At 39.0% G+C, this 121,896-nt stretch overlaps 6 protein-coding genes and 2 long non-coding RNA genes across 11 annotated transcripts; 2 read left to right on the top strand and 6 right to left on the bottom strand.

Moving 5' to 3' along the window:
- Positions 1 to 4,280: 4,280 nt before the first annotated feature.
- eef1g (eukaryotic translation elongation factor 1 gamma) lies at positions 4,281 to 13,179 on the bottom strand. Its single transcript, XM_042493271.2, has 10 exons — positions 13,029 to 13,179; positions 11,972 to 12,130; positions 11,435 to 11,498; positions 10,747 to 10,889; positions 10,423 to 10,566; positions 10,160 to 10,289; positions 8,360 to 8,564; positions 7,177 to 7,349; positions 6,043 to 6,167; positions 4,281 to 4,654 (listed from the first exon to the last, which is right to left on the bottom strand). The coding sequence occupies exons 1-10, from the start codon at positions 13,038 to 13,040 to the stop codon at positions 4,496 to 4,498; spliced, it is 1,314 nt and encodes a 437-aa protein (XP_042349205.1). The 5' UTR covers positions 13,041 to 13,179; the 3' UTR covers positions 4,281 to 4,495.
- Positions 13,180 to 13,265: 86 nt separating this feature from the next.
- polr2g (RNA polymerase II subunit G) lies at positions 13,266 to 17,233 on the bottom strand. The gene is made up of 8 exons (XM_042493463.2): positions 17,071 to 17,233; positions 16,656 to 16,765; positions 15,123 to 15,282; positions 14,577 to 14,627; positions 14,404 to 14,469; positions 14,004 to 14,075; positions 13,853 to 13,886; positions 13,266 to 13,621 (listed from the first exon to the last, which is right to left on the bottom strand). Exons 1-8 carry the CDS (start codon positions 17,080 to 17,082, stop codon positions 13,608 to 13,610), a joined length of 519 nt encoding a protein of 172 aa, XP_042349397.1. The 5' UTR covers positions 17,083 to 17,233; the 3' UTR covers positions 13,266 to 13,607.
- Positions 17,234 to 18,040: 807 nt separating this feature from the next.
- On the top strand, positions 18,041 to 22,472 carry LOC121947983 (uncharacterized). The gene is made up of 6 exons (XM_088081019.1): positions 18,041 to 18,080; positions 18,259 to 18,377; positions 18,455 to 18,622; positions 18,720 to 18,819; positions 19,944 to 20,074; positions 20,762 to 22,472. Exons 2-6 carry the CDS (start codon positions 18,324 to 18,326, stop codon positions 21,050 to 21,052), a joined length of 744 nt encoding a protein of 247 aa, XP_087937145.1. The 5' UTR covers positions 18,041 to 18,080; positions 18,259 to 18,323; the 3' UTR covers positions 21,053 to 22,472.
- Positions 22,473 to 22,943: 471 nt separating this feature from the next.
- Positions 22,944 to 34,613, bottom strand: LOC121948569 (uncharacterized). The gene is made up of 4 exons (XR_006106160.2): positions 34,475 to 34,613; positions 33,874 to 34,115; positions 27,839 to 27,912; positions 22,944 to 23,302 (listed from the first exon to the last, which is right to left on the bottom strand). It is a non-coding gene; the product is annotated as an uncharacterized LOC121948569 (long non-coding RNA).
- A 3,302-nt stretch (positions 34,614 to 37,915) lies between these two features.
- LOC121947805 (neuronal acetylcholine receptor subunit alpha-7-like) lies at positions 37,916 to 93,719 on the bottom strand. 4 transcript variants are annotated; one of them, XM_088081022.1, is made up of 10 exons: positions 93,698 to 93,719; positions 90,108 to 90,269; positions 71,650 to 71,789; positions 64,243 to 64,287; positions 61,801 to 61,910; positions 48,895 to 49,142; positions 47,338 to 47,532; positions 45,752 to 45,838; positions 41,039 to 41,148; positions 37,916 to 40,920 (listed from the first exon to the last, which is right to left on the bottom strand). In XM_088081022.1, exons 2-10 carry the CDS (start codon positions 90,166 to 90,168, stop codon positions 40,297 to 40,299), a joined length of 1,620 nt encoding a protein of 539 aa, XP_087937148.1. In that variant the 5' UTR covers positions 90,169 to 90,269; positions 93,698 to 93,719; the 3' UTR covers positions 37,916 to 40,296. The 4 variants fall into 4 exon arrangements, with proteins under 4 accessions (XP_087937148.1, XP_087937147.1, XP_042348860.1 ...); XM_088081021.1 differs by lacking the exon at positions 93,698 to 93,719 and adding an exon at positions 90,787 to 90,865; XM_042492926.2 differs by lacking the exon at positions 93,698 to 93,719 and adding an exon at positions 90,579 to 90,770.
- A 2,714-nt stretch (positions 93,720 to 96,433) lies between these two features.
- On the top strand, positions 96,434 to 100,156 carry LOC121948488 (uncharacterized protein C3orf85-like). Its single transcript, XM_042493886.2, has 5 exons — positions 96,434 to 97,134; positions 97,316 to 97,351; positions 97,745 to 97,869; positions 98,223 to 98,308; positions 99,052 to 100,156. Exons 2-5 carry the CDS (start codon positions 97,318 to 97,320, stop codon positions 99,128 to 99,130), a joined length of 324 nt encoding a protein of 107 aa, XP_042349820.2. The 5' UTR covers positions 96,434 to 97,134; positions 97,316 to 97,317; the 3' UTR covers positions 99,131 to 100,156.
- A 143-nt stretch (positions 100,157 to 100,299) lies between these two features.
- Positions 100,300 to 110,754, bottom strand: LOC121947806 (neuronal acetylcholine receptor subunit non-alpha-2-like). Its single transcript, XM_042492927.2, has 6 exons — positions 109,939 to 110,754; positions 108,095 to 108,246; positions 105,092 to 105,136; positions 104,160 to 104,269; positions 102,858 to 103,773; positions 100,300 to 101,863 (listed from the first exon to the last, which is right to left on the bottom strand). Exons 1-6 carry the CDS (start codon positions 109,994 to 109,996, stop codon positions 101,699 to 101,701), a joined length of 1,446 nt encoding a protein of 481 aa, XP_042348861.1. The 5' UTR covers positions 109,997 to 110,754; the 3' UTR covers positions 100,300 to 101,698.
- A 532-nt stretch (positions 110,755 to 111,286) lies between these two features.
- On the bottom strand, positions 111,287 to 114,021 carry LOC148188889 (uncharacterized). Its single transcript, XR_015777262.1, has 3 exons — positions 113,879 to 114,021; positions 113,675 to 113,748; positions 111,287 to 112,550 (listed from the first exon to the last, which is right to left on the bottom strand). It is a non-coding gene; the product is annotated as an uncharacterized LOC148188889 (long non-coding RNA).
- Between the last annotated feature and the right edge of the window lie 7,875 nt (positions 114,022 to 121,896).

The following is a 121,896-nucleotide window of genomic DNA, read 5'->3' on the forward strand; positions in this document are numbered from 1 at the left end:
ACGGGGAAATGTGCAGCTCACACCCCTTTAAGTGCACCAATGGGGAGATACGCCCCTCGCTCCGGAACCGAGGGCAAGATCCGAAGGTCACTTTCCTCGCCCAATAGGAACATATACGCATGCATTTCTACCACCATTGAGAGTCTGCATGCTTTTCATAATCCCCCCTTTTACATGTTTTTGTCAGTGTCCTAACACGCCGTCACTAGAAATCCATTCCAGCATTGACAGGTCACTGGCTGTGCCTCAAATGCGAAGAGGGGACACTTAAGGTGAAGAAGCCCTCAAGTGCTGACTAAGGACCCATTTTCCTGCCCCCATTTTTTGCTCTAGTTTAGTGTGTGTGTGTGTGTGTGTTAGTGGCATTGCAAGCCCAACCCCAGACCAGAGTCTTAGGAAAACTCTATAAAACTCAGAGGGAGGGACTGTGTATGTGTGGCGGCTGAGTGTTGTTTCTGTCCGCCTAGAGACGCCCCTACAACCGTCAGACAATAGTTACGCACTCTGGTATCGGCTGTTACAGAGCTGTTAACATGTCTGCAGAGAGAGACCTATCTACGTAAGGACTTTGCGACCAAAACTTAAACCTTTTGAGACCTAAGTTGATATCACTTTTCTTGTGTTGCATTCAGATGTGCCTTTCACATCTTTTTAAATATTTGAACCCAGAGCAAATCTGTTTGATTTCTTTCAAAAACATGAGAAAAAAGCTAATGAGCAACTTGGCGAGAAATGTCCTGAAAAGTGCAAAAAATGAGCAGATATATATATATATATATATATATATTAAGTGACCATGAAAAATGTATTAATCTATAATTAATTATCCGAATTCAATATTTTAAATTATTTTTACAGATTTAATATAATTTTTTTTTCAGTTCATATCCTTGTCATGTCTTTTTTTAATTGAATTTATTTTTTGCACACTTTCATATACTTTTTTTTTTATTAATTACTTGCTAATTTCTGGGTCATTAAGTTGCTAATTTCTTTCTTCAAGCATTTACCCATGTTTGCTACCCAGGGTTAAAAAAACAAACAAACAAACTGCTCACTCTACTGTATAATTATAACTCTCATTATAGAATCACCAAAACGCTAAACCCATAGAAGAACTTCTTTAGCGGTAACATCTGCATTGTATTAACCTTTGTTAGAGAAAACTTTGTTGGATTCCATCCCCGGACTCCCCAGTGTTAGCTCTTCACCTCGCTGTTGCAAGCCCCCCCACCGGCCGCCTCACTCTTTTCCAGATGTGCGTCTTGCAACAACAGATGCTCAGCACATGCATACCATGCCAAAAGCTCCTACAGGGGGCTGACAGCCACACAGGGACCTTGTGCAGTGAAACAATACAGCCTCTCTCTCTGTTCTTCCCTCACCGGCACACCTCACTGCTGCTTTTTAGAAACACCCCCTTCACCACCACCAACCCTGTGCACGGACACAGAAAAATGTCCAAGGAAAGAGGAAGCGAGGAAGGAAAAAGAGGTAGTGAGTGTGTGGCTTAGAGAGAAATAAGGACACGGGGGGAGGAAGGTTGGCAGGACTGGAAGAGAAAATGTTGCTGTTGGCATCAAACTGTGTATTGTTCTTGTGGCTGGCTTTAGTTTGGCTTTTTAACTCTGAAGTTACTAAACACGAATAAAACCCACATTTGTATGGATTTGATATTGCAGCCACCATGTAGGAAACATCCAAGAGCTTTAAAACAACACGTGCTCACGCCTTACATTAATATGGTTTTTGACTGCATGATGAAAAGGCTTTTGTAGCACCACTCCCTCAGCAATCGAAGGGTTAGCCATCAGCAACGTTGTAATGCGGCAATGCTGTGGGTTAAGTCGAAGTTATTTGCTCAAGTTACAACCCTCTTCCACACCACGATCCACAGGATGGGTGAGTCATGTGTTCAAGGACTTGCAGGCGCTTCGCTGTTGTGGGAACATTTCCATTTTCTGATTTCCATGTAAGCGCAGAACAAACTAAAATGGCCTCCCTGATTCAACACTACGGTGGAAGATGGTTGCACCAAAATGATCTTGAATCATGCTCAGTAAGTTGGAGAAAATGACACATCTGACTCACTCCAGGGTGAGATTCCTTTCCTGTGCATCTCTCTCTCGTGAGTGTGAGTGTGTCAGAGCGAAAAACAGATCCACCCATGAGCTTTTTAACTTTAGATTCTAATATGATTAAATTAAGACTGATTGTGCTCAAAAAATTATTTAACATCCTCAAGAGTGACATTCAAAGATGACAAATTCTAACGAATATGAATAAGCTGGAATCATTAAATGGGCTGGTCCAGGTGTCCTGTTTTCCCTGCAGCTATAGCCAGCACACAATGACGCACCAAACAAAGAAATCAGTTATAGCAGAAATGAAATAATGAGCAGGTGTGGGAACGGTCAACAACACATGATCATAATAAAGATACAAGCTTCGATATGGTTGGGTGTGTCACATTAAAGCATTTGTCTTCACAGTCTAACTTTCCCTCTACCAAACAGAAAAATAAAGCTTCAGAAACACCTCCCTTAATCAATAGATAAGAAATTAAAGAAAATATAGTTTGCTGTTAGTTGATAGCTATGATTGCACAGAAAATGGCAGACAATGAACATGGTCTATTCTTTTTTTTTTTTTCTTCTGAAACGATACCAACTTGCAGAAGTAGGCACCGAAAAATGACATTTCTGCATTTTAGTTTGGTGCTGTAAAACCATACAAGATATTTTTATGCCGGCCTATAATGTAAATGAGTTGTCCTCAGATGCACCCAATAAACAATAAGCAGCGTTTAGGAAATGACCCAAAAATTAGCAACAAACTTGTAAAAAGTACAAGAGATTTACCTGAAAATTAGTTCAAAAAAAGTAAAAAAATAAATAAAGAAATAAAAATTGAAATGACCTAAAAAAAAGTGTCTAGAATAATATTTCTATAACAATTTTAAAATGTAATTATTGTGATTGTAACATCAGTTTTCTGGACATTTTTCCCTTGCTTTTTAAAAAAATTTTCAAAATTACTAATTTCTTGCAATTTTAACTATTTCTTACTACGTTGCTGTCATGTTCCCCTTTTTCCCAAATCAAACCATTTTGCTCAGGGTTAAAAAAAAAAAAAAAAAAACACTTGTGAAAGGTGTCTGAACACACCACAACAAAGGTGTTGATCTGGGTTTCGAAGAGTTACAATATGCTGTATGTTCATGTAATGTTTTAAATGAAATGAAATTGTGAGTGACTCGATTGTGAAATTAGAATTATTGCAACAGTCTACGAAATTTTTTTATAGTCTGTGTGCAGACTTCTCGTTTCATCAGTGCTGATTTCTAACGCACATGTGCATAAACCGTTAAGAGGATTGAACTTAAAGGTTTTTGGTAAAATATGAAACAAATCTAAAAGTTGTGTCTGACTCAGTGAAACTTACAGGAAAACTACGACCTTATACTAATGCCCCTTGGCTTTGTGGAACACATTTTAAAGGTTGTCCTCTTTATAAAGTTCAGCTTCAGGCTTTCTCTCATCTGAGAAGCACCAGAAACATCAAAAACAAAAACCCATAGTTTAAAGCAGACAGCATTCTTGTCTTAGTCTGAGTGAACCACAGAGCTCAGCCCAGTCATTTTCTCCGCTGGATTCTGCCCATTCAAAAAGCCAAACAGCTTTCCCACAAGTCTTTGCCTGCCCCCTGCAGGATTAGGAGCACAACAGCCGGACCGTCAGCCTGCAGTGTGAAAGTAACTGATAAGTAACTGTTCTGTGGGAACTATTCAAGTGTTATACAGAAAAAAAAGTTTCCCAATTAGGATACTTGCTAAATGTATTCATTCATTCACAACATGAGCAATAAAACCGTAAAATGGGTCCGATATCTTCGGAAGAAAGTCGCAACGTGACACTGAGCTGAAAAGCTTTGTTTCACTGACCTCTTCTGGTGGTAAATATCAACTTTGACACATATCACCACACCCAGCACTGCCTTTGGGTGTGGTGCTGTTGTGAATTCAACACAGATGTTCAGAGAATTGAATTAACTTCTATAGAAGTGTAGCAACATGTTCACTACTCTTGACAGCAAGTTGAAAAGGCAAGATTTTCAACTGCTGCATTACTCTTTTTTTTATGTTGTGAGCTCAAATTTAAGTGTTCACCACAAACACTTGAGTCTCGGTGTTTAGAGGTAGGATGTAGAATAAATGTATTTATAGATGGGGTACCACTCACACGCAAAACTCAAACAGACGTCAGACCACACACATCAAATCCCATCGATGGCATTGTGGAAAATGCTTTATTTCGCAGGTCGAACAACAAAAAAACCAGTTTGGGGCCACTGAGACAATGACTCTTGTCTTGACTGTCATTCCAAGTCATTCTTGCAGTAAAGTAAGCACGTGGTGGCTGAAAGTCCATACGTTTTAAGTGCTGGAAAGCAGAAGCGCAGAGTGCTTTCGCTCAAGACTGCCTCCAGTGTCCTCTCACTTGAAGATCTTGCCCTGGTTGAAGGCTTTACCCACGTGCTTGAAGTCTCCCTCCCAGGCAAAGTACTCCTTTACCATGGTCTTGCACTCCTCGCTGTTTGGATCCAGCTTGCGCCAGTCATATGATTCGTAGTCGATCTGCCAGTCTGGGCACAGCTAAGAGGGGAATAAAAACATTACTTGAATGAGAGTGAATGTTCTTCAGGGTCTAATGAATAGATAATGTCGCACCTCAACTGATTATCAGATGATAGATTACGCAGCAGAGAATTCTTAGACCGTAACATGGTGTGCATTGAAATGCAGATCATGAAAGCAGCGCGGTTAGCTTCAACAATCTAAAGAATTTCAAGTATAAAACGTTTAAAGATAACTTATTTTACTTTGCACACTGCCTCAAGCAATATGTTCATTCTGAGCTGCAGTCTAATTTAGCCAGTGAAAAAATCCAAAACAGTATTGAAAACACCTACTGACCTACAACGTCTTAATATTACAGTCACTTTCAGATCCCGAGCTTAGGTATCGTTTGTGCCCACAGCATGAACCAGCCTGTTACCCACTGAACCAGAGACGACTGGGATGAATATGGTCTCAATTTTCTCTTCCCCTGTCAGATTAAGACTTGGTGCCATGAGTGGACACCGCCTTGCCCAAAGACAGGGGACCACCGGCTTAAGGACAAAATATTTGATTGGCTGTTACTCTTAAGAAACTTACCTAGAGAAAATTAGGGCTGCAACTGTCGGTGTATTTGAGAAAAAAATGTCACGGTACGGGGGTCACGGTCCAGTGCATGCAGCCACACGCGGAGTACACGGTATGCAGATTGATGCACGTAAAGTGGAAACAAAGTTCAAGTGCCAAGTTCCACCTGTTGCCATTCGCAACATATGTTGAGATTAGCACAGCCAGTTGACTGGCGTGCGAGACAGTCACACCGTGGCGAGCTGATATGAAGCAGGAGCTGCAGACCTGTACGCAGTTTTCCTGTCTGCTACAACGGTGGCCGACAGAGTTGTGTGTTTTGTTTGGCTGTTTTGAACAATCAAATATAGCCAAGGTGGAGCACTGCGACTGCAGGTTTGATTTTTCTACGTATTTCTGTAATGTCACCACATTAACAGATGCTTTGCAGTTTTCTAGGCTGTTGTGACCTGTTGTCTCTGTGTGTTTGTTCAGTGTTGTACAAAGTGTTTAAAATGTCCCTTTTTTTCAAATATTGAAAATAGTTTATAGTTGCCAGTGGGCAAAAAGCTTTCAGTCCCAAGCAAGAGGGTTTTGTCTGTCTTTGACACTTGCACTATTGTATGTCCAAAAATAAATGAACAAATGGATCCTTGTGCGTTTTCTCCCCCCCCCCACACTGTTTTGAAACTCATAAACCAGGGTATGAACCCAACCCCGACTTTTGTGAACTATTAAACCCTTACTTAATGCATGAAAGATCAGAATCAGTTTGTATGAGCATTAAATGCTTGAGGGTGGTGACGTTATCAGGCCGGGACGTTATGGAAAGTGTGTTCACCCGGTTCAGTACTTACAGTGAAGGCCAGGTTTTGGCCTCTGAAGATCCAGATACCAGAGATGCTGCTGTCGTTGTTGGTGCCAAACAGGATGACGCTGGCGAAGGCATTCTTTCTGAGTTTGTCCAGACGCTGGAACATACCTGTTAAAAGGTTTGAGAAGTTATATCAATCAACAGAAACCAAAAGTCATAACATGTGTAATATGAACTGGATTTAACACACTGACAAATGGCATTTGTTAAACTTGACTCCGTTTCTTGATTATCCTTTTCAGAAAGGACCAAACAAAACAGACAGAGCTTTTTTTTTTTTTTTTAAACACCTGCAGTGTATTTTTTTCACTGCCCCACAGTTAGTCTTGTTACTGTGCCCACAGCATGAACCAGCCTGTTACCCACTGAATCAGAGACGACTGGGATGAATATGGTCTCAAGTTTTTCTTCCCCTGTCAGATTAAGACTTAGTGCCATGGTAGGACACCGCCTTGCCCAAAGACAGGGGACCATATGTTATCCTCAAAGAGGTGAGTTTCCTAACTGGTGTACAGACCTGTTCCTACACATCAACTTTTAGGGAGCAGCAGCAGCAGCAGCCAAGATTGTTAAATTTAATTACTTCCAAGATAAGCATTGGCTCGTGCAGCGACTTTGCCTTGTTTAACTTATCCTTAGTAACGTACACTCTGAGTATGACCTTATTCCAACTTCACTGAACAGCTGTGCTACATTTAAATATGGGATAAAAACACTTGGGGAACAGATTTATGTTACTCAAGAATCTACAGACCTCCAGATGTTAAACAATTCTACATGCTCAACTGCAACCAATGTGTTCATAAAAACATTTACACCACTGTTAAAAAACAGACTGTTCTTTGGACGATGACAGCAGACCTGAACAAATCTGTGAAAGTTACAATACATGAATTAGCAAACCCCTATATGTGATGGCCCAAGACCTAATTTGAAAAGTTGCTTTCTGGAGTTTCTTTCCAACCACAGAGGCAACATATTGCTCCAGATAAATAAGTAAAGCTGAAAAACACAAAAATGTGCCTTCATGAACATCACGTCAACAAGCTACGGGACCCCTGAGGTCATTCGCTTTAGATTCAAGAGGATGGGTATAGTGGCGGCTGCTGAGTCTCACCTGTGATGAGGTTGCAGCTCTTGAAGGTAAGTGTGAGCTCCTCGGGGTATTTGTACTGGCTGTACCAGACAGAGTAGCCCTCCTGGTCAAAGTGCTCCCAAAAGTGGGGAATGGCTACTGTCAGGGTGTCCTCATTGGAATACTTTCTCTTGAACTCATCCATGACAAATGTGCTGGAAAAGTAAAGGGGGAAATGTGGGGTCATACATACGTCTGCACAGGTAGGTTAGAGTGTCATAAAGTTTAGATACATTGTCTTTAGAAGCACATTAACCTCCACTTCCTCTGCTGGCACTGATTAAAACACTAGACGCTAATTTCTGTTCATCAACAACTTCACTTTGCTGTAGTGTTATACTGATAATATGGAAAGCACAACCTGCAAGCTGATGGGTTTGTACTTTACTGTACTTATGTCTTTTAGCTTTGGTTCACAACCTATATTGCGCCAAGAACCCCAAAATTGAGGTCACAGGTCCCCGTTTCTTAAGATTTCACCTTAGAGACCTCTGAAAAGGTTTTGGTTTTTGATATGATTAAGACCAAAATTCTCTTCTTCAACTACAATTGAAGACACAACTGTTAAGAAGTGAATCATATAATCACAATAGTCACTTATATTCACATTGGGTTCACTTCTATAGTAAATTAGCTGCTAGCCAAGGCTGGTACAATGACTTATAATTGTGTGCTGTACCTGTAAAAATAACATAAAATTCAACCATATGGACACATTGCCATGGTTAAAAACTTCATTACAGAAGGTGCAAGGTCCTACACTACAGACTACCCGAAAAACGAAACCCATCTCACAGAATAAAGTTTCAACTCTAGATCTTGAGGTTCAGTCTGGTTTGTGCTCATATCATGAAACAGCCTTTGACTCACAGAAACAGAGATGGCTGGGATGAATATATGGTCTCAAGTTTCTCTTCCCCTGTCAGATTAAGACTTGGTGCCATGACCGGACACTGCCTTGCCCAATGACAGGGGACCACCTGTTTGCTTCCTGATTGGTGCACAGGCCTGTTACTGCCACATGCACAGTCTGAAGAAAAGTTCTGCACTAAATGTTGTTCTTTGCCACTGCTCATATATACATTGTTCACAAAAAATGTGAAGAAATCAATGAGAGTGCTTGCCAGAAAACACTTTAGACAGAAAAGCAAAAAGATCTTTCTACCTCTTTGGCAGGGCTGCGAAGGGGTCCTTGGCTTTGGGCTCAGCAGCCAAAACAGCATCGCAGTCATCCATCTCCTCCTCGGGGGCAGGCTTCTTCTCTTCCTTTTTCTTTTCCTTCTTCTCCTGGGGCTTGGCTGCCTCTTTTCCTCCCTTCTCTTTCTTAGCAGGGGTGTCTTTCTTGGGCTGCATCTCTGCAAACTTCTTGGCTGGAGAAACAAAACAAAATATTAAAAACATGTTTTCTGTTAAACCTTACAGTTTTCTGACTTTGGTATTGCAGTGAAAACCTGAAGGTGAGTTTTGTCTTATAAGGAAACATTACAATGCTCTAAGGTCATTTTCTATACTGTGCCCATATCATGAAACAGCCTTTTACCCACTGAAACGGAGATGGCTGGGATGAATATATGGACTCAAGTTTCTCTTCCCCTGTCAGATTAAGACTTGGTGCCATGACTGGACACTGCCTTGCCCAATGACAGGGGACCACCTGTTCTCCCCTGAGGGGAGGGGAGCTGCCTTTCTGGCTAGGACTTTGAAGATGAATTGTAAAAACTGCAAGAAATTTGATGTTTGTTTTGTAAAAGCGATTTTTTTTTGTCCCTTAAGAGTAATTCAGTATTTCCTTTTTATTATTATTATCACATAAAAGTAAATAGTTTTGTAAATCCTGTTTGTGTCAACTTGCATCTAGTTCTTTCAGTGAATGCTTTAGCCACAAACAGAAGAACAAAACTTTGAAAATTTAACTTCATTGTCAGTAGAAGACTTTTATCCAGGTGTCTTCAATGTTTTACAGATCAAAGACCCCTTACCTGAAGGAGAGGGAGCAGGGACGCCCTACTTCATACATTTTATACAGTGGAGCTGCATATTGAACTAGGCTTACAATAACATGAAGGGCGGCCTTAAGCGACACGTATAAACATACCTTTTAATGGTGCATACAATGCTACGCTATTAAAATAATTATTGGTAGATTCATACATTTATAGCTTAAGACTATAAAATTACGGACGTAGCTACTGTGACGTCACCCATTAGTCCCTGGACTCCAAATCTGAAGCCTCGAGTTTGGCTTTTTGACAGTTCCCATCTTGTTTTTTTTGGAGATAAAAGTCACCGTATTTGGGCGACAGGCTGGAGAGGGGTGGGGGAGTGGGGGGTCTGACTGAGAAGGCGAGGACACTATCGACAGACAGTCTGTCACTCAAAGAACTTAAGCAACCAATTTGTCTTCACTAAAAACATGTTGGATTCAAGTCAATTTGTATTTATGGACATAATTTTGGGGGGAAAAATAGCTAAAATTAATTACCAAAAACTTTGGCAGACCTAGCTTCAGATATGGTGGATTTACAGCTCACATAAATCAAATATAATACAGTCTGACTGTTATCTAGTGTCCACAAAAAATGCTGCACATTTCTGGGGCCATCATGAATGCCGCTATCATACTGAACATCCTCCTGAAACCCTGTTCAAGCTTCATATGGAAAAAAAAAAGGAATCGTTGCATATACATATTCAATAGCCAAATGGTACTTGACTGGCATAACTGAGTTGGGTACAGCCCTAGAAACAGCAGCATAAGCTACCATTTAAACAAAGTTAGGGTAAGCAGAGGACCTGGTTAACTGTAAAATCAGTTGCACACCTACTTTATCACCTATCTTGAATGAATTTGGCTCAAAAATGTGACAAGAAAACCATTGCAACTCCCTTTAATTACACGGGATGCTCCAGCAGCCAAACACATGCTCAGTGTGTGGGCCTTTTTATCTCATTACTGGTGACTCACCATCAAACTGGGCCATCTTTTCACACAGCTTGACCTCTCCAAGGACAGCCTTGAACTGGGGCTGGTTGACACAGGTGGTGAACCAGCGAGTCACGTTGCCGAAGGGCTGACGGAAAGAAGGCTCAAGGACCTGCGGGGGACAGAGAGGCGTTGTGACTCAAATCAAATCAAATATTGCTCAATCAAATGTAAAACAAAAAAAAAAAAAAAATCAATGAAAAGAGTGACTGGCTTTGTGTAACTCATCTGTGTGCATATCAAACCTGTTTGTAGAGCCACAGCATGGAGCAGGCTACAGTGATGTCAGCAAGGCTGACCCTCTCACCCACAAGGAAGGTACGAGTGTTCAGGTGTTGGTTCAGCACTGTGAGAGCCCTCTTCACGTCCTCCTTGGCCTGCTCTGTGGCCTGGACAGATCCAAAACAGAAGAATGACTGTGCAGGATTACATAAACTCTACTACAAGTGCCAAGTCTCAATTACAAGGTGTCACATTCTGGCCAACTGAAACTGGCCCCCACCTTCCACCGCAGCTACCAAATAATCCTCTAAGTGTTTAGCTTGACCAGAAAATGCTGAGCTGCAAACCTGTTTGTTGAACTGCATGATTCCCAGAGTGGGGAAAACCCATGCGCTGGCTGGAGGGATGATCTCTGAGTCAGCGAAGCTCACCCACTGCAGCACCTGGGCTGCGGCCTGGGGAGTGGCACCACGCAGGGCATCATTGCTCACTGTGGTTGAAATTTGGAAAGCGTTTATTTTTGTCAGTAACAATCTCTGGAGTCATACTGCTTTCACAATATTATACATTTGTACAGTAAGCACACAGAAAAGGTTTGTTTCAGGGCTTTTAACTCTGTAATTCAATACAGATGTAAAATCAAGAATTTAAATCTGTTGTACAGACTTGTTACAAGTTTGACAGAAAGCTGCAAACAAACCCTGATGCATTTTAAACACGTAACTAGTCCATCAGGTACAGTAATTGATGGTTGCATTGTATTTAGGGCGTGCAGTACCAATGTGCTGCAAATGCTGGCACACAGTGACCCGTGGATCTTTAATAGGTTTGACGATTACAGTCCTGAATTACAATTAAAATTTGAAACCTATCGGAAACAAGGTATTCATGGGGAAACTGTCCCTTAAACCCCGCAGCATCTACTCTGCTTCCTTTAAGACTTCAGGTTAACTATATGGAGCTTTTGAAAACCCAAATTGAGAAGAGCATGCGACACATAAGTGAACCATTTGATCATAAATAAATGAGACTTACAGTAGTGAGCAATGGCATTACTCTCAAACAGACAGAAGCCGTCATCTCCCTGGTAGGCAGGGACCTACAAACAATGGCAGAATTCAACAATTTAACACATTTAGCATGTTTTTACCAAAACAATTATGCAATCAAGTGCATCATGAGACATGCTGAATTTGACAGCAGTAGAGTAGTCAAACAGGTCAAAGCCCTTCTGCCTAGCTATATTTGATTATTGGTTAATATGCTTAAATGCAGTAACTGGTTCTTCACATTCATTGTTGACATTGAAACAATGAGTTCACAAAAGCACGCACATCCGTACGACAAAAAGACTAAGTGCTAGACAAGAGATAATACAAGAGTAGACAAAAAAGTCTGCACACTAGATTATCAGACAAGTCTGATGAGCATGTAGATCGAAACGTCACCTCGGTGATAATTATGTTAAATATACATGGGAGCATAATCAAGTGTGCAGACTTTTTGACATTGAAATAAGAGCCACTGTGTAAAAAAAAAATAGCCCTTCAAGATGATCTTTACTGCACCTACCTTGCCCAGAGGGAAGTTGTTGAGGAAGGCAGGAGTACGGTTCGTCTGCCCAAAGGTGAAGGCAGGGGAGCTGCTGGCGACTTTGAGGCAAGCCCCACTGTACTGGGCTGCAATCTGGGCCTTGAAGGCCCGCCAGTTCTCTGGGTACGTGTACAGAGTCTGGAAAAGGGGGAGGCAACATTGCAATTATTAAACTTTACAAACACATAGCAAGTCTAATGTGAGCATGCATGTCACTTATTTGTTGCAGGTTAGTAGAAAGATATGGCAAGATGAGGATGTTCTAATGGCAATATCTCACCATGGTACACAAAAATACAATCTTGGCTCTTTAATACTGACTTAAGAATACACTGACATATCCAAGACATACACTTCTTGTAACTGAAGCTACAAATCCAGGTAAAGGGAGATAGCTTGGTCTGGTAACGTTAGTGATTTTCATACAAACTCAAGAAGCTACACAGATCTGGATGCTCGACCATTTGAAAAGGACTGGACTGCTATGTGTTGTTGACGATGGAAAAACTGCCGGCAACTAATGTAAAATGCACCCTTTCGACCAAGTACAAGTAAAAAAAATCAGCCATATTCACGTGGCTTTCAGCTTGCTTTAAATGCTAACTGATGCTAGCTATCATTGCCGGCAATAGCAAGCCAACAGACAACGTCCGCATATAATTAGCTTTAAACAGTCGGCGTTTAGACTACAGAAACAGGACACATGCGCTAACTTTAGGCGAAAACGCCTATAAAGACAATTGTATGTTTTCACAGCTTGAAAATAGCCATGTTAACGTGGCACAAGCCTGGGCCAGGAGAGGGGCGTCATTCACTGTGAATGCAACGTCAGGATAGCGAAAGCTAACCTCAGTTTGTATGAACACTGAATGAAATCCTTCGTAAATGGCCTCAGTAACAGCTTCCTAACGGACCGATAGGATTGTTATTATATAAAGCTCTTTGATTAGAGTGCAGATGGACCCGATTTTCGGCGGATTGCGCCAGGAAAGTTGAAAGAAAACCCTCAAACTAGCCATCTTTCCATCTTACTCACCCCTGCCGCCATCTTCAGGACGAGAGAAAGAAAGAGCGAGCGCACCACTGACGTATTTACGGCCACAAGTCGTGCGCGCACTTAAAATTTTCCGCGTTCACGTGTCGCCTCACGTTAGGTAAGCACAGGGTGATGCTTTGCCACATTTTACACACAGAGCATGTCTCTTTGCACATAAAGATCAATGCTCTGACAAAATTTTAGCAGACTGTGACGTTTAAAAAGGAAACAAACATATAACAACAAATAAAATATTTTATTACAGTCTGGGTACAAAAAACATTAACAAGAGTTGAGACAGAAATTGTGAATTATAAATGAAAAAAACAGTAAATTAAGATATGCTACTTCTACACTCTATGCCATATTGTTATAAATGTAGCAAGCATTCATCTGTATTTTATTTCAGTCTTGCACCAGTTCCAATGAAAAATGCAGGCTGTTTAGCACAATAATACAATGGTGCTACTATGTCACCACACCATATCAATCAGTGTAGAAAAATATTTATTTTAACAATGACGAAACTAGGCTACCACATAAAATGTCCCATGTAAAATGTGCTCCCTCTAGGGCGAATCAGCTCACAAGACCTGAAAAGAAAACACAGAGGGCAAATTCAATCATAAAAACAAAAAATAAAACAGCACAGCCAAAATTGTTCCATTGCAACCACGGTAACCAAATTGAAAAATTGTTTCAGCAAATAATGAACCATGTTTTCCTTATTGTGCACAATCATTTGACACTAAATAAATACATGCACAGCATTTTATCAGTTCTCATCTAACAACTGGTATGACAGTGTTCTGTGAAATACTCACCCAGATAATCATCCATGAGAGATCCAATGGCAAACTGAAAAATAAGGGAGAAACTTTTTACTGACTGTAAATCAGAAATTCAAAAATCAGTTCTGTAAACTACGGTGCAACATCTGAGATATAGTGATACACCTTTGTAAGTAACACTTACAATGTCATTCTTGTCCACTCTTGTTCCCACAATCTTTAGTCGAATCTCATCATCTTGCTGGATTACTATGTCCTTTAAAAAAAGAGGAAAACATCCTTGAATGTAAATTAAAGCGACAAAAAAATGACATTAGGAGCAAAGGAGTGAGTGGGACAACTAGTGCATTCTGAATTTATGACAGTACACTTTTTGTTCCACTTTTGCTGTGTCATGTTTCCAGAAAAATAGCTTCATTAACATCAGTGTCAGTTTAATTTCCTGGATCTTTTTATGGGCTCATTTCATTTAAAAAGTTGTCAAAGACAAAGCAAGGAAGATTTGTTTAACTAAAAAAGTCAAGGAATATTTAGATCTTTTTTTTAACCTCCAGCTGGTAATAAGATATGATTAATATTCTTACCTCATCAACTGTTTTATAACAAGGAGGATTGGAATTTGGGTCAAACTCCATTTCTGAGGGGATGGACTACAAAAAATAAAAGAAAATCTTGTGAGATAAAGATAATATAAAACGGAAAAGTGCGTTAATGCCAACTTATTTGTTTAACAACTAAAGGTGTTAAGCTGACTCACATGACGAGAGATGAAGCAAGACATGGGACCAATTTCTGTGAACAATCCAACCTGCATATGAAAACAGAAATATATAGAATTCAGATAAAACACAAAAAAAGATTTCTGTTATCACTTATTCATTACTTCACATTCAACGCATCAACAACTACAGAAGCATAAACCCTTTAGCACATTTACTGTGATAAAGTTAACGGACAAACTCTACAACAGGGAATTTCATTAACCAAAATAAAATGTAGGTATTTTTTTTTTGTATAATTAGGATATCTCTACCAAACATTATCTTCATAATTAATATGTTTCATATTATTTTACTTTTTGACAGCATGTACTCATGAGATTTGGTCATGAAAATAACCAGTTGCAATACTGCAGTTTTTTTTTTTTAGACATAAATGTACACATCTTGGACAGTAAACAGTGCAGAGTCAAGATGATTTATTATAGCATCAATATGTAAAATTTCATTTTTCATGTAAGAATAATGTCCAATCATAAAAATTTCCCTTGTGACCAATGAACCTGCACTGTATTGTCCCTCACCTTGTTAACCTGAGTGACCACAGCATCCACCACCTCTCCTTTGAATGGGCGGAACACGATGGCCTTGTACTTGACTGGGTAGAGGACAAACCCTCTCCCCGGCTGGATTACACCCGCCCCGATGTTGTCAATGGTGGTGACCGCGATTACAAAGCCGTACCTGAGTGAGATATTTACATAAATCAATGACATGTTTATGTGCATGCAAGAATATTAATGCAAAAACAAATATTGGGCCTGATCTGTTTCCTTGGCTGCTGTTGTATATTGCCAAGTCAAAACTCACAGTTTTACGAACAAGGCCATAGGTCAAAATGACTTAAATTAACCTAAAGTGCTGGAGCATCGGCCCTCCTGTTGGTGCCTACCAATTATGGATCTCCATCCTCCAAGAGTTTCAGCCTCTCCCCTTGATTCATTCACCTATGTTTCGATTATGTGTACTGTGTCTCACATCATTATTAATAAAAATCACATACAAATGAAACACATTCAACTGTTAAGTGACAGAGGATTCAACTTTCCGTTGTTTCTGAAAGTTGTGGCCCTCGCAGTCGACTTTATGCTTCTTTTCTGTGGCCATGTCTGCTACCTAGCAGAAAATGTCTGCTGCTTTAGTCTGTTTGCTTGATTACCATCAAATTAGCTGCATGGTTTCTACTTGGTGCATGTCTACTAACTCACCACGTGAGGTGAAACATAAAAAATGCAAATTGACTTTGCTTAATAAACCAATATTGTGTGGCAGGCCACATACAGTATATTTTGAAAGACTTGCCAGGGGCCCCTTAAAATCTATCCGAGGGCCATTATTGGCCCCCGTGCCGTACTTTGGACGTGCCTGGTTCAGCCAGTCCTCTTTGGTATTTGGCAACACCTGGAAGCTGCATGAAATCCTCCTGGATCTGTCTTTTTTAATACTTATTCACATTCTATGTGTCATATGGAAAGCCTATATTGTAATTTTATTATGTCCGTTTATTCTGTACACACACCATCTATTGCACATCTCTCTGTCCAGGGAAAGGGATTCATCCTCAGTTGCTCTTCCTGAGGTTTCATCCATTTTTTTCCCTATAAAGTTTTCTTTTTGTCCTTATTCTTTGCAAGAGTCAAAGGACAGAGGGTGTGGTATGGTGTATAGCTTGTAAGGCCCCCTGAGGCAAACTGTTATTTGTGATATCATACTATATAAACAAAACTGAATTGCCTAGACAAAATGATTACTTATATTGTGGTACAAACTGTCAGATTGCACAGACAACCCTAATTATATTCATCACTTGATAGTTTTTCCCCTATTAAGCCTCCTCCCCTGAAAGCGTGCACACACACCTCTGCATTGTATTCAAGTTCACAGCACTTTAGTTACATCTGTTTCAGCCTAACACATGGAAGGTGTCACTGAAATGACAGTATAACATAACTTTCCAGTCAAATTACAGCCTCCTCGCTGCTTAACTAAGAAGCTCTCAGAACAAAAAACAGCTATTTGTATGTAAAGGCACATCATGAAGTATTGCAGCCACTCACTTGCCAGTGCATGTGCCCTCCACTTCTGTGAAAAGCTTCTGTTTCACAGTGTTGAGGAGGTTAGGGCCAAAATACCTCGGGTGTAGTAAGATTTCATGCTCCAAAGAAATCTAAGAACACAGAAAACATATGTAACAGGAGACAATGCTTACATTGGTGGTGTGCGAGTTGCATGCTTTAGATAATTCACTGTTTCTAAGTGGTTATGGATGTGATCCTGCCGGTGCTGCCTCCAGTGAATCAAAATTAGATGGAAAGATTTCTGTGTGTCTATAAAACAACAACAACGCTAATCAAAGTTTTGTTCAGCCGCATTAGCTATGCTAACCGATCAAGCTAAGCACACATTGATAAACAAAACACCCATTCACAGCTATTAGCCGGCTCATACACGGATGTTAATACACATACTTACATGGTAAAACATTGTTGTCGTTATGTTCGATTCTCACTCGATTAATTTTGTTGTTTTGGTAAATTATCTAACGCTTTTTTCACTGAATAGATGAGATTCAGCCGCCGCTCATAGCCATAGGTTCGCGACTAATTCATTTCCGGTGCACGCTGGGCACGCACGGAGTTGTCATGGGCTTTTGTGCCCTGGGTTCTTTCTCGCAGGGAGCTGGAGTAAACCAAGTACATTTATTTAAGTACTGAAGTTAAATACAAATTCGAGTTTCTTTTCATGTCACTTTATACATTTACTCCATTACATTTCAGAAGGAAATGTTGTACCTTAACTTTACTGCATTTATCCAAATACTTTAGTTACTTCACAGATTTTCGATTAAAAAAAACGCAAGAAGAGTTGATAAAATGATATTTTGTTGTAAATTAAATTTTTTATTAACGTCCAGCTGAAATGATTAGTTGATTAATAAATCAGTCGACTGACAGAAAATTAAATGCCAACTATTTTGATAAAAATGTAAGTCTTTTTTTTAAATATCTTTGAGGTTTGTTTATGTGATTCTAGGATGCCTTTCCCACCTTTTAATAAAAAATAAAATAAGCTTGAGGGGTTTTTTGTGTTTTTTTTGTATTGTTCCGAGTTTTTAAGGTGTTTTTAAAAATAAGTTTGTGTTTTGCCTTAGTAAAAGATCATAATACTTCTTCCACAACTGGGTATAAAGCCACATGACTAACTTTCCACTGGAGGGCAGAAAAAAACCTGCCTCAACCCTTTTCATCTCAAACTTTAAGTGAATTGTTTATTTGGGGGGGACTTGTTGGACGTAAACTGCATAAATACCATAGATGTATACAGACGTAAACGCCCTATGGCACAACACTACACACGCGCAGCCAGGCGGCGGGGAGTAGCAGTGCACGAGGGCAGGGACAGACAGCAGGCGTGACTTAATGCTGCTCTGTGATTGGATAGTTTCACTGGAAGATTTTTAACAACACAACAAGAGATACATGGTAAACCTTATCATGATCAGTGTAACACAGACTTTTTATATCCCCTAATTTTTACAACAATAACAGGCGCCTGGCACTAGGAGAGACTGATAAATATATTTAAATTTTTTTTTTATTACATTAGCAGCTGTAAGTCGATACCTCTCAACTATTTGACTTCCTTGATCATTCTGGACAGGCTGCAAACTACTCGGGCTGACAGCTGATTTCGACGCGCCTCTCGACTGTTCTGCACTTTCTGACATGGCGTGCAACCTCGCGTCGAAGTTATTTCGCCCCCCTGTGTTCACACAGCTGGTAAGTTGCCGAATACTTTTTTTTTACTTTGCTCCTCTGGGTGCTGTTTCTGTTTCACTCTCCCGTCCTCCGTCCAGGCGTCCCTCAGATCGGGTTGCGTGTCTCGTGGGAAGGCGGCGGCGGCTGCGGGGATCAGACACTTGTCCAGCGATCCGCCACCGGAGAACATCAGCCGCTACCCAGTCCCATACAAGAAAGACCTCCCCTTTGATATAGTGGAGCTTATGGAGGAAGTTGAAGCAAAGGTGAAAAAAAAACCCTAAATAATCTATAAGAGGCATTTTACTCCACAGACAGCATTGTCACTAAGTCTTATTTCACTACCTGCTGTTGTCTTTACAGGGAGGGTTTTTGCCCAATGTCTTCAAAGCGCTTTCTCACAGACCAGCAGAGTTCAGAGCCTTCTTTGCTTACTACAATGAACTCATGAACAAAGAGACAGGTTTGTATTTACGTTTTTCATTTCACATTCAGATTTCCATTATTTGTCTTTTTCATTATGGACTTCCATAAAAGCCAATAGCAGTGCAGGTCAATAATAAATAGCAGAATAAAAATGAAGTAGGTAAAAGTCAATGTTCAAAATCAGTCATAATTGAAAAAAAAGTTATAAGCATCTGTAATTAGGTGAAAGCTATAAAGTGTATTGTTGCAGAGACATGAATGGCCCCTATAAGTGTCTATAAAGTGCAGTTTTATTTTGTTTTTTGACCACACCCATCTGATACAGACTGGTGCTTTAAACAGGCCCGGGGATTTTGGTGTGCACCCAGTCAGAGATGCTAATTCAAGGACTCAGACTGCATCTTGTCTCTAACTGAATCTGCAACTCTGGCTCTGCATAATTTACATTTTTATCTCTAGTTAGGGAGTTATTTAAAAAAAAAAAAGAAAAGAAAAGCTGAATGGGTGTATCATGAGCCTACATGTGAACTTTGGCTTATTGACTAAGGAGAAGTTTGGACCCTGAGGGTAGACCAGTTAAGAACAAGTGGATTGTAATACGGATAGAGCATCTAATTATCGTGTTTCTGCTTTTCAGAGGTGGATTATTGAAAAATGCCCTTAATGAAAAAAAGATTAAGACACTATGTGCCACAGAAGTTAACCTGAAAGTGGCCCAGTTCTCTTCAGCTAATATTTGACTTCACAAAACCAAACTATGTCAGTTGTGCGGTTTATGTGTGGTTATTGGATAACAGCTATCAGGCTTTTTATTACGTGTTTAGCCATATCGACATTCGAGCAAAACACAGAAAGCTTCCAATAAAAATCTACGAGGAACCACTGAATCAAACACTACAACCTCAGGACCTCAGACCACTAAACTGAACATTATAAACTTGCTTTGCGTGAGATTGTACAGGTGATTTTGGCGCTGTTGTCACCTCCTGAATATCATGGACCTGTTCCAGGAGGCAGTTCACTCATTTATCTGTGTAACTTTGTTGATTCAAACCAGCCACCTCGCTCTGATACTGTGTACTTTATACTTTAGTGTTATTCGAATGTGTGTGTGTTTTTTTTCCACAATTCCATATTAATTTGACATCTAATGTCTTCCAGGCGGATTGACCAAGGCAGATCGTGAGCTGATTGTAGTGGCTACCAGTATCCACAACAAGTGCCTTTACTGTGTGGTATCCCACAGTGCATTGCATCGCATCTACTCCAAGAAACCCACTCTTTGCGACCAGGTATAATCTTTAAAGGAATACCTCACCCCCCAAAATGATCATTTTATATCAGTTACTCACTACATGTTATGCTGAATTTGTGAAGAGAACTTTTTCTCGCATGTCTCCACAGTGAACAAAAATCCATTAACAGAAAAAAATCTTTATGAATTGAAGTTAAAGGAGATTGTGCATAAAAACAGCAAAAATATATCAAAACATCTATGTGCAAACTCTCACACAACTCTTGCAGTATAATCCAAGTTTCATTTATCGAGTAGTATGCTCAAAGTACTTGACAAACACATGCATTTTTGCTAAAATAAAACAATTTAAAGCACTTCAACAAAGTCTCATGCAAGGACGAGTAGCATGCTGGAACTCTTAATGTTTTATCAAAAATGTGACTAGATAAATGAGAGAAGGAATATACTGCATGAGCTGTGTGAGAGTTTGTAAATGGATGTTTAGATATAGTTTTGTTGTTGCTGATCTCTGTCCCCCTTTACTTTAATTCAATAAGAATTTTCTTTGTTTTTGGATTATTTGCTCACCGTGGAGGCATATGAGAAAAGTTTTTCCTGAATTCACTGTAACACGGGGTGAGTCATTAATAAAATAACCAATCACATTTCTTGTGTCTCAGAAAAGTTTTATATTAAATCCCATACATTCTGTCTAATGAGCTCCTTTCCTACTCTCACGCAGGTCATTGTTAACTATGAGAACGCAGAGCTGTCACCTCGTGAGCGCGCCATGCTGGACTTTGCGATGGCAGTGTGTCGTGCTGACACCATCACAGAGCAGCATTTCAAGTCTTTGGAGGAGGTGGGCTTTGACCGTGAGGATGCGTGGGACATTGCTGCCATCGCTGCTTTCTTTGCCATGTCCAACCGTCTCGCCCACCTCACCGACATGAGGCCAAACTTAGAATTTTATAATATGGGCCGTATACCACGGGACAAGAGCAAGGAGAAGGGGAAAGAGAAAGGAGAGTAGCGTTACAGACAGATGTCAGGGTGTTTTTTGGGTTTTTTTTCTCCCTTTTGTGTGAAGAATTAAAAGATTCCTGCTTAAATGAGATGTAATATTAGATCTATAGTTATCCAACTAGATAAGTAATTCTATTTGAATGTTAACACTAGAAATGGGAATTGATAGCATTTTAATTGATACCAATGCCAGTATCGATTCTGCTTATTGGTCCAGTTCTTTATCGATTCCCCGAAAGATTCCTGATAAATTTTCCGAGTGGAAAAAGGGTAGGCCTACATTGGTTTCCAGCATTAACACAACTGTTTTGTCATCTCTGAATCTGAACACACTGTCGCAACAGAGCAGAAAAAAAGGCATACATGTGACTCAGTCTGTCTGTCATCATATATAAAAAAAAGACAATATTTGCTCAGCATTTATTTTCATTTAGATTTTCGTAGTCAAAGAGAAAACCTGCTAAGCCAGGCTGAGTGGTGCCATTGTTATTATAACACCCTTTCAGCAGCACAGATGCATTGTTCTCTCCTCTCTGCCGTGGCTTGTTTATGTTGGAAGTTTTCAGCAGCATAGACGCATGAGTTTGACATTACTGTTTGCCAATGTGCAACTGTCAGAAAAACATACTGAAGTCTGTTTCCCCTGGAGATATCGTATCTTAACCTTTTCCAAACCCTTAGCATGAATCCTAACCACTGAGGGCAGCACTACGCATTAACAACAGGGAAACACTATTCGATGGGGGATCACTATCCGCAACACCGTCATTGATAAAAGGAAGTGATGAGCTCGGAAGAAAATGGGTTTGATGGATCAGACTATTTTGAGAACTGGTGCTCAAGTGGAACTGGTTCTCGGTAACCATCCCTAGTTAACACTGGAATTAGTTTATTCTGAGATCATAATTTACGTTCTACAGTTGCTTGAGTGAGCCATGGTCGACATGGAGAAACACTAGGCACTGAAAACGGAAGAAAGTGAAATAACTGACCTCACTGATATTTCAGTAAAAGCTTCAAATCAGTCAAAAGTCTCCTACTATTACCAAAGTGTTTCTGCACGGTCACCACTTTAAACATAGCACTTAAAGCTCCCTCACTTTTCTTTATAATCCTCTCGTGTAAATGTGCATTATATCTGAATGACTCCAGTCTTTAAAATTCCTGCTCATTTAGATGACAAAGAGGCATGAGAGAAAATCTGTTTGATATGTACCTTCCTGTGTGTGTGTTAATGAGGCAGACACAGTTTTGTCGGTGTATTATTTGTCATTGTCTGTAACTGCTGTCATTATTTCTACGTATTTACCTTGATATTTTGACATTTTTTAGGTGGCTTTAGTTGTCACTTGAAACTTGCCATATGGTGGGGAAAAGTTACTTTTTTGCACCTATTTGTCCATTATATTAAACTTAAACTGACATCAGTTCATTATTGTCTTTTTACTTCCATGTCATCGTCTTAAAACTTCTAAAAAACAATCACATGAAACTCAGAAACTCACTGAGAGTACTCTGTATAATTGGGCGTTGTCACTGGACTACCAGGAAGAGTGTAAATAAGTTACAAGCATTGTTCACAGCAATGTGAGTTTGTGTACTAAAGTTACAAGATGAAAACTCTCAAAACTCTCTACAACTTCCATTTAACTTTTAAATAAACTATTTTTTCCTTATACTTTGTAAAAGTTGACACTTCATTTTTTGACTTTACTGCATAGCTTTTCTTGCAAATACTACTACTATTACTACTACTACTACTACTACTACTACTACTACTACTACTACTACTAATAATAATAATAATAATAATAATAATAATAATAATAATAATAGATGGTGGGACAGAAAAATGAAGAATTCACATAGTATTAGTAAAGATAATACTTTATCCAGGGGGAAATTTCTGTGCAGCAGTTGCGATACAAAGTTAGGTGAGTATGGATAAGAAGCCTGCAATATACTAAAATAACAGCAGAAAAAACAAATGTGTAGTGAATAGAAAATAATATATATATATATAGCAAATATAAAACTAGACAACAGTAAGGTACAAAACTAAAGAACTTGCCAACAGTAAGGTGCAAAATATTGGTACAAAAAATAACTGACAGAAAAGTGAGGTATTGCGTATCACCATCAGATGGCACCACATCCACACACATATTGGAGTGGCTTACATTTACACTGCTGAATGGTGAGCGTGATCTCATACCCCATAAGAGCTGCACATGTGAGAGACATTAGCTGACACAACCTAAAAGAGAGAAAAAATCTTTTTCATTTTGTGCTATTATTAGTGTTAACATCATGCATGATGGATGCAAATCATAGCTATAATTTTTTGTTTCTTTCACGGGAGGTGTGATGAATCACTGCTGCTGATCTAATTTCTGTGCACTACACAACATTCTCTCCCAAAGTTTATTTTCTGGCAACCTACTTTTAATGTTGACGTCCCTGTGCTATCTATTACCTGCAGTGATACAAGTCAAACATGACTCCAGGCGTCAGCAGAAGATTTACTTTGGTGTGCATGTCTGAGTGACGCTGGAGTTACAAACACCGGATTGCAATGAGAGCACATTTGCAAATATTTTCTTTTCCATGTGCATTTGAAAACTACATTGCTCACTTTGATATGCTGGAGATATTTGCACTCTGGAGAACGTGTTTGACTATGAGCAGAGCTCTGGCGAATGACAGCCCAGTCCAAAGAATCACAAATGATGTATGGTGTACACGTTGAGTGACGATCTGAAAGTCACCCAGACACTGAAAGTCATCCAGACTGCATATTTACTTCAAGGGAGTGGGAATAACATACACACACTCACTTGAATTCCTCTGACAGAGGTTGAGACGCATTGTTGAATCGTCTGAAAGCTAATCTATTGACATTAGTAAAGGTCATTTCACTGATAGTTTCCTCCCTGTGCTTCTCCTGTTCTGTCCCTATCACCCTGATTCACTGCCATATGTCTCAGGAAGTGCTTTTGCACTATTACAGCTCATCATTAAGCACCAATCCTCCTGATCACCATGTCTCCTATTAGTAAAAAGGGAGACAACAGGCTGCAGACAAGGCTCATTTATGGTCTGCTGCTGTCCTGTTGTCACTCATCTTGTAACTCTCCAGGCCAACAACAGAGTAGAAAATTAACAGATCACATGAAAACAAAGTTAACGGCTTTCAGGTGGAGGCTTTCACCGGTTTGTCATTGTAGTTTGTTGGTACATTGATGGATAAATCAATAAGATTTATTCCTGTTGCAAACTGGAAGGGGAGTCAGGGGAGGCTCTGTGCCTTGTCTTTATTCTCCTGAGGCAGATAAAGCAAGTCATGTCAAAAGGGGGCATGATAGAGAGCAGGAGAAAAGAGCTGTAGAGTAAAGTAAGAGGATTGCAGAGGTTGTCGTCAAGTGGAAAAAAAAGATCACCGGTGAAGTAGACATCATTTATGAAGCTTAACTTTGACGTGGGTGGATATTACTGCACAGTAAAGAGCCGTAATGCAACAGGTTTAAGACACGCTTCATCTGCACAGCCCTCACAGTGGCTCTCACAGTATAGTATATTTTCCCACAACTTACAGAAATTTCTCAGTGGATTTTGCATACAGTTTGTGGTGTTTAAGGGAAACCCAATTCAGTAAAAATCACAATTGAAACAGAATATAAAAGAATCACTTTACCACTCAGAGGTTTCACTCACACAGCTTTACAGCCTACTTCTAGAGACAATGGACAGTGCTAAATGTTATGTTAAAAAATGTCCCCCAGGTTTACAACACGAAAGAATCATGGACCAGAGAGATAATGGACAAAAAGAATTTCAAATGTTAAACCAACAAAGACAGAGGCCCTTAAAGTGACCAGATGCACCCATATCAAATATTATCACTTGATTGAATATGTATTATGAGTGGTTATCAGCCTCACAGACATGAGTTATAGGGGGCCATATGCTACATATATTAGAAGCTTCAGAGGGCCATTAGCAAAACTGCAAATCCGAGGACAGCAAAGGAATGACCTGTCCTACTCTACCAATGATCGCTAGTGCTTGTTGACTTTGTTGGTTGTATTTGTTGGGTTCAGGCAAGAGGAGTGGGATTGGTTTAGGGTAAAAATGTCAGCCAAGCAGAGTCAGAGTAGGGCAGAGTACAGCAGGCCAATCCTAGGATACAGAGATTCACTACAAGTTGTAACGTAAAGTTGTTTTGTTAGGTTTCATCTTCACTTTGGATAAGCACCCCTACTACGTGATTAGATTGAGAAAAAAGATCACGGTTAAAAATAAGTACGATTTTTTACGAAAGATGACATGACATGGAGCGATGTGACGTGGAAAACTACACGTGTCAGTTAAAATGAGTCAAGTTTAACTTTTGATTTCTCAAGGAACAGAAACACCTCTCTCCTAGGTTAAAGTCTTGTGTTTGACCAATCGACCACCTCATTCTCCTCTACGTATACTTGGACTTTCTCATTTTTACACTAATGATTTCTTACCTGACTTTGTCCTTTGCTCTCATCATAATTACTGCTGCAACTAGTAGATGCAGGAGGCCCCCTTCTAACCTATATCTATGAGGCTAATAACCACTGATAATGACCATTCTATATTATTTCTGCTGTTATGAACTCTAGTAATAACTGTCAAGTAAAGTTTATGCTTTGATACATGAAGCTGTTAAACTGTGAGTCTGCCATCTCTTTGTGTCCACGCAGTCTCCAGACTTCCTGCAGTTAGCGTCAACCCACATAGCTGGAGGAGAGATAAGAAGGGGTGCTTTTTGGAAGAAGTACTTCTAATCTTTTATGCCTCTGCTGGGTGTTCACATTAAACTTAACACAACTCTGAGAGTTGTCAAACAACTCTTGCAGTCTTCACACTCACAAAAGAGAGGAGCCAGAGTGGGCAGTTAAAGTAGAAAAAATGAATTTAAGGAAAACACTGAGGGATGCTATGCCCCAACTGTGCGTTCAGATTTTTCTCTCTCTGATTTGTAGTGGCCAAACACTTCAAACTGTGCTGATGATCAGTGCATAGCTTGCTGAACTGGAACATCAGCTTCAAAACCAATATAAAACCTTTCACCACATCTTTGACTTGATGTGAGGGCACAAGACTGGAAACTGCTCATTCGGTATGAGCAGGGATGAAGTATCAGGATGAGAAGAAACAACTTTTACAGATTGAATTCTTGGTCTATCATTGCAGTTAGCATTTTAATGACAAACAGACAGAAGAGGTCATAGAAATCTTTCACTCTGCATCAGTGCAGGTTCAATTTCAGCCCACAGCTATATAACCAACCCCCCCACCACCACCTTCCTGTCTATCTATAGCCGTCCTATCACTAAAGGCAAAAACTTTCAAAATATAATCAAAATTTAAAGAAACAACTGCTGTATGGCAAGAATATCATGTTGTTGTAATTTTTAAATACAACATGCTATATTTCTTTCATATTTGAGAAAAGTTTGGTATTTTAGAGGGCAAGATGGACATCAGACCTTGAATCATGAGATATAATTCTTGAATTTATTATTTCTTTCCGTCAAAATTAGGTTTACACTCAGTTTGTTGTTTGATTGTGTTTATTGCTCTTTGAAGTAGTGCCTATTCAAACACAGATGTGACATCTTGTTATACCTGTATTTCTAGCACAGCTACAACTGATTAAAAAATGAGAAGTGGCCATTAATACCCTCGAAAGGAAGGAATAAGGGCTTTTTTCGTAGGTTGCCATCATGTTTTTGGTGTTAAGTAATAACATACCAGTATATAAACTGGCAGACATTTGAATCTCCCCCACAATAGCCTCAGTATACCAAAAAGCAGCAGTACTCAGGAAATGTGCTTCGAATAAAGGGTACTACTATAATTTTGTCCACTTACACACAGTTATTTTGTGCACAGATAGCACTTCAATATTAAAATCATCATTTGAGCTGAACTCTCAAAATAAAAATAACTGGAAATAATAAAATGTAGTCCCTGTTGCTCATTAATTATATCAAGAATTCTATTTTAGGATGGCTTTTTTCTTTAACTAAGATGCTCCATTTACACACCAGGGATACACTCACACTTTGTGACTCATTGAAGAAAATGCAGGCGGGCATAAGGGCTGAATTCTAACCAAGCAAGTACATATGGGACATTAGCAAATGGACAGACACAAGGACGAAGCCATTATGTTCGGTATTAAGAAAATGTCAGCTCCTGTTAACTGAGCATGCACGCTTACGAGTCTGCATATGCACACAGTGTTGTGTTAATGTGTGTACCCAGTCGTTTACATTCCCCAGTAAAGTGTGTGTGTTCAATAAGCATGTTCTGTGAGCATATGCAGCTGGGGTCATTTGCATTGATTTAATTTGATGGAATTTCACATGTAAAAGAGCAGCTACTTTCCCCAACAGACCTACACCAAAGGCTGAACATGCAGTCAGTCACACAGCTGTGACACAGGGAGGACGAGTGAAAGGTAAAGCATCTTTGAAGATGGGCTAATTGAAATATGTCAATTTTGGTGCACATTGTTACAGTACTGTACACTGGTAGTATCAATTAATGTAGCTTAATTTAGAACATGGTCAGTGGGCCGCCCTGGACCTTGTCATGGGTCAAATCTTGCCCACAGTCTGTAAGTTGACTGACTGCTAAAGGAGCTCTAAAGCTGCTTAGGTACACGTTGATAAATGTTTTGTCTAACACATGATTGTTAGTTACCTCAAGTTACATAGCCCAGGGTTTGGAAAAGAAACATGGTTGGACATACCTTAAAACAGTGATTCCCAAACGGTGGTCGCCACCAGCTGCTCCTGTCACAAGAGGCCAACACCAGCCACAGAACTAGAAAGATGAAACTAGAAATTAATATGATCAATCTGCTAAAACACAAGTAAAACAAATGTCAAGTAAATATCAACCAAAACTGTTCCTGTGAATTGAACACAGCACATATTACTCTTGGTCAAACCACAGCAGGCAAACACGGTTTGATATTAAAGAGACATCCTCATATTTTGTCACCACTCTTTGACTATTATGTCCCTCTACAAAAAAAAAAAAGAAAAAAGGTGTTGGCATACCCACATTTTGTAATTCAATCATTTTTTATTAAATATCAAACAAATTAAACATTTAAGCAAAAATCTATGACCTTGGGATGCATTTGCACTCCTACATAACAATAAAATAATCCCATTTTAAATACAACGAGTTTGTTTGTCTCACCAGGGAAAGCTGTGCACAGCTATGGAGCAGCTATGAAGACACACCTGTGCTCCATCAGCCTCTTAACAACAAGGTGCTCTCACACTGATTAGCCAAATTGTGCCTAGGTCCTTGTGTCCCCCTCCAAAGTAATCTGTCCAACATAAAACCATAAAGCTCCTAATACTGCAGGATTGCTTTGCAAATTTCAGAATTACCTAGATCACCAGGATTTTTTCACTAACATCAGTGAAGACATTTATTAGTGTGGATGAGGAGTCAGAATGAGGAGACATGGATATCACAGAAAAGTAAATTTCTAAAAATCCTAAATCTGATCAGGGTGCAGGTAAAACTGCCAGCAGCTGTCACACAGTGCATCATGAAGATAAAAGTAACAGTGACTCACAAGGAAAGGTGTGGCAGCAGCCAAGGGAACTCTAAATATCAGCCAGCAAGAAAAGGAATATGTTACATGTTTGTTGTTTGCCACCAGAAGAGGTAAACAACACAAGACTAGGACCCAAGTTACCCACCAAGTTCTTTTAAACTACTGCAGCATATAATGTCTATCTGAAACTCTAGCGCAGAGCTAAGCGATCCTGCTCCTCATCATCCTAACAACACTGAAATACGGACACGCTGCATCTCCACATGGCTGAAGCTCTTTCATGACCTCTCAGTCAACCAGTTTGAGAAGTGTTTTAGATTAGACTGTTCCAGACTGATAATCCAAATGCACATTTGCTCAGATTACTTCATGCCTGCGGATTAGAGCTCATGCACTATGTCATATTTGCGGCTGAAAGAGAGAGATTCATGCTTGTATTGTTTCTGTTTGTGTATCCTTGCTTGTTTCCTAGAGGGTATTTGTGCAGTCTAGTGTTTGTTTACTTTCTGCATTCATGGCCGGCTGTGCACTCACAGGTGCTGTATGTTGCCCTTTACGTTATTTAGTGATATATTTCAATAATGTTGGGTTTTCTCAGTGAAAGAGCAGTTTGGTTCCCGCCAATTCAGCCATCAAAAAGTGTGACCTGCAGCCTGTTCTCTGAGCTCCATGAGCACACTGGAGCTAATGGCTTCAATATTAGATGGAAGATTGTTTAATCGCTGTGATGTGTTTGGTTTTTGGCATCAATCCCAGTTTATAGTTCAAAGGCTGTTTTGTTTTTTCTGTGTTTTCACCGTGTTTAGGCTTCAGATCAGGCTTGAATCTAGGTTGTAATACTCTTAACTATTTCGTAAGACTGCTTTCTCTGCGGTTGTCCTTGAAACTTGGCAAAATTATCACTTGGCACTCTATTGGGCATATTTGCAAATGCTGTGCTCATTTGTTTGTGTGTGCCATGAATATGAATATCATTTGACTCATTTAATTGCTGCCATATCTCTTCTGGGGGGGGGGGGGTTTACATGTCTCACATATAAAACTGATGTTTTGGTTCCAGCCTGCAGACAGAGCCAAGTAAACAGTTGTCCAGACCCCTGGCCCCACCGAGAGGAGTGAGGGCTCCGCTCTGTGAGGACAGCCATGAGGAGAGCGAGAGGAGATGAGACTGATGGATGACAGACCTTCCTGTCCAGCCAGCCCCACTGCTGCTCTCTCATTTGGCAATGTGTCACATTAGCATTCAGGCTGTCCCTTTTTCCCACCCACCGAAATGAATCACAGCTTATTACAGTAATGAAAGTGTCACGACAGAATGTAATAATTAATGCCTTAATGAATTACTGAAAAGTAAAAACACAGGAAAGACAGAAATATATAAACAAAATAAAGAAAGTAGCACTGATTAGTTTCTGCAAAAATATAGACTTATCGATACACATCGATTCTGAATATTTGAAACAGTTTCTAGCAACAAGAAAATTCACAGACCAACTACATGCATTAAATCCTCTCACGAGATGTTACTCAGCCAATCAAATCTATGCATTACGATCAGCATTGCTACTGGAATGAGAGATACACACACCAGGGAGAGACGAGTCAGTTTAGATTCTCTTTCTTGCTGACTTTGTTGCTGTATAATAACAATACTAGACTACCTCACGTGCTCCAGGCTGTTCTCATGCACTGTTCGTTTGTATACCTACGAAAAGAAACGCACCACAATTCATTTATGCTGAAACCCATGCAATCATGAGCCAGTAATTCATTTATAATTGGGAAGGCTACAACCATGTGACTGAGGCATAATGAATTAAAGAGGGAGGAGACCAAAAGTAAGTTTTAGGAAGGAGTTTGGTGGGTCAAACAAGACAGAACTGTGAGAAACCAAGAGACCTTTGAGTTATTTTAAGGTACGTGGTCACAATGTTTCTTCTCCTAAACATAACTTTACTTGCCTAAACCTAACCTGTGTAATTTTACATTATGTGCATAATATCCTTTTAGGGGCGCTAATTTGTTAGATATCATAAAAATGGTTTAATCCGCATTTTCATAAGAGATCATACGAATTGTTGCATAAGTATATGTTGTATGCTCCGGTCAAACGAATCATAATTCCCATGACTTTCTGGGCACTCTGTTGTTTTTCAGTGTCTGTCCCAAAATTCATGGCAATCCCCCAAAACCACAAATGTCAACCTCATGATCGCACTACACTAAAAGTCAGGGGCTCACCAAAGTCAGTAAGCCTCATCCTCTGGGGTCCATGAATGTCTGTACAAAATGTCACGCCAGTCAATCCGATAGTGCTTGACTCTGAACCAAAGAGGTGGATTGACTGATCAACCAACCGGCAGACTGACACTGCCATCCATAGAGCCACAAGCATGACTGAAGAGTAAAGCGAATAAGTAGCAACAAAGGAGAATAAGAGCAGAAAGTGATCTAACCAAGGATCTGTTAGGAGTGTGCGAAGGTTAGAGATCGTTTGGACTTAAGAACTGGACAGGTGGCTGTGCAACGCACAGGCCAAGGAGGGGAAAGACGATCATCTGGTGTGGCAGCAGAGTCCAGCAGGGTTGTTTTTCCACACTCCCTAGGGGATTGTGGGATTGATTGGGATTGGAATGAGAAAACGTGAAGAGGGAGCAAGAGAGGAGGTAAAGGTTCCCGGGGGATGAAGTCCACTAACTCTGCTGCCGAGCTGAAGCGTCTCTGTGTGTGTTGAGAAAGAAATAGCATTTGGCTGCTGAGGCCTGCCTACCCACAATCCACCTGCCACACACATGAACACACAGCGAGAGCTTCATTTTTCTTTTATCTAATAATGCTGGGCCAGCAGTTCAGCAGGCAGAGGTTGTTGCCATATTGGATGGTAATAAGACTGAGCTTCAATCCATAATTTTTTCATGGATTTCATTTCTCTACTGCCCTTTTTCACTTTGCCCCATGGCTTTGTTGACCTGTTTATGGTTTGGATTTTAAAATAATGAACCTACAGTATATCAACTACCGTAGTTTCATTATTAACCATCACATATTAGATTTTAATCTCTATTCCTGAGGGAAAAAAGTATCTCTGTTTTGGTTCCTAACTTTTTGATTCCCTGTGAAGTTTACATCAGCTGCACGCTGAGCTCAGCAGTCTGACCGTTTGACACTCTCTGAACATGCAATCTGGTCTCGCTCAGGCCCCCGTCGTGCGCAGTGTGTGTGTGTGTGAATGTGTTTATGTTGACGGTGTATAAGCATGTTTATGTGTTGGTGTGTGCCTGCCGTTATGTACATGTGTGTTTGTGAAGCATCCTGACACTCTGTCTTGCACTTTGCCACATTACAAATCAGGCTGCATATCATCAACGTCAGAGCTTCGTGTCACAGGCCGGGCATAAAACAACAATAGCAAACACAACAACAACAACAACAACAATACTTGTTTACATGTTGTCATCTCAGAAGCCTGAGTGTGACAGCTGAGCTGCTCTCCTTCACAGGGGGTTTGCTGTGCATACCAGGCAGTGTTGATGAGATTGGGGCACACACATCTGCTCCAATGGTTTGTTTTTCCCCCAGACTGTTATCTAATTTTCATGATGTAAGACACAATATTAGACACCCAGAACATAAGGAAGAGTGGGGAAGGGCAGAAAGATCCCAAATTCTGGAGACCAAGGAAATCCTTGAATGTTGTCTCTGGCAGGTAATATTACGTCTGGTCCCTCTGACATGTCATTTGAGGAATATCAGCTTTTGTGCGTCAGTCTGTCAAAGTGTTAAATAAAAGTATGGCTTCAGTGTACCTGAGTGGAACACCGACTGTAAAAGATAATGAGTAATATGTTGCACTGCATCCACATTTTGTTTGTTGTATAATTTTGTCGTTTGGTTAAATGTTGCTTTGTATTTTTGTATTCATATCTAGTTTACATTAAACAGTTGATGTTCTGGTTTAAAAGACAAATTTCAGATTTTTTTTCTGACCATAAAGTCAAATAAAACTCAAACTTTCAAGAGAAAAATAACTTTGTAGTATCTGTTTACAGCAGTATAAATAAAATGACAAAAAGCTTTTTCCTTCACAATTTCTCTATATTTTGTTGCATAATTTTAGCCTCACAAATCTTTCAGAGCCTTAATCTGGCAGAGGATCTTTATTATCTTTATCTTAGGACTCTTTATTTAAATAGAATGAATTGTAGATTGATAATAGAATGAATTGTAGATTGATATATCTGTGTATGAATGGTAACCATAACAGAATAAAGAACACTTGGTGTGCATTTGAAAATGAACATTGTGTTTTAGTCCTGCATTCACTGAGCCTCCACCTTCTCACCACTGTTGTGCTCTGATCCCTGATGAAATTCTCATGTGCGTCTCACAGGAACAGAACAGATTTCTAATTAAACTGTGTACAGTGTGGTGACTGACTGCTACAGTTTGTATTCCCCAAATTCCTGAATAATTACAAGGTTAAAACTGATTTAGATTATCTGCCTTTTCCCTTGCGACAAACACCATTGTGCTCAGGTTTGCTACGGTTGTACACAATCAGCGTTGTACATGTTTTTACACCCTAAACGCAATCCAGGATTGTGCTTTTTGCAAAGGCTGATTGTTGATTAATCAGCGCAGTGCTCACAAATGATAATCAGGATTTCATTTGGGTTCAAATGAGGATGCAAAATGTGATTTAATTTTGAATACATTAAAAACAGACAAAAAACAACAACAACTGCAGTCTATTGTAGTGAGGGTGTGCCACCAATCTTCTATTCTAACAGCCCAACCTATTCAAACTACATCACTTATTTAATCCAAATTGGGTTTTTTTAATGTGTGTATGTTGCATTGAGCAGGTGATAATCTGAATTATAAAGTGAATATGGGTAAAGGCTCACAGTTCACTCTTAGTGCAGAAGCACCTCTCTCATACAGTAGGAACAGAAATACACACACAAACATATTTTTCACCCAAACGATCTCTATGATCACAGATAACATCACCAATATATTTTTCACTTAGGATGCCGTCTCCCTCTTCCATCACTCACTTGCTGTTTCTGTGGCTGCAGCTCTTTCTCTTATGGTTCAAAAAATCAACACCGATGTCATTTTAAAGTGTGTCAGTGCTTGTGTTGATATAGACCTTATAACTGTCCTCATAATTTGGTCAGATGAGGCTTTGCACAGTTACTCACAGTGATTCAGTGCAGTCAGATTTAGGTTGGAGCAGCACTGCTTCAGGGTCTTGCCGACGGGAGTTGAGCTTGTTTGTGTTTGGGTGCGTTTCCTTGCCCTTTCTCTGTGGCTGCAGTTAGGGCGTCCTTGACTCTTCCTGCCTCCAGCAATGGTTGTTGTTGTTTTGTGTACCAAGACGACAGTGACCTCCCTCCTCTTTGTTTTGTTCCATTAATGAAGGTCACCTTGCTAGAGCAATAACCTACAACAGATTTGGACAATTTGAGCTAAATTTTTTAACAACATTTATTCCACCAAGGAGGTAATGTTTTCTGTCTTTGTTGTCTGTTTGTTAATAAAAGCAGATTTCAATTTTTAAAAAATAATGTAAAGAATGGATTTAACAGTTTTTGGTGCAAGTAATGCCCCTTTGCTGTCATTCTGAAAACCTTAAACTATATTTCATGCAGTACCCTTTTCCTATGATTGTATTTCGACATCATTAGTTTGATTTTCTCATTTTCTTCTTGTTTTGCTGTGCTTATTTTGCTCTTATCATTGCTTCCTAAACTTGACAAGGGCACAAAGAGCAATAAATTAAATGTTCACAGGTTAACTCACCAACACCCAAACACAGCAGGCAACAAATGACAGCAAACAGGTGCAGCTCCTCAGCCTTTAAGTAACCAAAACAGACTGATTGGCTGCAGGTTCCCAGATTCCACCAGCCAGTGGCACAAGAGAGGAGGAGATAGAGTTGAGGCCTGTAGAGCCCTGGGAGCAGCACAGCAGAAGTCAGTCAGATATTCACCTATAGGGAAAAGTAACAGGGGCAGTTCTGGTCACAGCATGCAGGTGAGGACGGGACTTTATAAAAAGTTAGCGAGTGGGTGCTAGATCATATGCAGCAGGCATCCAAGAGGTAGCTGAAAAAATCAATGAAATGACACAACCCCCCCAAACCCCCAAACAAAACAAAAAACAAACAAGGAAATGGCACCAAAAAAACAAACAAAAACAAAACAAAAAAAAAAACAATCTGGGGTTGGCTTTCACTTTCACTGGAGATATTGTTAAAAAACTAACCAGCAGTTCCAGCATAGTACACCTTTATAGAATTATGCAGCCTTAGTAAGGGGCATGCACTCAGTGCATAAGGTCTTACTCAGTTTTTTGTTCTGTGCACAACCACGCGTTCATTTCTAATCTTGAATCTCAATCTAGCTAAGGTGAACAGTAGAAAATACAGAAAGAGGGATTAACCTTTAACACAGTGTACAAAGAGGCTGCTTGTCTTTCAGCCAAAATGCCTTGAGAACCTTCAGACACTGGGCACACACACGCACACACACACACACGCACGAACATATGGACTGCCAGAGGTCACTTTTTATCATGAATTTGCCATTTCTATCCTTAACCTATAATCTAGCCTTGCAGCTGGGATCCTCTGTTTATCCTCGGTTATGTAACATCCTTTAGCCTACATGTGGTCTACTGACTAGTTGCTACCCTTAAATCCAGTCTCCTTCTTTCTTTTTTCATGTAAACAGAGTATTTAAACCACAAAACTTATGTTCCAACATGATCAGAAAAAAAATACAAAGAATAATCACATCCTATTTGTTTTGTTTTTCTGATTTTTACTTTTATCACTCACCTGAAAAGTTTTATTGGTTTACTCCTTTCCTCTTTGATTTTTCATACTCTCCCATATTGAAGATAGATTACAGGCAAATTGACGTGTGCTCTGTACCAAAAATAAAACATTATATCCCCTGCAAAAAAACTGCAGAGCTGAGCCAGATATTAAATTAAATTCAAAGTGGATTCCCACTTTAATCGTGCAATTGTATTACGATAGTGTTGCAATACTAAAGCGGCTCTTATCTGATCAATCCAAATCACAACTAGTATAACCATTAACCGATAATCATACAGTTTGATGCTTGAAACATCTAAGGATAGTTTCTAAATTTTCGAATGAATCCCTGTTTAAAAAGTTTGTTGGAAGTGCTGTGCATCCCTCTGGCTGTGAGCTGCAGTACTTTCATCTGCCTCCGTCATGGACTGTTTCACTCATTTTTATTCCCATGCCCCTTTAATAAATGATTAGAATACTGACACAGTGCAGGAGGCATAACTCAGCACTTTAGTGTCCCTGTGTATTACACACACAAACACACACATGCAACACAGAGGAGCACTGACGTCACTCTGGTGGTCTGGCAGGTAGCTTTCAGTCAAGAAAATGTATCCCCCCACCCAAGATAAATAAATTCCACATCTGTAAAGTAAAAGTGCTTTCTATACTAAGTCTAACTGTATCTCAGACATTTGCCTGTGTTTTTTGTCACACAAACTCTTAGCAAGCAGACACTGTTCGAAAGTAGTCTTAAGTTTGAGATGATCGAGTCCGGAGGATGGATACACAGCTGATACCATTTGAAAGATTGATTACTGACGCCCTTTAATAACATTGATACTCTGCAGACTTTTTTAAAATAAAAATGTATATCTCTTAAAGGAATAAATGCACCAACCATTGTGCCTCAAATGTGGGTTCTGTCTGACTGATTGGAGTTAATCCACAAAACATCAAACAACTGGAAGTCGAGAGGCAGCCTTTGTTGGCCACGCAAAAAAAGAAATCAGAGCACATTTCCAAGACCACAGAAGGAAAACATGCCCCACATTCTTTGTCTTGTGTGCTTTTTTGGCACATTTCAGCTCAGATTTCTATTTGATTTTCTCTCCCATTCAATGTTTTATTTCCCTCCTTATCTCAAACCAAAGACAATTTTCTACCACTATCTAAGAAAAACAGAGCTTTACTGAAATACAGGAATTTATATAGTATATTTGTGTTTTCCTGATTAGGTTCTTTGACTTTGACCTGTCAAAAAAGTTGAGGCTCAATCACAACTTTGAATTTTTTGCCCTTGTATCGAAGTAAGTGCATCCCATCCCATTAACATGGCACAATGAATGAATATATCACAGTAATGAAAGCTCAAGATTTAGAGTCCTCTGTGACACAAACACTAGACACTTTCATGTCTCATTAGTCTTCCTAATAATCAGTGATGACACTGATGGTGACATTGTGTTTGTGGATGTGCTAATCTTTAAATATGACATTCTTATGCCATTATTGCAAATGTACCACAACCATATAAATGACCGATTCTGATTTCCTCTTGCATGATCCTGAGTAATTTTGCACTTCACAGAACTGGTTGATCTGTTTTCTTGAAATTTGGCAGCGTACAGTAAAGCAGCATGCACTCTGATTGAACAACCGATAGTATTGGCTGATATTTTGCCTTCTAAATTAAAGGCTCAGTTCACTCTAAAATCCAAAACATATTTTTCCTCTTACCTGCATTGCTATTTATCAGTATAGATTGTTTTGGTGTGAGTTGCTGAGTGATATCGGTTGTAGAGGTGTCTGACTAGTCTCAAATGTAATAGAACTAGATGGCACTCGACTTGTGGTGCTCAAAGCACCAAATTATATTTGAAAAACTCAGAGGCAATGTCTCTTTCCAGAAATCATGACGGTGTTATTCAAGATACACAGTGATCTACAGACCTTGTTGTGAGCAGTTTAATAGGAATTATTTTCTCTCTACAGAACACCTTCTGACTGTATCACTGCTCAGAGGGACGTCATCTGCCGCTATTTTACCCAGCACCACCAATGTTACAGCACCACCGATGGCGATGTTAGCTTCTGGGTTGGCCTGCGGAGAAACATCAGCCCTGGAGCACTTAATAGTACAACAGGTAAGATGAAAAATAGACTATTTTTTGATTTGGGGTTGAACTGTTCCTTTAGCAAAAGCCTGCAGTTGACAGAAAGTAGAGGTTTTGGTTTTTGTGTTTGGGATAATGCTATGAATGCTGTAACATTACACGCTGTAATTTCAATTTGTTCACCGCACTCTGTGTATAAGGCTTACTGTAGTTTATGTGGTGAGTCTTCAGATGACTCGTTTCTTCTTAGGGTGAACCTTCCCTCCCTCCACACTCTGCCCCCACAGATGTTTCCAGAGCCTGTTATACAGAGAATAAATACACTTTTATTAACAGAGAGCCAAAAACTCACACTTGGAATGACAGAGAAAGAGATAAAGAGACCGATGACTTTAGCTACGACAAAGAAGTGGCTGGGAGGTGGAGGTGGAACTAAACACGTTAACAACTTTGTTATGTGAATCAGTCACTCGGCTCCCTCTACAAAACACAGACAAAACTCACTGACACATAGGGCCTTTTAGAAGTCTACAGTATATTCTCCAGTGATGCGGTGGCAGATGTGTTGTGAAGTTTTTGACTACTTATGTACAGTTAAGTCCAACAAGGTCCATGAAAACTGGTATTTTTTTACAGCAGTTTTACTTGTCCTGCATCCTGTGGTTGAATGACTTGTGTGGTGTCAGAACTTTTGTTATAAGATGTACTGTACAATTCAACATACAGTATTTGACTGCACTTTAAAGAGACACCTGTGCATTTTGTGTTACTGGTCAACACCAGTACATACCAGTTGACGCAGTGCTTTTTGATACAATATAGTGGATGTTTCATTATTACTGTCCAAAACTGTTCTTACAGATTCTATTAGCTCAAATAAAACAGATGACACAAAATGAAAAGTGATCCCTAACAAGCATTCCTATTCTGAAGAATAGAGAAAATGCCTCTACATTTGTGTCAGAGCAATTAAATTATTTCAAATGTCGATCAAAGAGAAAGCAAAAACAATAAAACTCACAGTGAAACATCTCATTTTAATAACTAACCTAACAATCGTTAGGGGAATGGTAAGAAGTCTGCTTTCCTTAAAAAGAATGAAGTTAGTGTATGAGCTCAGACTGAGGTGGTATTTGTACATATGTGTGTGTGTATTTGTATATACAGGAGAACAAAAGTTGAGATGATTGAAATGAACTAAAAACAAGGCGGTGAGGTGGATGGTGGTGCTCTGTGAAACACTGTACAGTAAATTAAAGGTGCTGTATGTAACTCTGAAAAAAAGATATCATTGAATTTTGTTCCCTATACTTAGGGAAGTAAGTAGGGGTTCTGGGGGTCCTTCCCAAGAAAATTTGTTTTCTGCATTCTGGTGACTGAAGGAACCAAAACAACAAATTAGCAAGTACACTGCATCAGCATTTTTATGTCAAATATATTTCATATTTCATTTGATTTAGTTTTTGGTTCACGACCATGGCACTCAAGCCAGGAGGAAGGAGGGAGGCCAGGCTGTAGGCTTGGCAGACCCACAGCAGGCTGTTGTCCCTGGCGCACACATTCCTGGGTCCTGGATGCCTACACAAGGTGGAACGGGAGACTCACCGTCTTTGGGAGACAGCTGGGTGACCCTCAGTCCCAGGGCCAACCCCAAACCCTTGCCAGAGTGTCCTATTAGACTTGTACACATGTAAAGCGGTCAGCACAGAGATGAGGTCTCGTGTCAACTAATGTGGGCCTGACGGGCGCCCCTGTCTGTCCTTGGAGGGTGAGAGAAGAAGAGAGAGGGGGAAGCACCAAAGGGTAGTACACATTTAGAGATGTAGGACTTAAACACGCTGGTCAGTGCCAGAAACAGGTTATAATAAAGAAAAGCAGAAAAAGGTGTGAAATAAGCAATAAACCTGGAGAAGACAATAAAACAAATGAGTCTTCAGGGAAAAACACAAGGGTTTGCATGTATGTCAATCCCAGGTCGTAAAATATTAACTTATTACTAACCCAAAGCGTCGGTTTTCAACAATCAACTACCCCTCTCCAGAGTTACATACAACACCTTTACACCATTTTTTAAAAGAATAGTGCAGATAAAACCATGATATTTACACTGTTTTAAGGGTGAAGACAACAAACTGACACATTATCTTCCCCTTACTGATCTCTTACTCAATGTAAAAAAGAAAATCTATACAGTGCCCTCCTCTGCTGCCCCAGTGATTCCCAACCTTTTGCCTCTAGTCTCCCCAGTGTCTTTTTGTTTAGTCTGCATGCCCAAACAATTGACCTCCTCTAGATAAGAACAATTTGTCTCTGACATTGAGACAGAGTTGGATAATACAAGCATGTTTTTATTCTTAATCTTAAATGCCAATGCAACCTAATGATCTTTCTCTGTAATTATTTATTCATCAGTCATGAATATTTTTTCCTGATTGGTTCAATTAACTACATGATTCAGCAGCTTGGCAGAGCTGCGAGGCTCCATTTACTTTCATGAGTTAATTTTTCTCATAAAACACTGCATGGCCCAGTTCCTTTCCAATGGGGTGCCCAGACTGCAGGTTGGGGACCACATACTGAACTCTTCATTGTTTTCTCCATCCACTCTCTCTCTCTCAATCTCTTCTTTAAAACATTATCTTTTTGTGCCATCTTCATTCCCTCTCTCCTGCTGCTGCAACCAGCTATGTGAAGTCCTTGGAAACAGCCTCTATGAAGTTGGGTGCCGACATGAGGATGGTGAAGGTGCAAATGATGGAGAAGAGAGAAAAGGCCACCAGGCACAGCCGGTCCACCACCGCTGCTGCAAACTTCCACTCGCTGCAGATGGCCTCAGCCTCGTCTTGGTCCCGGAACCGCTGCGCTATGTACGACACCTCCTCCAAAATACGCTGGATCTCTGGTGGAGGGATGCTGACTCCCATCCCAGGTCCAGCTCCCATTCCCAGGCCTGTGACACCACTGCCAACCCCTCCAGGTGGCTCAGCCTCATCGCTGGGGGAGCCGTGGGCTCGTCCCCCTAGTGCTACCCCGGAGTCGCTGGAGGGCGGGCAGTGTGGGCTCTCTATGGGGTGGTAGTTGCCGAAGTAGAGGCTCATGGAACCGTTGGAGGTGCCTGTGGGGCAAGGTGGGCAGGATGTCTGTGAGAGGGGCATGGTGAGGCTTGGTACGGTGCCCAGCTCTATGGAGCTGGTGCTGGAGTGGTGCTGGGATCTGTGACGGTACTTGTAACCAGGCCGCTTGCGCTCATCACCAGGTTGTTTCATACGGAGAAACCAGGCACACCAGTTCAGAAGAACCACCCGTACCTAAAAGAAGAAAGGGAGCATTACACGCACTCACATATTAACTAAGACATTTCTGTTAAATGCTACTAGCAATTACAAAAGAGACAATCATCTGATTAAATCAGTTTCAGTCACTCACCCACTTGGGCATCTTGCCTCCCTGAGGGTCATGATGGTGAAACTGCAGGACTATAACAGTCACCACCACAGACATCCCCACTATCATCATGGTGCTGGCAAAATACTGGGCTGCCAAGTGCAAAAAAAAACATCAGAAGACTTTTAATTTTGTTCAGAGATAAATACAAGATTATGCATTTTATTACTTTAAAAATGAACAAGCCAGTGGTCCCATTTAACAAACATGTTTTAACAGGTAAAACATTAAGCTTGAATTAATTCAAAAATAGGTTGATTTCACGCTGTAACATGAAAGAAAAGCACATCCAATCAATTTGTGCAAGAAGTCATATCGCTGAGGGGAATAATGCACACTTGCACTGGAGCAGGAGAAATAAAATCTGTGCAAAAATTGTGAAACAAATAGAGAATACGAGAAAACAAACCCAAAGACAATAGAAGAAAGAGAGAGAGAGAGAGAGAGAGAGAGAGAGAGAGAGAGAGAGAGAGAGAGAGAGAAAGAAAGACATTTGCGCTGGTTCTGGAGGGATGTTTTTACCCAGAGAAGGGAACAGTAAGAAAGGAGGGTAGCATTAACTGAAACTCACGCTCTTTCCGAGCATGTACAAACACACAAACACACAAACACACACGCACACACACACACACACACACACACACACACACACACACACACACACACACACACACACACACACACACACACACACACACACATACACACACACACACACATGCACAGCATATCTGAGGGCATACCCTCCTTTTGGTTGTTTGCCAGTAGCTGTGAACAAAGAAGAATAAAAAGCTAAACACGACTACAGCTGCTGCAGTGGCAGCAAAGTCAAACTTTGTGCGACCTCGTGAGATCTGGGGTTATGACCACATTTGTTAGGACTGAGGAAAACACATGGAAAGGAAAAGCGAGGTGTGCTTGAAGGCATACTTCAACGCCCAAATGGTCACTTGTATGTTAATAATTCAGTCTGTGGTGCATTAAACGTGTGAGAAAAGCATTTTTTTTCCGCACGCCTCCATGGTGAACAAAAAATCCAAAAAGGTGAACACTCTTGATAAATAAACAAAATTAGGGATTGCGTTTTGCAACAGCGAAACTATATCGAAACATCAGTTTTACAAACTCAACATAACTTGTGCAGTTTAACCTAAGTCTTATTTATCAAGTGGTATGCTCAGTACTTCCAAACACATGCATTTTTGCTAAACCCTTATTTTTGAAACTTTTAACTTTTCTGCACTAACAGCGCAGGTGCAATAGTCGTCTGTGCGTGAGATTGTGATATAGTTTTATTGTTGTTAAAGCCGGCCCACTTTTACATCAACTCATCAAGAATTTTCTCTCTCTGGATTCTTCTTTCATCGTGGTTGCATGCAAGAAAAACAAATGAATTCAACATAACACTAGGTGAGTAATTGATATAAAATTTAACATTTGGGGGTGAGGTATTTCTTTAAGTGAGAGGAGAGGATCAAAAGGCAATAAAACAAAGAGGTCGGGAGAGATAAGGGGAAAAAAAGCAGCCAGGACAGAAAACAGCATTAAAAGATGTGTTTATGAGATGTGGAAGGACATTTTACTGTGTCCTGGCTGCTTTATGGACAGTCATTTATCAAACTGCCTACAGATAAGATGTACAATAATTCAAAACATAATTGTGAGACCTTCGGTTACAAACCACATTGTTGATTATGGCTGAACTAACTCAATTAAAAATGAATTAAAACTGAACAGAATAAAAATGAACTCAGCCAAACGGTCTTGAGAAAGATAAGACAGGTCTAAGTGAATTAACGAAAATGAAATGAACACATGCTTATCAGGTCATTAAAGGCTGATGATAAAAGACATATGGCCTGATTCTGGCAGCAGTGTTGAACGCTTACATTATATATTTACGGTCAAGCTCAAGCAGCTACAATAACTCACATCCACATTCAGCCGCTGTGTTTTAAAGGGTCATGAGTCATTTTAACAAGGCTGCTTAAAATGTCCCTGTTGGCCTTGTGTTGAGGTTGAGGGAAATAAAAAACCCAGATTAATCACTGTATTGATGAAGCATTTATCAAGCTTTTCTCAGCGAGGGCAGTTATCGCTGCACTGATGTAGCGTTGACCATGTTCAGCACGACCAAACACTACTCACATCAATACACTCACATAATGTACATTTGATATGTTCAATATATTTCACTTTGACCAAGAGAAACTGCTATGACACATTACATACAGGACTGCAAGTATAATCCAAAGCATGTACACTCTCTCTCTCTCACACACACATACAAGACAAAAAGACACATTTCTTCTAGGCCTGGTAAACTCTCACAGGTGACAGCTGAATTAGGAGTGTTAACCTGACTAACATGTCGCCTTTTTACTCACTCCACAAAGCCTTTGAGACCTCTCTCTTTCTGAGATATTCTGCCGCAAATATCACTTATCTCCTCCCATTTCTATGTCTGTTATTTCTTATTCTATCCTCCTTTACTTCTTGCCTCTCGAGTGGAGAATCGGACATTTCATAGCCTATTAATGCTGCTGACAGCTTTAGCTCTGGCCATCAAATTTAGTCCAGGGGCGCTGTGAAAAATGTATAGACGCCCTCAGGCTACTCAAACCAAAACCCAGATACCAAGATGGATTTTTATTTATGATTTCTTCGGAAGACCATTTACAGTATAGAGAGAGGTCAGGCAAAACTACACTTTACAACTCTCAATAACTAATGTTTTTTTTAATACTGGTTAGGCTTGGGGGGTATGTGTGTTTTCATACCTTCTTGCCATTTCACCGGGTTATATGACGGTATTTGTATTAAAACTTTAAAAAACAACAACATATAAGCTGAGATGCTGGTGACCGAAGCCATTTACAGGGTTTCCCACACAATTTTATGAGCAAAATTTCAAAAACTTCCCCATGACTTTTCAAGGACGAATAACTTGAACTACTTGCCTGCTGTTTTTCAAACTTTTGCCTGCTGTTTTTCAAACTTATCAGATTCAAACTCCACTCAAACATAATTTCATCTTGCTGGCACACATGAGAGATAGAACGTGAGGAGAAAATGAAAAAAGAAAAAAACCCTGTATGTGATGGTAAATAAAATGTCAATCACTGATGCATATTAGAGCTATGTTACATTGACAGCCACAGCAAAAAAGTTGCCAATATAATAAATAATGTGGAAATTTATGTAAGGGGTGGGGGAAGAAGCTGAAATAGCATCGTATCCCAGTAGTTTTGTGTGGCAATATCGTATTGATACACAAACTCCAAGTATTCATTTACAAAAACTTTACAAAACTTTTAGTAGCCTCCTACAATAATTATATCAATTGTTTTTCAGTCAACTGGATACAATTAGCTGCAATAAAAATGATAAAAGTGAAAAACTTTTTTTAAGCTATTTTATTATATAAGCAGATGTTCAGACAAATTTGCCTTGTGGACTTAGCTCAGTATTGAGCTTAGTAAGTTAGATTTTGGAGTTTTTTTTGCAACAAATAAATAGAACAAGTTACAAGAGGAATTGAAATTGGACAGTTATGTGTCAGTAGATAATTTCAAAAGCATGCTCGATGATATGGTTGTTGTACAGTGCTCCTGCTTGGTTTAATTCAATGACATGATAGTTTAAAAAAACAGCTACATTTTATTGTTGCTGGGTTTTTTTTGCTGTTGTTGTTATGTGTTCTCTAATGGCAGATTTTGTTATTTAACTTTTTGATCTCTTAACAGTTTTCATTGCTATTTATAATATTCAGGGAATTGCTGCAAAAGAGCTTAATACTATGCTTATGATTAGTGTCACCAATTCAGTATTTGACCAAATGTTTCCCCTTCTGTCCACTTGTTATGCCATTGAATAATGGGCAGAGATGTGTTTTTGCAGAAAATTATTATGTCACAGTGACGTTGAACTTTTACTCTTTGGATATAAAATGTAATCACTTTATTATTTCATCCTATTAGACATTTGTGAGAAATGCTGTCATAATTAGCATATTCATTCTTGAGTAATGGCCAAAAACATGTTTTGTGAGGTCACAGTGACTGCTGAAAACACACTCAAACTCACAAAAAACGCCCTGGTTAGTCTTTTCATTGATCCAACAATCACCAACTCTGGTTTGGTCAAAATTAACCCTTAAATAAACAAGTTGTGAAAATATGCTGGCTTTGTTGCTGTTTTCCCTACAGTCTCTCTTTGCTGTTGTCCGGTTTTAGTCCTGTAATGTTATCCACACGTCTCTGTTGCTAAATCTATGTGAAAAGGGTGACGAAAGCAGTGCACTGTAAAACATTGCATCAATACATCATCTCCATGTGAGTTTGATACAATAGAGGATCATCTGTTCTTTTGGTGGTATTGAAAAAGACCGTCAGGACTTACATAAACCCCAGCTGTTACTGTGGACTGATCAATGTCTGAGTGTTGCACCGACATAACAGTCACTTTAGTTGGACTTTTTCTAAGTAATCTTTTCCCTCTCTGTTTAGTAAGGCTTTTCTCAAGAGGTACGTACATCAGGTATAGCCCGGCTGAGATATATCGCATCTGTTCAAAAATAAATGTCCTATCTGCAACGATGCCTTCCCTTCCTAGTGTCACTTCCTCCAGGTGATCCTACATTCATGCATGCTTAAGCACGTAACACGTGGACACACACACATAAATATAACCCACCGATGAGAGGAACAGAGTCGGACGTGGCAGGCATGATCTCTGCTACCAGAAGCATGAAGACAGTAAGCGAAAGCAGCACAGTGATGCCTTGAGACAGAGATTGAGAGACACACAGGGAGGGAGAGAGAAAGAGAACGTGAGTATATACACAGTGATGTGATCAGGGTCACTGGTGTATGAAATCATCCCTGTAATTACTTGTATGTGATCAGTAATGTTCTCATGACTGCAACCATTTATCAGCCCCTGGCTCCCCTGACGTGTCCAAGGTAGGCTACAGAAATCCTTCAAACACTTTGACTTAACCAGAGACTGCTCATTTACAGAGAGCTATTCATCAAAACTGACTGGCACTGATAGAATTCCACAACCGATCTAGTGGAAAACCTCTTATTTTGAAATTCAATTTTTCCAAGGTGATGTGACATGAATGTATTCATGACTTGCTATATGATTCATAATGAAAAATATGCACGCAAAAATTCATGAGTGTGCTTTCAAATGCTAAAGTATTGGTGTGCAGTTGTGACCGCATTTGGATAAGCTTTAACACCTTGCTCTTCATGTCTGAAAACCACACAACTTTTAACGACTTTTTTTTCACTGACCAAAAGCCTGTTGAGCTGTACTTCAAGGAGCTGTGTACAACATTCAGAGCATATATGTGATTGTGAATGTCTGCACATGGATCTGAACATGGAGGTAGCTGAGCTGACTTCTAGTGAGTATGGTGTGTCCAGCATGAACTGTGCTAACAGCGGCAACAGTGGTGAGAAAACAGTGTTAACTGGGGGTTTTACCAGAGGGTGGGTAATGGGTCTGTCCTACTTTCAGTAATAACTGCCATATGAGTATAAGAGTTGCATAGCAAACTGGGTATTTTTAAGGGTACTGACTGATTATGTCGATACTACCGAGTATCAAAATATGTAAATCATTTGAATCTAAGAGTCCACGTAGGTGAGAATGTCAACATTGTCAACAGAAGAGCCACCGAGTATGCAGAAGCCAGAAGGCCCTCTGTGGAACTTTATGGCCGGCTTCCAGGCTTTGGGGACTTTGCGGTGGAGACAACGAAGCTCTGTGGAACCGCCGGGTTCATAGAGGAGGTAAAAGTGCAGCACAGTGCTCTGACGCCACACGCCAGCCATGAAGCTCCGTTGGCTTTCCACCAAGTCCAAAACTATCTCTGTAACACCAATAGTTTTGGTCTATCTGGTCTATTTTATTTTCTACTTTGTTTTTAGAAATAGCCTTGTACTGCTGTTTGTGACTGTTTTTTAAATAATACACCTATTCCACATATTTGCCTGTTTTAACAGAGAGCTAGAGACTAGAAGACAAAAAAGCACACATACACAGACACACATACACACACAAGCAAGCAGAAAAGCAAAGGCGCTTGTTGACTGCAGCTTGTTAAAAAATTATTATTAGCCCACAAAATGACTGAAGGCTCTGAATGTTGTATAGAGCTCCTTTAAAAACTGCACAAACATCTTGACCATCTTTCTATCTTTTTTTTCTATAGATCAACAACACATTTATCAAATGTTTGTGTTTATGTGTGTTTGAGTCCTTCTCACCCAGAGAAATCTTCTCCCCAGAGTCTGCAGGTAGCAGGAAGACCAGCAGGGCCAAGCCAGAGATCAGCACACATGGGATGAGCAAGTTGAGGCCATAGTATAGCGTCCTGCGGCGCATGGTGACAGTGAATGTCACATCAGGGTAAGGTTCCTTACAGCAGTCATAGTACAGCTCATTGCGCTTGGCTGGCACACCTAAGAGAGGAGCACCACACACACTGGTCAGGCACATTTTTGTGGACGAATATATTAATTCCAAGATGTAAATAGCTGCTATAATGAGAAACAGAAAAAAACAGAAAAAAATGTAGAATAAGAGATGCATTATTTAATTGAATGAACCACTGACAGCAGACATAGCACTTTTCTCTTCCTTCATTTTATTTGCATTGTTATTAAAATGTTCTGCAAGCCAAAAAAAGAAGGGTTGAACTATGTCACCTTGAACTCCAACTCTGGGGATGTGGTGTTTTGCTCTCACATATGGTCTGGCCACACACCTGCCAACGCGTCAAACATTCGTATTGCATGCCATCTGGTGCTGTCTGACACCCATTTCCAGCTAACCACCACCGCAGGGGCACAGGCACTGGGAACTGCGTTTTTTCTGTCCCAGCTGGAAACACCCCGCATGGGAGGTCTTCCAAAAATTCTTCCCTTTCCAGTTCATCCAGCTACAGCCATCCAAATGATATCCCATTGTGAAATCATTTATGTAGGACTCTGGACACAAGGAGTTGGCAAGGCCTGATCCCAGTGTAATGAGGGGGGGGCACAAATGTGGAAAGGCTATTTATGTATTCCGTGGGTGTAGTTTTGGGGTGGATGCAGAGGACACATCCCCTTATAATTCAGAACAGGTACATTTGCCCCTCCTATACTAATAAAAACATGATAATATTATATAATATGATATGATTGGTACAGAAAAGGTAAAAATTGAACACAAATGTTCACCAGAATGCACAAAATTTTGTGTTTGACACAGATGTCCAAACCTCCCTGTTTCATATGCGTTCACCCCAGTGTTAAAACGGAACCTACGTCCTTGTATGTATCTGTGAATATTTTACGCTATAGCCTGTGAAACACTGTTTTGATCAGTCATGTCTGAATATTTGAGCTTCGTCAAACATTAAAATATATACTTTGTTAAAATATTGACTTAAGGCAGGGGGTGTCCAAATCTTTTCGAATGGGGCCAGATAAGATAATGTGAAAATTCCTGAGGGGCAGGTGCTTTTCGCATCATATGGGTAATAAGAAAATAAAATTCACATAAAAATGACACAAACGCAACTGTTTCATCTTTAAATGAAGTATTCAACATAGATCTTAGTTGGTGCATGTCTACAGACTGTATGGTTGTCCTGAAAAGATCATTTTCAAAGTTTGTTTTCATTTCATTTAAGGACTCAGATAAGGAAATCTTTGGGGACAACTAAAGAAATAAGTTTTATTTTACAATATACTTATTGAATTATGGAATTACACTGGATGCTCAAGTACATCCAACGATCCTGATGATTGCAAAGGAAAACAGTGCGTCTCTCTTACCCACAAGATCCCACTCCCCATTGGATATGTAGGTGGATGTGTCCACATCCAACATCTGGAGGTCCAGCAGCCAGCCGTTGTGCGTCCAGGAGCCAAACTTCAGGTCGCACTTTTGCACATCGAAAGGGAACCAGCGCACGTCAATGTAGCAGGTGCTCTTCAAGATGCCGGGGGGAATATACTGACAGTAACCTGAAGCATTCACCAGCACGTTGGTGTGAAAGGTGGCATCAAATCGCTCGTCCGCACTGGGGACGAAATAAGAGAGAGATGTGTTTGTGTGTGGACCTTCAAAACATTTTATTCATTTATACATTTTATTTTATTTTATATTTATACATTCTATTATAGGTTTTCTCAGTATGTACAATCACAAAGAGACAAAGATTCATAATAACAGAGTTTGCACATTTGGTTAAGACAAATTCAGGAATAAGAAAGGCATTTAGTTAGCAGGATAGGGCATTGATCTGAAGAACAGTAACAGATATATGTTTAAACCTGCAATTACTGATCTTTTGGGGCACCTGGAGGCAGCAGAAACAAGTTGTGTATACAACATTAACATTGCATCAAATCTTAAGTGATGCTAATTTGCACATCGAACAGTTTTGAAGCAACATTTGGAGTTTGAAGTCCTATCTTTCTTCACTCTCTTTTAACTCTGTTTTTGTCTCTCAAAACTCCTGAGGGAATTATCTGTCTCTTTAACCACTCCTTGGTCATTTGCTTATGTACGTGTATTTGTACACCTGTTTACGTGTACCAGTTTCTTTGCTGTTTATCTACAAGCCATCTGTGGATCAACCAGCCTGCTGTTCCACTCCTTCACTCCACATACGCACAGTTAAAACCCAGGTGAAATCCAGGACGCAGTGAAATTAAATATTCACTCCCATTGCTCATGCTATGCCAAATATGCAGTAACAGGAACCAAATCAGTGACATGAGAAACACCACAGATGCCTCCTTCACAGCTCTGCAGTTGACAACATGCTGTGATGATATATGGGCAGACATGCACAGGGTCTGCACAGTACACGTAAACGTTCAGATATTAAAAGTTTGAGAAGGGATATGTTTTCACTCAGCAGATTGTGAAACAGCATCAAAAGATCATTGAACAAAGAGAAATCTGTATTCACTGAAATTCTTGAATAGCAAACACTACCTTTGGGGACAGATACTTACAGTAAAGACACCTAACCTTAGACCCACTTCAGCTCTGGCACTCCAGATGAACTCTAATTAAGAATTAAAGAGTAGCCCCCCAGTGTCGACGAGCGTGTGAACTCTTAAATAAAGTGCCAGAGGCAAAGGCTGAACTTAGAATTTAAGCAGTGTCTTCTGTTTTGTTTCCTTGTGCAGTATATGGCCAAAATCCTGTTCAAACAAATTGATTCTCCACTGTAGCAACTAGCTGGAAGGTAATGTCTCCTTTCCTCCTCTTTATTGGTACTTTATATTAAAACATGCAAGCAGCTAAAGAGAACAAAAGATTTATTGTCAGCTTAGAGCAGAAAAACAAAATAAAGAAAACACAATTTGTGCTATATTTGTTTTGGATTGTGCTTCTAACTTTAGAGGGACAGAAAAACTAATGTTAGTTAATTGAACGTCAAAATTCATCTGCATTTACACGCCTCCATAAACAGTTACATAACCAGTTCCTCCTAATCTATTTTCATCAAACAGACGTGGATTTATTTCTCTCCTTTGTTTTAATAATAAGACAGTTTACAGGGTTTTTTCCCTCACTTGTTGACAGTGTGCATGGAGGTAACTGAATAAAAACCCCAAAGGATTGTCATTTACAAAATCATACAGCTTTAAGGGAACAAGAGCACCTATATAAAATCTCCAGCAATTGCCGTTTGAAACTAAAAGTCAAGTTTGAATGTATCTATAGCAGTAGAGAAATCCAACCCCACAAACACCAAAAGCTGCATAAAGGGAAAAAAAAGAAACAGCTTATATTGTAGCAAACAAATGGGGACATAAAAATAAAAAATCCCCTTCTGTGAGGCCTGCTGTTACTTTCCAGCAGAAGAATAACAAATATTAGTTTAAAGAATTGTCATTTTTATTCATTAAATGAAATTACCCTAACTAACACACACACACACACACACACACACAAACATTCCTGTCAGTAAAGTCCTTCATCTGTCAGGCCACACAAAGCCCATTGTAGAGCTGACGGTCCTTTTCACCATACAATCCACACCGAATTAGAACTCAAACCCACACACTGAACTCTACATACGGCTACAGTATAAAGGCACACACAATACACCTATACATGCACACACACGGTGCAGTCCCCAGCGACAGAGATAACGCTGCTGTGTCTGAAACATCCTGGTGCTTCATTCAGCCCTGACAAAAGAACGTGGCATGCATCTTAACAGAATTTGTGGATAGACCCATTTTATCTGTCACTGCCTTTGCTTAAGATTGAGTGATTTACCTTTTTTCTGGGGGAATAAGTAAATTTATTTCTTTTCTCTCTGTGAGTGTGTGCGTGGCCACCAGTCGTGGCTCCGGGTGCTGGGGGGTAGGGAGTTGTGGGTTGACCGAGGCGGAGCTATGCAATGAATTATTCAAGCGTTGGCCTTACTTTATCTGAAGGTGTGCGCATTCCTGCAATCAGCGCTTAAATACATTAGAGTACGTCCTGGACTGTGTGTGGGTGTGTGTTAGAGAGAACATACTGTACAAGTTATATGTCTGCAGGGAATGAGAGGTGTACACAACAATACAAGATATTTAAAGTTATTTAAAAGAGATAAACTAGAGCTTGTTTCAGGTACTGTTTTAAAATATTTCTATTTATTGTAGCTCCCTTCAGGAAAACCACTGTTTCATCTAATCATAAGATGTTTTTTGTCCATTACCGTCAAGATAAAATATTTTTGTATTTTCAAACAAAATACTTTTTGCAATGTACATATTTTAATAACTAAATGTGTATATCACTGAACACGTGATAGCCCTGGGAGAATGGGAAACAGTTGTGTTTATACAATGTATCCTTGCACACACATGCGCACATATACACCCCAAAGAAAGAGCGCTGTGGACATGTGAGAGTGCGGCAAGGTGGAAACGGAGACTGACCGACAATGACAATGGTGGCAGTGACAGGTCTCTGCACCATGGGACATGAGTCACCAAAGCTTCCCCCTCACTCACTCAACACCTGCCGCTGTCCTCACACAGGAACACACACAGACACCAATGACAAAAAGAAGTAAGCCACAAAGTCAAGAGTGTTCCTGAGGCAGAGAGAGAGAACAATGCAGGACTGAATAAATTATCACATTCAGTTATAAATATGTTGCCTGCACTGATCTTTAAAAGAAGACCAAGAAATAATAAGCAATATAACAATATTACAGGGACCCTGCATATTTTTACCAATGAAAGTTTCAAAACTTACCTGTCACTTTATTATAGTATTTTATCCCATTTCATGACTTGATTTAAGCAGTTAAAAATTGCTAAGGTAATGAGACTTTTACTCCAGTGTGCTATGCCCTGTGAAAGGCATAGAAATATGGTATGGAAAGCCTTTGTGTCTACACATACAGTGGACACAAAGCAGTAACATTATCTGGCCTCTCTATGATAGGCATGAAATATTTGCGGACACTGGCACTCTGTTGAGCTGCTGTTGTCTTGATGCCATTTCCTCTTTAGCATGTCTGACCAGAGCTGCATCCATGTTGCCAACGTCAAGCATTTTGTTGCAGATCCAGTGCAGCTACAGTCTGCCTCTCTCGAGTCATGTATTCTATTTGTCATTTGAACGTCATACATAATGACATGCACTTCCCAGGCAACTAGCTGCATACGCCAATCATTTGGTACTAATAACGTTTCAATGGTCATATAGTGAAGCACTAGATTTTAAATTACAAGGAAAGTGCTGTGCGTGATGTTAGAAATATTTTTAGGATTTTTATGAACATATTTTAAACAATAGCCAAAACAACGCATATTAAAAACTTTTCCAAAACATTTCCAAACCAAACATTTCTGTTCCAAACCTTTATGAGGTCTGTTTTTCTAATTTCCTAACTTTTTCAGGAATGTTATGAGTGCGGGAAAGCTGATATTATGTATCTTTATTGTCATGATTTTTGTTGATTCCTGCCATCAGGTTGCGCAGGATTAAAGAACAAGGAGTACTACAAATCTTTCCAGAATTTGCTTTTGCACTTTGCAAACACTTTTTTCTAAGTCTGACAAATCAGCAAACAAGAATAAAAGAGAGCTAAAGAAAAAACCTAACCCCTTCCTTGAAGCTTTTAGCCATACACAGATGAGAGGCACACACAATATATATGTATACTCGCTTTGCATTAAGCCAAGACCTATCCATCCATGTACATTATGTCATGTCAGATGAACATTCAAGGCATTCAGCTGAACAGCCTCGGGGGGTCCTGACATTAGGCATTACGTTTGACAGCCTGAAGGCTCTGTGGTTAACTAACTGGTCAAGGAAGCTGCTGGCAAGAAGTACAGTACTTTTCCAGTTTACAGTGGGATCTTCATTCCTATACAGGCAGAGTGCTTAAGGCCCTGACACACCAAGCCAGTGGTTGGCCCCCACTCCATGTGGACTGTTTTTTCCCCACAGATTTAGCATGTTAAATCGGAGACGGCACAGCTTGTCAATGAATGAAATCACCGCAATGTTTAGCTCAGCTCGCAAGCAGAGAAATGCAAATGAGAAAAGTAAACAAAGTGCAAAAGTCAAGAGGAAGTGAGATCAAAACATCTCTCGCTTCCTGATGGTTTGTGGTTTTGTTAAATGGTGCACAACAAATATGCTTTGTTTTTTAAACATTGTGTTGCTAGTGTTGGCTAACTAGTGTCAATATGGCCTTCGGGTTTTCTATTTCAATGGCGATTACAGACTATTGTCGTCCGCTGGTATGGAGAGTTATTTCCTCTCAGGTGGACACAGAATATGTGTGCTGGTTGGCTGTTGTGTGTCTGGGCCTTTCTACAAACTTTACATCACCCATGACGAATAGATTACTTCCAAACATCTCTATCATCATCTTCAAGAGAAAACAGAAGGCTTAGAATAATAATACTGGGATAATAATATGTGACATAATTGTTCTAAGAATAAATACTTTTTTTGCTCAAACTCCAGCAGCCCAAATAATTATGTTACTACGTAAAACTGAGCACAAACCTGCTACTGATTAAACCCATGGGAGCTCAGCTATTGTTGATTAGCAGAATTCCAGCAGGGCTGTCAGATGTCATCAGGCACTCTATGTGTCTTTGACCTTGTAGAGTAAGAATAATATCCATAGGACAGTACGCACACTTGATACTCTCAGTCTGCAGTTTCGTACATCTCTCATGAGCACAAAGAGTGCAGGCTCTTGCTTATTATGATGTCATCAGCTCACTAATATGTCCCATAGCAAAAGAGGAGCCTCAGAGTTTTAGAAAAATTAAGGTTTGTCTTCATTCACAAATTCACATAAAAATGTTTTTACCGTCACTTCTTCATGGAATCTTTACAAATCTTGTTCCACATCAAAAACATGCATCTAAAGACAATGCATTGTACTTGATTTGCAGAATATTTATTCATTTAAGTGATATCAGAAAAGCCATCAAATCCGTCCATCTGTCCGTTTATTCAGTCATCCACCCATCTTAAAAAAAAAAAAAGCAGCAAAAAAAAAATCCCTTCTACAATCCAACTATCCATTTATTCGATTAATTCTCCTTTTATCTTTATGGCCTGTCATAGTGCTCTGTCTGTGTTGTACATCTACCATCCCTGCTGGCAGAATTAGGATTCTGTCTGTGGTTTACCTGAATTGGACGTCCTTCATGTGCCTCATCGATCCCCAGTCAGGTGAGACCATTGACTTTTTCTCTAATGAGAGAGGAGGTCAACAGCTTGCATAGATGGCTTTTAGATCTGGATATTCTTTATACAAACACACACATAAATTTGTGCTCTCCAGACACATACACAAACGACGAGTGAGCTGGAGTCAAGCGTTTTATTGTAAACATGTATTTGTCCTATTGATATTACCTTCTTATGAATTAGGCTTGAGCAAGATCTATATTTTCATACATTCCTGACATTTCACTGGGAAGTCATTGTGGTATGTGTGACATTGTCCAAGGGTGTGTAATATGTAAATTTCCCAACCAGCCACCGTCAACCATGCCCATAGATTTAGCTAAGAGATCATTTTGAGTGGGTTCACACTGGACGCAAAGGCACTGTGAGGTAGACAGATTTTCTGTGAAATGATGCCCAATTCCTGTCAGCAGCCATTTCAACTAGTTGGGCTGTTTACAGAGGACATAAAAGCCCTGAGCTCCGCAGTTGGTTGGTGATCTGCAGTGATAATTTCAGCGTCTGGTCTATTTTTTCCACGAGCAACGAGAAAAACCAAGAAGAAACACATTGATAATCTATTATGAATGATATAAAGGCTGTATAAGATATTATATAAAATATGCAGCCCATGCTTCCACATTTGTCAGTTGTGTCTAAAAAGACAGCAAGAGATATGAGCAGACACAAATGCACAAGCAGACAGAGACAGAGCTCTATGTGTGATTAGAAAAAAGCAGAGGAGCAGAATTGCTTGCTGACCGGCGCAGAAAATTATGCTTCTGGTGTCAACAGCCAGGCGAGGATTGCAACTGACATATCGGGTCACTTCCTAGTCCAGTGTCAACATGGTGCTACATTTATTTTTGTCTTTTTAAGCAATTACCTTATCATTCAAACTTGAAAAAATAAAACTCACTAAAACTGTCTTAAAAAACTAAAACTGGCTTAGTCTTTTCACTGTGCCAACAATCACCAACTTCACTTTGGTCAAAATAAACCCCTAATTCACCCAGTTGGATTTAAAACTATGCTTGCATTACCTCTGTTTTTTTCCCCACCATCGCTTTCTGTCATGTCAGCAGTTTACAGCCACTCACAATGTTTGTCAGCTCAGCTGCCTATTCTATTAATAGAGACTGACCTCTGGTGGTGTAAGCTGTGCACTACAATATGTCACCACAATACAGCATCTCTGTGTGAGTTTAATAGAAAGAGGAACGTCTGTATTTTTATCAGCATTGAAAATCATAGCACTGGAATTTCTACCCTTGTATACCGTAATACAGTGATACTGCCCAAGGCTATTATGAATATAAGAGGTATTCACATTCTCTATGTAAAATGCACAAATATCTTCCATTGATTAGCGGAAGATTCAGCTTTCATGAGCATAGTCAAACAAAAACAACTTAAAAAGATGTTTAAGCATCACTAATGAGTCTGAGCCATGCTGAAAGCCATTGGCCGTACGGTAATTTCTACTCTTTGATCTGAATTGCAAGACATCAGCTGTTTATCAAAGTACGAAACCATTGCAAATATGGTGCACAACAATGTTTTCCTCAGGCTGTATGCATGGATATGGTCGGGTTGATAAATCCATGACTCAGAGTATAGATCATCCATGCGTGAAACATCAATGTGAGATAGTATGAGTCAGTTTGAGCACAATGATCTGAAAATCAGAAAAACAATGTGATAGAGATATGAGTGATTTCATACTGGGATAATATGAGCCAAGTTACTCATCACAGACAATATCTGATGTTTTTTTTTTAGATTTATGCCACCCTACCCTTTCTTCAACACACTGCAAATCTGCATTTCACTGATGGCATCTGACCTCGGCACTCCTAAACATCATTAACTTCATATTAAAACAATAGAAAAGAATGAGTGGATTTATAGCGAGCTGTCGTCTGAGCTGCATGCTAATAAGCCTGAATGCATTCAACACAGTAAGACTAGCGTGTTATTGGGTGCACACTGATGGCCCACTGTGTAATGACGCGTGTTGTGCCATTACTGTCTGTAATTGTGTGACAGAGTGTGTGTGTGATTGGCTTGTGAAGACTGTGTTGCTTGTATACGGTTATTTTTGTGCATCACTCTGCAACTTGTGTGCATGTGTGTGCATATGTATTTACTGTGTATTAGTGACATGAGAACACAGAGGTGAGTGGTGTAATTAGTTAAGTGTGCATGCGCTTATGTGCATCTCCAGCAGTGATCCATGTTATTGCTGAAAACTGTAAATTTTCATCTTTCCTCAGGGGGCGTGTAAACCTTCCGGCTCGGCTGTAAACTGAATCTTCTCCTTCAGCTTCACTTTACAGTTCATCTTTTCTGACTTCAGAAAGGTAAGCGGTAAACGGAAAACCAGCAACGTCAGCACTGTTTTGTTTTTTTTTTTATGTAGTTATCTAAAATGAGGTGGACATGTTAAACAAGATACTTTTTTTTTAAAACTGTCTTAAAAATAACATTTATATACAAATAATGTGAACCAGATATTTGGAAACAGAAAACTGACCAGATACTGAGAAAACATGTTTATTTAAACTGTAAACTGTTTGCTGATATGTGTTGATGGTCTAAGATCCTCTTAACTCACGATACTTTGGTTTATGACCAGATACCTGCAATACAGCTGACATTTTCATGAGTGTCATCTGTACACTGTATTTAGAGATAAATAGCACATTTGTATGCTAATATGCTAAACTAAGATGGTTATCATAGTAAGCATACACCCACTAAACATCAGTATGTTAACAGTGCCATTAATTGGGTTACCACTAAAACATTATGCAAATTTTATTTTTTTTACATTTTTTTAAATCCGCAGAAGAAAAAGTGAAGTTATGCGCTTTTCCACCCAATAATGTTTCACAAACATTGGGAGTCTAGATAAGCAGTAGATAAATTCTCCAGTCAAGTACTAGAACAGAGGAGGGTGCAATATTAAAAGATGTTATTATGTTATAATTAAAAGACCAGGAGTCAAACCTAAAACAAGCAAACAAAGGGGAGCACACTAGACAATGGTGATAAAGAGTTTTGAACAACTATTAATACAACCCTGTGCACTTGGAAGATTTCTGCTAATAGCGCTGTGTGCACATGCATGTTAAAAGCCACAAGGAAAAAAAGAGCTTGCAGGGACCTGTGCAATGGCAGTACTTCATAAACAGTACAACATCATTTATTCACTGAATCTGTTTCAACTGCAACTGAAGTCACATTTACCTTTTATTAATACACCAAATTTTCCATCGACCAAAGCATAAAAAATTTTTGGCCAATATTTTAAAATCTTTCCAAATTTTTATTGTTTCCACTCAGGTTGTTTCAGGCATGAATTGAACAGTTGCATAAAAAGAGTTGGATAGAAACGTACTTACAATGAAGTGTGAGCATGCTCATGTACAGAGGTGCTAGCATGGCTGTAGAGTAGACTAGAGTAGGCTCATTTATTTTCCCTCTACGTACAAAAATAGATACGTCGATTTGAAGCATGACCGTTACTGCCCTCATACTTCCTTCCTGCATCCTTTATGATGGCACGGATAAAGCCAATTGATGGCATTAGACGACAGTCAAAAGTTTCTGAGAAGTATGAATGAGGCGATGGTGAAGGTCACAATAATGTACCTTTTAATGGAGGCAGTATTGTATAGTGTGGTGGCTTTTGAGGCTGTTAAATACATCAGGAGAAGCGGATGGAGAATTCTTTTCACAACATTATCAGTTTGTTCTGTCTTGGTCAACTCCTACTGTCTTATCTCGCTTGAACTGACCTACACTGCCCCCAGATCTTCGTTGTTACTGCTCAGTTTAATCTGTATCTGTAAGTTTTTATCAAAGGTGCACAAATATGGACAAAATAAAAAACACAGAGTACAGGCAGAAGGCTCCATCCAAAAAAAATGATGAACTTTCACTACCTTAGCCAAGTGCTTTCAAACCTAAACCTACAAACACGTGGGCCTCGGGACACAGACCCCAGTCTCTGAGGTCAATGTGCTCTGTACACCAAGCTTCCAATGTCACCTCTTTCCTATGACTTCTGTGCAGACTGGATAAAATATTACAAGTGAACCTAATACAGAAAACACTTATTTTTCTTACAGTATTTACTTGGCAGAGCAAATAAATGTATGCTTGAGAAATCAGAGTTGCCGTTTTCATGTGTGAACAGATTGGAGCTGGTAGCAAAGTAACAGAGCACGAGAGAAGGCTGCTGAGAAACTAGAAAGACACAAACAGGTAGACTGAGAGAAGAGGGGCAGAGTAACATGCTGACACCTTGACAGACAGAGAGGTACCCAGGATGATTTATAAAGAGGAGTCAGTGAAGGCTGGGAACGATAAAAAAATATGGAGAGAAAGAGTTGATTGAATAGAGTGAATTATAGTGAGACAGTGAGTTATGAAAGAGAGACGGAGGGAGACACAAATAGAATGAGATGAGAAGAGAGATGGTAAGATGGGATGGGTGATGGAGGTAGAGAGGGAGGAGTGGAGGCAGAGGGTAAAAGGCAGGGAGATTAGGATGGGTAATCCTTACAGGTCTGAAAGCTGAGCTTTTAAAATTTGGGTTAATACCCCCCAAACCTTTGTTTTGTCCTTGTATTCCCTGAAATGTGGGTGTGTTTAAGTGTGTGTATTGGGGGGAAATATGGACATCTTCTACCCTCCATCTACTCAAAAACATCAGTGAAGGCCAACTGCAAAGCTGTCTATCTCACTTTATGTGTTCACATCTATCAAATCATCCATTTTACAACCATTTTATCTGTGTCATTGTCTCCCTCTTTGTGGCTGAATCCGTCTTTTTTCCCCCCCAGTCTCAGACGATGATCCGTCTCTCACTCATGCATGCAAACGCGGTGCAATTAGTTGTCTGGAGAAAAACAACTGGCCTACATTTCTAACTGACTTGAGAAGTCTTGCACAGAAGCGTGAAGAGCAGTGGATACAGCCTGACCTGAATCAAAAAAATGCAATGAGCTTGCTAAAACCTCATTTATTAAAAAAGGACATTAGCCCGCATGTTTCCATTCTTAAAAAAAAAATCACAAAAAAAGATTTTTTTTGTGTTGAAAAACAACAGCATTTTGACCTCAATAGCTCATTAGCATTCATTGCATGACAGTAGTATCTTTGTTGTTAACAAGTCCAAATCAAATTATAAAGGAAATGGACAGCATATGTCAGCCACCACTCTGCATCTTAATGAGACTAACTGACAGTTTGAATGACACAGCTGAGATGATGGAAGGAGAGTAAAATCACTTCCAACATATGTCTGTTTCAATAAATTTTAACAAAGCAAATTCATTCTCAAAATATTTTTTTCTTTTAATCTTTATCAACCTCTTTGCCTTCCTAAAAGCAACCCGTTTCCTCATGTTGCCTGCAGTGTCACTCGGTTTAGTGCTTGATTGGGTGTGATTGTTTACCACCCTGGTTTAGAGAAACCCTGATACCGCTTTGGTTTGTGGAGATTAAAAATTGAATTCAATAAAAGGAGGATTAGACTGATATTTCAATCACTCCAACACCGTTACCCAAAAATATAAATAGCAAGAAAACATGCCGTCTCTGACAGGTGCGTTTATCTGCTGGACTGACAATTGTGGATTAAAACACCTATTTTATCACATTTGAGGATAAGAAAATAATGAAAGTATATTAAACTTAAAAAATCATTTAAAAAGAATAGAAAAAGGTCAAAACCTTCTGAGATTAAACTGGGAATAATGGATTTTTTTGGTCACCTCAGGGTAGCAAAAAACAAGTCGTGAACACAGCACTGACATCACCTTTTAAGATAATATGGCTAACTTGTGTTAGTAAACACTTGCATATTTCTACATTCACGGGTGAATTAATCAAGAAAAGATTCGGGGAACTGATAGCACCCAGAATTGTGAGTCACTTCGAGCTTGCGATTGGCCATGTCTCAAGGTCCGATTTACAAAAGACACTGCACTCATGACATTACAGCGCAAACCCACCCATAAAGTTTTGCAACTGAGTGTAGCTTGCCCTTTTTTTCAAATTGTTGCAATTATCCATGTGACAAGGTATGAATGTTGCATTTGCACCAAAAACACAGACGGCAGAACAATGGAAGAGAAAAATAAGACGGAAATGAACAGACCGTGAGCTACAGGCCCTGACTGACGAGGTGCAAAGGGATTTCATTATCACTGTAAAGTCTTCAATTCAGCACTTCAGTTAGTACAAACTCTCTAAAGATGCTAATAATTTTACTGTAACAACATATAGCTATTATTTCTGATCTTTGTGAATTGGATTGTATTTGCAATGAGGCTATTTTGCATAGAAATGAGAAAAATTTGCATTGAAACACTATTTGCTCAGCAGCACAGTTAGAGGTTAATTTCAACTGTTGTGGTTATGAATTACAGGGTTTCTTTTTGTCTTATTTGTGCAGGTTTAGCAGCCAAAAAAAGTCATGCAATCCTTTTGTTAGCATTCATGTGGAGTCATGTTTGGTCCCTCCACAACAGTAAGTCCAATATTCACTCTCATTTAACTCTGTTTTTGGTTTTTACCAACTCATGAGGGAAATATTTAGCTCTTTAGCTGCTAAATGCTCCATTACGTTCACCAGCAAGTTGCTGTGTCAGTCTATTGTTTGGTGCAAAGAGGATTGCATACAGCAAGACTTTAGAGCTTTGGCCCTGAAAAAAGCTGCTGTGTCTGAAAAAGTCACCACGAGAGCAGCAAGAAGGAACCAAGGTACAACAGCGAGGTTGCAGCTGGGCAGCTAAACAAGGAGCTGAAACTCATCATAAAGCTCCTTAAAGTTGAGGGGAACTGCAGATTCAGGTGATAGTTCTCTGTAGGTTTGTCAATACGAGCTACCCCTTTGATTGTAACAATGTTTTCACACACTCATTGACACATTTTTAGTGTAACATCCGTTATAGTCACTTTAAGGAAGGTGAGGATCAGCAAGAGTAAGCAGTACTGACCTGTTGTAAAGGAGGATGTCAGGCGTCCAGATCTGGTCTGAAGGGAATCGCAGGTTCTGGACACCTGGGTAGTGTTCTGGATTCCAGCTCAGGTAGATGTCTGTCCAGTACTGATACAGAGAGAGAAATTTTTGATGACACATAACTTTGACATGATCTTACATTTTTAAATGCCTACAATAACTCCCAAGCTTTGCCAAACTCATAATGTCCAATGGCTGGCTGAAGTAATCTAATTAAAACTTTTACAAGAAAACAGCACATTTAATAGAAATAAGAAAGGTTGTGTTTCGCCAGGAAGGAGATGAAAATGGAGGGGTAAAAATTCTGAGGTTATCCAAGAATGGAAAGAAAGGCTATTTATTTATTTTATTTATCTAACATATATTTAACCAGGTTGGTCGCACTGAGATTAAGAATCTCTTTTTCAAAGGAGACGTGGCCAAGACAGTCGGCAGTGGAAAACACAAAATTGCAGACAGAGATGCAAAAGGAGACAAAATGCAATTTACAGGCACTAAAATAAGCATTAAAAGAGAACTATCTATCAGTCAAAAGGGAATTCTCCGGGAGTCATTTGTACAACTATTACTTTTACTGTTTCTAACCATGCATGCTGTGCATGGTGGCTGCACTGGAGTGTGAATCGCCCTATTTAGAGCCAGTGACTGGTTTCTTCATTCTGGCCTACTGTAGAATAATAAGGCAAAGTCCATCGTAAGGACCCCTCAGATACTTATGCTGCTACAGTGCCACAAGTGCAATTATCTTCCATGTGTAAATGATGTAAATATGTTTTGAGTTTGTACCCTTTTTTGTCACTATTGTACCTTATTTTTTTACGATTTATATTGTTCTTTTTCCTTGCTTATCTTGTACACACCTTGCTGCCCTAACAATGCAAATTCCCCCATTGTGGGACTAAGAAAGGATTATCTTATCTTAAGATCAGATTCAGATAAGACTCATAATTGTGCCAGTCCTATCAGATTTTGTTGTTTAATTTCATTATCTGACTTTTTGTTCCTTTTTGTCCATACTGAGTTTGAGGGTCTAAACAGGGTCCAGCGAGACTTTACGTATGACAGTGACTTTGATGTAACATAGTAAAGAAGCTAACTGCACCAATGACAGATCTGAGCATTTTTTTGCTGACACTAGATATTGAACAAAAGCCAGAGACTGTATCATATTAAGCTGCTGTGAGCTGTAAATTCACCATTATAGGCAGAAGGCAGTAGCTAATGTAATCTTGGAGCCTGACTGGGCAAAGTCTCTCCTCCTCCAGGAAGCTGCATAAGAGGGGGGCACTGCTCACCCTGCAACTAATCTGGGAGTCGAAATGTCCTGAGAAGTACACTGCACACTGACTGACAAACAATAGAAAACCTGCCTGCTCGACTTGAGGAATCTCAGCCGACTGAGGAGACTTCAAAATTCAAATATCTGTTTTCCAGAGATCAGCCCTCATAAATGGCTCATTTTAAGGTAACGAAAACACACTGATTCTTGATTTAAGGTGATTCCACACTAATTAACACATAGTTATTAATGTCAGATTTTATCTCTGCTCATGTATCCCCCTATCCTACACTCTGGACTTAAAAAAAAATAAACAGTAAGCAAACACTATTAGATATGAGCTAGAGATGTGAGGTTTCTTCTTTCTGCTTCTTGAAAACTTTGTCCATTTATTTCGGGCCACCTCGTCTTTCCAAAGCATCAAGATGAGATTTCTGCTGCACTAAACAGTGAGCACCAATCAAACTGTGTCCTACTTGAAACTGTTACACAGACTAATTTGGCTCGAGGCTATAAAACTGTCGGTGGAATTTTTCGCCTGTTGGCATTAAGTCCATTAACTATCAAGTTGACTGCCACTTAAATATGCTGCACTCTTCTCCTCCTCATGCTTCTCCCACTTTCTGCTTGACAGTCTGCCTGAGGTGATGTTTTCTCAAGTATGCTGATGCCAGCATTGAACATAGACACACACAAAGCACAGTCTCTCTCTCACCCACCCACATACCCACACACACACACACACACACACACACACACACACACACACGGACAGCAACAACCGGTGGCTGAGTTCCAGTAATGATGATAAGTGTTTTGTGAAACTCTTGAGCTCTGAAAAATAATTGCTTATTGCTTAAAAACACTTGGATGGATGATCTAACACTAGGTGGATATACAGTAAACATTAGATTATTAAATATTGCTTCTAGTCTCAGCAAGTACAAAAGAGTAATCCAGGAAATAAATTGTATCTGTGGACATGCATGGTTAACATGCAATGTCATCAACAAGCACTTAATATAGTGGCCCTAGTGATTTCTCACACACAGCCAGTGTCTTCAAAATATTACTGTGTAATAAAATCTGAAATATAATTAAAGCACATTATATTAATGGTCTTCTCAAACTTTGACTCACCAGCTGCAGCCATGCGTTGGTCATGAGCACTTGGTTCTTCTCATCCTGAGGACAGAAAAAAGATGAAGAGAAAAACAGAGAATAAGAGTTTCTTTTGTATAAGAGAAGACAAGCAGGCCAATCCATATTTAATATAGTGGAAAAGGGCTTTGTCATCAGCAAGTCAGTGCAGATACTTTGCATATCTGAAGAAGAACAAACCAGGCTCTGTAAAACTATGTAAAATCTGCTTTTATGTAACCAAGTGTAGCTCTTTTAAATGGTTTCACAGTGCAGACCTCTTTCAAATTGCAAAACCCTTTTAAAAACAACTACAACATTGTAGGTTCTTGTAGATTCAAACCAGGAACTGTAGAATGTCCAGTAAATGAGACTAATTAAATCATATTAACAGACAAAATAAGATCATAAAGGAATGCTGAGTGTTTCTTTTCTTAACGGATCTGTAGCAGCTTCATCTGTTTACTTATTTAAGGTGTATGCCAAAATTTAAGCAAGGCAGTCACTGTACAATTTGAAAGCTATACAATTTGCCATTATGGTTCACAGTAATGCATTATTGCTAATGAGGAGGAATCCTCAAAGAGGCACAAATGCAGTTGTAGTAAATCTCCAGAAATCTACTCGTGGTTCTGCTTAAACTGTGCAACTGCTGGACGACCACCGACTAGAATTTCTAACCCATCTAAAAAAGCCAGTCAGGAGCACTTGATTGATTGTTCTCCCCTGAACACTGCACAGCAAACAATGCCCAACAAAGGTGAAATTCAACTAAAATTAATTGTGAGGCTGAAAAAAATTAGATCGGCAATGGACTCATATCATACAGCGTATGCACAGCTAAGTTAAACATGCTCCATAAATAAAGTGAGTGCTAACTTGTCATTTAGCATCATTAAAACAATACTGAAAACACACAGATGATCAAAAAAGCTTTAGCTTAACTGCAAGGTCTATCAAGGGGGAATGGCAAATAAGCCCAACCAGAATGTAAAAGCAACTATTTTTTAATTTTTGTTTGAGGTCTAAATTAGAGGATTTTTAACTTGTTTTAACCCCTAAAAACTTCTTGTTGGCTTGGCATCCCTATAAATTGTTTGGAAACTATGGAGATTGAAACCTGTGTCTTCAATCTATATAATGAACTTCAGAAATGTTTTCAAAGTGAAAATATAGCATTTGCAAAATTATTCTAGCTGCAAGGTAAAATTTGCATTTCTGCAAGCACCAGACTTTCTGCTCTGAGTGCAGAGTGGAAAAGTCAGGACAGGCGTGGCTGCCCTGATTCTGTGGTAGAAAGGAGAGGAAGGCTAAAAGCGATCTAAGAAGTTTTCCTTTTCAACGCACTGCATCCGTTTACCCATTTACCTGTATATCTCTTGTGTTCCTTTCCTGAACTTGGAGTTGAAAATGTGGGAACATATGGCAAACCCTTTTATAATGTATTTTCTGGAAGCAGATGACCCAAATTATTGTGCAAAATGGTCAAAGCTGAAAGTAGAAATTGAAAATGTGTGTCTTCGAATTATCCAGCTGTGTGTGTGTGCGTGTGTGTTTGTGTGTGTGCGCGCACTTGCAATTTGTTGAAATGATCAAAAAAAGAATTGGGGGTCGTATAAGAATCATAACCTGAAAATATTAACCTCATTGACCTATTCAAGGTCAGAGCAGCAGAATGCCTGCAGCATGGTGTGGATAGTGAGCATGCACAGTAATAGACAATATATATTATACAATATACATGCCAATAAACACACTGAAACAGACTACCTGAATGAAAATATTTGTCAGTTTTTTTCCCATCAAGAGGGTTATGTTGCAGATATTTGCCTTGGACATATTCATGTGTCATGTCTTTGTGGGTATTGCTTTAAGTTCAATATTTTTCCATTTCTAAAAACAGAGAAACACTCATTACACCTTAACAACAAATACGAGAATTGTATTATTCAGTTCAGTGCACCTGCAGAGCAGCCACTCCACACTACACTGCCATATCAGATTACATTAGTCTCATATTATACCTGTAAAACCCACATTTTAATGCATTTGTTCATCTTCTGTGATGTATAAATATCAGATTTCCACACAGTCAAAGAAAGTTTAAGTTCAGATATAAAGTCCTAACTAATAATGCCTATGTGCTATTGGGCAGACAAAATGAGAGTTCATTCAGGGTCTCCTCCACTGGTAAGTCAATTCATTGACTTTTAGGACACAGCTCTAGTAATATGCAGACTAATTGTCTTCAGACCAGCCCACACTAAAAATGTAATAGACCAAACACATAAAACAACAGGTAATGACACATTTAACAACTTTTGCTCTAATTGTGTATGAGAGCAGAGAATTGGCCAAAACTGCACAATATACATGAACACACAGGGTCCCGCCTCTCAGAATTGGAAATCTTGCAAATCTCCTACAATCAAACATGACTTTACAGAGTCAACAAGCATGACTCATAGTTTTTGCACTACTTCTCACAGAAAATTTACAAAGAAAAAGGAATAGGATAACGATAAAGTCACGGAGACAATGTGAACATGAATTGTACATGTTACAGCACGGGCCGGAGGTGAGTAAATTCTGAGTTGGATTCCCATCTAATACTGCATTAAAGCCCTCTGCGTGACCACCAGTGATCCTCGGGTGATTCTCAGGGTTTCCCCCTCATAACAGGATACTGGATCAAAAATATTAAATATTATAAATATTAGTGATATATATGCAGGTCAGATGTACAAAAAAAAAAATCTCAATACAAGCTACCTGATCTTCAGAACAAATCTTTTAAAAATCAAATACAATCTTTGGTTACAATTGTCACATGGGAGGAACCAGGCCAAAAATTGGTTTGATTCTCGTGTGTTCCCAGCATCAGCTGTTCCTCATCACTTCTTCATAATCAAAGACCAGTAAACACCTCTTTCTTCACTTTTATTTTTTGTTTCAAAATGAATCTGTTTCTACGTGTGCTTTTTTTTAATACGAGCCTGTTTTTCTTTGAGTCTTCATATGGACAAGTGCACCTTAAAACACATAGCTGACCTAGAAAATTGTGAGCACTGGTCAGTTAACATTGTGTTTACTGTAAAGCTAATAAATAAATAAGCTGAATGAACATCTGCGTTCCCATGACAACTGAATAGTAAAGTTACAGTGCATACGCACAATGGTCTCAGTACATCAATTACTGCATAATTTAATCAATCCTATGTACCAACACAATAAAGGTTTTAAATAAAATTAATAAGCATTTTATGATATTTCTTACGTTGATGTTTAAAAATATCATCACAGCAAAATGAGCAGTAAATTCATAGCTTATCTGGAGGATTCAGAAGAGAAGAGGCCTACACAGTATTTGCTGAGATGACACAAAGATGTTAAGTGGATTCAAAGGTATCTTTTTTTTTTTTTTTAACTCAAATTCAATCCTTTGGCAAAGGTGAATGAACATCCTTGCTGTGTTCTTAGTCCCTCCAGGATGTTCTGTGCAAACGTGCAACTTTACCACAAATTTGACGATTTAAAAAGGGAAAAATCTCATTTCATTGAAGAGCTGCATGCAGCATATTGATTTGCTCAACCCTGCTCTCTTTGTGTTCATCATAAGACTACCAGAGCTCTGTGCCTTGGACAGTGTCACACACTCACACACACAATGACACGGCTCACTGCTAGCATCACACAGCTAACATTACCCAACGGGTTTAACAACAGAGTTGAGCCGGCTTGGTGTCAGATGTCGACCCTCCTTTGGTCATCTGCCCAAGCAGCAAAAGATGACGAAAAAAAATGAGATGATGTTGTGCTGTGTTAGCTTGTGGTGATCCTCAGCGATCAGCTGTTTCTGACCCCAAACTCCCCTACCATCACAAAAAGATTCTAATTCTGTAGGAAACACTGAATGCTAACAATAAGTGATTTTTGCAATTTTTACTTGCCCCAACAATTTAATTGAAAAGAATATGCCTTCAAACATTTCAACATGCACCACAACTTGGCAGAAATACTGCCCTGGAAACAGGAATTTCAGGCCAAAATAATTACAAAATCAGCCAGCAAAACCGTGGAGGGACTGAAAGCTATTTTACCCCCACCCATACAGGCACCTTAACTGCTGGCTGAGCTTTATTACCTTGCTCAAAGTGTTAGTAACAACATTCAAATTCTGTCATTGTACTACTTACTATATTTTCCACACTGCTCAGTGGATAAAAAAGCAGGCTTCGCTCTTCTACTATCCCCCTCTGGAGCAGATGAAACAACAACAACTACCAGGAACAAGGACAAACAACCCTAAAATTGCCCCTCAGTAAAAAGTATGAGGCCCTGCAGGGAAAAAAACACTGTCTCTATCTGTCTCTTCTGACAAATGAGAGCAGAAATCTTGCTGTATGAAACTCTAAAATTCAACATGCTAACACTTCCCCAAAGTGTCCGCTCTCTGTGTCTCACAGGGTTTTGGTCTTCTCTGGTGGTTAATGAGTCAAAGAGTCATTTGAGGCCTCCTGCTACTCTGCGCAGAATTTTAACAATTTGAAAAGTCATTAAAGATATTCGACCTGGATTGATTTCTGGGTCACAGGCTGGAGGAAGGAAGGAATGGTAATTTTCAGAAATTGGGAATGTGTCAGGGGTGTCAAACTCAGGAAGATACAAAACACCGTCAGGACATCGACCCTTGGGAAGAGTTTGACACCACTTATCTGCAGTCTAGACAACATGAGAAAATGTGGAGGGGAAAATAAATAAGCAACATTAACGCCTCTTTCAGCAACTAATCTTGAGGAGCAAAACTTTTCAGACAGACAAAAGCAATGTATTAAAACCAGGCAATGGGTTTATGTTGCTGGGAGAGTGTTGAGTGAGTCATCCAGGAAATTCTGTTTGGGTAACATAACCTCCTCCACTCCACTCATCTCTACCATAGATCTATTTGTCTTTTTGTCGGGGAAAAGGGGACATTAAAGGGGAGATGGAAGGTCAACAGTATATGTGCACATCATCTAAAAACTGGAAACTTTAAAATAAATTTGAGATGCAGCCTAAAACTGGGCTCACTGATTTATCAAGTGTCTCAGCTTTCTAGTCATATACAATTTACAAAATTTCAAGACTGAGTATGATCCCATTATGCAGAAATATTCAAACAAGTGAAAATTACATGTTTGTATGACATGGTTTTCGCCCAAATGGCATCAGACTTGCATAAAGTGGGCTGGTCTGTAAAGGGGAGATTTGTAGGTACCCATAGTAAACGTTTTCATTCAGATATCTTGAGGCAGGAGGTCCAGGGTCCTCTTTGAAATGGCCATGCCAGTTTTTCCCTTGCCAAAATTTAGTGCAACTTTTGGGGCGATATTTAACCTCCCTCCCGACAAGCTAAAATTACACAGTTAGTACCACTGGATTCCTTAGGTCTTCTTGTTTTATATCATACCATACTAGTCTTCACTCTTCAAGGACACCTGTGTTCTAGCATTGTGAAACTATTTAATGCTTTAAAGACATATCAGATGCCAAAACACAGCATACTCACAGCTACAAAGTTATCCACAAGGAATGTGTGCTTGCATGTATGTGACTGCAAACTCAGTGCCTTGCAACATAGGCTGTGCCAAGTTCAGGGTTTATTTTTCTCCAGACAACTCTTTTATTTTCACAGGAGCCCCATGTGTTGGCACCCCGACTGCATCAATGGATGCAAGCATTAACCATGCGTTATTTCAGGCATGTCTACTGCAGGTCTGAACGCAGCCCTAACCCCACTCTGCTTCAGTGGAGCAGCAAAAGAACAACTAGGCTCAGCCAGCTTTCCATGATAGATAAAGATTAAAAACAATAAAACATTGGTGTTATAAGAGAAATTAAGACAAACTACGTGTCAGTTACAGTAAAGTTGCAGCCAGTAGATCTTCAGGTAGACAGCCAACCCGAGAACACTAAAGAACAATGTGTGAAAGTATTGAGAGAGTGTGTTTGTGTGTGTGTGTGTGTGTGTGTGTGTGTGTGTGTGTGCGACCCAAATCCTTATGAGTCCCACTCCAGAGGGCCTTTATGTAACAGAATTCAAACAGGAGAAGTGCATTACTTCCGCTAACATTTAACACTGTTCCATAAGCACAATCCTGCAGCTGGATGTGTCATTTATTACACAGATGCCCACAGCTTCTAACATACACACATCAGACCAAAGCACACTCACAGAAAACACATTATTATATTTCACACTACACATATTACTTCTCTGTTTGCAGGTGTAATATTCAATTGTTGTTTCTTTCTTTTTCACACATTTTCTCTCACATTTTCTTGGATTCTTCACTTTGTATTTCTTCATCATACTGTTCAGTGTAACTGTGATCCTGACCCTGACAATGCAGTGATTGTGTTGTGGGGCTTTAAGCTTCTTTTACAGTCGCTTCCATGTGAAATTTCACTGAATGTGATACTAAAAACCTAAGAAGTAATTGATGCAGGTCAATAGCATAGTTGTGGATTCCACTTTCGCTTTTCACACTGTCCAACAGAGTGGTGTATCAGCAAAAATCTGGCATAAAGATACGTATTGCAATACAGGGGTCACAATTCCACATACTGTGCTATATGCAAGGCAATATGTTGTGGTTTTTTTAAGTAATAGTTTTTTTGGGGGGGGGTCTGTTTCATTTGTCATTTAAACTCACGCTGTCTCCTCTCTGAATTTGGACATTTTTTCAGGTCTGTGAATGCAGAACAGGCATAATTCTTCATTGGTCCTATTTTTTCCCCTGCAGCAGTTTGTGGGGGTTGAGTTGCTCAGTGGATAACTAACCATCAGTCTGATCAGAGCTGATCATATTAGATCACTGGATGAGAGGAGCATCTGCTACAGATGCTGAGGCAAGCAAACTTTTAGATCCAGCACAATGAACGGTTAAGTTTCACTTTCAGTGAGCCTGACGTTCTGCTGCTCCATCTGTACCCAGAAAATGATCTGTGCTGGATCATTTTCTGGGTACAGTGCAGCGCAATCAATAACTTCACAGTATATATATAGTCCAATAGTGCTCCTAATTAATGGTCTAGCTCCAAAACTAAAAAATCAATATGTGACGGCAGATATTTTAATCGTGCTGGGCCACCGCAAACACTGAAGGATCAAGCAGGTAGGTGTATAACACAACACAAAATGAAGACGCTACACATCTTTGCATATAAACTTTAAATTCAAAACTAATAGTAGTTTTACAACTAATGCAGTATCACAACACACTTAATGACGATACTGTGTATTGATATTTTCTTACACCTCCAATGCCCAACCAAACAAACTTTGTATCTGGCCACACGTCTTACATTCTACACTGCCCAAACTACACATTATGACACATAAATAAAGAATACTGTTTCCCTCACCACATCTATGATCTGCAGCAGTGTGAGGCCGAGCTCCACCAGGATGGCAGCTGAGTCATTGACCACTGGTCTCTCCAGCCGGTTGTAGTTGGCCAGCAGCTCCTTGTAAAGCCTCCTCTGGTGTTCTCCCTGCAGGGATCCTGGAAGAAACAAAATAAACAAGAAGAGACATGATTTGTCTGATGATTATTTTGAATACAAAGCCTCATCTGCAATAAAAACTGTTAAAGCTAAACACCAACATTTGAGGATGAAAGTGCATTCTTGATCTCAGGGGTTTATGTGCAAAATAATCTCGGAGGTTCTTAGGCTTACTTCAATAAAGCATAAGTGGATCTTTGACATTTTTTGTCACATATAATCAGCAGTTCCCTCATATTTCAGAGCTGACGGTACATCCTTCCAGCTGCTACGTTTCCTGTAGGTCACTCTTTGATTTACAGACACAGTGTGTGACGTCTTTATATTTGCATTTTAAACCGTAAATCTAAGGCTATAATAAAGATATTCCAGGGCAGGGTTTGAAAAAAAAATGTTATCAGTGTTTTGGCTTTGGCTTTCCCTTCAAATTGTACCTTGGAACATTTTCTTGTGTACCGAGGCTGAATTCTAATCCAGAAAGTAGCTTTAATGGCTTTTGTAACCTTTTACCCTTCCTTTGCTGGCACCAGCTTGCAGCCAGATTATAATTTACCTGATGGAGTTTGAAACTAGCTGCCATATACAGTGCCTATTCAGATTGCGGCAAGATGTGCTACAGTGCTTCCTGTAAACTTGCCTTTGGTATGACCAGTGTATAGGAGGAAGGTATGTTGAGCTAAAAGTGTTGATAAATAATGAATACTTTAAATATACACGTGCTGACATAGGCATATATATCTGTAATGCACAAAGTGTGGCAGGACTGTGAGTTGGTGTAGTCTTAAGGTCCAGGGTGATTAAAATGATGTGTTTGTTGGCCCGACTCTCACCGCCATTATTGATCTTCTCTATCTCACCTTCAACACTCAGTTTGCACTGCCCATTTGATCCAAAAAAAAAGGGAGACAGACACACAGACACCTTCATGCACATACAAACAAGATCTAAAAACAATGTTAATGACCTTGTCACTGGTTTCAATATAACACTTTTCACAAACCAAGGACAGAAGTGAAACAGGGCAAACACTTTTGCAAAAATCATTCATATTACTAAGTTGTTTGCAGTAGTGTCATATTCAGCCCTCACATGCTCATTAGTTCATTGGTTTGTTCTCCCTGCAATGTCCTCACATTGCAGGTAAATTCAATTTCTGTCCTTCACATGTGACACAGATCTTTTAATGATTTTAGAGTGCAGTGAGCAAGTGGTTTTCAAAATTTCCAGCTATGAGTGAGTGGATATGTGTGATGAAACCAAACACACTGATTTGATTCAGTATGGCCTCCATTCATTTTTGTAGACCTCTCCTTTAGCAGATGTTATATCCATAGACTGTATGACAGAAGTGGACAGAGCTCCAGGTCTGAAAAGTGGAGCCAATGCAGAAGGTGACTCCACTGGTTGCAAAAAGAGGTCAGAGTACACATGTTCCTAATGCTCTCAATCGCTAGTTTGAACTCATCTGCAATACAGCATGATGTATATTCTGTAAAATACAATCCCATTTAGAGTAAAATCGATGGTAAAGCAGGGTTTGCTTTAGGGCGTGGCTTGACCTTGAGATTGTCATCACACTTTTATAGACAAAATAATAAAAATAATAATAATAATTATAATGGATTTGGCTGCCGTTCAATAAATTTAAACTGTCGACTCCAGTTTTGAGGTCTCAAGGTCAGTATTTCGTCAATCACTTTTTTTTTTTGTTGCCAGAGGTGATAGGCTGGCACTATGGAGGAGCGAGGGGCGGGTCTGACGCAGAAGCCAAGGATACTATGGGCAGACAGCCTGTCAGTCAAACCGGTCCACCCTTAATTATGTGCAACTTTAAATCTTAATAAAATGTAAATGGATGAGTTATGAAAAGTCACCCCCGTACAGTTGTCATGAGGGAAGAAATTAGCTATAGCGACCAAATCTGTCAGTCAAGATGACGGTGGCCAAAATGCTGAAGTAAGGGCTTTAAAACAGAAGTCCACAAACCAATTCTGTCCACTTCTGTTATGCAGTCTATGGTTGTACCTCAACAAGTGCATGATTGCACATGGAGATCTGTTCATAAGAATTATTTTTCAAACAGGCATTGGATATTTACCAACAAGTCAAACATGAAAATAAATTACTCACCCACTGCAGGGCTCCAATGTCTACCTTCTTATTACACCAAAGTGGTGACATTTCCAGCACAACCACTCTTCATCAGACTAAAGTCATCTAGACTATAGCCAACAGTAGTCTAGATTTTAGTCTGATGAAAAGCAGTTGTGCTCGAAACGTCATCACCTTGTTGTTATAAATAGGTGGAGAATTGAGCCCAGCAGTGTGCAAGCGAAAATGTTAATATCTGCTCACTTTCAGCTCAGCACCAATCTTTGTTAGTGTGGATGTGTGTGCATATTCCAAATTATTCACAAAGTCAAACATAACTGGTCTGTATTTTGTTATACCAAAGATTTCAAAAGGGTTTGTAGGAGCAACAAGATGGATAATTTTGTTAAATAAAAGAACTGAAATTCAAATTCAGAGAAATTCAGAGAAACACATAAATTGGTCAGCGGCATGCATATGTACCAGACACTTCACTTCACAGACAGTTGTATAACAATCACATATTGTTACACTTTTCATGCAAACAAACTGGGAGACATAGATTTATACAAATATAGTCAACAGCAGGCACAAAAATACCCTCTCTGTCATACATGCACAGCCTGTTATTGTTAGAAAATGTCCTAAAGAGGTCATCCCTATGCACACAGTATAATGACTCCCTCATGTGCACATACACTGGGGAATGGTATAAGGAAGTAAAACAGAAAAAGCAGAGATAAAAAGGACAAAATATCAGGAAGAGAAATGTAGTGTGGATGAAAAACGGATTAGAGAGAAGGAGGGGAGCTTGCTCTGCAGCCCTGTAAAGCCGTGAAGAGGAGAGGAGTGTGCCTTTGGCCCGGCACGCTGTTGATTGGCCCATTAAGGCCGTAATGAGGAGAGTTATGGCAGGACTGAGCCTGAGGTCAGAGACTGAGGAGCTCCGAGAAGCTGCTCAACACAGCAGAATCCCTTCTGCCGCTTCTATGGAGCCACACTGACTGATTAATACATCAGACTGCATCCTCTCTTTTCATGCATCCGTCTATCCATCTTCCAGTGCCTTATGTGGAAGTTGGATTGACAGATCCATGACATTCCTGCACACATTCACACTCACAGACACGGATGCAGACACTTTTTGTTTTTCAGACTCTCTGTCTATAAAAACGTTTGTTTGGGCACACAGGCAAGTGCTCTAATGGCTGGTGGCTTCAGCAAAGACAAAAACGCAATCTCAATAAATCAATATGCAGCACCACAAAGTCATAAATCTGTCCATCTATGCGCAATGTAATCTGCATACACACATGCACTCAAATTTAACTACAGTCTCATCTACAGCTGCTATCCTGCCAACCTCCCTCCTGTGTCTCCCCTGTGTTTTATTACAGTGGATTGTGAACTGAGGTCCAAACAAACATCACAAAACTAATAAAGTCAGTGAAGAAGAATTGAGAGCTCAGTCTCCATTGCTCCTTGTCTCATAAAACTCTGTTTGGAAGGATTTAAATAATCAAATACAATAAAGCCGTGCCAACTTTAATTCACAAACAAACGTGTGCAGCATACGCCAGGGATGAAGGGATACATCCATTAGTTTGTTGGGTGTTCTTTTTTTTTTTAAATCATCTCACTAATGAAGCTGATATGAGGGGCTGGCAAGAAAACACAATTTCCTAAACCCAGTGAGAGGCCTCATCAAACAAACTCCAGCTGAGGGAGGGAATGAAAGTGGGTGTTAGAGGGTGTAGGGTGGCTAGAAGATTTGTTGTTTGTTTGGCATCCTTTATCTTCCTGTTCACCATCCTTGACCTTTCATTCAAAAAGCATAATGGAGAAGTGTTCCGCTGAAATAAAGTCCATTGTCAAGAGGACTATTAAAAGTCTTGTCTAATGTTATCTTTTCATCAAATATTGTTTGTTTCAAATGGATTTAAGCAAATAGCTTGTCTTCAATTACAAAACTACACATGAAATTTAGATGGAGGGCAGAAAGTGATGATCTGTGAGCTGCATGAATAATAACAGAGATAAGTGACTACATAAAAGGGTTGGATGAACCTGCAGGCAGCAGTATCAACAGAAAAAGGGAAACTCATCGAGACCTCCTACATTATGGCAAGCCAGATGATGGTGTATGAAAGCCTCGAGGACTATAACGTGGTTGGGTCCACGACCCAAAATTAAAGTAGTATTCAATTATTGTAATAGTGTTTTTTTAAATGTATAAGTAAATATGCTCTAATTTTGCTGTCTTTTTATATTTCAGCTCTGAACATGGATGCACCGCTGGCATCGGGCAACCAGAAAGCTAACTTTAACTATTTTCTGCGTACGAGGTCACCGTTACCATAAGTGTGGTGAAACACCTTGGGGCTAAAAAACATGAACAAGCTGTCACCACACTTTATATTTGCATGGCAATACCAACTCCAGGCAACATTTACATTTGAGGTTAGAACATATAATGTTAAAAATGTACTCAACTGTAACCTTAAAAAAAAATGTGTAAACATTTAAATAAGTAAAAAGTAGGTCAGTTAAAATGCAGGCCTACTTTGAGTACACGCTACTGCATTACAAGGGTGGGGAGCATAATTAGGCCATAAATAAACTGCATTAAATGTCAACAAAAAAACTACAGCAACATGAACCATTATATCCAAACCAAAAATTAAATTCAATAGGCGGCACTTTGCAGCTTGTACATAAAATTGCTTATCAATTAGTTTAGTCTCTCTAGAATTAACCACAAAAGAGAGAACTCTTAACAAAAATGGCCAGCTATACAAATTAAATAACCTGACACTTCTTATAGAATCAACAGCAGAATGAAGTCATCCCCAAGGCACAAAACATGGAGCTGTCTAAATGCATTAATGGTCGAGCAGCTAAAACGCATGAATATGATTAAATGTTACTGGTCAGCTGATAGTCACAAAACTGTGAAGGAGCCAGTTATGTGACAAATGAATGCTTGTTTTTTTTAGTCACTAAAATGTTCACCTTTCCTCTTTTTACAATATTTTTCCCTGAAAGTTGCCATAAATGGATTTGAATATTTCCCAACAGAATAATGTCAGACGTCAAACTGTATCAATCGAATTTAAACACGTTTTTGCATTCTTGCAGACAGTACATTATTGTTGAATTGGCTGAATTCAAATCTTCCATTTCTGAATCAGACACAATTATTCATTTGTCAATTTCTAGGAATGCACAGATTTATCAGCTGAACTTTTCTATTGGCTGATATTTGCCTTGTTAACTGCCATCAGCCTATCAGCAAATAAAACGACAATCACTGATGGATAATGGTTTTTCCATTGTGTCACATCAATTTTGTGCATGTTAAACAGCTGTGCATGAGATTAACAGCATCCTGTCATCCTGGGGACAATAGAAAATGTGTTTCAGACAGAGATCTTCCCAAAGACACCTTTGGGACATAAAGACGAAGTAAACTCACTATCAATGCTCAAAGAGCCTCACCCTAATGTTTTCCTGATATGCTAAATCTTGTACACCAAATCCATGTTAACATCGGTTGAGGGAGAGCTCATTAACTGTGAGCATTGGGCTAAGGTAAAATATTATGTTCTTTAGATGTTTTTAAATGTAGCTAATCTTGTAAAAAGTACCTTTTAAACCAGAAACTTGAACAAATATGTCTTAAGGAGAAATTTGTTCTTGTTTTCACAACAAAATAAAACATTTATTAGAAAGGGATTCATGCTGTACATTTTAAAAAAGCTTTCGAAGCATTTCTTTTTATTTTATGTCAACTTACAATGAAGGTTGTTTGATAAATGTCTGTTCAATTTGTACTTATTCAATGATAGTGTAACGAAGAGCTCAATGACTTTAAAACAGTTGTTATCTTTTTATGGTGAAGATTTCTTTGGTTCCCCGGCATAAAAGGGTGAATAAATACCAACAACAACAACAACAAAAAAACCATCAACATCCTCTATTGGCCAAATTATTGTTTTAAACATCAGTACTGGTGTCAGCTCAGAATTTCACAATTGATGCATCCTAATGAATTGCCTATTCTAAAAAAGTAAAAAGTAAAAGTAAGTTCATTCTGCATAGTAATTGCCATTTTTTTATGTTGTACAAAAAGGGACTTGCACATATTAAAACAGAAAATTAGCTTTCAGAATTTAGTGTTGCTATCTAGGGTGTCATTCAAAATCTCAAAGCCAATTAGATTTCAGGACCAGTCTTTTAATTTCAAGGTCACAATGTTTTGTTCAACCCCTCTGTGCCCAATTGAATTTAACACAAATGTCCCTTAGAAACAGGTAACATGTCTTTTTGATATTATTCTGCATGCATCCCACCTTGTCTACACTGATGTATGCATGTTAACCTAACCTCACTGATCTACAGCAGCACACTGATGTCGTCCCTGAGCTTCAGGATGTCTGAATATGGAATTAGTTCTAGTTTTAATAAGCAGAGCCAGACTGTTTCTGGGCACATCAGGGACCCCGAGGGCATCAGCACCCAAGGGGACATTCTATGTCAGCTCTCGGAAGCCCACAAAATATTAATGCATTTTGCAGATTCACAAGGTCTCCTTTGAGACCAAGCCAATTTTCTTTTTGAGAGTGTTTCCTCCACATCAACATTTATTAGAAGAATATTGGACGTGAGAGCAATCTCGCAAATTATTGTAAAAGAGAACGAAGAGGAAATGAAAAATGTGAGACATGTAGAGATGTAAATTTACTCTGTATATCTCAATGCATTTTGCTTTGTGCGCTGTGGTGGAAAGACACATCCAAGAATGTGTCACCCTGCCTTTGATTTGGTCCAAACTGGGGGAGGCTCCAGCCCCTGACGTAAAGTTTTACAGCCTTTCAAATACTAAGGACAGAAATAACATTGTGGGTGTTTTTGGAATGGCACCCACCATTTTGTATAGGATTAGAGGAAACACATTACGGATTGACAACCATCGGGACATGGGATGGTTTGAAAAATTGATTTTGACAATAACGTATACCACTGAGTCAGGATGGGACAGCTGCAGCCATAAACAGAGATAAAGGATAATTTTGCTTAGCATCAGCTAGAAGCAAACATTTCCACAGTGTGTGCAAAAGACGAAGTAAATCAAATTTCAGAAACATGGCAACTCTTCACCAGTCTACTTCTCTTCTTCCCATTTTTCATACTTGTGAAGATTGCTATTGCTTTCAATGGTGTTTTATATCACCATTGCCCCTGCTAATTGAAAAGGAACAATTTCAGAGATTATCCAGATGCTTTCAAGCTTTGTATTGCATGCCTATACATTAAAGTTTGCTGAAAATGAAAGTTAATGCCATTTATGCTCAACCAACTTTTTAACCTTTTCCAGAGCTTTCAACTAACTGCATCTCAGTTTTCATCAAAGAATGAAAACTGTGGAAAAAGCTGTCTGTTGTGGGTCAGAAATTACAAAACATTCTTTTATTTGTGTCAAACTGCCACAATATCAGCTTTTGCTGCCACATATTGATTTTCTACTTTTGGTGCTGGACAGTTTAGTTATTCAGATTACCACACTTTCGGTGCACAGAGTGTACTCTAGGTACAGACGGAGCTGCAGAATTTCAACCACATTAAAAATTGAAACGTGTTGACGTGTGTTTTTCCAACCTACTTTAGATGAAACCAGCTTTGTATCCATGAACTGCAAACCCCTTAAAAGTTTGCTTTCAATTGCCTCTGCAGCAGCTGGTCCTCTAATCCGTTTATGTGATCTGATCAAACACAAACTGACTGACTCATCAGTTAGTCATCCCGGGACTCTAACAACAAACTCCATCTGAGGAAGAAAAAAAACTCATGAAGAGCTCCACCTGCACTGTTTTTACAGAGATGATCACAAAGTGACACACACAGGGAAAAAAAAACTCTTTATAGAGCATGTAAAATCCTCCTTTACAAGTTACAATTCTCCACAAAACTCAAACACTTTCTGTCTTTAATTGTCATGTTGTTGAGGGGTCTAATCGACAAAGAAAAAAGTAAAGATAGAAATGTCTCTAAACCACTTCATAATTAGATGTAACAACACAAAATAATACAATCCATTAACTGGGGGATGATCGACGGATGGACGGTCAGTTTTTTATATTCACACATGTGGTGAGATGGTGGGATTTAAACAGTTTTTTAATGTGATATGCATATGTAAATGAAGTAAATTAATAAATTAATAAAGGGGAAATCACAGGCACACTCTTCCCATCTTGCCTCCCTCTCCCACTCTCAAGATTTCCACCGCTAATTCCAAATCTTTCCACCTTCTTCCCAAACATGTAAAAACCACTCCAGTCTTTGCAATATCCCACTCTTTTGCTATTCTGCTGTACAATATTCATTTTTCTCTATTTTGACTGCACCTCTCTTTCTCTATCCGTGACTTCATCCCTTTACAAGCCTCTCCAAATCTTGCGATATCTCCTCCTGTGATCCCTCTCTCTATGTATGCCTCTCTCTTGTTACCTCTATCCCTCCTTTTCAGTCTCTCTACCTTGTCCTAAATTGATTTGTTTTTCTGTTTTCAGCCTTTCTGTTCTTGTTTGCGATGAATAAGTGCATTCTAGAGCCGATTAGATTGTGCAGAAATTAACAAAAAAAGCTGGAAATTAATTCATGATCATGATCAGTGTTGTCACAGTTTAGCATCATCTGCAAACAAACGGAGGGATTTTAAAGGAAAGTCACATGAGGTAGAGGGCAAGTCAGTCCAAATAAACAGGTAGAAGGTGAACTTTGTTCCACAACTGATGTGTGTGAGCTGTGAAGCAAAAAATATATAGATTTTGTCCAAAGCAACTCTCTGTCACACACACACATCAAAATACATTGAGAATTTCAGCTGGGTGATTCTGTCCCATATGAATATTTTTTACTGGGTCAATGCGTTCAGATGAGGCTTCCAAACACTCTCATCAGACACAGGCTATCCAAACACAGGCGGCCTGAGGGACCCATTCTGCCTCTTCCTTTCTCACACACAGACACAGACAGACGGACAGAGAGACACACACACAAACAGGAATGCTATTTTAGGCAAAGCACTAAATGACCACCTCTTACATCAGGGTTTTTTAGTGCTCCTGATGAGCTCAGCTAAACCATCAAGACTGAATCACTGTCCAACACACGCACGTACGTACACACGCGCACACACGCGCACACACACACACACACACACACACACAAACAAACAATTAAAGTAGTAAAAAAATAAGTTGAGGAAAAATTAATAAATGGTAATTTTGGAGTTCAACATATGCTTACAGTGCATTTATAAATATATATATATATATATTAAATACAAACACAATGGCTTAATTAATGAAGCAAATTTGGAGGTGCTTTACAGGACATACACATTTTCTATTGTCTTAAGTCTGCTGGGCAACATATCAGTATTATATTAATAGTGTAATATTAGACTATTATTTTAGATTTTGGATATTGTAATATTATAGGTTAGTCTTTTCCTGGTTTTAAAGGTTGTATCACAGTAAAGTGATGTATTTTTCTGAACTTATCAGACTGTTCTAGCTGTTTTACTATTTGCCTTTACCCAAATTAAATCCACATTACTGATAAATATTTATTCAAAACCTTATTGTGTTAGTATTTTGTCGAAGCACCTATTGGTGACTCAACCTCAGATAAGCAGACAATGCTGGGATGGACAACCCTACAATACTGCCGCAATATCAATAAAGGTATCTGATCTTAAATATTGTAATTTATTTTCTAAATATCACCCAGCTCAAGACTGCCTTAATACAACACTCACGTACCTTTGAGTAGGTTGAAAGAGTTTTTTTGTCACTTTTAACATTACGGTTTACACTAGCCATTGAAAGATCTCCACAGTCCTTATTACAACACAGTGCATTATTAGTTTAACCAAAGCTAATATGGGGCTACAGCAGCAAAGGCTTGACAAATCCATAAAGTACCAAAGTGTGTTTGGTAAGGTTTGCTGCGGTAGTCCATGTTACCATTGTTAGGTCATACACCAAATAAGTAAAATCACGTAGGTTAGGTTAAGGAAAATATTTTTTTTAAGTACTTAACATCAAGTTAAGTTGATTAGATTTCTGAAAAGAAACATGGTGGCGACATATCTAAAACCAATTTAAAGTTCACTTTGTTTCACACAGGATGGAACAACAGTCTCCTGGGGGAAAGTCCTGTGCTGTTTGACCCATCCACAAACCTACTTTTTAAGTGAACTTTCACTCTATATAGTAATTCCATCTTAACTTCCATCAGCACTTTTATCACAGCCTTACTGATTATATGGGTTATATATGGATCCTGGGGCATTTCTGATGGGTATAAGCATGAACAGTGCATGAGAACGATGACAACTATAAACTGACCGACAAGACATGCCAGCAGACAATTTGGTGTCAAAGTGAAAAGCAACAGCACCTACTTGCCATTATTTCTGATTTAAACCCATTACTAGAAGGGAATGTGACAAGATTAACAGCAGAAAGGGAGTTGTTTACATTGCTAAGTATGGTGGTGTGCTGCCTGTCACCTGCTGACCCTTATCAAACTGCTCACTGTGCCTGCTCATGACTTTTAAATTGCTCCCTGCAATATTTCAAACTGATCTGCTGTCAACAAATGACGGTTGTCTTGTTTTGCAAATGCATTTTAATGAACAATAATGGCAGTGCCAATCTCATTGACAAATACATCGCGTTTCCTGTTACTACCTGATAATAAAAATCAGCTCATGTCTCACCAATTAAATGCTTTAAATGTGAAGCTGCAGCAGTAGGAAATGTTCGGTTTATCCGAATTATCATTATCCACAGTACAGCACAGCACTCTAAAGATATTGAGGGCCATCAGCAAATATCTTTTCTTGTAAAATGTTTGGGGAAATTGGTATCATACTGGTGTTGTCACAAGTTTATTACCAGGGAAGATTTCCTCACTGTAGCACCCTTGCTGTTTAGTAAGGAATTCCTTCTTTGTGTCAATATCCTTTAACTGCTGCTTAGAAATAAAACAGTGTCCCACAATCCATATTTATCTTTGGTGCGCTTGCTTGACTGGCAGTTGTCTCAGTTCATTAAAGGGATTTTTTGTAAGTTTCAAAAGGTGACATTATAGATGAATGTCCATATTTATCTACAGCTCAAGCGCAACTGGCTTCAGCTTCATTTTTTTTAACACAAATAATCTCGCCCGTTAGTGAAACTGTGTAGACAGGGTCAACATGGAGCCTCTTTTGGTCCCTGCAGCTCCCAATGATATAATGTAAATTTTGATGAATACACAGTGAAAACACTACAGAGTTGTGGGACAAAAGTGTGGGGATGATAAAAATAGAAGTAAAAGTCTTAAGGTATGCTATGCAAGATTTTCCTGGAGACATCATAAAGACTCACACAGAAGCAATCACTCTCAGTCATCAGTGATGACCCACTATCAGTATGTGCTGGTGTACTTCTCTGCAGAGACTCCAGACTCTGCCTTTATTTTCTTATTTTCTGTGCTTGCTGCGTTTGTGCGTGTGTACCCTCACTGTGCTTAAGTAAGGTTGGGACTTCATAAAAAGCATAACGATCAGCAGCTGGCATCAAAAAGATGTGACATGCAAAAAAAAAAGGCAATAAAAGAGGTGAAATGGCAAATGAGAGTGAATTTGGGGTTGGCTTTTATCTTAACTTTGGCTGGTGAGCATGGTTACAAACAGTAACTGACAATCCTGCATAGTATTTTTTTAAAAAAACAAAACAAAACAAAACTTAATTTTACTTCCATTAAGTTGAACTTTAACTTAAATGCTGACAGCATGTGTTTTCTTTTGACGTTTATCCAAATACTAATATAGAAACCACACTACTGTGAAACACACAGCTCATTATTTAGAGTAATCTTGTTTTATATGGTGGTAAACATGCTTGCTAAATCTCAAAAAATTATGTAAAGAGCCAAGTCTATTATCCAGTCTGGAGCATAACAGGGCTCTGATCCCAGAATGCTCTGGGACAGAGAGACTAGAGTTATGAACCTGGAGGGAGAATCAGGCTGCACAAAGAAACTGCTGACAGACCGCCAGTGAGGGCCGGAGGGCCTGGACAGTCAACACCACGACAAATGCTACACATCTACAGCCATTCTGATGCAAATGTCTTGTGTTAGTGTGAAGGAGAAAAATAAATAGCACTGCATAAACACAATACAATGGTGATATGGAAGGCGCAATATGATTAAAGCCATGGTACGTTTTGTTTGTTTGAAGAGGTTACATCTGCCGAACATAATTTACACCTTGAAGCTGGAACAATACACACACTACAAAAAGAGTTCTGAATATGGGTTAGGGCATTACAACATGGTATTTGTTTTCAATCATGATTCATATAAAAAAATGGCTATGTTAACCCATGGTGCAGGACAGGGAGTGGGTGAATGAGAAAACAAAACTGAAACTTATAGTTTGGTTGTCATTCTATTGGGATTTTTTTTACTTAATTAAAAATAGCTGCAGACAAAACTTGGAAAACTCTCATACATCACAAACTGACACCGGTGAAATTTCACTGGCCACAGTAATACAGTATGATCAGCCATGTGTTCTGCTGAAATCAAGCATGTTTGATACTGATACGGCTATGTGGAGAAAATCAAATGTCAATATTTTTGAGAAAATACATTAATATCTTCATTACAGTATATTGTAGGGTTGACGATTGGTACTTTCCCAAATATTTACACAATGGTTGTTTTTTTATTTTTTTAAATGCAAATAATAGAATGGCTAAAAAGTCAAGTAAGTTCGGAAAATTAAATCACTTAACTGTAATGCAGCCTTTAAAACCGGGGATACTTTTACAATATTAGGTAATCTAAGCCGTTATCTCATATCACATTATCAATAAATCTATATATTGCCCAGCCCTAAAACATGGTTTATATACACAATATAGTTCATATTGCTTTCTCAAACCTGTAAGGATGTCCAACTTCACAGAGACCATCCATCTCTCCTCTAGATTATGACAAAGACCTTGAAAACTGTCATTTAACTGTCTGTAAGAAATGCACCCAAGGTGAACGATTAATGGGACTCAGTCAGACACTAAAATGTCTGATGGGTTGAAACAAAGTGTGTGTCTATGTCTCTGTGTGTAAAAAGCACATTGTCTTGTATTCACTCTAGTGAGAACAACATGTCTATAAAAAAAACACAGATCTTAAGAGGATACTTGTACTGTTGTTGTGTAACACGTATGTGTAGCTTACACACAGTTCTACCTCTAAAGCTCAGAGTCAAGTGAGCATAATTTCAAATGAAGGTGACTTCTACATTGGCAATAGTCTAGCACCTCATTATTTCACTATCAATAATTAGGTAGGGAAAAGAGTCAGGGGAGGTCAGCAGTGAAGTATCCAGATGTTCAGCAACTTTAAACCTGCATCTTAAGCCAGGTGGCTTGCTCATTGCCTAAGCTGTTTAAAAACACAGACAGGGAGACGGGGAGAGATGAAGAGGGAGAGGGAGTTGATAACAGCAGGCACAAAAATGAGAGACAGGATGGAAAGGAAGGGCGGGGCGGGGGGGAGATAATTTGGGTTATCGAGGGAGGTGAAAATGAAATGGAGGTTGGGGAAAACCCAGGACATCCATGAGTCCTTAAAATGTGCTCAAAATTCTTCTGAGCCATTAGAAAGTTCCTTTAATCAAGTTACACAGCTTTCTTTTGATGCTTGGTAAAAATTTCAGACACAGGTTTTACATATTGTGAGACTTCAACAAGAAAGGGTTGTGAAGTAATTAAACAAGAGCTAAATCTTTTATATTTTCATTCAGTAAGTAGCGAAAACAAAATGGGCTGTAGTGTTACACATGAGACACACTTCCGCTCAGCTGTAGCACACCTAGTGGCTCACCAATTTTGTTTGAAGAAGCTTTGCAGAGTTTCATAAATGAGGGTCTGAGTCTTTTAATGGTGAAAATATTGTAGTTACAGCAGCAGGCAGCTCTGCAGCAGCACCGAAAAAATAATGCTGCCAGTGTGAACACCACAAGTGTGTAAGCCACAGCAGTTTGGTGAGGTTGCCGTCACTCGCTGCTCATGCGTGCTGCATGTCCCCAGCATCGTTTTGTTAATTTGGTACACATGCATGTTGACCATCATTTTATGACCAAAGTGCCAGAAAAAATGTTGCACCGGATATTTTTGCAAACTACAAATATGTTACATTTGCAGATTATTTTGTAGCACAAATGTTAAAACATTGCATTTCTCACCAAAGCAGCGGTGAAGGGTCTGGTTAGGTGTAGACACAAAAATCGCTTGTTTTTGGTTAGGACAAGTTCAGGTTTTGGCTAAAAACCCGCAGGTTCAGCAGCTCAAACGCAGCTGGGAAAAGCAGCAATGTGTCCGTGAAAATCACCAAGGGTCTGTGGCTCAAACCCTGCTGTAACACAACGTGATGTGCTACTAAAACACCGAGATCTGGTGCAACAAACACTGATGGAAATGCTGTGAAGGCTTACTTAGAGAAAACATCTGCAGCTTTTCAGGTATCTTTCATAGGAGACATGCCATCGACATCCCCTCCAACTTCCAATGTCAAAGTCAGCTTTTATATAACATCACTTTAGAAATGTTTATATGTTACAAATAAAAGGTGCAAATGTAACTTATTTATCATTTGTACAAACACTGCCTGTGCTGTATGTTAATACTGCGGGACAGTTTTAAATACCAAACAAGTTACTTAATTATCCTCTGCCCTTTAATATATAATTACATTTTAATTTAGGCTCTCATTTGCTATATGTGTGTTGTGCTGCTTTGTTTTCAATAAAACACTAGTAAGCAATATAAAAGTTGTAAAAGGACTTAAATCTGAAAACTGCAGCCACTAAAATAGACAAAAGGAAAGAGAAGGGCAGCATGTCATTGTCAAGCAGTAATGTAGAAGTAATCAGTAATGATGGGAGGTAAAGGGCGTGTCAAGGAGACACCAGGGAGAGTGAACAGAGACAGATGAGGGACGGTGAAGGAGACCACAGGGATAAAGTAATCTCAAAATAACCAATTTTACATAAGTGATTTTGACCGTCTCCACTTTCTGCTGCTAAATGTTTATCACTTCTTTGTGCAACTCTGTGTCTCTTTGTGTATTTCTAAGTAAACGAGTTTCCATGTGCATGTACACGTGCTCATTAGCACTGTGTTCGTGTGTGTATGTGTGTGTGATGCTTAAAGCAATTGAGTCACGGACCCATCCATTAGCACATCATTTTTAGCATCATGTGACAATCCACAGTGGTAAGCAGCAGGGATCAGAGCGTATGGTGTTGTGTGTTAATGGAGTTTTGGATGGATGGATTCATACAGGAGGTTTATAATCTGTGGTTGAGGGCTCAGAGCTCTAAGACCACTGGATGTTTAATCCTAATCCAGGAGCTAAGACCTTCGTAGTGTTGCAACGCTGAGTGCGTGGGTATCACATCTATACTGCTACACCATGTTGAACACAATCTACCATGTCTTGTTTGTCTTTCTAGAGCTAAAACTTTTTAAAGAAAGCTCCACAGGTCAACAGCAATGGTTATATATATATATATATATATATATATATTACATATTACATATATATATATATATATATATATATATATATCTCAAATTTAGGGTGCCACTGTACAGTTCCACTGTTTTGAGCATTGTCAGTGAATGAAAGGCAGCGTTAACACATGACTGAAATGCTAAACAAAGGCATACAAAGTACAATTAACATCAATTTTGCGATTAAAAAGCATAGAGTCTAAGTGGTGAGTAGTGCTGACTGTGGAAAATACAGGAGGCAAGCATACTGTGGAACAGAGAAAGAGAATAAATGAAAAAGACAGAGGAAGACATCAAGAGAGATGAGGTGTTGCATTGAAATCAAGTAGATATTATTATAGCATCTGTGCTAAGAAACTTTGCTGTTACAGGTGAGGGTCAGAAAAATAATTTAATGGAAGGGTATATTGTATTTTTGCTGCACCTGAATATGGGGCTGTATCTTTTATATTCCGCTATATCTAAAACTAAAATGTCCACAGCCTAAGGAGTAAATTTAAGTCTAATTCACTCCATCATCTGTCAACACAGCTGTTTGGAGCCCAAGATGTCACAAAATCTTTCTATTTCAAGGAAACCAAACTGTCCTATCTCGGCTCTGTTGGCAATTGTCTTGTGTTTCCCTGGACAGACTAAAGCTGCTTATCAATGGTGCAGTGGATGTGAACATACCAGGCCTACAAGCGACTAGCTGGCTCTTAAATCCCCCATGCCAAAAGACTCCTGCCAACAGTCAAATATGACCTGCTGTGACAAAGAACAAACTGTAGGGGGAGTCTGTAACGGGGTTTTGATGGCCATTTGAATCGAACATAAAGGTGAAATCCATCTATCTGTCTATCTAGCACTATCATTTACACTGTTTCTGAAGCTTATTCTTTAAAAGAAAGTTAACTTAAATGAATATTTCACTACTGGAAAGATGGTCTTTTCATAAAACAAGTTGTCTGTGCAGTAAACACACAAATACTTTGAAAATTGATGCTTTGTGACCAGAGAAAACAGAGGAATAGGCTGGTTTTGCTCACGAGGTAGAAAACCTACCACCATCAGAATGCACTGCATTACACAAAACCCCGCTCCCAGCTGGTGGGTGATGTAATGTGAGCTTGGTCGTTTTAACACAAGAAGCAATATGGCAGCCAGCTGGTGACAAACAATTTCAAATTACAGCCTAACAGTGCACTAAAATACGTTTCTGAAAAGATTTGTTCATATTTGATCATCACTTTTTTATTTTACCTTTTGATCTCAGTTATCAGTCTATGTTTTTCCAATGCAGGTACCCGTATGGGCGCCCACCTTCTGTTCAAACAGTGCACTAAAATTTGCCGGAAGACAGGAAACAAGGAGCAGAAAGATCTGGAAAGTTTAACACAGTTCTTTTATTTACACATACTACCCCTACAAAGCTGGTTGAAGATCAGCAAAGTATCCCTTAAAAAAACACTGAAAACTTTCTAACCTTGTTGCCAGATTTTTGTGAAAAGTAGAAAACGAAAAACACACACTTTCAAAATATATGACTAATGTAGCTTTATATATCTTTTGCAGTGTTTTTGCACATAACAGATAGGACACATTGTGCCACCATGAGACAGCAACACTGTCCATGAAAGACAATGGAGGCCTTCTGTCATGGGTTAGCATGTAATTTATCCTCTTTACCTCTCCGTTCAGTCTTTGTCATTAAAGCCTGCATCGTCCCCTCTTCCCTCCCAAACCGATGGACATATGAGCAGGTGTAATGTAGCAGGTTTGATGTTTGCACATGGTAAACATATACTGTATATTTGCGCGCACACACACACACACACACACACACACACACACACACACACAAAGAGGGTTTGAGGCCATATCTTCATCACAGCCGCTGTGTCACAAAGCCATAAGTAAACACCCCAGATGTTACAGATGATGCTGATGATAGGATGGGGCTTAGGAGAGAATTAGAGTCATGCATGAACATCTAATTGCACACGAATGATCAAACATTAATGCACGACATGCACACAGTGTTTAAAAATAACTCTTAGTGTAATAAGTCACCCTTTTTACTAAAGATACACGTGTACCAAACTAAAGTACATTAGGGGTACAGAAAGAGGTGGATTTTTTTTTTATTTGCCATTCAAAGATGTTATTCAACAATTATAGCCTCAATAACTTACACTAATCATTTAAAAGTTCCAGCTCTGTCATCATAACAAGAATGCAAACCATATTTGTTTACCATGATGTGTGATGAAAACTAAGCACCAGAAAATTGCAATTTCAATCAAATTCATGTTAAAATATATTGTCCCATTTTAATAGTTTCTGATGCAAAAGAGCAAGTTGCAATCGTAGAAAATATTTCAAACAAATATCAGACTAAAGCTTATTAGTCCATTTAGAGAATAGGATCAAAAATAAACTCATCTCTAGATTATCCAAAACACATGAGAAACCCCTGCACGACCAATGATGATTTTCCGTCAAAATCATCGATTTATTACAGTCTTCGTTCATCTAAACATGTGCCTTAAAAAGTGGCTTAAAAGAAAAAAACATACAACTTAATCACTTTGCCAAACCTACCTTTGAACAGCATGGCCGCACAAATATAAAATCCAACAGAACATGGTCCCCAAAACTTCATCCTGGCACCGCTCTTTAGACTCCGCCGGCCCCCGACAGCGGGCTCTCAGTGTCGGCTAGACAGGGAATCAGCTCCGGCTTGGCGGTGGTGTGAACATGAGGCTGGGAAGAGACGAGAGAGGAGCGAGACGGAGTGTGTGAGATAAAAAAAAAGACTGACAGACCAGAATGAGTGTGGAGTTGAGATTGGCGCGTTCACGTTGCTTCACAAACACAGATTCCCTCACAGCGCTACTACACGGGGGCGCGCGTCCGAGCTGGATTTAGCCAAAAAAATATGGCTGCTGTAACTTAACTAGTTAAAAACGCTGAGAATAACTGCTGCAAAGTTTCTGCATAGTAGTATCTAAAAGTGAGCACCGGTTATACGCTGTTGCAGAGTATTCAACTGCTAATTTATGAAGACCTCACCATGTTTGGTTTTCCTCCAGATTGACTACTGCAGCCTCGAGCACGGCTTAGTTTTGGTGCGATATTTAGGCTGATTCAACACCTTAATTGTTGATGTTTTTGTTTAATTTGCTTCTTGGTTGAATACTGACGTTATCAAGTGATGTTGGCGTCTAATTAAGCTCCACTAACTTCACAAAGTCAGCTGTTATGTGTCTTTGTTTCTTACCTGTCTCCAAGCTGGCGCTCACCTACATTTAAGATGTGCGCGTGCAGCAGAGGGGGCGTGTGACGTGAGCTACACAGAGAGGGCGTGTTAGTGTGCGTGCATTTACTGCATTTGCAATAACTTTGCGAACTTGTTCACAGATTGCAGTTATATTCGTTGAGAGTCCATAGAGATTTAGTATTAGCATTTTTAATCGCTGTTTATTTGTTTGGGTTTTTTTTTAGTCTGCCCAACTTGTGAATGTGGAATTTACCCAATAAATCCCTTTTCCTCCATGTTTTTCTCCTTATGTAAAGTTGATCATCCACACAAAATATTATGGTGTACTTACAAATGACAGATAGTTTCTTCTTTTAATTTACAGAAAGTACAAGAATATTCAATATCCAGTCTAAATCTCTCCAATGTCTGTTTTGCTGGATACATTAAATGCAAAATTTTAAAGGAGACCTCTTTCACATTATTATTAAGACAGAATTTGTCCACAGAAATTTCTTGGTTAATTTTTGGCGTGTAGCAGCAGCAGTGCATCACACATGAGGGTGTTACCAACATGTTTGCAGGTTTTGAGTAAAATAAAGCAGTGTGTGCTGTTTAGTTTTCTTCTTTATGGTGCTAGGTTCATTTGCACAAAACATTTAAGCATTTTAAAGTAACTGAAGTGATTTGTACTCTAATCATTTTTACAATAACAATGGCTCTAATGACTAGCCTATATAATGTGAAAGGGGTTGCTCGTGATGTACTCACAGGGAATTATCAGGGAATATTGAAGCTGCAGTTCTGTCAGCTCTACGGGGATTTTTCTTGTCTTTCAGTACATTGTTTTGGTTTTACAGCGAGAACTTTACTCTTTTGGTTTGGTTACACTGCTCTCATCAGCATTGTTTTCAGTTCAGAGGCTCTCTTCAACCCAAATTACACTACCTGCTAAAAAAAAAGGGGCAGACAGACAGTCTGTGACTAGCTGGTGATTGTAGGGTAGCTTTTAAAAGAAATGCAACCAAAAGAAGAGTATATTTGACTTACTCATCTTGTGGAGTAGGACACAACTGCAAATAAATGCAAATGTTGCTCTCTGTCTGCTAAACATGTAAATAAATAAGCAATGGTTTGCAAACCCATTCGCCATATCAACTTAAATTCATAATGTTGTGTTCACAGCGTGATGAGCTGCCCCCAAGTGGCCAAAAATCCATTAATGCTGGTTTTAATAAAAGACAAAGTCATCAAGTTATAGCCACACACAAGTTTACACAACTCATCTCTGTTTTTCTCCGTGCTGGTCACGACCAGGCCTGAAACTCTGGCACAGATCACCTCCTCCTCCTTCTCCCACAGCTGTAGACTATCATTTATAAATATGATGTGTGTCGCGCTGCAATTTCCCACTTACTAATGTTACAAAGAGGTTCATCAACTGTATTTTTGTTGCATTTGTCACCTTTTTGTGCCAGCCTGGCTCATAATCAAATGACCTATTTATTCCAGTCCATAAATAATTTCAGTCGGAAATAGGATACGACAGGCGATGAGGGGGAACGCTGCGCATTTGTGCAAATATTCTCACCGCCTGGCTCCCTTTCTCTCCCTCTCAATGGAACAGGGGCGTATCATTTAAGAAGCAGTCCTATGCCAGTGGTATTAGACCAGTTCTTGCTATTTTCATACCCCACGCCTGTCTCATGGAGCTCCTTCAGAGGAGATTTATGCTGCTAGATGTGATTTGGTACAGAATCCCAAATGTGTCTGCTGAAGGTGGTGCCGACAGCCACTGTTGGGCTCAGTAAAACCTCTGATCAAAACCTTCATCCATGTACTTGCTCCCACTGGACAAACTTCTAGTCAGTCAGAAGGCTGTGCCATTGAAGTAATCCTCATTCTATCAAGGAAACCATACTGCGGCAAACGTGAACTTAAAACCCCCAGTAACTTCAAAGTTCTATGAAGAGCTGTCCATAGTGCTAAAATCCCCAACGGCAGTGCTCTGTTTTACCAGCAGTAATATACAGATAAGAAATGTATCAGAGTAATCAAGACAATAACATGAATTAATCCAAAATGATTCACTTTTTCCACTTCAAACTCAAAATGTACATACCCATCACAAAAATCAAACATGACAAAAGTATTATTACTGTCTGATAATTATCAAGTCAAGCTTATTATAAACTTAACATTTTACTGTATGACATATTTCTCATTTTGTTTTTTGTTTTTTTTTGCACAACATTTCAAGCTGTAACCTCTGAGGCTACAAAATAAAGGCCACCATGAAGTGCCAAAACTGCAGTTCCTTTATTGGCCACTCAAGGCTGGGTCCAGGACCAAGTCAGTCCCCATAGACCCCATGTTAAAATGCTAAACATTACAGCAGAAATAAGAATGTTTAATGCCTGGTATTAAAACGGTTTTAGTCTCTATAATTAATTCTCCATTCATGACAACTGCAGGGGAGGTGAATTTTTATATAATTCACCCACTTCCATTTTATTAAGGCTTAAAGTTAAACATATTTAAGGATGTGTCTGCGTTGAGTGACAGGCTGTCTGTGGATAGTGTCTTTGGGCACTTGGTCAGATCTACCCCTCACACCTCCACAGCTCCACCTTATTGCCCAAAACCGATAACCTCACTTCACTTGTGGATCCAAAAATCCAAGATGGTAATGGCCAAATTGTCAAATTTGAGGCTTTAAGATGGGAAAACACAAACCAGTGGGCAGGATGGGGAAGGTTACTTTCAAAAAGTTGTAGATTACAGATTACTGGTTACCCTGTTAAGAATATAATAAGTTGTCTAATTTATTTACATTTGATTACTTTTTGGTTCGTTTTCAATTTTTTTTAAACTGGGCAACTAATATTGTTTAGTTACAAGGTGAATCAAGGTATTACGAGAACAAACTTACATGATGCACACATCATGGGAGCCATACAAAAGATTAAACAAAAGAAGGAGGTGGCATCCTCTCATTGAGGAAAGAGATTCCACCTGAGGGAGGTGGTTCCTTCCCAGGCAGGTGTGTTTGATTTATCCGACCTGCCTCAGGTTTGTCAGGTGATCTCTACTGAGGACTTTTAACACTACATACGAATGCTTTACTAAGAACACATTCTGACATATTCCCATTGCAAGTAGCAACATTTTGATCAGTAGCTGTAATTTAATTACATACTTTAATTACTAAATGATTACAAATACATTTATTTTGTAATTTAATTACACACTGCTACATGAAACTAATTACTCCCCAGAACTGCTAATGGGTCATGTCACAGTGGCTACATCCATTATATTTTCACAGTATTTGATTACATTAACTACTAAGATTTACATCTGGATATGCATACAGTATTGCAGACATTTTTTGTGTGTTTACACACTGAGTCTTTGAGAATATGTTTCACCATAAATATTCATTTTCTCTCAATATGTTGTCTACTCTTAACTTTATTTTACCCCCTTAGTGGGGGAAGGGGTTGCAAACACTTACTAACACATGCTGTCACACACCAGAGAAACAATACACAAATACACACACAACAAAACCCCATCTCAAAACAGTGCAGACTCTTGCCGCCATAGCAAACTGATAACTGCTCAGACTTTGGTCTCTTCATCCAAAACTAAGACAGAAACAGAGAGTAACTTAAATCTGACCCCTCAGTTCTTCTTACCACATATTTAATAACACATATTGTTTTATCAGGTGGAACAACAAAGCAACAACACTTCTCAGAAACACAGCAGAGGTTTGGCTCTCAGGTGCCTACCGAACTATATTTGTTTAAACACCAAAGATTAGAAATACTTGTAGCTTTAGTTCTAAAAAAAAAGTCCTGTCCCTGTGAATTTGAATCCACAATGCAGATTTTAAACTTCTCAGTATGGAGCTGGAGCCCACAATCTACCCACCCTTCTCCAAATACAGACAGAGAGGGAATCTGCATCATATTTTGGCTTTTTTTAAATGCACGATGCACTGATAGGAGGAGAAGAATAGCATAGAAGAAAGCACAGAAAGGAGTGGGCCAACCAGAGGGAGCTGTTAATTCTCTATCTTTTATAAATGAGAAGTGTTCTGCTAATGGACTTAAATGTTGTGGAGCCACCATCGCTACTTTCTTTCTTCTCCCTGTCCCTTTTTTCACCACATCCTTCTTGTGTTCTACTTAAAGCAAACCTAGCAAACATATAACTGCTGCAAACAGAGAGTGGTTCATGTGTGGATGTATGTGACACCACATGTGAAAAAGTTAAAGTCAGTAATGACAAAATCAAAAGTTTGTATGAAATTTTAAATCCTATGTTTGGTTAAACACCCCTCTCACCCCTTTTCCCTAAATCAAATATTTGAAATATTCGCCTGTCCCAGCATGTGTGTGTGTGTGTGTGTGTGTGTGTGTGTGATAGAATGGGGTCAGATGAGTTTTAGTTTTGTCTGAGTCGCTACCTTTGATGTGTGGAAGATTTGGCTGTGCTAGAGAGCAACAAGGTCCCAGAGCTACCCAAGGTGCGTGTATGCATTTGCGAATCTGCATTTCTGTGTCTCTGCGTGTGTGTGTGTGTGTTATATGTCTGCATCGTGCATTCATACTTGTGGTGAGGGATGTTTACAGGAATACATGGACATGCGACAAATGAAAAATGGTAAGAAACAATTAATATGAAGCTTTATCAGCACTCTACACGTTGTTTCTAGGTTATGTGTGAATATCTGCCCACATGATGAAGTGCATCTCCTGAAAAAGCTCCTCCTCTGTTGTCCTGCTGCCAGCCAGCCATTTGTCTCAGTTACACTGCCCAGGTGGCGACTCAGTTTATTAAGGGATGTCAAATAAAAGGTCAGACCTCTCACACACACTTAGGAGCTTACTGAGGAAAAGGTCAGCAGTGCACACAAGGGTGAGAGAGAGACACACACTCTGCAAAACACAAACAAACACAGATAACAGAGAAGAGCTGTGCGCTGAGTGGGTGGCCAATATATGTGTGATCAAAGAAAGGCTCATGCAATTACACGCACTGTCACACTTTTTTTATATGCATACTTCGAGGTGCTTAGGTTCATAAATAGAAGGAGTTTAAATTATAAATGAGTTTTGTTCTGTTGGACTTTTAGTTATTGTCTCTCTGCATCAACCCTTAGCCTCACTTCAGCTTTAAGGTGGTCATTTTCGCGTGGCTACATCTGTGTTTGAGCGAGAGTGTAAATATTACATCACACAAAGAATTCACAGGAAGCCTCCTGCTCATATTTTAAAGGATGTGAGCTTTTAATGCAGCACCTTCAAAAGTGGAAACCCAAATTAATACTCTTGGGACCTGCTTTGAATTTTTTTGAGGTCTTACTCGCTTTTCTTGACTAAAAAACCAGGCTTTAAATCCCATTCCCTTAGGAATTACATGCATATTTTGTTAACATTTTCCCTGTTGATTAAATGTCTTATAAGATAGACAGTTTTAATTAATATCTTTATTTTTTGTCCATTCAATTATTGATTTTATGTCTGTAATTTACTTTTCTTAAACAAGTCTGATTCCTTCTGCTGTTTTTTTTTTTCAATCCATTGACATATATATATTTAAAAAAAACAAACAAACAAAAAAAAGAACCTTCCTGATGTGTGTCAAACACTGGCTTCATGCCTTGAGCAAAAAACATCAACTGTTTACCAACCATGAATGCAGTTAGAGCCCCACCCAGTGGAAGAAATGTTGATGTACAAATTATTGTGCATTAATAAAAACATATAATTATTCCTTGACCACAAACACATCATCTAAATTGCAACATGCAACACAAATCTGATGTCAGTAAGTTGGAGCAAAAATAATTAAAAATGATACATTTTTATTCAAATATAAACATCAAAACAAAAATATGGATTTGTGTGCACTAAAGCTGATTTATTTCAGACAACTCTTAATGAATTAAGTTTTTACTGACACACCAAATTGCTCCAGATTGCTGTCATGACTTCCACTTCAAAGGATGTTGACTGGAAAATAGTGAGTTTTGGGTTCATTCAATTCAAGAATCCTGCAATGTTTTAGTTTACCAAGAGACTTTTAGCCAAGACAGGGTCGTCTTTATGTCAACTCTCAGAGCTTAACTTGTTTCTATGGGGAAACACCAGTGTGTGTGTTTGTGTGTGTGTTTTGGGACGGTCTGTCTGGCACTTGGATAAGTGGTTAACTTGGGCAGCCAGCCTGATGCTTGACGCCGTTCACTCCTCTCTGGTTCAAAATCTGTGAAAGAAACTCTTGTTCACTTTCACATTCAGACGAGAGATTCTGAGCTCTGAAGACACTCATTCATCTGATCAGCAGCTCACACTGCAGGTAAATCTCACATTTCTGCTTCTTTTTTGACCACTTTATTTTTATTTTATTATCTACAGATTATTTATTGAGATAATATTTACACAAATGCTGAAAGGAAGCTGTAAATATGCATATGTGTGGCTTGTGAGTTGTATGTTCATGACTTATTAGAAACATCCTTTGATTTTTTTTTTAATAGGCATGAAATTTGTGATCCTGTTTGCTCTTTTGAGTGGTAAGTCAAATAATTTCACATTTATTTTGAATCTTTAGTTAATCTTTACTTAATGAATGTTTAGTTAAACTGTGTTGATGTTTTAGATTTAGAGTCACTTGACAAAGCAATGTAATCTGATTACTAAAAATAAATTCAGATTTGCATTATCTCCAAACATAATCAGCTATTTAACATGTGCAAAGCTTTTAACAAAAACACTCATGTGTTTGTCTTTCCCATCTCTTTCCTCAGTGACCTAACCAGCTGTGTTAACTTTGATCTGATGTTTAAGTTAAAGAACGGCCTGGTTATATGAAATCAAAGCTCTGTTACCTGCAATTCACCAGTCTTGCACCCTAAACGTGTTTGTCATTGCTTTTGAAAGTACTATTGTTTCAATCTTGTGTTCAGGGGTATTTGCCGCCCCATTCATGAAGGAAGAAGAGGCAAAGCGATTCATCAGGCTAAAGAGACAGTCTGGATACTGGGATCCGCACCACTCTCAGAACCAGTGGGGTTACACCATTCAGGAGCAGGTAATGCTGAGCTGTGTGATGTGACATAGGGTCAACCAGTTTAAGAGTGATTTCTAGTCAGTAAATGCAAAAGCCATTAAAAACATGGGAGGGCGAGTATTAACAACTTAATAAGAAATGAACCAGAAATTTGTGAGAAATAAGGAAAAAGTACAAGAAAATTATCTGAAATTGAGCAAAAAAAGGAAATGAAAAAGAGAAAGGAATAAAAAAACAAAAGGGAAATGCCCTCGGGGGAAAAAGCATAAAAATCTAGAATTTAGATTTTTTTTAAAAAAAGTATATAAATATAGTTCACTAAACAATGTTCTTGTCTGGCCAATTTGCTCATTGCCTGTGTCGTTGTTCTTCAGGCAAACGAATACTGGACAGCAATACGTACAGATGCCCAGTACTACATGGACATGAGTAACATGATGTTTGACCGCTCTGTGGCTACGTGAGTGAGCAGCAAATCAGTTTCAATGTGCCTTACAGCACCACGACTTCATAATGTTTTATTTTGCAAGTGAAGGCTGTCTTAGTGTCATTCTTTCCACTTTACCATAGTGCCAACCCGCCGTGAGATAAGTATCCTCTAAGTTCATTACTGAATTGAAATTATACTCACTTTTATTTGTTTATTTTTTTACTTTACAAAACACAAATTAAAAAAATGCTTTTGACAGCTATGTGTCAAAAGCAAGGCATAGCTTTCTGAAGCTGTTCACCTGGGCCATATTACAAACAAACCGCACTGTATCACCATGGCAAAGCAGTCCAACACTTTCAGCTACTGCCCTCAGGGCAAAGGTACAGTCCTCTGTGCAAGAAAAACATCTAAAGAAAACCATCTCTCTGCTGCCTACTTTTTGAAGCCAACTTGCTGCATCCCTACACAACACTTTTTTAACCTTGATTCAGTGCTCACCATCTAGTACCTTGTGCTGCTTCTATTGCATATTGTGTATTTATGCAAATTTACATTGACGTGTCCTGTGATATTATAGTATGTGTTTTAATTAACCATTTTTAATGGCAGATTTTGCACATACAAACCAAAGGCATTTACATGCAAAAATCTGTTTTCTTCACCTGCTTTACCCTCCCCGAGTGTTATAATCTGCTTTTCGTATAATATCAAAATTATATAATTCAGCAAAATTCCTTAAAATTAATTCCTTCTGTGTGGTTATGTTGCAGGGAAAACAACAGGCTGTATATGGAGATGCTGCGCAACGCACGAGCTCACCTGGACAGTCAGACAAGTCAACACAGATAAAAAAAAAATAAAAAAGCAAAACTGAGGAAATCAGAAATCGACAAAAAAATACAATGCATCCTGGTGGTTAAAGATCAAATATTTACTCTATGTAATTTAGCCTGAATTACTTTTATAAAAGAATGTATTAGTTAGGCCTTCAAATACTGTACTGTATCTGTAAAAAGCTGACATTAGAGATGATATAGGCTATTTGTCAGGACTTTTAGCAACATGCAACAATACACATGTTAAAACACAGTTCTAGTGTGCATTTTAATAGTTTGTAGGATTTAGCAGCATTGATGAGCAGCAATGGAATATAATATCAATAATTATATTTTCATTGATTTATCTTCATCTGAAAAACCTTATATTTAAGAGAGCTGTTTATATCTACTTACTGATTGGGTCCTCTTAAACAGAGTCTGCCATTATGTCTTACAATAGCCCAGAAGGGACAAACTAAACACTGGCCCCAGATAGGGCCCTTGATACAATACCCTAATACCAAATGCTGCATTTTTGTAAAATGTGTAGCTTTATATATGCTACCACATATTTTTACTGAAACAATTGTAAATTAGAGTAGGTCTTATGAGTGTATTGGTTATTTTAGAACAACGATACCTGCAATATTTTATTCAATAAAAGTTAGAATCAAAGCAAATGAAATTGTGCTTTTTATTAATAGCTGAAAATTTCTTCTTTATTCCTGTCAGTCTTGCAATTTATGAACACTGGAAATAGTATCTAGTATAAACTGACATACATTTAAGAATCTCTTTCTCACATTTCATACTCATCCTTAGTAAATCTTCCATGGTGAGCTTTTGGAAATGAGATTGCAAGGCATAAAACACAAAAGGAAAAACTTAATTCACAAAGTGTGTCTGGGGGGAAAAAAAGGATTTATGTTTGCGTTTTCTATTGTGTGTTGTTTTTTTGTTCAAGGAGTTGTTCTCTACATCTCTTTGATTCACCACAGGATGGTGCTGTCATTTCACTAATATTATGTAGTTATTTTTGAGTTCTTTCCTGTTTTGTTCCTTTGTTATCTGTAACATCTGTGGGACTAGACGGTTAACTTTTTTTTTAAAATTGACCATTGTGTATGGCATTATCAACTTAAATTTCCCTTAAAAGAAGCAGAGGTAAATATGGTATTAATTCTGAAAAATAAAACATCAGATATTTAGAACAACTTTATTAGTGCAAATGAGTACATCAGTAAAACTACTGTACCTCTGAGGATTCTGTGATTTAAAGAATAAATATTCAAATTAATGTATTCAGAGAAGTTCATATTATGCTGCATGAAGTGCTTTCACGAACTGCAGAGACCAAAACATAGTACGATTTGTATGATGAGGGTGAGAAAGACAAGGACTCAGTAAAAACAGTACAAGCTGTTTACATACAACATCACAAACTAGAGCTCTTAATGTCCTCAGTACCCAAACATGTGCTAACATCTTCAGGTATTCTGCAAACATAAAAGTTTGTTGCATCTCCAATGAAGGTGTAAGGACATTTTAATGTTGATACCTTGAGAGGTTCAATTGTATTCATTTTTTTTAATTTGAAGCTTTTATTGAGGTTTTTCCCCCCTACTACTACTTTCTTTAATATATGAATTCAATTTATGTTGCTGGTAGGTTTAATACAGGTGCAACCTCCCTTTGTGTGGCAAGCGGGAGAGCAAACATTTTTGACCACAATGAAAATGTTGGTTTTAAAATACTAACAATGTTAGTGTCAGCTTATCTTTACCTGCAACTGTACATAAATCCTGGGTTTAAACATAATCAACAGACATGAAACAAAAACAAATAAATATATTCAAAAATCTGTGAGCATTTAAATGTTGGTTTTGAATTTGAAAATCAACATTATGAACGAAGCTTTGAGGGTTCAAACTATTTGATACAGTAATACAATATTATACTACTACTACTAAAAAGTAGTTACAGCAAGTAACTTAATACTTGTGTGTACAATTAACATATTATTGAAGTGATAGCTTGATATTGGGGATTTAAGATGGTCTACTACATACATCAACGCCAATTAGAAACATAAAATGCCAACATGAAACCATAAGGAATTTAGTCCATAAATCAAGCCAATCATAACACTTCTAGTGATTTTCTGAAGTTTAATTTTATACTGAATGAAGTTTTCCCTTCTGAGCTTAAATACCTTTTTCTAAAATAACCACTATGTGTAATCTAGTGTATTGATAGCTGCATGCTACTTATAGCCATCATGTGTAGAATTTAAAATGTTATGATTTTGGTTGAAAAGCAACACAAGATGCACCAATTGACATTTGTATATAAACAAAACATGTTTTCATCATAATTTGGAATATGCAATAATGTGCAGAAAAAGCAGTCACATAATGACTTAATGACAGACTCAATGCATTACATAATGGATCTAGAGAAGAAACATAACCATCAAAGGGTCAAAGTTTTCCTTTACAAAATACCTGCAGCGGCCTCCAGTTGCTCAGTGGTAACAAATGTTTCTTAGATAATTGAAAGTGGATCATCAGTTGGCTGTGAAAAAGGTGTGTGATTGCTACTAGTTTGAAGGTGGATCCTCACTTGCAGTTGGAGGAGGGATTTTCAAAAACATGTGCAGAGCTGGAGTGAAGATGAGGACAGTGCCCAGTACTGAGACGGTGAGGAAAGCCCACAGGAAGATCCTGTCTAACACCTGGGCCACAAACTTCCAGTCTTGTACCACCTGGGAAATCAAAGAGATGGGGGATGGTATCAAAGCAACACATGAAACACATGAAACATTAAAAAATACTTTAACCCCCCAAATAAACATTTGCACACCAAGTACTCATCCCATGTTATGTTGGATTCATAAAGAAAACTTGGCTGTCTCCAGGGTGAACAAAGAATCCAAATGCTTGATCTAGTTAAGTCATAGGGATGTGTATTTGATGACAGCAAATCTATATCAAAACATCTGTTTACAAACTCTCACACAACTCGCTGCAGTTTAATCCAAGTCTCATTTATCCAGTTGTATGCTCAGCACTTTGAAAACAGACAGTCCTTTCAGACCGGGAACTGAACGAAAAGTCTCTCAAAAACTCATTCATGCTCTCTGCAAAGCACGACTCCACTTACAAAAACAGTAACAGTAATTTTACCTTGCTGAATACAGGAGCCTCTGGCCTACTTCTGCTTTAATTGGTAGTTAGTTTTTGCTGTTGTGTTACTTTTCTGAATCTAAATTAACCATTTAAAATGCCAGTGCCACACAATCACAGATGATAAAAAAAAAAAAAAAAAACAGAAACAAACTGATCAAAGCAGTGGCAGGAGAGCGGCTCCTGTGTTCAGGAGCAAGATAAAATTACTATTTTTGTCAATGGAGTCTGGATTTGAAGAGAGCAAAGATTAAGTTTTGCTTATTATTCAGTTCCCCGTCAGAGAGGGCAGTCTGTTTGGCAAGCACTGAACACACGACTCAATAAATGAGACTTGGATTACACTGCATGAGTTGTGCCAAAGTTTGTAAACAGATGTCTTGATATAGTTTTGCTGTTGATAAACGCTTTTGCCTATGACATCAATTCATTCAAGAATTATCTCCATTTTTAGATCGCTTTGTTTCCCGGGAGCATGTGAGAAAAATGTTTTAATTACGAATTCAACACAACACAGGGTGAACAAGCCTAAATCTATTCTGCAATTAATCCTTCTTGATCATCTAAACCCACCTCGCGGATGAAGTGTTCCTTGCGGATATGTCTGCTGATGTAGCGCACTGAGTAGATAGCCTTGTCTAACATGGTCGCCCAGGCCTCGTCCTCCTTCCCCTCAGAAGTTGTCTGTCCATGAGCTCCACTGTTGGCTTTCTGGACTCCTTTGCGGCCACCAGAGCGAGTCTTCAGCTCAGGGCTTTCAGGAGCCAGCTCTGGGTAGTGGTAGCGATCAGTGTGTCCACGCATGCAGAGCAATCTCGGCAGTTTCTGAAGGAAGAGATTACGAACCCACGGCGACATTGGGTGGTAGGTAGCTGAGGAGCGATGGTGCACGTTGATGACAAAGACAGTGACGATGATTGAGAGCGTGACGAAGATCATGATGAACAACAAGTACTCTCCGATGAGCGGGATCACCTTTGAGGAGGAGGGGATGATTTCTTCTATGACCAGGAGGAACACAGTAAGCGACACAAGCACAGAGGTGGAGAGTGACAGCTTCTCACCCTCATCCGAGGGAAGGTAAAACACCAGGACGGTCAGAAAGGACAAACCCAAACACGGGATGATGAGGAACAGTGTGTAGAACAACGGCAACCTCTTCAGAATGAAGGAGTATGTGATGAAGGGATATGAATACATGCCATCCTTCCTGTTCCCTCTGGCACCAGTGGCGCTAAGGATTTCCCACTCCCCATTATCGAAGAAGTCCTTCCGATCTACCTGGTTGTCTATCAGGACCAGGTCCACCATGTTGCCATCATACGTCCAGGAGCCAAACTTCATGGTGCAGTTCTGCCGGTCGAAGGGGAAGAAGGTGACGTCCATAGTGCAGGCGGATTTGTAACTGGCAGGTGGCGTCCAGGTGATGGCCCCATTGAACTTGACAATGGCTTTGGTCATCAGGGAGCCCTCGAACCGACCATCAGCACTGACAAAACATGGAGAAAAATTTCAAGAAGTTCAGAAAATACATCTTAGTAACACATGTACAGAAGATGTTCAAATTTTTAATGGCATTGCTAATATTATATCATCTAAAAAACCTTATAAATAATTGCAAAATGAAAATTAATGGACTAAATTAAAGTAGCATTTTTGATTACTACTCAATATTACATAACCATTATTTTAGTGCATAAGAGCTAAAATTATAGTTGTAAAATTTGATTACATCTTGAAAATGAGATTCCATACAAAAAATATAGAGAATTATATGAACTATATGAAGTATATGAACTTTTCATACTAACAGTATCTTAGTTTTTACTTAAGTTTCCCATGAAGATAATTGTCATTCAGTTGGAGCAGTCTTACTTTTCATAGAGGACGATGTCTGGGAGCCAGATATTTTCAGACGGGACTCTGATGGAAGTTATTCCTCCGTATTTGTCTGGATTCCATCGCAGCTTGTAATCGATCCACTCCTGATGGACGAAAACACAGGACACTGAATGAGCATGCTTTCATTGATGAAACATATTCCAATTCTCTCTTCTCGTTGCTCACAACCAACAGAGCGTCCTGAAAGAGATCCTAAACATTTTTGTGATCTAGTTTTTTTTTTTTCCAATATTGTATTGAGAATAACAGCAAATCACTAGTCTGGATAGTTCTAACATACTGTATGTATTCATCAAATACTCAAAAGACTGTTTTTCCTGTCCCTCCAAGCTTTAAAAATTCCCCTCTTGGCTCCCCCCAGTCTCGATGCCACATGGATAAGACATCCCAAAAACAAGACTAGAAAATAGAAAACTAAATAAACAATAACAATGATTAAAAAACAACTTATATATACCATCATGTAATGTATAAAAAAGAAATACTAAAATTAAACAAACCTTTCATTAGAATTGTTTAACAAAGAAATAACATCAATACACTTCTCTATTGCATAATGCAACACATTTTGAAACAGTCTAGCTGTTTAAAACAGAACAAAAAAAAACAATGCTTTTTTAGTCAAATTTCTGCCAAGTTAATGCTATTTTTAAATGCTTCACATTAATGTTTCATATAATTAAAAGTGTGACATTTTTTTTGAACAAAAACAAGTGCAGAATTGTATTTACAGTATTTACACTAACTGTGCTTCCATAAAAGGTACCAGCTCATTCATATCAATATTATGATGTTCCCTCTCAACATATATTTGGCTGTATTATTCAAAAGTATGAGCTTGACTTCTCATTAATTTGTGATTATAAATAATAAGATTGACTGCAACTATTTTGTGTCTTGCTCACCTGTAACAGCCAAACGTTAGTTGTCATGAGCTGGTTCTTCTCATCCTAAAACAGACAGAAACAACAGACAAAAGAGTAATGTTTAAAAATGGATAAAAGTCCCTGGAAGCAAGATAAATGTGTGGGCACGTCACACAATTAGGATTCAAACAAAAGGGTTTTCAAAACCTCAAAATTCAAAACAACACAACTGAAACCTAAAATCACTTCCAATGTCAATGTCTTTAATACATGGAGCCATATATAGAAAGTAAAACAGCCTGGGAAAAAGGCTCTGATATCTCACATTTGTTCAGATAGTTTAAATCAACACGGTTGACAAACAAACAAATATTGGTAGTTAAAAATAATATAAATTAACAATGCCAGTTATATTAACATGAAAATGTTTATCTCTAGTAACAAAAAGCTAGAAAATCTACAGCAGTCATAAGGGTTGTATTTGAAGCTGTTTACAGCACAAACACGTGCTTCAATAGCGACATTAGATTTGATTAGTGGACTAGATGACAGGCTTGCTCATTTCCTTTGCCATGAAATCAGACAGAATCTCATTTACCTGTCTCTGCCACTTCCCTAGCAAACACGCAAAAAGAAACATAAAACCTGAGGTGGGTGCAGTGAACCCTGAAGCTGAAGCAATATAAATGCAGCAAGAGGAAAATAGATGAAGACAGGAATAGAGGGATGGAGAGTGGTTAACACAGGTTTATTTCCACATCACTGGAGGTGAGTTTGAAGAAAAGGGGGACGACTGAGAGCAAAAGACTTGAGAAAAACAAAGCGTGGAGAGATACACAAGGATGTAGCTGTTTCAGTGTATCCAGACCAGGCCTCAGCTGTCAGACTGAGTTGGATGTTCTGGTGATCACACAGAGCAGAGGCGAACCATAATCTAATGCTGAGCCATGTACAGTAGCAGCCCAGAGACACTCAGGGGACGGACATGGAGTAGCCAAGCTGCTGCTGTCGTCTCTCGGGTTAGCTCTCTTTCCAGCTCTCTTTTCCCAAACCAACATATCAACCTTTATTCTCTGCAAAACCATAAGGGGTCTCTGTGTAATTCATAACTTATTGTCTTTGTCCAGCACGCGTTAGGTGGAAGCACGAAGAGTTAAATCTGAACTGGTCGAGATGAATATTTAAAGCCCAGAAGAACAGCTAGTCCATTAGCATCCTCTGTTTTCTCCTCTTGGACACCTAAACCATCTCAACCTATCACCGCCTGCCACTGAAATATTAAAGGAACACTCCAGAGACAGAGAGTGTGTGATTGTAGATATGAAGAGAGCGTTCCTGATCTATTTCAGGACCTCAGAAAGCTCCACACTGTGACGCTGCCAGCGGCCTGTTTGGATTCAGGACCAGAGTTGTTCTAGTTTTGTATTTTTTTTCATCTTTTTTAATTTTTGTTTTCACTTCAGTTTAGTTTCAGTTAGTTTACAGGGTGGATTTGCTCAATTTTGTTTAGTTTTATGGTTACATTTTATTTTATTTTTTTAAGATTTTTTTTGTTGGCTTTTATTGCCTTAATTTTTTACAGCACAGTTTTAAGCGTGAAAGGGGGAGAGAGAGGGGGGCGACATGCAGGAAGCAAAGAGTCGAAGCCGGAATCGAACCAGCGGCCGCCGCGGCGAGGACACATCCTCTGTACATGAGGCGCTGCTCTATCCACTGAGCCACAAGGCGCCCCTTATTTTCTATTTTTAGTTTTGTTTTTATTATTCAGTATTAGTGTTAGATGCATTATTATAAAATTGGGTGTTATTTGTCAGGGTAAGATTTAAGAAGTTCCAAAAAAAATATTACAAGACAAACACAACAATTTGTGACGGCAACTGAGTCACAGAGATGCGTCCAAAAACATATGAACCAAAGCCTTCTCATGCTTGTTGTGTTGACAAATTTGCCAAAACTGAAAAAGACTTAAGCCAAAAACCTCCTGTATATTTATTTTATTAGTTTTGTAAATACACATTTTTTCAATTAGCTCTTCCTTTTTTCCTTTTCCTATAGTCTCTTACCTATTTTATTTATTTCAGCTAAACTAGTATTTTTTCCACATATAACTTATGTTTTTAGTTTAGTTTTAGTTAACTGTAATAACCTTGTTTAGTATCACAGACAGCAACACTGCCTGGCAGAAAACAAAAGAATAATGCGAGAAACAACAACAACTTACTGTTGTTTCCAGTTGAACAAAGATAAAAAACCACAGTAAGATGTTGTTTAAATTTCTTTGTGTTATTATTATCATCTTTTAAAGGATAAAGCTGGAAATGTTCTATGTATTTGTTGTTTTCAACAAGCAATGAAATGACCAAAACATCACTGTGTTTGTCTGTCTCTAAACATTTTACAGTTTCCCCAGCAGGGTGAAGCATTAGCAAGAATATGGCAATATGACACATGTCACCCTACAAGGGTTATGATTCAATATATTGTCATATATTGCTGTAAGCCAGGTGATATACTGGATTTTTTACATGAAATTCTTTCTGCTGCTTTCTTGGCCAGGACTCTCTTCAAGAGATTTTAAATCTCAATGAAAATATTTGTGGTTAAATAAAAGTAAATACATGAATAAAATAAAAAATAAATTGTTGGTTTTGACACAGAATAATTTTCATTTAATTTGTTACCAATAAAAAAAATATTAAATAAACCCAGACCTAACCTTTAAGATTTGAGTCATGATGAGGTTAAATATAAGGTTACAAAAAAGGTGTTAAATTGTTAAATAAATTGTTGGGGTTTAAAAATTTAACTTCTAATAACATTTCCTCTTGTGTTTTGTCAAAACTAAAACTGTATAAGTCACATTCATATGCAACATCTGGTCAATGAAGCTGGTTACCTTTTCAAATAACTGAATACATTTCTATGTGACATCTTTAGTAAGTCCAAAGACCTACTGTACCAGACAATCGTAACCACTGGTGGGATCCAAACTACAAATCTCCTCATGAAAACAGAAGTGTGTGACTGCATGTGTGTTCTCACCACATCAACCAGCTGGGAGATCTTGAGTCCAAAGCGTACCCTCACAGTGTCGTTGGCGTGCTGGATGGGCCTGACCCAGCGCTGGTAGCCTTGGAAAAGGTTCTTCAGCAGGGCGTCCTCCATCTCGGCCAAGGACACAAACTCACTCTTAGCTGGAACAAAGATGAAGAGTCTGGATTAAAAACGGTTCATTACATTAGCACATGCTTTGTGTTAACTGATGAATATCATATCATAGAGTGAAGCTTTCACAAAAAAAGCAAAAATCTCTAGTTTTACTGCAGTGGACAGCAGTATAAATAGACAATAACAACTAGCTTCAAAATACTGTTGCTGAGTACCTTCTTTGTGTATTAAAAACATAAGAGTAAAGCTATTGTATGTCTTTAGAGAAGTTTTCAGCCACTTCTGGAAAGATACAGTCTGAGAGTAAGCTCCATTTGTTTGGCAGCAGCACCTTGACATTCAAATGCTCTGAATGTCTTCTTCGTCTTTATAAGATGACCTTTAAGAGAGCTTTCGCGCAAAGGAAGATCGTTGAATCTTTCAAAGTAGTTTCAGCACCATGGACAGCAACCTTGCTGCAACTGAAATGGATTTATTGTCACACTTTCAGATTGTGTTTAGCTGGGTGGAAATTTGCCTTGACAAACTTAACTGATTTGACTCATTAGTAAATCATCACTTGCCGTGAATCAACAGAATATGTATTAAACTGAGCAAACAAAAGTAGCAAACAAAAGTGTTTAAAACAAGTAGGGTCCAGCAAAATCTTCATCTATAAAAAGGCATTAACTGGAAAATTCTCCAGACACATCATAACTTCAGTCCTCCAGTTGTGTTTCGGCAGGTATTGTAGACACACCAGATACAAGAGAGGGTGAGAAGTGAATCATATAGCTCTGCAAATGGAGGGGGAGGTGACAGAGATAATATAAGCTGGGCAGTCAGCACATCAGTCAGCCTGAGGCGATATGATGTCTCTGGAGGGACGGAGACAGTAATATTGACAAAAGGCAGCTATAATGTCAGACACAGGGGACGTCAAGTGCAAAAGCTGGTCTGTGTGTGGTGAGGGGGACTGTGGACCTTTAACCAGCTGCTGGTTTCACCTCAGGCTCCACATCTGTCCGACATCATGAGGGGAATAAATGTAAAGTATCCACAGAGCAAAACACAAAACCACAAAGTCAGAGGGCATTCAAGTCCTATTGGATCACCTCTGTCTGCTCTTTCAATGACTCAGAGGTGCTGAGAGCTGGACACTGACACCTGACACCTGGGTTCCTGTTTTACTGATGACCAGTCAGCTTCAGCACAAACAGATATGGGCCCCAAAACATTATTCCTCAACTGATATGAGTGCAGTGGAAATAACTCTGATAATATCTGATTACTTTTGTCAATAGTATTTTTCTATTAATTCTAAACACATATTTTAGTTTTTATGCAATATTTTTAAAATTATTATGGGGTGTTTTTTTTTTGTTTTTTTTTTTGGTTGTTTAGTTTTTATTACATGTTCTCTTGAGAGAGAAAATGTGGAAATGGAAAAACAACATAATTCCAACAGATATGAAAGGAGATGTAAGTAAAGTAATACATAAAAAATGCAACTGCAACAAATTGCCGTAAAGTAACAACAGACTTTTGGATAAACAGTGAATAAGTAGGTTGCACTTTTTGGGTGACGAGGTCATCAGAGGTTATGTGGAGCTGATCTGAATCTCTAGCAGACATGAATGTTGCACCACATGGTCCCTCTCCAAATAAAAATGATATACCAAGATATTGTTGTGGAAACTCCAAAAAATATTCATATAAACACATCGGACTTTTCTTACCGGGTTTTTCGGCGAGGGACAGCGGGCAGAGGAAGAAGAGGAGGACCGCCAACTTCATCTTGTTGTTCCGCTCCAACCGCGCGCTCCTGCAGTCTCGTGCCACTATAGGCTGTCAAGCTCGAGATGACAAACAGTTCACACACCGAGATGGAAAAAGTAGCGTAGTGCTCAATACCATGCGAAAAGAAGCTCTCTGCAGCGGTTTCACAGAGAGCAGGGACCCGGTGTGAGGGCGCATTTGGCCGGTGTCCGCATGCTGTGACTCCGGTGGAGGCGTCACGGGGAGCGGCTGTTAGCGAAGCTCCTCTCCGGAGGAGGAGGAGGGAGAGAGGAGGGGGGAGGGATGCCCGGGTGGGGCTGAGGCGTGGAGTTTAATGTGCAAAAAAAAAAAAAAAGTTATAATATTCCTGATAGGGACTATGAAATAACACTTAAAGTTATGACATTTAAAATGTGTACAAAATTTGCACATTTAACAAAAGTCCGGGAGGAAGTTGGCCACATAATGACTTTAACATTTGTACCATTTGCTGCTATGAACACAATTAGGATGTGCGGTAGTAGGCTAACAGTTCCGTATGGCAAAGGCTGAATGTCATACTACTTATTAGACTACCTAATGTCCTGTGGGGAGCTGCATGGCCCCCAGTAACAGAATAATAGTCCACAGAATAATTGGCATATGTAGCGAGATCAGATGTGTATCTCGTGTCACTGTCGTTACTCGTCCACTGGAGAGCGCTAATAGGAGCAGTAACCCAGGACATCATGTTATTTGAGATTACATGACAGGAGAGGCCTTTACTGTTATTTAAAGACCCCTCCAGCTGTTAATCTGCCATTTAAAGATAACATAAAAGGCATGTAATGGAAAAAAGACTATTATAATCTTCAAGTTGTTTGTGTTCTGGCAGTATCAGGTGTTTGTGTATTAATTTACCATCAAATCAGTCAAATTGTTTAAAAAAAAAGCCTATTGTGACTACTTTGGCTAATGGTAAAGCATGGTGAACCTGACAACAGCTGCACACCATGGACCATTAAACCTGTGCAGTGAAGTTTGTCTTCTCAAAAGGTTTTGCTGACACATGCAGTTGTGCATTGTTTCCCATTTTATAGTGTCAAAATGCTTATTCAGAGGCATTTTCTCTGTGATAACCTACAAATCATTGAAAAGTCTGAATAGTTCATGCAGATGTTTCAAATGAATACTTCTCCCGCAAAATGATCATTTGCATATCATTTGCTCATTTTGTGTTATGTTGAATTTGTTAAGAAAATCTTGCTTTTCTTGCTTGTCTTCACATTGAAGAAAAAATTGAAAAGTGGAGAATATACTTGCTGAACTGATGCCATATGCCATATAGTATTGCAACAGCAATACTATACCAAAACATCTTTTTACAAACTCTCACTCAACTGGTGCAGTATAATCAAAGTGTCATTTATCCAGTTGTATGTTCAATACTTCCCAAACAGACAGCTCTTTCTGACAGGGAACATAACTCAAATTTTACCTTCTCAAAGTGAGACTCTGTTGACAAAAACAGTTGCTGAACACAAAAGCTGCTAGTCTGCCATTGTCTCCATCAGTTTGTTTGTTTTGTTGTGCGACTAGTGTTTTAAAGGGTTAATTCGGCTTCAGCAATGTCACACAAAACACAAATTAAATATCAAGGTTGAAGTAGACCAGCAGGTCCTGTGTTCAGTGAGATAAAATAACTGTTTTTGTAAATGGAGCCTGGCTTTGAAGGGACCATAGATAAGTTTCACTTTTAGTTAATTTTAAATACCATGGTTTTTGTGAAAATGCATGTATTTGGGAAATAATAAGAGACTTGTATTACACAAGTTGTGTGAGTTTGTAAACAGTTGTTTTCTTATAGTTTTGCTGTTGTTAAACATGGCCTCCTTTCACTTTAGTTTAACAAAAATCATCTCAATTTTGGATTCTGCATTCTCTGTGGAGGCAGGTGAGTAAAATAAAGTTTTCTTGATGATTTCAACAAAACAGCTTCAGTAAAAATAAAGTAATGTACAAACTGGCTATGGTACAGAAGTCAAACTTTAACTTAAATATAAATGACTATTAAATTTGTAAATACCGACACAGAGATGAAACAAACAAACAAAAAAAAAACACACACATGCACACACATGCCACATCTGCGTAGGTGTTTCCCTGGTGTGGGCCTGTCCTGTCCTATCAATGAACCAACTACCATGAGAGATTCATGGGCTCTCAAACAGCACACACTCTGTCACAGCCAGGTGTTCCCAGTGTCAGACACTCAGTGAGCCATAAAGGCATTATCTATCCCAGGATGCATTTCTTTGTCTGTGTATTCATGAATTGCACCCATAGACGTAACAAATCTGAGAGTATAAGGACCAGCAGGTTGCACAGACTCACGGGAACATCATCATAGACCAGAGCGTATCTATTTATTTGGTGTTATTGTCAGTGCAGCAGGTTGAGCGACCAAATGCTGCATCACAATTATGTAACACTTTGATTGTTTTTTTTCCCTTTTCTCTTTTTCTTGTCTTTTTTTCCTTTAAACACACAAAAACCAAACAGAATAAATACAAGTCACTCTGCAGCCAGCAATCTGTATAAAAGACAAGAAAAAGAGAACAGAAGGTCTGATTCATACACAAAGAAAAAGAGACGGGAAAGAAAAAGAGAACAGAAAAAGAGTGCATAAACTCATTAACATCACCCCCACACAAACACACACTGATGGCGATGGTGGTTTATAAATCAGAGCTGAGAACAACAACACTTTTGATGAAGAACTGCTTGCTGAGAAATCTGTACTGTGTTACCAGCTGACTTCTAAAAGAGTGCATTTGAGGTGAGAAATAAGCTGTTGATAGAAATGGACTTTACAGTTAAGTGTCTAAGAGAGCCATAGCTTCCCGTTATCAATAAAATTAATAAATATAATTGAAAAAAAATCACATTCAAGGATTTAAACTAGCAAACACACACCTGCACAATACAGAGCCCCTGAGGGGACATGGACAGAGAAATAGCAGAATGGAAAAAAAAAAGAAATACTGTAATGTAGCACAAAGAGGCAAAATGTGGAGCATTTTCACTCACTGATGAGGAAACTGATTTATGTTGTGGATGTAAAAATCTGCCACTTTGCACCTGCATCCCACATAACGATGTCTAAAATTAAAAATTGATGTCTGGCTGGGATTTGACTAACATGTAGGTACACCATATTACTAGAAGTATGTGGACACCCAAAAAACGCAGGTGGACATGAATACTGGTGCCGCAAAGTGTGTGAACAGCGGTCTTGCCAGTTAATATATCTTCACTCAGTGCATCAAATGATAATTCATGGTTGTTATTGATTCAGATAGTTAACATGGTTGGACAAAGTTTGTAACCCCAAAATGTTTTAAAGTGTGAGTTTGATCATATCTAAAAAATGACAGAAAGAAAAAAAAGCTCCATCACCTCTAAACAAACAGCAACATATTACTACAAAACATATTTGGTGCCTAAAAGCTGCTGAAACACTACAGTGACTCCCTAAATCACAGCTGGTTTTATTGTTTGTTGGTTTCAAACAGAGATCTGCAGATGTCTGCATCTACCATCACCTCCACCTCCCAATGACAAAGTCAGCTCATATAGAATTTCACTTTAAAAACATTGATACGATATTTATGAAACTTAAAAATTAAAAGGTATTTGTGGTTTGCAGAAACATACCATGCCAACATTTTCCTCTGGCGACTGGGCTGCAGTTTCACATTAACAGTGTTGCTGATTAATGTGCATCGTTGCTGTAAAAATGAAACAAAAACAGTTTCAGTTTTCAGTTTGTGCAATGTTTTTGCATTGACTGGAGGAGTAACTAGCAGGAAGACTCAAGCATAACTCTAAGGCAGAATCTTAATTGGAAAGGTTATTTACTTGAAAAAGGTTCGTTGTACAGGGAGTCAGTCAGGAAATCGAGCAAACAACTCCAGCAAAGAGAGGACAAAAGGTCTACAAGCAGAGATCACCACCAACTAAGCCAAACAGTAGCAAGAAGTCGGGAACACTTGATTCAAGGTACAAAGACAAACTGGTACAGAGAAAAAGCAACACACAGGCTAAATATAGGGAAGAGTAATGAGGTACAGGTGAAACTAATCAGGCCAAGGTGAGCGATCACACAGGAGGGTAACACACAAGTGCAGGAGGTGAAGCATCTCCAAACAAAAGAGGAGGTGAGATATCAAATAAAACAGGAAACCATTAAAGACTGATATGAAACAAAGAAAAACATTACCAACAGAGCAGGATGGGACAAAAATCCACCCCTGAAAGGTGTGCCTCACACCCCTACAAGAAACTGAATTTCTATAAAAACTAGGTTATACTCTTAAAGTCTACAAAGTTCATTATGATTTTTTAATTTTGGTTCCAATGAAAACACTTGATGTTGAGGTCTGTGGATTGGAGTTTCCAACTGAGCACCACAAACAAAAACCCAGGCAGAAACCTTTATAACTAACATCATTTATATTCAAACACAGAAAAATTAAAGCATAACTACAGTGTCGTCATGGTCTAATTTTGTGATTTGGGTGAAATGACAGTGAAAGAGGGAAATAGGAAATAATGTAGGTCCTCCTAAGTATAGCAAAATAAACATAAATTCATAGGTGTAGATTTTAGTGGGAAGAAGGGCGCATTTTAAATAAAATAATGCATCCTCATACAGTGGTTTGTTTGATATGCTATGAATTAGCACCCCACGATTAATGTAACATTTTTAACGTAAAGCAAGTTAAGTTACTGTGGCTAGATGAAGGAGAAGGAAACATAATGAGGAGGTATACCTAAAATTAGTCCACTTAAAGGTCACACATTTGCCAATACTGGTCTCCTGGGGAAAGTCCTGTGTTTTTGTGACACATCCACCACCCCAACCTGCCTCCATACTGGGAGGCTTTCTAAATAAATACTGTCAGCGCATTGGTCAGGTGATCTAATGTTGGGCACAATTTACTGGCTTATTATTATGTGGGATGTTTAAAGTCTGATGCATTATTTTTCATGCGAAAACATCTTAACAGTGCAAGAGAACAAGCTGAATATAAACATGAGAGTAGCAGAAGCCTTTATTTTGACAAACTTAGACATTTAAACCTTAAAGTAATGCAGAAAAGGCAGAAGTAAGTGCATTAAAAAAATCACCCAAACTAATGAAATTAAGTGGGTGAAACTCAAAAATGTCTCCCCCCTCCCTTTTCATGTGTCCCATCCCATATTGAAACAAAAGCTACACCCCTGCATGGAACACATATAGACACACCGACTCCAACACACATGTGCATATATTCTGCAGCTAACCAGGCATGAAGCACACATTTTCTCTTTTGTATTTTTACCCTCGCTCTCACACACACACACACACACACACTCTCCTCCTCCATGGGCTGAAGTGACGGGGATAACGGGAGGCTGATTATCACAACGAAATTATCCTGATTTTCTGCTCCACTTGGAGCCGTGGGGCAGGCAGCTGCTGCCTCCGAGATCGTCCCGTCCGCCTCGCCTCTAATCATTTGGAAACATAAATTCTCGCGGGCTGGAAACCTGCCGGTCCCTTCCACAGTCGTCTGCAGCTGCACGGTGTGTGTGTGTTAGCTAATGTGTGTGAGAAGACGGAAAGTAAAGGGAGGACACATTTTTGCATCTGTATGTGTGCTTTTGCAAGATATTAAAACTGGTTTGTGTGTGTGTGTGTGTGTGTGTGTTGTTTTTGTTTTCTCAGCCAGTTGTTTAGCTCATAATTAAAGTCTGCATAATTTTACTTGGTGCAGAAATAAGTCTGTCTCCTAAGGCCAGCGGTTTTAATCTTAATCTGTTATTTTTAAGTTCTTCTTAAAAACTGGTGATAAATGCAGGAGGGTGGAAACAGCAAGGGGAATCAAATCTCTCAGATTCAGAGATTCAAAGCAAAAACACAAAGTCACTGGTCTCACATGCTAATACCATTAGCCCACTGACACTAACACCAGCACTGTAAGTAGAAACCCTGATAACCTTTTAAGCCTTTGCGTATCAATAGGAGCCAAAGTAACTTCTGGAAGCAAACTTTTTCAAAATTAGTCAAAGTTTTTAGTGATCTGACGCAAAAATCCCCACTCATTAAATAATGCAAGAGTTCAGTTATTTGATATTTTAATCATCATAAAGAACCAAAGAGCTGTAGATCAAAATAGATGGAAAAATTCTGATCAGATGAGGAAAAAAAGTCACTGGAAATTTTGTCAAAACTCACAGAAGAGAGAACAGAAATGAAAAGGGAGGTTTGTTAGGAGAAAGTGGCTAGTCAGCAGGAGAGCAGTGCATTCTGGGGTGAATGACGTCTTTCAGGGTCAAATGTTAATTATATCAGAGTTCAACGCCGGCCACTGCTGGTTAGCAGCAAACTGAGCTTTCTTACTCAGCAGACACACAAAATATTTATTGACCTCTAACATGATACTTTGATCCAGACGTCTCACTCTGATTTTCCCTTTGACTTCGTCTGCCTGACGCGATGAGAAGAAAAGGCCGCTGATTGTTTGAAACTCAAGCCTGCCAGGCAGTGTTACAATGCTGTCTCCTTCAGATAACGCACTGTAGGAATGACTGAGGAGCAATAATCATGTGCAGCAGCCGTGTGAAATAATTATGCCGTGTGTGTGTGTGTGTGTGTGTGTGTGTGTGTGTGCGTGTGTGCGTGTGTGTGCGTGTGTGCGTGTGTGTGTGTGGGTGTGTGTGTGTGTTTGTGTGTGTGTGTGTGTGGTCACAAACTGGCTCAATGAATGTGACAAGGAGGAGTCCACACAAGAAATTTAGTAAAAAGCAATCATAATTTATAAAACTGAGATTAACTTAAATGAACAATGGAGTGTGTAGATCAGCAAAGTCTATAATGAAAGCCATGCGTGGCTGTGTGTCAGGTGTGCTGTGGAGGTACTGAGAGTGCAAAACCAAAATCAGCAATGAAGGGTGGATGTCTATATCTACCAGTTACTTACACCAGTACTTAAAAAAATCCTAATGAATAAGTTTGCAAACCAATCTAAGTGGGGACAAATACTGCTCCCTTCCAACATCCACAAAAAATAGTTTTTCAAAACTAATAAGAAAAGCCATAAGAGTCACAAACCAGACTGGTCAAAAATAATAACCAAGCCTAGTTTGTCACATGAAGGCTAGATTCAACCTTACCTAATGGATCTGCTCTCAGACGGGTCCCCATTCTTCACAAGCTGGCTCAGTGACAAGGAGGGAGAGATTTATTGAAAGCAATTATACGTTTTTAAACTAAGACATAAGAAAATGAACAATGGAGTGTGGAAATCAGCAAAGTCAGTAGTGAGAGCCATGCATGGATGTTTGTCAAGTGTGCTGTGGAGATGTTGAGAGTGTGAAATGCAGGGTGGATGTCTGCTGAAGGAATGGAGAGAACGAGTTAATCCCTTGCCCAGCTTTTGTAGGTGGGAAGGCCCAGGTGAACGAAATCAAGCTCACAATCCTCCCATGTCAGCCAGCTTCCTGATCAGGTTGGCTAGAACCACGTCCAAGACAGTGGGAGGGGCATCACAGTGTGTTTGTGTTAAAAGTGTAACAAGGTTTTATTTGACTCTTTCATAGATTAAAGATATTCTTAAGAAAAAAAATTTTTTTTTAAAACAAACCATGAAAAAACTTATTTTTCCCTGTAGGGAATAAAATATCAATCAATCAATCAAATCTTTATTTGTATGGCACTTTTCATACAAAGAGTAACACAAAGTGCCTCACAGAGATTAAAAACAATAACAGAAATGAAAAACATCAAAGAAAATCAAGAAAAATACAGACAGCCTGACCCTCCCACCCCCACATATACGTACTCAACAAAACACACGCAATCATGTAGATATTCCCACACATATTCACATAGGCACCCGATCACCCCCCCTCACCACCCACACACACGCACACACACACCAACACACACCAGCTGTTACTAAAGAGACATGGCTAGGCACTGAGACCTGAGGCGAGGGAGAAGCTACCTTTGGGGGCCAACCTCACTAAGAGAGGTCACGGTCCAGCATTGCCGGGGCGCCGCCACAGAGACCATCCCAACCCGGGCAGACAGGAGTGCCCGCAACAAGATGCCGAGCCCTCTAGTCTCCCGGGCCAAAACAGTCCACGGTACAGCACCCCCAATGGTGGACCAGAGACAACTCCCAGTCCGGTAGGCCCCGATGAGGAAACACTGGAGCTAAAAACTAATACAATGAAATAAGGTAAAGAACATAAAAGCTAAGAACATAAGGGACTAAAACAGTAAAATAAGACAAAGAATACAAGTGCACAGTAAAATAGTTTAAAGATTATAACAGCTAAAAAATAAATAAATAAATAAATATGGAAATATGGAAATATAGTGTTTCCACAACAACAGATTTTTAAGTGACAATGGTGGTCAGTGGGACACCTGATACACAACTGGTCCAGACTGAAATATGTCAACGTCTGTTAAATGATAGTCATTTTGTATTGACATTCATATCCTCCAGGTGATCGGTTATCTCCTCACCTTCAGCGCCACCATGAGGTGGGCAGTCTCAGTTTTGAAAGAAATAACTCGGCAAATGTTGGATGGATTATTGTGAAATTTGGTGCAAATATCAACACCCTCTTGAATCTGAATCCTGCTGAGTGGCGTTGTACATTTATGCAAACCATGGATATGTTAAATTTGTGTGTCCCATATGTAGAGGATATGTTGAAACTTTATGTTTCTTTTTATGTTGGAACAACACTGTTCTTAACATGCAGTTAGGTTTAGGTGCCAGAACTATGTAATAAGTGTTAGGATAAGATCAAATTTTGGCTTAAAATACCCAGTTTGGTCATTACAAACATGGCTTGAAATGTCCCGACCTCTTAAACCAGCCCGTTTTCTCCCAACATGTCAAATGCTGCTTAAAAAAAAAGCAGGCAGCAACCCAACCCATCAAACTGCTGATTTGTCAATGGTAGCTGGCGTCACATGCAGATTCAAAGGCACCATTTGTGGCAGTATGATACCCACTGGGATGTTGCACCATCTACCCTCACCTTCTCTTTCTGATGAGAAAAGTACATTTTATTCTGGTGACTGGACTGTTTCATGGCGCATCATCATGAGGTTGATATTTTTTGTTCAGGATGACCCAAACCCATGGATGGATTGCAAGTCCTAGCTTTGGCTAACCCTGTTTTTTCTCTCTTTTTTTCCTGTTCTTTAGATTGTGATCAAATACCTGAAAAACTAATGACATTTCCATCAGCTTCATCTGTGCTTTGTGTATAATACACACGGTGACATCCTAAAATCCTTCAAATTCAGCATGTCATTGAACATTTAGCTCAAAGCACCACAGTGTGGTCTCACAAGTTACAGAATCACTTGGAGCGCCTGGTGGCTCTGTGGATAGAGCAGCACCCCATATACAGAGGTTATATCCTCGCTGCAGCGGCTGCAGGTTCGATTCTGGCCTCAGCCCTTTGCTGCATGTTGCATCTTTAAATCTTTAAAAAGTTAGAGAATCACTAAAATGAAGAAATATGTCACCTTTTTTTTTAGAAGTGGTGCCTGAAGTGAAGAATAAAAACCTGCTTAAATTAGAATATCTTTGTTAAGTTAAAAAAAAGTAGATGTCAGCTTGAATTACTTAATTGTTCCAACAGATTTCAAATAGGCTTACGCATTTCAATCTATTTCAATCAACATGACATTCTTTGTAAGGCAGCAATCAAGACCTCTGACAGCTTTCAGCATTGATGTAATTGTGCCCTCTGGCATTTAATGTATGCATGCACTTTAAATGAACCCTTTGAGAGACATAATTAATAATGTTGCTATTATTACACCATCAATTTTCAGCTCCACATTTTTGTATTGTGATACATATTGTAAACTCCCTGTGTGTGTGTGTGTGTGTGTGTGTGTGTGTGTGTGTGTGTGTGTGTGTGTGTACAGTTCAGTCCAGAGCCAGCTGGGATAGAGTGAATGAGCTCTGGTACAGTAAAGATGTCATCAGATGTGAGTCAGCTGTGCTTTGCATCTGTATTTCTGCATATATGCATGAGTGTCTTTAAATATGTTTATGTGTATGTGTTTGTGCAAAGGCTTGTCTGATGTGCACAAATAAATTGTAACCATCCACCAGTTTTGGGATAATTTGCAAATACGTATGTAGCTCTATATTTGCACATTTTCAGATATGTATCTATATGTAGACATGTACTGTTTAAGTGCTCTAGTGATGTGTGTTACTTCAGGGCTTTGCACCCTGGGGTGTCAACAATAAGGATGGCTGGGTGTGTATTTCGTCTCTCAGTGTCTGTCTCTGTGTGTCATTGCCCATGAGGAGTCCACATAGTGCTTGCTGTCCCAGGAGAAATCAGTCTCCATTTCTCATCTAGAGTTGCAGAAATGTTGTGTAACCTTCAGTTGCCTCTGGACAACTCTGACAGATAATGAGGCACCTTCTGTCACGCACTCACATATGCAGTGTGTCACATTCATAATAAGCCTCAGCGATGCCATCAGAAAGTCTTGACTCCGCTGAGCTTCTGGCACAAGATTTCACATTGTATTTACATCCCCGCCCTGCTTCCTGACACACACTGTTGTGAGCAAATGGAAAGTTAAATGTCACCATATTGTGACAGCAAATGCAACAGAAACAGTTGTTTTGGCCCCAAAAATCAGTCCAGCTGTTGTTCATCATGAGGTTCATTAAACGGACAATGACGTCTCTGGATTTACACCAACTCTGTCTTCGTTTCCTTACCCAAAAGGCTGAGTGTGTCCTTTATAACATCATCCACACTAATCTTGAATCACTGCTTTTTCCTCCACCAGATCATGTTACTTTAAGGTCCTGCATGTTAGAACAAGGCTTTAACAAGTTCAGTTCAAAAAAATCTTTTAAACCATTATGCACTACACCTAATTTTACCAAAGTTTATCCTCCATCTTAAGTATCTTAAAGTTAATATTATAGAATAAGTGAGGACAGATTTATGTGTCAGGAGAGGTTTGAGAAGTGACTTCAGTAATATTGCTGACCATGTTTACCAACTTTATTTTTTCAAAACAAAAACTTGTCACTGTTTGTATCTAATTTTACCACCTTGACTCCACACTGCCCAGGGTGAACTTCTCCACCCTTCAACCATTTAACACAGGGCTATTCAACTATATTCTTCAGGGGGCCACATTTTCAGTAAGATAAGTGCCTGATGCCCAAACTTTTCTCCAACAATTAAGCATGTACACTTGCCGCTTTTTAAAAAAAAAAAACAACTTTAATTTCATTGCAAAAGTAGCATCATAATCAGAAAAAAATCATAAAAGTTGGCAATGTTTCCCTTATTATACTTTTTCTCATCAACAGATTTAAGGAACAAAACTATGCCCTACTGCACAACCCTCAGTACAAGTCATGTAAAAATGGCAATATTTAAAAAAAAAAAAAAACACTCATTAAAGAAATGCATATCCGTCATTTTTTCACAAAGTACAGTATGTATTTATTTAAAAGTTGACATTGTTTGTGACGTTTGCTCTCAAACCCAAAAAAGTGCCAGAAGCATTCTCTGTTGTTCCACCAAAATGCTCTTTCCTAATTCTAAGACAATGTTTCTCCATCCACTATAAATATTCATCAGAGAGTAAAATTAGAAGCCTGCTCTTTGTGAGCATGTCTAAGTGTGTGTTGCAGTCTTCTACTTCAAGAAGCAGCCATTTATGTGTATGAGAGGACCCTGTGTGTGTGTTCAGAGGGCTCCCATTGGAATGAATTATTTAGAGGGGAGTCTCTTTTACTTATCCACGGTCGACTGGCTGCCAGCACGTAACGTTCTGCTCCTGACGACACAAGAGACTACCCTAATTCACC

This window comes from Plectropomus leopardus, chromosome 8 (assembly GCF_026936395.1).
Source record: "Plectropomus leopardus strain MGB_pleo_1.0 chromosome 8, ASM2693639v1, whole genome shotgun sequence".
In the NCBI taxonomy this organism is placed as follows: domain Eukaryota; kingdom Metazoa; phylum Chordata; class Actinopteri; order Perciformes; family Serranidae; genus Plectropomus; species Plectropomus leopardus.

Bases quoted from the DNA above. Each gene is read 5' to 3' on its own strand.
- LOC121948488 (XM_042493886.2), top strand. From the start codon at position 97,318: ATGAAATTTGTGATCCTGTTTGCTCTTTTGAGTG. The intron at 97,352-97,744 runs GTAAGTCAAATA...TCTTGTGTTCAG, and splicing joins CCTGTTTGCTCTTTTGAGTG to GGGTATTTGCCGCCCCATTC. The intron at 97,870-98,222 runs GTAATGCTGAGC...GTTGTTCTTCAG, and splicing joins GTTACACCATTCAGGAGCAG to GCAAACGAATACTGGACAGC.
- LOC121947805 (XM_088081022.1), bottom strand. From the start codon at position 90,168: ATGAAGTTTTGGGGACCATGTTCTGTTGGATTTTATATTTGTGCGGCC. The intron at 71,790-90,107 runs GTAGGTTTGGCA...TGTTTCTTCCAG, and splicing joins TGCGGCCATGCTGTTCAAAG to GATCCCTGCAGGGAGAACAC. The intron at 61,911-64,242 runs GTGAGTCAAAGT...TCTCTGTATCAG, and splicing joins CCAACGCATGGCTGCAGCTG to TACTGGACAGACATCTACCT.
- eef1g (XM_042493271.2), bottom strand. The intron at 11,499-11,971 runs GTAGGTGCAGTA...CATTGTTTGTAG, and splicing joins ACAACTTCCCTCTGGGCAAG to GTCCCTGCCTACCAGGGAGA. The intron at 6,168-7,176 runs GTGAGACTCAGC...ACCTTTTAACAG, and splicing joins GAGCTGCAACCTCATCACAG to GTATGTTCCAGCGTCTGGAC.
- LOC121947806 (XM_042492927.2), bottom strand. From the start codon at position 109,996: ATGAAGTTGGCGGTCCTCCTCTTCTTCCTCTGCCCGCTGTCCCTCGCC. The intron at 105,137-108,094 runs GTGAGAACACAC...TGTCTGTTTTAG, and splicing joins TCTCCCAGCTGGTTGATGTG to GATGAGAAGAACCAGCTCAT. The intron at 101,864-102,857 runs GTGGGTTTAGAT...TTGATTTCCCAG, and splicing joins AGGAACACTTCATCCGCGAG to GTGGTACAAGACTGGAAGTT.
- LOC121947983 (XM_088081019.1), top strand. From the start codon at position 18,324: ATGGCGTGCAACCTCGCGTCGAAGTTATTTCGCCCCCCTGTGTTCACA. The intron at 18,623-18,719 runs GTGAAAAAAAAA...TTGTCTTTACAG, and splicing joins TGGAGGAAGTTGAAGCAAAG to GGAGGGTTTTTGCCCAATGT. The intron at 18,820-19,943 runs GTTTGTATTTAC...AATGTCTTCCAG, and splicing joins ACTCATGAACAAAGAGACAG to GCGGATTGACCAAGGCAGAT.
- polr2g (XM_042493463.2), bottom strand. The intron at 14,076-14,403 runs GTAAGAATATTA...CTTTTTTTAAAG, and splicing joins GTTATAAAACAGTTGATGAG to GACATAGTAATCCAGCAAGA. The intron at 13,887-14,003 runs GTAAGTGTTACT...CTTATTTTTCAG, and splicing joins GAGTGGACAAGAATGACATT to TTTGCCATTGGATCTCTCAT.